Source organism: Mchenga conophoros, linkage group LG23 (assembly GCF_057382185.1).
Source record: "Mchenga conophoros isolate Kocher_MC1m ecotype Shallow Benthic linkage group LG23, M_conophoros_male_GT1.1, whole genome shotgun sequence".
NCBI classification, from domain to species: domain Eukaryota; kingdom Metazoa; phylum Chordata; class Actinopteri; order Cichliformes; family Cichlidae; genus Mchenga; species Mchenga conophoros.
This window is the reverse complement of record NC_140547.1, coordinates 6,274,245-6,375,921: the sequence shown is the minus strand read 5'-3', so window position 1 is coordinate 6,375,921 and position 101,677 is coordinate 6,274,245. Positions and strand designations below refer to the sequence as shown.

At 38.8% G+C, this 101,677-nt stretch overlaps 3 protein-coding genes across 9 annotated transcripts; 2 read left to right on the top strand and 1 right to left on the bottom strand.

Moving 5' to 3' along the window:
• Window positions 1–3,347: 3,347 nt before the first annotated feature.
• On the bottom strand, window positions 3,348–64,709 carry sbno2b (strawberry notch homolog 2b). Of its 7 annotated transcripts, none has more exons than XM_085263706.1 (32): window positions 64,560–64,709; window positions 47,161–47,387; window positions 46,336–46,424; window positions 37,001–37,124; window positions 20,411–20,584; window positions 18,844–18,930; window positions 17,784–17,889; window positions 17,505–17,665; window positions 17,280–17,413; window positions 16,570–16,660; window positions 16,297–16,440; window positions 16,026–16,143; window positions 15,830–15,935; window positions 15,525–15,678; window positions 15,241–15,417; window positions 14,881–14,978; window positions 14,212–14,294; window positions 13,746–13,928; window positions 13,430–13,551; window positions 13,210–13,341; window positions 12,926–13,061; window positions 11,462–11,574; window positions 9,843–9,914; window positions 9,533–9,641; window positions 9,357–9,428; window positions 9,122–9,265; window positions 8,929–9,023; window positions 7,859–7,951; window positions 7,635–7,766; window positions 6,943–7,019; window positions 6,530–6,720; window positions 3,348–4,779 (listed from the first exon to the last, which is right to left on the bottom strand). In XM_085263706.1, exons 2-32 carry the CDS (start codon window positions 47,266–47,268, stop codon window positions 3,662–3,664), a joined length of 4,743 nt encoding a protein of 1,580 aa, XP_085119832.1. In that variant the 5' UTR covers window positions 47,269–47,387; window positions 64,560–64,709; the 3' UTR covers window positions 3,348–3,661. The 7 variants fall into 7 exon arrangements, with proteins under 7 accessions (XP_085119832.1, XP_085119835.1, XP_085119833.1 ...); XM_085263709.1 differs by having other exon boundaries at window positions 18,844–18,927; XM_085263707.1 differs by lacking the exon at window positions 64,560–64,709 and adding an exon at window positions 63,938–64,025.
• tm6sf2b (transmembrane 6 superfamily member 2b) lies at window positions 63,857–79,881 on the top strand. The gene is made up of 12 exons (XM_085263714.1): window positions 63,857–63,985; window positions 69,801–69,862; window positions 70,093–70,213; window positions 71,516–71,619; window positions 73,856–73,953; window positions 74,119–74,222; window positions 74,868–74,950; window positions 75,361–75,485; window positions 76,066–76,167; window positions 77,097–77,189; window positions 78,801–78,920; window positions 79,526–79,881. Exons 3-12 carry the CDS (start codon window positions 70,134–70,136, stop codon window positions 79,760–79,762), a joined length of 1,146 nt encoding a protein of 381 aa, XP_085119840.1. The 5' UTR covers window positions 63,857–63,985; window positions 69,801–69,862; window positions 70,093–70,133; the 3' UTR covers window positions 79,763–79,881.
• Window positions 79,882–85,011: 5,130 nt separating this feature from the next.
• Window positions 85,012–96,174, top strand: hapln4 (hyaluronan and proteoglycan link protein 4). Its single transcript, XM_085265388.1, has 7 exons — window positions 85,012–85,137; window positions 86,263–86,380; window positions 91,020–91,209; window positions 91,458–91,630; window positions 92,730–92,845; window positions 93,211–93,397; window positions 94,962–96,174. The coding sequence occupies exons 1-7, from the start codon at window positions 85,135–85,137 to the stop codon at window positions 95,351–95,353; spliced, it is 1,179 nt and encodes a 392-aa protein (XP_085121514.1). The 5' UTR covers window positions 85,012–85,134; the 3' UTR covers window positions 95,354–96,174.
• The last annotated feature ends 5,503 nt before the right edge of the window (window positions 96,175–101,677 follow it).

Sequence of the window (101,677 nt, the reverse complement as noted above, 5' to 3'; positions counted from 1 at the left end):
TCAATGTTTTTATGAAAGCTGTGTAGGAATAAATAATTAAAAACAAATACAAAATGCTGCTCGTTTTGAAAGTTTGATCAAACACACTGAATGACTGAAACTAAACTGCCCACTGTTGGGCTGAGTTTGCAGGATACTGTGATGATCAAGCGTTTCCTTCAATTCTTTCAGAGCAAGATTTCAATAATACACTTTCCCCAGTTGTAGTTTAGTCTATTATTGCAACCTTGGCCTGCACATTTTAAGACCAGCCCTCCCCGTGGCAACAAATGTGTTTTATTAGAAGGTGCTTAAAGTAGACAGTGTGCTCTATTTCTCCCCAGAAAGAAATACCAGGTGCGTTTACACAGAGGCTCTGTTATCTGGTGTGTTGTGATTCATTTATCCGATTATTCTCGTGTTTGATGATACCGCTGCACACCACTGGCAGAAAATATCATATTAATATTTAGTGAAAAAAAAAAAAAAGGGGGGGGGGGGTCCCCTGCTGAACACAAACATTTGCAGAGTTAATCTGCTCCCTTTTTTAGCTCCATGTTTTTAAAATGGGGAGCAATGCCGCGCAAAAACTGTACAACAAGCCCGCGGGCGACAGACAGAATGAACACACGACACTCAGTTTGAGCAATCTTCAAGTTTTTAATCTGTTTTCAAAGACCGCAATTTTATATCGTCCTTCCTTTAATAAGTAGAAAACTTTTATTTTTTTTAAGAATTAGTTGAAAGGCACAAATTTTACAATATATACATTTGGATCTAAATTATAAATATATAGAAAACAAAAGCACAACCCAGAATAAAAGTGCTGAACACAGTTTTGTTTTTACAGGAAAAATAGGCTTTGTTTAAAAATACATACAATCAGTAGCATGTTTTTTTTGTTTCATTTTGTGTTTTGTTAGCAATAAATTATTTGAAGGTGATAACATTTATATATATGCAACTGGTGGGAGAAACAAGAAAGATGGTTAAAGTATACACAGAGCAATCCACTGAAGAACAGAAATACATCAAGCGTGCGACGCTCAATCAAAACCAACAGGAGAACAGTAACTTGATTATGCCATTCTTAGTGCAAAATGATAAAAATGATTACAGGCCTAACTAAACGAATGAAGAATTTTCTTTCCTAAAAACTGCTGTCCATATCCCTCAAATGCATAAAGCTTTATTTCCGTGACTATAAAAACAAAATCAAAGGCAAAACGTTTGCAGACTGGTGTCTGGGAATGTGCCTGACGAATATTATTAAAAGTGAAACGAAGGGTAGCTGCAGTATTATTCTGCACACAGAAAAAAACAACGAATCAGTCATCCTAAACCCTAAACACAGAAGCAGGGAGGGGCGAAGGCTTGGACAGATTAATTGCACGTTTTAATATAACCCAGGTGTGAGTCGACGGGAGAACGGGTCAGCGTTAACATGGTTCGAAGAAAAAAACAAAACTGTCCACAGAAAAATAATGTTTCTTAAAAGAAACAGCCTTTGATCTTTGCCCTAAGAAGGCATAAATATTTAGAACCACTGACATTTTCACAAGGACAAACAACAAACCCATCACATTAAGTCTAAAACATAAATACAGCAAGAGTCACAGCACAGAGTTAAGAAAAAATAGCACAAATACTCATTAGTTTCATCATCCTTAAAAGGGGAACTGATATATTTCTGCTAACGCCCTGACGTTACGCCTCCTGTAGGTTTCTTCCTGAGATTGATAAATGTCTGATATCTTAGAGCCAGTAACTTTAGGGGTGCCTGTGGAATACTTTGGTATCTCTCTGCAAACTGAAGGCCTGACAAGAGAAAAAAAAAGCTCTACGAGTGGGAGAAACAATTGCGTTTGAGAAAAGCAAAAGTAAAACGAGCAGAAATAAATCCAGACGCTGTACAGCAGTAGAACAGTGCAATGTTATTTGGTGGCAGGTAATAATAGAATTTGTTTTATAGCAATCTTGAAAATGAGTAACTTCCCTGACCAAACATGTCCTTAACTATTACAATAAGCAAGATAATGTATCTAAAATCTAAATATCCCTTAAATATAAATAACAAATAACTTTTTTTTTTAATAACAATGAATTTAAAATGTATTTAACTAAAATATTTCAAAGCATAATAGAAATAAAGACGATTCACACCATGCAAAGGTAACCAAAAAGCTTTGCCTGTTGAGCGTAAACAGTACTGAAGCGTTTGTTTCATAACGAACATATAACATGGTTTTTATTGCTTTTTGATCGCTTTAACTCCTCTGCGCATTTTGTCACAAACCAACTACAGTGCATCACACAAACATGGCCAGACCTCACAGGTTTTTAAATATGTACTATCATACACATGTACACGCATCTTTCAAAAGCTTTCTAGAGCCTCAAATGGAAACTGGATGTTTTATTTTTTAGTATAGGTTGAATTCATGTGAAAAACAGTGCTCAAGAGGAAACAATAAATTACTCTGATACTAGCAAAGAGACGGGGGCGCTTTCTTTTCAGAACAATAGAAATTCTTTGTGATCCTTTAGAATTAGAGACCGTGAACAGGTTCGGGTATCAGTGTTGGTCAAAAAATGACACATCCACACAGAAAGATAAAAAAAAAAAATACACAAGATTTTCCTGAGGATTTCCAAAACAAAAATGGGCGTCAAGTGAAATTAAAAGGGGAGAAAGGGGTGTAGATAAACGTTTGTGGACAGCTACACAGACAATCACACAAGCACATGCAGGCTCAAAGGAGGCGCCTTCCTGAAACCCAACACCAGCATAGTGTAACACAAACGACGACTGCCTGACTCACCATGGGCCCCAAAAGTTTCATACAAATACACCGTATTAAATTAAAATCGAAACCAACGCTCAAGAGTACAAATCTATACATTAGGCTACATGGATTTTAAAGACTGCATTTAAAGACTTTTTCCAAAGGCACTGTTTGCAACAGCAGGCTGCTCATCCTCTCCCTTTTTTCCTCACACTAGTGTTCATACAAGCAGGGAGACAAACAGGAGGGAGTGCGTAGAAGGGAAAGGAAAAAAGAAAAGGAAATCTGAGGCATTTCATGGCTAATCAGCTAAACGATTTCATGCGTCTTCCAGTTCGACTACCTCGTGTTTCACTCAAACCAAAGCCTTGCATACAGCCGTGAATGTAGTAACAGTAAAGCAAAGTTTAAAGATGCGGTTTTAACTAGTGAAAGGCATTTAGAGCTTCCAGCAACTCACCAATCATACCTCGAGAAAAATCAGCAGCAGGAGGTTTATTAGAGATTTCCGCACCTCAACAGCTCGTATGTTCGATAAAATAAAGTTATCCCGTCCTCTTTTTCCCCCTCCTCCCCCCCACCCATCTCCTTTTATTTTTAAACAGCTGCCTTTTACCGTGGAGGACACACTTTGGTGCAGAAATCGAATATTGATCGAGCCCGTCGTTACCTCAACAGCCTAAAGCAAGTGAACGCTACACATGGATAAAGAGAAGGGTGAGCCCAACGCAGGACAGGCAGTGACTTGACTATAGGCCCTGAGGGGAGAGGGAGTAGGTCCAAGGTTGCGATCAAAGACAGCAGCAAACAAGACACCATCTGCTCTAAGAGACATAACAAAAACAAAACAACAAGAAAAAAACTAAAGATAAAGTCCAGATGAGCCCGATGAGCTCTCACTCTTGCGGCCTGTACTGAATGACAGATTTGCGGTCCGGTCCGGCCTGTAGCATGCTGTTCAAAGCCTCGCGGACGTCAAGAGCGCCGGAGCTGCAGTTGCCGTTGGGTAAGGGACCAGAGTCTGATGAAGCGAGGAGATAGGCTGGGGGGAAGTGAGAGGAAGAGCTGGAAAACAAAGAGTTGGGCGACGGGTTGGAGAAGAGAGAACCCATGTTGTTTGACACAGAAGACGTGGAGGACGTGGAGGAAGAGCAGGAGGAGGTAGAAGACGAAGGGCTGGCTTTCTGTGTGGCTATCTGAGGGGAAAGGGATATGTCAAAATAATCTAATAAGTCATGGTGGTTATTGGCCAGCAAGTTGTGGTTCTGCTGCTGCTGTTGCTGCTGCGAGGCCTGAAGAGGCTGCTGCAGCATGAGAGGCAGCTGTACTTGCGCAGCATGCTGGACGTTTGGTGCAGTCTGAGAGATGAGAGACTCTAGATTAAAATCCTCTGCAAACGCTGTAGAGTTGTTTGTCAGAGTGTCCAGATTGAGTCCGCCCTCTGTGGTGTCTGGAGAGGGAGATGGAGAGCTCATGGTAAGGTCTAAGATATCGTCGAAAGGACTTTTGGAAGACAAACTGGAAGGCTGCTTGGTCTGATGGAGTGAAGGAGGCAGGTTCTTCGTTTGTTGAAAAGTGTTCATGTAGGCGGGTGAGTAAAACGGTGAGAGATTGAGGCTAACTGAGCTGTTCAGAGAGCTCTGGTTGGTGTTGGAGAAGGAACTCGGATTGTTGGACCAGCTGTTATGGGTCCTTTGCTGGGTTTGGCTAGAATTTATCGGTAAGGCCAAGAGGGCTGAACTGAGGTGTGGTAAGGTGGGCTGGACTTGGGGGTGCATTCTGTGTTGGAGTGGGAATCTTGGGTCAAAAGGCTGAGTGAGGGACTGAGTATGCATGGTTTTGTGGTTGGTTAGATTTTCCACGAGCTGTCTGTGCCCCTGCAGGTACTCAAGCTTGCGCTTGCGCTCATTCTCAGCAGCCTGCTCTTTCTCTTTTCGCCTCTTCTTCACCTCGTCATCCATCTGCAGCAGCTCGTCCCGTACGCGAGGAACGCAGTTCTCTGGGATCTTGATACCTGAGAGAGATGACACAGTTATCAGTAAGATAAATCCTCAATCTTTTATCAGCTTTACAATAACAACTAGAGCAGGGCAATATGACCAAAAATATTTATCACGATATACATTTGAAAATTTGCGATAATGATATAACTGACAATATAACTGACTCTAGACAAAATACTTTGCATCTCCACAACTTTATTAGTGCAAAAAAAAAAAATCTATGTATTTTCACTTAAACAAGCAGCTGTTTTTATGTGCATTAAAGTTATATAAAAATTTTACAGTGCAAATTCCTCGCTGACAGTTTAACCAAAAGGCATTTCCAGTGGAAATTGGCCGACATATCCTCAGCATAACCATGTATAATGTCCACAAAACGTAAAAAGAGGTTATACACACACAATACAGTAATATTATGTTGAAGCACAGTACGTATCACTCCACGAGGCTCCTGCCTATGATAGCCGTAATGCTCCAACAATCCATCAAGCGGTGCGGGTTCATAGCTTAGAAAAGTCGTACTAAAACATTTGACAGAGTTTCGAGCGCCGTGTAAACATAAAATCGTTTCGAGGTCAGGAAACACAACCAGAATTCATACATAAGACACACGGGATTATAAGGGGCTCTGTCGATTTTCAGAAAAATCAAAGGATTGATTTTAAGTGTGCCGTATTTTCCAAAAAACACGGTAATAACGACGGCCCGCTAGCATGCGCTACCAAAAATAGTGCTTTGTTGTGTATCTGACGGACGTAAGCTAAACCAGTTCCACACCACTGAAGTTGCAGCATTTTTACAAAACAATTCTGGTTCATCCGTTTCATTCAACGACCCGCTTTCGTCCCTCATTCTCCGTCGCCGCCATGCTTTTTCTGCCATGTGCGTATGAAAACAAAGGCACTGTGCATGTGCGTTTTACCCATAATCTATCGCGATATTTCATTTTCTTATCGTTGCCCAACATTATACCGTATTACCGTGAATGGTATGATATGGCCCAGCCCTAATAACAACAGGACATTAATTAATCTGTATTAATTAATGAGAATGATTGTCCATCTCTATGCATCAGTCCTGTGATTGACTGACGACTCTTATGCCCACTGTCACCTGGATGGTTGAGAAGTCAGATGGCTGGATATCACAGCACATGCATCACTAAGTATAGTAAATAAGACAGCATAAAGGTAATGTGTACTTTAATGTGCATTCATTGCTTCCACACTACTAAGCAGAAAGGCTGCAGCAGAGAGAGAACTACTGCATCTGCTAGTAGGCTGAGCTTGCCACGGTTGCAGAGCAGACTGCAGTCCAAGTCCATATGTGACATGACACAGGCAGCTGATTATAACGTCATGCTATTCATTTTCTTCAAATGAATGGCCAAATAAGAAAAATCAGACAGGAACAACTTAGAAACTAAAGATATATGTGCGGTGTAGAGAGACAATAATCACGAGTGTGTTTTCATGGATCTTGAGGTGAATTGCGACACGTCCTGTGTGGGTCAGCGTTAACGTAATGCGCACAGGAGCTCAGCAGAAACGAATAAGGAAAATATGGAACTTTTTCATTTCCTCAATTTTAGATAATGATGTGTCAGCACTTGGACAGCAGCACCACATCTTACCATCAAAACAACATCGGGGTCAATAAAATTCACATTTTAAATTCTGAGCTAGATGTTTAGGGATTAAAAGAACAGTGAAGAAGCTGTCCTCAAACTGCACTTCACTTCAGGCAGTCAGAGATACTAACCGACTTGTTTGTTATGCTGCTTTGTTTTAAGGCGGACAATCTGCAGGATGCTGCTGTTGGTGATGTCAGACACCACATCAGAGACGCGCTTCCACACTCGTAACAGAGCTCCACACAGCATGTGATACTGACGGAGGCGCATGCCCTGCAGACACTCCTGGCCTTCCTCAATTTTCTTACACTTCCCATTCCTGCAGAGAGAGCAAAGAAGAAATGGTGAAAACACATCATAAATCACTCTTTTAGTGTGACTGTATGGCAAGCTAAGGTACAAGATGTGAGATTTGGAGGTAATTTCTTCGTGGCTAGCTCTTGGGAATGGCATTTGATTTAAAAACCATTGACTGAATCCTAATAATTACCAGCCTGGTAGGATTTATTAATCCTAAGGGACATTGTGGATTCCTGCTTACCAGTTAGCGTGACTGCATTTCTTGAAGGAGAAGGTGAACTGGTTCTCCCAGCAGTCCCTGGCTTCCTCAGGGGTCACCTAAAAAAAAGGAAGAAATGCAAAAGCCTAAAAGTCAGCCAAGTAGTCACTCATTACATATTTTTACCAATGCAGAAGTGAGATTTTCAAGTTCAAAACAAAGCACAAACTACACCCTTTTCTCATTTAAAACAATAATTGTGTCAAAGGGGAAAAACAAGTTATTTTCAATGGGCTTATGGTGAAAGGTCAATGATTAGCAGTTTTAAAGCAGGGAAGGGAAACAGCTATAGCCTTAATAAACAACAGAACTGTAAAGAAAATAAGAGCTCACTCTTTAAATTTACTATTAATATATAACATTAAAGGTTTTAAGTCTGTAAAATGTTGCCACACTTTGTCTTTGGAGAGCATTAAGCCTTATCTGGTCAGCACACCTAAATGTCCACAAGGTGGCAGCAGAGACCGAATATATATAAATATACACCCGGAGCAATGACAGAGGAACACTTGGTCCAGAAAATGTCAGACTTTGTGTTTTCCCAATGTTCCCCATTTTCAGAAATGAAAAAAGATGCATTTTAATGCCAAATTGAGGGGGAAAAAAAATCAAAAGACTCAAATGTAACACAAAACCAATACAAAGACAGAACTAATAGACTGTGAAACTCTTACCTTTCTGTACTTTTGGTGCAGTTTTTCCAGACTCTCAGGGTGAGTCTGCTTGCCGATGTTGGGCTTATAGACCACAAAGTTCTTCCCTCTTCCTTGCTCAGCTAGCAGCACACATGGATAGTTACCTCGAAGCTGTGAACAGAGGCCACAGAGAGTGTTGTTTTTTTTTTTGCACTGTCAAAGAGACAAAGTTAGTTAAACTGTTTATCATAACGTGAACTCACCTTCATAGACAGGTAGAATCCCTCATCATGGCCGCTGAGGTTCAGTGATTTCTTGTAGGCCTCATCCCAGGGCATGCCCCTGTCCACACTGATCTGTAGGAGGAAAAAGATCAGAGTCTAAAGCATGTGCTGTGAAAGAGAGGGAGTCAAACTGCCCCACACCTACACACTGCTGGTATGACTTCAGAAACTATTAATATCTATAAATACATGAATACAACCACTTTAATGTATGTATGAAATACGCCCTTTATACTGGGTAAACTGGTTTTCTTGTGCAGGAGTCCTGAGTGGCTGCCAACTTTGAAACATCAACTGTAGGTTAGCCTGCAGCCAAAAGCTAAAAGCAGAGGATACCAGTAATTATCCTGTGCCACCTGCTAGTATCTACATAGGCTCCATAGCTCCAGGGCCAAACCTGCGTGATCACAGTCTTACCGCTGGCACTATGACATCAATCCAAGCTCTTAACTACAGAGGTAGTTGCTTGAGTTACCTGGGGGACTGCACGTTATGAGGAACTTATTTAATTGTACCCGTTCAAGTATTGTCAAAAAATCTAAATGAACTCAGTGATATTTATAATGTACTCTGTGTTTGCAATTTAATAATATTATTTGAAAAATTGTAAGGTCTGGTGCTCTAACTTTGATATTAATACATACAATAAATTATCATTAAATTGCAAGAGCATCAAAAAGATAAGTAGCATAGCATAGCATTGCCATTGTGGGCAACACTACCTAACATAGGCCTAATATATATTACATAGCTAGGCCTTCTCCTGTGTAGTCATAGTTTACATGTTTTATATAGTTTGCTGTTACTTTGCAGATGCTGCAGGCACATCACTGTTTTGAATATGTTACTGATAATGCCATATCAAACAACACTTCTGCCTGGCCGTTCACAAATAAGCCACTGTACTGCTGTGGTTATCTGCAGGAAGTAAATACTTTTCTAATCCTGCTGTATGCAACTTCACTGTCATCGACACATTTAACATTGCATATGCTCTACTCCAAAGAAATGTATACTTGTAGACCTGAAATCAAGTTATGCAAGCCTACCTTATACAGAACAACCTGGCCATCCTGAGGATTTCCAGCCGTCAAGAAAGTTTCCTGTGTCTCCTCATAAATCTCATCGTTACCTGGGGCAAGGTCTGTCAGCGACAGAGTAGAAGAAAGTGATGAACATTTGCAGCTGCTGAATGAATTCATTGACATCCTTCTATTTTAGAATTACACTTGATCTCCATACCTAGGATTCCCATGTCATATTTGCCCTCCTTTTTATCCTTCTCTATGAGATAGTCAAAGTTGTCAGTGAAGTATTGGAAGAGATGGTTCTGTTTGTGGACCTCCAGACCCAGGATGCGATTTAGGAACTTTGTAATGCTGCAGTCTGAGAAAAACAAACAAGCAATTGACTTCAAATTTTGTTTATTCATCTCAAATACCAAATACAGAGAAAGAAATCTGTCCGTATACTCTACCTTTCTCATTGTTGTTTCCAATGCGGGGCTCCTTACATAAAATCCCAACATCAACCATTCCAGCTTTCATGTCTGGAAGTGAAAAACAAAAAACAGAACCGTTTTTCTACAGCTGCACTAAACTTTCATTTGCTGATGATATTCTCTGCTTACACTGAACCAAAATATGAACATACCTCTGAAGAACATGGAATCACCCCCTGGGTAGCCTTTGGGAGGGGGCACCTTGTTATCTATGAAGCCAACAATTGCTTTGGTAATTTTATCCAGAGCCTTGGTACCGTACTGCAAAAAAGAAGTAAGGTGAAATTAGTAAAGACAGATGATCTCATAAGGCTTTTTAAGCACTGCAGATTAAGTGTTTACATAAAATATGCTATAAAATGCTAAAAGCAAGACAAACTCCATACACCTCAAATTAAGAGCACAAAACATTTTAGATACAAAGGTTGGGTACAATTTTAAAAGCTTCTTAGGTTTGCATACCTTGTTCTCAAAGTTGTATCTGCTCAGGTCTCTGGTTTCTGTGGCTCTTCTGTCTCCATGGGTTAATGCACCCTGCACAGTGGATTACAAACAGTATTACTATCAAATCAATATACTATTATTACTATTACTAAAATATTACATTTACATCATCAGCAGTCACGCTAACAGAACCAGAGTCGGTGCTGCTGGTGTGAAACTGTCAGAGGAAGTTATGAAATCTGTCTTCACTGTTTAGTGCAATTCTACTGTGCAGAAATAATATTGGAAAATAATGCCTTGCAATTTCAATTTACTCTGGATTTGTAGTGTTTTAAGCCAGAAATGTCTGATTTCAAAGCTCAGCTGCTGTAGTAACTTGAAAAATTTGAAAACCCCCCCAAAAACAACAACTATAAAAATACCCAGTTGTTGCTTATCTGACATATCCATCAATTCAGTTAATATATAGTTAAAAGGTGATTCTACAATGCACCAGTGATGGGTGTGGAGCATATAACACGGAGGAAAAAAACCCAAACAAACCCCAAAAACACTGAAATAAGGACACACGCACACACACACTAGTGTAAATGCATGAGGATGCAGAGCCCGCTCTTGGCCCAAACGTGTCAAAGGAAACCCACGAGGTTCAGGTGTGAAAACAAACGTTTTCTATGTGCAACGTGCTGACATGATATTGTGGTTCAGTTAATCTTCAAACAACATTTTGCAAAGAGACCGAGTGTGCAGTGAGTCCAACGTGTGATGGAAGTAGGCAACAAAGTTAACAGAAAATTTAGACAAAGTCAACAGTGGATCAGTCTTAAAGCCAGCTGCTAGCTCTGCTCACACAGGCAAAAACCTTAAGATACCAAAACAAATGAATGTTTTAGCCAAATATGATTTGACTGCTGATCTGGAGTCAGACTGTTGCAAAGGTGTTCAGCTGTTCAGTTCGACTGAAATGTGTGCACTGGAGCTGTATCAAGTTCAAGCAGGCAGGCAGGCAGGCAGACCACGTGCCATATTCTTGATACAGATTTACCACACATAGCTGGCAAATGCAGGAATGACTTCCTGTAACCACCATCCCCTACACCCTCTCTGCCCTTTTCCCAAAAGAACTGTCATGCTGTGTCACTATGGAAATAAATGGCTGCTAGTGCAGAAATGCATCGATAATTACGGAAAATAGCTACACTTATAAATTATCCAGACAACCTCTTTTTGCTTTTTCTGCTTGTTCAGTTTTCCGTTACTGAGCTGGAGAAGGGAAAGACCCAGAATCTCTTGAGGTTTGTGGAGAAAAGTTGATATAACATCAAGGGAACCAACAATAAAGACGACTATGGAGCGCTTTAAGACTAGGGAGTATCCCACACAACAGGAAGGACAGAGGGTGAGGGCAGGTTTAAGAAATGAACGGCGGAGTCACGAACAGCCCGGAGCACTCCGATCGATAAACACATAACTCAGATCGTCTCTGTTTACACTGAAACAGTTCTTCTCACACTCCATAAGACAACAACATATAAACAGCTATTTCCCCCTGAGAGACACTTCAAGATAATTGTGCAAAATAACAACAGCAAATGCAACACCAACCCACACACAACTGAAAGACTGTTCATATTTACCAGACTCTCTAGTCTCTTAGCCACAATGGAGGCAAAACGTCTCTCCCCAGCCAACTCTGAGATGAGAAAGATGTACTCAGGGGCTGTCACCTGATTGGACCGATGAGTCCGACCTGGAACGATGAGAATAAAATAGCAATAAGACATTTTTTGTACATGCAAAACATTTAAAGATATTAAGACTACTGTCTGACTGTTAAATCCTTCAATCTCAAATCTTTAACTTTACAGATAAGCGTTGTACTGCTAATGAACATCCTGTAAAACCTTTATACAGATAAATAAAACAAGCAAGATATGTTGCTATGTGTAGGAGAAATCAGGTATTGTACATTTTTGTGATGACGTTTGGTTTACAACAGCTCATTTTTATGTTACAGGCTGTGCCAATCTCAACTAACTATGAAACACCCATAAATGTAAATAAAATAACACACACACAAGTTATATGTTAGTACAGTACACTAGTGAGGTGCGATTAGAAACAATAAATTAGAAACTGAAAAGTATGAAGAGGACATTATTGGTGAGATGATAAGATCTCCAGTCATATGACTGAAATCTGATCTTGACACTCAGATCCTCCCACCTAAAAATGAAAACAAAAACTCTTTACACAAGATTGTTCTAAGGAAGTCCCTTCAACTTCCATAGAACCTCTTATGAGTAAATAAGCATGTCTGTGTTTGTACAGTATGTGTGTGTATATGTAAGTGTCAGACTAAGCTTCTCGGTATGAGAAACTTAGTCCGCCTGAAGAATCACTGAGGTGGTTTAAGCAGAAAATTGATGACCTTATTTAGTTTAGTGCTCTGCTTTGGCATTTACGTATATAAAAAAATCAAATACTGATCGGGTTTGTGGTGTTAATTACAAATAGATTCGCAGCTGTAACACCTTTAAAGGTCAAATGTTCAGCCCACACAAGTAGAGTAACTGAAAGAAACCACAGCTTCTATCTACCAACAAACCTTCAGCGAGACATTTGTCTCAATTTGAATATCGCAATATGAAAATAACACATAAAACACTTCTTCACATTTCTTCTCTTTCTTCTAAAGCTCTTTCAACCTTTCACCTCAATGCTGCTGCTTGTCACAGGGGTAAATTTAAAAGGAAGTAAGGAATAGAAAGCTGATGTAACTACGATGAAGAGGAAAATAAGTCCAGTGTGCCTTATAGCCTTTTAACTGGTTACATCACTCATCAACAGAAAAAAAAAAAGACTTATGTCATTGACAAAGTTAACCACTGATGAAAAACTTTATTCAAGCCATTATGTGAAGTCTGACACAAACTTAACCAGACAGACTATATTGACAGGTCAAAAATTCAGTCTAAAAAAGGTTCCCGACATCCTTATGTAAGTTAATAACACAAAAAATGCCCTTTTCTTTTATTTCTAATCATGTACTCCTCTTTAACTTTTAAAGCCTCTTTGTTAGATTACATTTCCTGACTTACCGAACTGCTGAATAGCCCTGTCTGCGCTCCAAGGCAGCTCCAGGGTCATGTGAACCCTGCGTCTCTGGTTTTTCACTCTCTTGTCTGCCTGCAGGGAAATCCCAGAGCTCGCTGCTTCTGAGATGATGGCCACCAACTACAGGAAACAGGTTTTTGTTTATTGGTGGAGAAAGGTCTTATTGAACAATGTTTTTAAAGCATTTCACTGTTTGGTGAAATCTGATCTGAAGCCCTTCGAGTCATGAAAACAGTGATTCATTTTTTTGTACTGTAAAATATCTAACCTTCTCTCCACTCATGAAGCGATCTTTCTCCTTGAGATTAATGTGGTCAATCGTAAGCCCTTGCTCAGCTCGTGACTCATAACGCACGGTGCCGTCAGGCCGCCGCACCACACGACCCTTACGACCAGTCATCTGGAGAGAAAAGGGGTTAATATACATCAGCTGCACATGTCAAGGTGACAGGTGATGCTGCTGGTTAGCTTGTAGTTGAGGGTCATACCTCAGAGACTTTATCTGGTCCACCAAACTTGTCAATGAGCTCATCCAATGTGTTGAGAGGTAGTTCTTTTCCCAGTTCTGCTATTTTGTTGAGGAGGTCCTGCTTCATTTCCTCTATTCTGGCTGTAAATACAAATCAGAGGAAGATATTAACAATATATCCCTTGCTGGTTGAGTTATAAAAAATAGCAGGGTATGTGAGGCTACAGTGGCAGCTATCAAGTAGATGTGCATCTGTTTGAATGACAAGCACCTTCCAGTGTATCACTGTTACTGACAACACAAGCTGAAGGACAAAAAAAAGAAATGGTGCCTACCTGTCTGGTAGCTAGTCTGGTTCACAAAGATGACATCGTCATTATCTAGCAGGGAGTCTGGTGAAGAGTTGGAGTCTGTGTCTATGCCATCGGAGTCACTACTGCTGTCATCGGTGATGTTGATCACAACGTTGTTCTCTATACTGTGCTTGGGTACTTTGGGCTGGCGACCTCTGGGTTTCCCTGATTGTTCGTTAAACCGCATGAGATTGGAGTTAGCAAAAGCGACACAAAAGAGGCCAATAATAGACATAGGATTAAAAAATATGTCTTTAACTGAGAATAAATAGTACCAGCTGCTAGGCTAAATACACCAAATACACTTATAAATCACAACATGAGCAATTTTACTGCTACACAAACTATAGAAATGTCCACTGAACACTTGGTACATGAAATAATTGTAAAAGACAGCAATAGGGGTGAACATCCTACAGTGTTGTATTAAATCTTCATATTCACTTACGTTTTCTCTTGTTACTTGGAGCTTTTTCCCTGCTTTGCTTCTCTGAAGGGAAATGCTTTGTTACAAGAGACTGGAATACTCCCCTGGAGCAAAGAAGAGCAGAATAACAGACTTTAAAACTGACAGCAAAGCAACCACAACACATTAGGGCTGTTGCGGCAATTAGACATTACAAGTATTCCTGATCTGACCTAATTATGAGTGCCAGGTATTGATAGGCAGATGAAAACGTGAACTAATACACTCAGACTTTAAGGCATGTCTGCTGTGACAGACCTAAGGTCAACCAAGTTCAAGTCCTTATAACTTCCTTTTCTTCTTTTTCACAAATGAGTCATTGGTCAATTAGCAGCTAATAAAAGGTTGTCTGCTTTGACTGGTGAAGAATGTCACATGACCTGTATGACTATATGTAGTCATGACAAAGTCCTTCTTGAAACTTTCTTGTTATTTGACAGCTTGGTGTATCAAGAAAACGAAACAGAAGACACCTGTGACTATAGTTTTCAGCAAGCAGAAAATCACTCTTTCAAATAGTGTCAAAGTTATCACCTATGGCTCGGCATTCAGTTTTAAAAGAGCTGCAACTCAGATACAGGCAGTCTTTTTTTTTTATATGTAGCCATCACCACAGAAACACAGAAGCGAACAGACGAAATACTCTCTTACTCGGCTGCGGAAACAAATCTGTCCAGATGCCCGTCATTTTCATCCAAGACTTCTCTGGTGCGCGATTCTCCAGTAGACTGGAGTCCAATAACGATGCACTGCAGTGGAGAACACACAAACGCACATCAATGACCCAGCCGTGTTACCTAAAGTAAACTTCTACTAGGACTCACTTCTGCTAATCACGATGGAAAATATTACAAAAATCCATGTGGAATTCCTGAACAACTAAAGCAAAATCAAACCAGCTTGTTCACAGAGAACTGAAACCCCCCACACAACTGACTAAACTATGTTTCAAATTAGCACTCTTACATATACAATCTATGCACTCAAAGTTCAACAGTGTGCTATGCTCACCTTTCCGGCCTCCAGCTCTTTCTGGGCCAGCTCCACCAAGGAGCGGACCTTGGCAGCGATACAGAGATATTTGAAGAATCGCTGGTGAGACGACCAGAACTGCCCCCAAAGAGACTTCCTGCTGACCATGCCCAGCTCATCAGCTGCCTGCATGAACGTTTTCAACGCCTCGGCCCACTAGAAACAGATTCCAGACGCGAATTCTCAGTTTAAATTTTTGTCAGTTTTCTCAAATAAGATAAGAACATATAAATACAGCAGACGCTGTCACTGAATTTCCTCACCAGTTTGGCAGCTTTATTATAGACCTCTTTGAAGTCACCGTCCAGCCCGATCTCTTCAATGCGGAAAGACACCCCAGAGAAGCTCAGCTGTCTGGCAATGTACATCCCACTCACTTTCATGTCCATGGCCACAATCTCCATGGCCCCGACACCTCTGTACACAAATAAATAATTCAACATAACTTAATCATTGGTCAACAGCCGTTCCCACAATCTGACTGTAAGGAATGTTCCAGTAATTTGAAGATACAGATCCACATGATTGAAAAACATAAAAACTTCAGAGTGAAATTCATCCCACAAACCTCTTCTCAATGGAATGCAGGAAGTCATCAAAGGTTCGGAAGGGTGTGCCCTCACCCCAAATTCCTAGTCGGCTCATATAAATCATGTTCTTTGGCTCAGAGGCACCTGGAACAGACATGACAGAAATCGATGATTTAAAGTCTACTATTGTATTTTTTCTCCTGCCCGAGAATGTTTATTTGTGTGTTAGCTTACCTGTGGCACTGGCATACACCACCCTGGCATGCGGCAGCTTGCTTTGCAGGTCAAGAACTGCTTTGCCCATCTTTGTAGATGTGGCATTCTTGGCTTTGTGGCATTCATCAAAAATAATCTATATTGATGCAAAGTCAAGGACAAAAAATACCAAAAACCACTGCTGAATGTGTGGTTGTTAAAATTAAGTCAGAAAATCATGTGGAACAACATATCGAAGGACAGCTTATGTTAGATTGACAAAGAATATGGCATTAAAATTAAAGGATACAACTCCATCAAATTCTGGTTTGCACCAATCCAGGATCTGTTTGATCCTCGTCCGAAGCTGCCCTCCTGCTTGGCTTTCTCCAATCAGTGCAGAGTAAGTTGCAAACAAGACTCCTTCTGAGGTAGCTGTGTCACCGTACTTTATCTGTTAGAACAGAACAAATATTAAACAAGTCACAATAGTGCTTCGCTCTACTTCACCGATTGCGCTCATGCACACATAACAACTGTTCTAATTTTCTCAGTTTGACCCACAAATTCCACCTGAACTCACCTTGTTTAAAGCATGCACAGGAATAGTCGGTGCATCTATGTCTTTGAGATCTCTCTCTGCATCAAATTTCAGGTCATTGGATATGCTGAACCTGAGGGAAAAGACAGGGGAAATTAGCCGACTTTGACATACAGTAAATCTACTGTGCATAAACAGGATATATCATGCAGGTGGACAAAAATCCCAATCAGAAAATCGATCTATTTTTTAATCATAGCCCGCATTAGTCATGTCCTTTTTTCCCCTCAGAAGTGTTTTTCTTGACTCTAACCTTTTGAGGCCTCATGGAACAGGTGACTCTTAACATTCTCTAGTTTCATACAAATCCTACTTTGCATTGCTTTTCTAGAAGCTCACATTTACTGATAAAAGGAGATGTTTGGTCTTAATATTGGTAGAAACTGAATGTAGGAATCCAAATGAAAGTAATTTCTGTCTCCAGTTTAACCTTCTGAACTCCCTTATATAGTTTTGAAATTACACCGAGCTCACATTATAAATATTTTCCGTAGGCCGATTTCAAATGCCCTATGACTTTACCAAAACTGTTCATGTGATTTTGTAATGAAGAAGTCAAGAAAAGGTCACCAAATAACTCACGTAGTCTTTCCGTTTTCTGAAAATTGCTAAGAGTGCTTTAATTAAAACGGCAGACTATGCAGACAGGCCTCTTACTGGCCCATCTGTTGTAGCATGTTTATCACTCTTACCATAGTGCTTTTTTTCTTCCCTTAAGGTAGTTCTCCAGGATGATTCCTGCCACAGTGCGTCCCTTTCCGACCCCTGCCCCATCTCCGATCAGAAAGCCGGCCCTCTGCTTGTTCTGGAGGATCACCTCATGTTGCTGAGGGTGCATAAGGAACGAATGATGATCAATATGCCTCCAGAGTCACGCCATTAAAAGTGCTTCATGTAATGTGTGCTGGTATGTGTACCTGGCAGGCGTATATGATAGCCTCTAGCTGCAGAGCAGACAGCAGACCATTTTTAATAGTTGACTCAGGGATGGACAGAGTGTATGTGATGTCAGGAGGAGGGACACTGGATAGAGTGTTTGTTTCCACCACTATGTCAGGATGAGAAATTCCTATAGTGGCTGAAGAGAAGAGGAAAAAAACATGTTAACCATAAACTGAGTGTCATGTTGTATTAGGGGGAAAAAGGCAGACAAATTAATGGGTGAACTGATGTTGAAGTTCATTCAAGTGGCCTACATTTGGAAGGTTTGTACTCAGCGTATGTGTCTACATGTCCCAGTTCCTCTGCTTCTTCTTCCTCGGCCTCCTCTTCCTCTTCTGTTGCTGCCTGGGTTGTCTGAGGCTGGAAGCACCACAGAGACTTCAGTAATGTAATCACAACAGCAAGCGTTGCATTTGGGAATAATATTTTGTTGTTTCAGCTTAGGTGAAGACAAGTTAGGAGAGAGAAAACTGCTGAAATTTAGAAGTAGGTGAGCAGTTAGTATGACGATAATGCACACTGGAAAAGTTCCTTAAGAAGGAATATTAACCAGAAAATTAGCAAAATAACAAGTGAATAAAATGCATGAAGCCAATTAAAGGAGATTGAATTGAGAGATTTGAAAAATGTAGTCAAGCAGACAAAAGACAGAGAGAGTGGAAACGGAGAGGACCTCTTTTTGACAGTCAGCTGAATATTACAATGCCTCTTTTCCTGTCAAAGTAATCTCTGTTTTTTATGTAATGTACATTTGTGGCATGTACAATATGCCGCCATGCTTTTGTCACCTGTGGTAATACAGATGGTAGACAGGAGCATTACAATTTACCTTATGAAGTTTTGCTAAATTCAACGGGACCCCCAGATGAGAGCCATGTTAAGTTTTCAGTGTAAAACATCTAAAAGATGCACTCAAAAAAAGGAATTGCCCTCCTAAACATGAAGCAGTAATTTTGAATAAAATGCAACTGAAATATGTAAAAATCTAATGTTTATTTATTCAAATAATGAATCAGTAAGGGAAATATGCTGGGTATTAACTAAACATATACGAATCAATTAAATTTAATTGGACCAGATTCCATTAAATTTAGTGTTTTACATTGAACTAATATAACACAATGGAATTACATGGAAATCAAATTACTTCAAGACAGGATTTTGGGCATATTTTTTGAGTGAACTGCTGCAGCTGCTGCAAATAAGACCTAAAACATAATCTATATTTTATATATGATTCCCATATATGATTACTGATGAGTAAGCTCAAGGAGTTTAACTTTAACATCAGACTGGAGAGGTTAACGTGACTACCTGGAATCCTCCTAAAGGTGGGGTGCTGATAATAGCAGATATATCCTCCAAACTTGCCAAGCCTTGAAACCTGCTGGTGCCATTCTGCTGTCAAAAAAACATAAAATAAAGAAATACAAACTCAAATAAAACACTGTGCCTAAGAAGGATTAAAGCAAAGAAAGTCGAGAGTAATCTGCCTGTGCATTTGTGTCTATATGCATGTGCACGAGAGCGATGGGGCACTCTCCTAAAGCTGCACTAAACAAAATGCATTTTATTTGACTGGCAGTGAAAAGCCAGCAATGACAACAACAACAATGAAAGGAAGATAAAGGCATGGGAAATATAGTCTGGGAAATATAATGAACGAAATGAGGGCAGAATGAAAAGGAAAAAAATAAAAAGGCTTTCAGAAAGCAGGGAAAATAAATGTACTCTGATCATATCAAAAAGATATCCACGGACCCATCTAATTCAAAGAGAGCTTAACAGGAATGAAACTGCAGGCTAGAGGAACAACTATTGAAAACAAAGTTGCTTTCCTCGGGACACTGATTTAGAGAGCATGAAAGTGCATGCATACTCCTAATTTGTCTACAACAGAGAAAACAGTTAAAAAATGTAATGACCAAAGAGAAATGTTTAACAACAACAAATTTTATCTAATGGATACAAACATAATTCCTGAATGAAAAGACGAGACACTGGTCATTGCAAACAGCAACAGCGTAAACCGTAAAATCAACTGGGAAAACCATTGTTCAACCTCGGCACCAAATGACTCTCCTGCTATATGTAATAAGAATTCAATATGAATAAAATAACTGTGTCATTTCCACCAGTGCTCAGAGGTTTAACGGCTTAAATATGTGAGATTAAATACCATCACATCGGTGCGTAGTTGAAGGTTTCACTGTACAATGAATTAAACGCAAAAAACTACACATTAACAAACGTACTGGTAGCTAGGTAGGTGGTAAAATGGTGTGCTAACAGCACAGAAAGATGATAATGATATTAGATAAGAAAGACAGTAGATATGCACCAAAAGATATGCTGCACAGTTACTATATGAGAGCTGTGTCTGCTGCTTAGAAGTTTTTAATTCACAGCTTATACTTCATAAGAATGGACTTGTGCACAGCCACAACATGAAAATCCCAACTTAGAGTGGAACACTAAATCAACATTATATTATGCTCCAAGTACTTTACACTACAAGCCACATTCACCCATTAAAACAGCGCTTTATCTATCTCACATCCACAGCTCCAGCTAATTTAGACTCACCAATTAACCTCACATGGATGTCTTTGGAATGTGGGAGGAAACTGGAGGTGACAGTGCTAACCACTTCACCGCCAGGCTGCAGACGCAGTCGTAAGGCAGGAAAGCACTAGTGTTTACGGGATACAATGAACAATATAACCCTTAGCTACTGTTTGTTATTCGATGCCAACTTCCCCCAGTGAAGACATACGTATGCTGAGGCAAACAAGTCTGTTGCATATCATATCTGTAAGAGGTAAAGGTGTGGTAACCAGTTTTTCTGGTAATGACATGTGAGCGAGTGCTTGTTACTGACCTCTAACTGGCTCTGTGCTGGTGTGGTGGTACTAGTGCTGACGTCCCAGATTGTGGGCACTGTGTCCAGGTTCTCTGCATTGATGAAGGACTGGGTATCAGCATACTCCGACAGTGAGTCAGTCGGAGAGGAGAACAGAGAGTTTGTGGAGATGTCATCAAGGCAGGGCAGGTCCTGCAGGCAAAGAAAAAACGGGACGAGGTGTTAAAGGTAAACTCTAAAACGGGACAAAATTTAGGGCAGAGAGTTCAGTAGATCTCTAAATAAAGAAACAATATTTATACCCACATCCAGACACGGTCCCTCACCATCAAGCTTTATGCAACATAAAGGGGGCGCAACAAAAGCTTTTTTTAAAAATGTAACAGACACGGCACCAATACCAAACAGCAAAAGAAAAAAGGTGTGGCATGAGGATGAATGGGAGTGATGTTTGGATAATAAAGGAGCCGTATTCATTCTGGATTTTAGCCAAGTTACATTTATTTGGGTGTAACACGAGTAGCCCAAACAAAATATAATTACACACAGATGTGAGAATGAGCACGTGAAGTAGAACGTGAGGGGAAGGCACAATAAGGCTGCTTGTGTGTATGTTTGTCATTTCAGCTATGGCTGCCTTCCAGTCGCGCCTCTATTCATATCGTTTCCAAACCATTAGCATGCCATGTTCCTTAACTAGCCCCTCACAGGCACCCCTAGGCCCCCTGAGACTTATAAACATGTATTTGGAGAGATAGGAATTGAATGACAACAAGAAACTCAACAGAGGAGAAATCTCTTTGTGACGTCCATAAATGAGTCGGTGTATAAATACACTCTGGGCAATGTATGGAGATTCCCACAACACACTGTTCCCCATACACCCACTAGGGGACCACGAGGCAACTGTGAATACTTCCCCAAAGAGACTAACGTGCTTATTTGGAAATTTGGGAAAATTTCAACATTTCTCCAAATGTTGATCTCTGTTAAAACACAATAAGCTCTAAGGACTGAAGATGGCTTTGTGGGAAGAACAATACTATGCTTACAGAACAAAAGTAAGAAAAAAAAGTCCATAATCATGCAGAATCATTAGCTGAGCTGCTGACTCAGTCCTAACAATCCGGTAGGACTGATTAATACTGAGAAGCTGCAGGAACTTCTGTCATGGCTGTCTGTTAGCCATTACTCACAGTTCAACAGAAAATGTTTCACAAGCATGAGAGGACTAGACGTAGAGCTCAAAGTGTTAACATGACAACATCACGTAGGAATGGTGAACAGGAAGGACTATAAACAGCAAACAGAGAAAAAGTGGCTCTGCCCCACATTTGCTTACATACATATTTGTGTATTTTGTCTTTGTGACATTAGAGAAACAAAGCAACTTATTAACCTATTATGTGGATGTTTGTGGATTGTAAAGTGCACTAAGCTTATCAGTGTTTACTGCTCACTTTATGCTCTTCAGCTCCCTCCCTGTTCCTTTCTCTTTCCTTTTCTCCTCATGTTTGTGTATGTGTGCGCTTCCTGAGGGCAAGATCAGGCATGAGCTCTGCAATCAGACTCTCCAAAGTTCTTCTAGCCTACGGACAGCTGACTGGAACAACTGGCTTTTGTATGGAGAAAGAGTTGTAGATAAGAGTGGGTGTCCTATACTACCACTCCCAAACACGCAACTTGGTCACTTTATATCACTTTTATATCACGTATCCGTTTACTAGTTTGTTTCTCTATTCTATCAACTATGTGACTTTCTACCTCATGCTATTCCGTGTCCTAATTCCCTTCCCTGCTCCCTCCATTCTGTGCAATTCTGACTTGGGATAAATGAATAAACAACAAGGCTTGGAAAAAGGACACAGTGTCACCAGAGGCATCGTTCCACTGAGGCATAATTGCGGAAACACACGCATAAGCGCAGACACACGTATAAAAATTATTAAGTATTGCCTGTCTTTCTTACAACACACTTAACCACAAATTTGATAAAATGTTACAAGATGAGTTTAGATACAAATACAGACCTGATGAACAAACAACACAAAAGAAAACCCCCTAAATATAATCTAATCTGAGTTACACCTACAGCTGTCATATTAGCTTTCCTCATAAAGCCGGTTAGGGTTATGAAACTCTCAAAACCTTAACGATTCTTATTTTGCACATCACCATGAATTCAATCAAGCTTGAAAAGAAAACAAGGGCTAATTTAATTTATTCTACAAAAATGGCTAATTTGTATGCCAGCTGATTATTGCTTAGCGCCACATTATGATGAGACTTCTCGGTTTTCTGCATCTTGTAAAACCATGTAACATTATGTGCTTTGCTGTTGCAGTGTTGTTATATTAAGACAACCAAAATGATACAGAGGAATCACAGAAAACTGCGGCAGTCTGGTGGGTGCTAACCCAGACATGTCCAACCTCAGAACCATGCTAATCGAGTTGTTAAGCAGAGCGTAACAGAGGCAGCAGTGTTTGTCCCCCGGCAGGCCTATACCCAGGGCTACTCCATCTACTGCTCCTAACACTGGGCCCTGCCAAGCAGAGATAAGGCTTGAATTCCAACTGCTCTGATGGTAATCTGGCTCCTTCCACAGCTCACAGCCTTACAATCATATAACTGCTAATCCTGCCTCACACTTTCTCCTTTGCACTCTTTGTATCTGTTGCGCAATAAAACAAATATCTGTGTGTGTGTGTTTTTTTGTGGCCAAATTACACATTTTATTTTATTTTCATGGAATAGGTGGGAAAAAAAACTGTGTTTGTACAACAGCGAAACATGTGAAAGTCCATGCACATGCTTTTTCACATCATCTGTCCACCATCCTGTTTTTTGCTTTTCACATGTTCCTCTTTCACTTCAGCTTCTTCTCTGCTATGAATTGTGAAGCCAGTATTATATCCTCTCTTTACAGTAAAGTTGAAACCCTCAACACATGCAGTCATCCATTTGACCAAATGCCTGCAACAATGACTCCCAATTACCTTACTGCAAGAAGCTTTGTATGGAAGCTACCGGCACATATGAACACGAACACTGAACATCATGTATCCACAGCAGTAAATTGTACTTGAGTATCTGGATAATAACAGTTATCTGTCTGTTGATGATTAATGTAGGCACATGGCAGTGAAAAACAACCTCAAAGAGCCTTTCCAGCACACGAGATGCCTGCAGAGCAGTAGAAGTTGGTGTTTGTGGTTGAAGATGGTGGTTATCAGCTCTAAGAATCAGAACTGGAAAAATACACTTCTAAACATAACCGCCCACCAGCAGCTTAGCTTCTTTATTTCCCTAATCTGCTAAAGTTGATGCATTTATTGCATGACGAGTAACCTTAAACAGTTTCACACAATCTCCAGCCCTTACAAAAAAATCCCAGTGAGTCCATAATCGTAAGATGTGAAAACAAAATTTAGGCTAGAATAAATATTAGCCAACATATTTATCTGTCCTTCACACACACACACACACACACACACACACACACACACACACACACACACACACACACACACACACACACACACTGCAGTTGCCATGACAGAAGGAAGGAACAGCCGTTTCTAATATAATGACCACACTGTCAATAATAAGCCCTGATGATAAACTCATGCAGTGTCATACAGAGGACTCTAGCAGCCCTGTCTTTTACTTAGCTTTATAAGCACATCAGTTTACAAATATTTCTCTTCCTTTTAAATGAAAACGCCCTTTTGGAATACTAAGGATTATCAGACACAAACCCTTCTCAAACACATCATTAAAATAATATTTTAAAGGATGCTGCCAGTATTTCCAGTCATGACATCGTAAACCGTTTTTACACAAGGTGTCTATTTTTATTTGTTTATTTTCCTTTTTAGTTTTGAATGGTCAGTTCCTCTGTTTTGTTGTTGTTTTCATTACTAAGTCTAATGTTATCCAAGGACAGCCACATACCTCCCGTGACACACAGGGTGTTGTCAGCTGTCTCTTTTCACTGGTGTTTTCTTTGGCATGCGGGAAGTGCTGACAACAGTTGATATCCCGACAATAGTGCAATAAAAAGGAAAAATATTATTACCGATTTCAAGCTAGTAAAAGCAGTAATTTATTGAAAAAATTAATCATCTGCATTTAGTAATGTAATACTACCACAGCTTTACCCCGCTACCAAAACACAACCTTAACGTAAGAGCTAATGTATACTGTCCCAGGCCACGTCCTGCTAAACTCAATAACCTCTCAATACAAGGCCACGCTGAAGCCTCAGCCAGGCCAGGCCCAGGGCTTTCCCCTCCTACACACTGCCAGCTTGGCTAAATTTTCCAAGGCCAGGAAACAAGTCACCCTGGCCTCCCACTTACCCTACACACCCACACATGTACACAAACACACATGCACACCTCAAATAACCTCACGAACACAACCTACATTTCTGTCATCTCCTGCTTATTCACTATCCCAAGCTCTAAATGTCCATCCCCCTTGTTTCTCATCCCCGGCAACTTTGTCTCTCTGCCCCTTTGGGCATCTCTTCAATGTTTAGTTTTGTTTTCCAGCAAAAACTCAGCTGCAAGAAGATTGTCTGTGTAATCCAACACATGACTGATTGATATGGATGTAGCTCAAGCTCAACTGTCTCTGGATTAAGCACAGCCCCTTTTCAGCCCTGTCTTAATATCCTACAGAATGCTTTAAGATCATGAAAATACTGGTGTACCAATATTAGTAACAGTAGTAGTGGGAGGGTTAGACGTGTGAGAGTCACACCACACTCTGGAGACTGATAGTTGTAAAAGCTAATAAAATGCCAAGTTCTTGGTAATGTCAGTAGTGTAAAATGACTGTGTAAGCCAGCATGACCCTGTCAACAAGCCAAGTAGGTGTACTGAAATCTTATCTGTCAGATTGTGTGGTCTGTTTATGTGGATGCAGTGATGGGATAGAGTTTTCATATAATCCACAGCACCCCTATGATCAGCTGACTGGAACAACCCGAGACTGATCTCACTGGGGTCAGCTGTTGACCTTATCCGTGCAGTCAACAGAACCTGACTGATGATGTTTGTGTGCCTTCTTAAGATGTGGGTCTGGGGCCAGTAACTGAAAAGCCACTACTGGTGTCTCTCATTCTCTGTGGATTATGTTATGCCAAACTGTCTGCATGTCAGACGGCCCTGACATATCTACCGGACTGTGACTTTAATAGCACGGCTGTAAGCTTTTCCTTTTCCTTGACCCCATACAGCTTAAGGCTGGTGCTGACCTTAAAAAAAAATCAAGTTCTTTGATTAACTTGCTGTTGAAAAAGGGCTTCTTTGATTTTTAGCATTAAATGAATTTGTGGACAGAAGGTTCTGTCTTTTGACATGCAGACATAAATCAGCTTAACCAGAAACAGAGCTTTGATCAAGGAGCCAATTTGTCAAAAAGCCACTTTATTTCTGTACACATGGAAAGTTTTACATCTGTTCTGGTCTATAAGACCCTTTAGTCACACAACCTCCCAACCAAAGAAAATATATTCAAACACTTTTAAATGTCAGCCACTGTCAACAAAATGCATTCAAGTTCAGCAGCTTCGCAGCTCACAAAGAGCTCTCCTCAGGATCCTCCCTAAGTGGAAGTCGACCTTTGACCACATTTCATTAATCAGTGCTAATAAAGAAAACCTAACCCAGTGGACTTTCTCTGACAGAACTTAGTACATTTTCTATTTTAGGGTGAAAAGTCTGATTAGTAATCAGCTATTTCTGTTCTATATTCCTTTTTAAAGGTTAAAGGTCAGAGCGATTGTTTCCTTGTTTAGCCAGCAGACAGTCTGGTCTAATCTGCACCAGACTAACCTATGCTAATCAAAGGGGTATATTCAGTCCAAATACCTCCTGACAGGCAGGCCTTCATGTTGTGCAAAGTCTGACTCAAGAAAGCCAGCTTGTTACTTACAACCCTAGTGTTTTCATGTGTTCTGGAAAATAAAAGGATGCCGTGTCTAGTGTCCCCAGCTGGACGGTTCTTCTGCCTGTAGGGGAGCCTAAGGTTCACACGGAGCTGGGTACTAGAAACTAAAAGGGGTAAATTTTAGCAAAACCAGTTGATCTAAAAAACTAATTACTTTCCTAGCAATAAAATCAAGTAAAGGCAAAGTAGTTAAAGATAAGAATGAGAAGACAGGAAGTCATCTACAGAGGGTGAGCTGACACAAAGCAAATTGTAGTCAAAGAAAAAAAAAATAGGGAAAAGGGGGTGAGGCTACTCTTCTCAGTACATTTTCTAAACATCTTTCTACAATTCTTCTGTAGATTAAAGCCATCTAAGAGTCCACTAACTCTTTGTCTAAGACGGACTCTATAATGTTGAGATCAGGGATCTATGGGGGGCACAATATGCTGCAGGGACTCCTTATTATTCAGGTCACTGAAGACAGATCGTCATGATCGCGGCTACATGCTTGGGCTTGCTGTCATGCTGCAGCACGAATATGAGACCAGCGAGCTACATTGTTGATTGTAAGGGTTCATAGATAAGAAATGAAACGTTTGTACAACACTTTGCAACTCAAAGCAAGACAAGATTCTGAACATGTTTGTGAGACAAAAAAAACAAAAACCGGTGAAAAAAGGCACATTAAAGTGACTCACTCAGAATCACACTGTGTGTCTGTTTTTGTGTTCTATGTGGGCCTGCGTGCTCAGAGCTGAGAAAAGTGGATGTAAGGGGAGTGTTGACGCAAGATGACAGAAATTTCAACACAGCATACCACGAAGCACTTGCAACAGAGGTAAATCCTCTGATTTGAAACAGTTGCATTCAAAATAGAGAGGATTTAAAATTGTTTTAAAACTTGTTATAGGGGAATAATCTATACTAGATGCATATGGTAAGTTACTGCTTTAAAAGGTAAAATATTATTGGTATTATAAAGTATAGCCTAAGCTAATATTCAAAGCATAGTCTAGGAAAAGTTTTTCTCTTAAGAAGAAAGGAAGTCTGCAGATGTATGAAATCAAAAATGTAAATAACCTTCCTCTCATCTTGTACATGACACACACCCACACTTTGACACCTTTTGTCAGTTGAGTACCTTGTGCACAATGAGCCTGTAAGGTACGGACTTTGATTTTGTTCCCGATCAAGGAACACCTGCAACACTTTTTCTCCTGGCTATCCAACGAAATCAGAACTTTCTATAAAACAATATGTCCAATATGTCACTTTCACACTTAACACATCTGGTAAGGGACACAGAAACCCTTAGCAATTTTCATCCTACATGAAGCCAAAACAATTAAAAACTTATGGTGCTGTTCAAATGCCTTTATTTATTTAAAAGAAACTGACCCAGCACTTCTATATCAACCGTATTCTAACAATATTCCAGAGCATGTAAAAAGAGTATCTCAGCCATCGCCTAACCATCTCTGATTTACTTACTGTTAGTTCAGACAATAACAGCCAACAGACAAGATCAAGGGTAGACAGGTCCACAATGCCAAGAAACCGAATCCTTTCTATGATATAACAGTGCTGCTATAATACAATAACCTGATAATAAATCCTAAACTAGCCTCGTAATAAGCATGCCCCAGTGGGGCATTTTACAAAAAGTTAAAAGAGTTTCCAAATATGTTTGAAACAAGTTTCTCACATTAAGTTTAATAACATAGTATTTTATTCAAGTTTGTACCAGAGGACTTTTAATTATGCCTTGCTCTAACAGGCAAACGGTCCGGGAAATGCAAAAGCTCTTGAATGGAACGAATGATCACAAAACAGTTATACATGTTCATTAGTCTATTCTATTTAATTGTGTTTCATAAAAAAAATACTATTACCGGTAACTTCATTTTGGCGACACAGTTTTAGGACTCTAAAAAAGAATGTGCTGAGTTTTCTCATTTTAGTATTACTACGCTGACAGTCATGTTGTTCTAACGGCTGTCTTCCTTTCCGTATGCTGTCGTAGTTTTTCAATCTTGTATCCTGTGTCGTAGTAGAAACATTACTAGCCAGAAATAATTAGCTTGAATGTCCCCTGGTTAAGACGTCTGTTCACCTAGCACCACTCTAAAATACTGCGATTACAACTGGCAGTGAAATGTGATATTTTTTTGATATAATGCTGCTTTCAATCAAACCCATTTATGCACTGCTACATACAAAAAGACAGCATGCATGTGAAGCGAGGCACCAACCTGCAGCCTAAGAAAACTGCACATCTTGCAACCAACCTTTGTCTTCTTTTATCAGTGACCCAGTACCCCCCTCCCCACACACACACACACACACACACACACACACACACACACACACACACACACACACACTCCCCGAAGCACTCACTTAATCTCACCATCATTGTTTATTCACTTCCCGTCAAGTACACGCCTGGGGTCACACTTGAGGTTGAACGTAATACCAGGAAACTGACAACATGTGCCCACCGAGAGGCTTCCCTGCACCTTAAATGACAGGTTCACAGTCTTGCAATGTAACAGTAATTAGTACCTTAAATAAGAAACAAGCTCTAGAACAAGAGGTTCTAGGTTTGGATAAACTTTTACTACAGATTTCTCCATGCGTTCAAGTTTGAATTTGATCAAACAGGTGGCCACACTTTAGTATGCTAAACTCTGACTCTCTAAATGGTCACTGTGTATTGGAGGGAAGGCCACAGCAAATAATGTGCAGATGTGCAGCTGACTTTTGTGTTAGAAAGATGATTAAATACTGTGTGCCTAAGATTTTTTCATGCACTGATAATATCCATGCATGATGTTTTTTTCTCTTTTTTAATATGATTAAAATGTGTAAATTCCTTGGAACTCATGACTGGACCCTTTTTCAATTTTTGCTGAAAGAAGAAATGCTGACATGGGATTAGCCAACTGACTTAATCAGAAATTTACTGGTAATGGGCTCAGCAAGCCTTTCCCCAAATCAAGTCATTAAATTTGCCACATTTTCACTGACACCGTGCAGTCTAGTGAATCATAATTCAAAAAATAATGATGGTCTATTTACAATCCAGCACAACAATGGCCAAATTTAATAGTCATCCACAAAACCGGCAAGACTGCCATTTAGCCTGACAAGATATCAGGTTCTAGCACTTAGTGGTAGACAGCGTGGAGTGTGGCACATAATAATTTGTCAGAGTTTGTGGCCGTGTGCAGCAGATGATTGGCTGGCAGACTGGTCTGTCGGCAAAAAATATTCATAAACTGATCTAAAAACTAACAGACCATCTTTCATAATCATTTACTCTAAGACAGTTAAATAGGGAAGCAAAAAGCTTAAAGATATAATGAACAAAGATGAGGTAACCTTCTTTCTTTCAATAGAATTAATCATATTCGTGCTCTACACCAATTTCAGTCTTGGTGTAGGGCATAATCAGAGACATATCTCAATCTTGTTCAGGAAACAAGCATTTGTAAGCGCTACTACAAACTAATTTAAGAAGTTTTTAAAATACATCTTAATATAGTACGAATTTGTCAGCTGTCAGAAGTGTCTCAATACAGTTACTTTACAAACAGATCAAATCCAAAGAAGGCCAAGCCCATATAAAAAACCCTATACTACAATAAAAGAAACAACATAGGCCTGTCTCCTTCAGCGCTGTTTTTAGAGGAAGCGTTTATAAAATTAATTCAAGGAAGTTGAAATTAAAAATACAACGATGGCTGGGTAATGAACTGTTATCAAGTTCCATGACAGGGACAATAAAAACTCTTCACAATAACAGCCTACAGTTAGTCACGAGGCTTTTCTATTCATAGTATTCAAGGGCTGATCGTGACATTAGAAAATAAAAACGGCGAGTGCTTAAATCAACACTCTTCATTCAACTTAAAATATATGACAACAAGATGCAAACAGTACCTTTGGTAGCGGTTTTCCCAGCTGAGCATAAAATTTAGTCCAGAACTGCATGAGAGACATGGATCCAACAGCTGCAGTTTGGGGGAGTAAAATATACACACACATACGCTCCTGCTTCACCTTGAATCCCTGAACTGGACAGTCTCTTCCATGTGTTGATCAAAGTGTTGGTAATCACTTTACAGCTGGTGCGCTCCCACCCAGCACAGGACTCTCACTAGCCCCTTCACAGTTCCTCTATGGTTCAGAGCACACATCTGCCTCTACCACAGATCTGCTGTGGGCAATGAGCTCACACCTACAACCTCTCACAAACAGAGATACAAGCAACTCTAAAACATACTTCCTGCTTCACCAGGACTGTCAGGTATTTGCATAAGGGGTTTAGTCATAGTGATTGTGGACTAGTTCCTCTGAGCTCAAAAAGGTGGTTGGAGAGCGAGTGAGAACAGAGGAGGAGGGGAGGGGAGAGGTGGGGAGAAGAGGGAGGGAGGAGGGGAGGAGCTTTCAGGAAATGATGCTTTTGTTGGTAAGTGACTAGAGTTACTGGCAGTAGGGCCCATTTTACTGTACATGGTGTAACTCAACCGCATTTGTAGTGTAAACAGTATTGCGCTCTGGACCTGGCCTCTCCTCACACCCTGCTGCTTACTGCTATGTTTAATGGGACTCGGCCACTATTTAATCATTATTATATTTAGAGGCCAAATCCCTGCCTGGCTTGCTGTCTTACTTCATACTCTTTTTTTGTGACTCTTTATCTAGAAAGATTCATTTTTAGGCCAGTCACTATTCTTTTAATAAATGCTGATTAATATAAGGTAAAAATTAATACACACAAAAGCTAACAAAGGCAGATGCAACAAGTTGTCAAATAAGCTTTCTGGGAAGGGTGTGTCAGGTATGACAGGACACCTTTTTTCAGATATAACAGCACAGAATAGGATATAGTTTTCGATCAAGAGAGCTTCTTCTACAACCATTAAAGAGATTTTATGAAAAAAAGAAAAAACAGCCGAGATTGTTAAAAGTGCGTGTTTTCAATCTCACAGGGTCTTTCAAAGATTAGCCTATCTGCACACCTATTCATAAAAAGTTATTACTGCTTACTGGAACTATGGGTGTGATTGTAAAATGCAAACAACAAAAAAAAACAACAATATTCTGGGAATCTGACTGCTTATCAAAGGCAGCAACGTGCCAGTTTTTCTAAAACAAGAGCAATGTTAACTGTCCAACTGTCCATCATAAAGGAAAACATTGTGGTATTTAAAAAGAGAAATAATGTGATTTATGTGAAACACGGGGGGCCTATTTGTACACCCAGCTTCCAGGAATACATGATATCAAGCATGGAGAGGTACTGTAATGTCCATCTTCACTGAATTGAAGGGGAGTCAGGCTCTCAGAGACAGAGTGGCGCCTGTCCATGGTGTCATCATTGTATGACTGGGAATCCTCTGAATAATTTGTGTATGTATGTGAGTCTGGGTGTGTGCGTGTGTTTCGTTTCACATGGAAGGCCACTGGGGAGAAATTAATCATTGATGTACTTCTTTCGAACTCCTAAACACACCTTGCTGCTTCACAACCAAAAGAAGTACCACTTTATTTGAAAGGGAAGTACACCATCATAAACGTGGAATCTTTTCAAACGTTTATCACTGCTGTCATCAAGTGTCACTCAGTTAAAAATGTCATTTTTATGACAACTTGACATTAACTAATAGTTTGGGTTATATAACTACAGTTTCCAAATTGTACTCTTGCAGTCGGGATCAAGTACATAGTCATGAAACAGTTATATTACTGTTGTGGCAATATCAAGCCAATATCAAAGCCTTCTATGTATCACAGCTTAATGATGTAATGTTAACCCATAAAGCTAAACAGTTTACATACCCTATAAACATATCATGCTCATAAAAGGTTTACAAGAAGCTATGTCTTCTTGGTGAATGTGAAGTGCATCAACTTCGCATTTAAATGACTTATATGAACAAGTGCCGTTTAATAACATAATCCAAAAATATGTCGATAGTCACCTGTAAGTCTTATGCTGACCCTTTCAAATACACAAATGAATGCATTCCTGACTTTACATACAAAACATCAGGATATAGTCTTATTGTCATATGCGCACAGCTGCTTTCAGTGATCTACAAAAGCTAAGTGGCAATGTGAAGCTACGTGAAATGGGGCTAACTGAGACCACAAACAAGCAAAGCTGGTTTGATTTCCAAATCTGATTTTGATTCTAGCCCTCAATGACTTTGAATCATTTGAATCCTTTGTCACATTTGATGACCCTTATCAAACAGGACCAACAATTGTATTTTTCCATTCACTGTGATGATATCATCTCTAACTTGCAAGGTAGACACGGGTGCAAGTCAAAACCTGACTTTTGCAATAATTATTTTTTGTTAAGAAATACTCAGTTCCTAAACAAATGAGAGTAGAAGTTAAACTATCCGAACCTAATATTAAGGCACACAGTCCTCACGGAAAACAGTGCACCTATTAACAACCCTTTAAATTAACACCTTTGACCTCCTCCTTCGGAAACTAGGCCAGTCAAATGACTGTGCTGGAGTGTCTTATAAGGAAGTAACCGAGAAATACCAACTGATTTATATCATGACAGGTTTGCCACAGAAAAAAAGAAAGTCAAGACAAACCAGTTCGTCCTCTTACCGCACACCATATTCCAACCCCCCCCCTCCAAGAAAAACAACAAAAACACCCTGAGAACTTTCAAATTCACCAAATTCACCAAATATTTTAAAACAAATGAAAATAATTCTATTAGCTGGGTATTTCTGTATGCATTGCAAACACTTTTTAATTTACAAAATGAGAGTCTTAAATGCAACAGAGAGGTTTAAACTACACCTGTGTGCAAAAATATGAGCTTAGTTATGATCTAGTTCATGGTCTGCAGAGTTGCACAGGTTAAAAAAAAGCATGCCTTTCAGGAACCAAGGGGCCTTAACATTTTTTCAGCTGGGTCTTAGACTAAACAGGATCTTTCTCTTTGCTTTTCTCTTTTCTTTGCCTGCCCATATAGATATTTTGATGTTATCACATTTCAACCTCATATCTAGTGTGTTTATATCACCTTAGACAAAGACAATGATCTTTCTACAGGTAATTGCCAACAGCTGGCTAAAGACTTACTCACGTTTGGAATTTTGAGTGTGACTTATTTAGCAATAAGAAATTTTCAGTTCTACAAAAAGCAAAACTAAGAAGACTCAATGCAAATGCACACTTCCTAGAAATGTACTTGGCAGTATTATGAGTGTAAACGTGAGAGCAATTACACGGAGAGACAGAACAAGAGTATGTAGTAAGAGACTAAGACCAGGAGTGTGCCTAAATGTGCTCCAATGTGTGTACATGTGCACATACAGTAGGTATACTGTATATATAGAGGATATAGTATGTATGATAGTATGGTCTGCTTCTGACGTGATGTGCACTCCTTGAGGTTAGCCAGAGTGGTTAGTTTTGTCTTTATTGTCTTCCAGTAAATCTTGTTGTCATTGTGACTTTTGTCACATAGACTCACGTGTTTAAGGTCCACAGATTACAAAACTTGGGCTTGGTAGGTATGCATGTATCACTGTGACAAAGGGTATAGCTTTCTTTCAAAACGCGGTTGCGTTTTTGTCAAAGTAGCAGCTCTCTTTTTTTTCTAATTACAGTGAGCAGAGTCAGCAGAATGGAAATATGTTGCTAGTTTGAATCTACTAAAGAAAAATGGCATTAAAATTCTTGAGGTTAATAAAAACCAGTAAATACAAGTTAGCCTCAATATGGTTTTTCCACTGTTTATCACAGTTTTACTGTGTCCAAGCTGACTGTTTTGGTAATGCCTTAGTTTATAGCTTCTTGGTGGTACTATAACTCCCAGAAAAGGTATTTTATGCCAACTGTTATTTCTGGGGGAAGTTTCCAGCGAAAGACAGCACATATTGGCAAAGCTTCAGTTCATATAACGTGTAGGTAATTTTATTCAGCCATTGTTTAAATCTCTCACATTTAATATGTCCTAATTACTTATGATGTGCATTGTGTGCATTGGTTATGATGTTTCAACAACCTTATCCTGATCACAATACAGTGGCCACATGTCCATTTTATTTATTAGTAACTTCGAGAAAAGTCATATAAAAATAATATTAACGGGAATATAAACAGGAAGTCTACTGATTCTAACACAAATAATCAACTGTTTTCAGAATTACAGCAATCCAGAGTTACACTTCCTGGTCATATGCTGGTTAGCTGCATAAACAAACTGTAACATTGTGGGAAGACAGCAAACCAAAAGAGATTTTCCTAATGACCCTACAGCTGTAACTGAAACAAAGAAATTGCTGAGGTAAACACGGCAGTCACTTGACAAAACCAAACGATCCCATCAAAAACTCTGCCTAGTCAAATATGCCTAAATGTTTTCTGTATTGTCATGAATCAACAGTGGGGGGGAAAAAACAAGAAATTCTGCTTTCTGATTGTGGATGGACACAGGAAAAACATGGCAGGATCACCACGGAATGGGGGAATGAAATGGAGGATGAAGTGAGCTGAGTGTGAGTTGGCAGATTAGTCATGATGACCCCATGACTTACATTTTCTCCCCCATGCCTCACATGGCAGGGAGTGTCTAAAACCAGAAAGAAGAGCTGAGAAAGCACAATATAAGCACAAAAGATCTCGCTGCCGCAAACAGGCACAAGCAAGCATTTTAACATCACATATTTTTGACACCACGAAAACAAATCTCCACTACTTACTGCTTGTGAAAAGAGGTAATCTAAACTAAATCTCACAACAACTGTTTTCTAATTATGTACCTACAGATAATTAGACATCTGTGTCATACACTCAGGAGCCCTGTATGATTACTTTACAGAAGAAAGCTCAATCCAGACAGGCTAAAACATGCATTTGGAAAACTAGGGAAACCCCACATGAATCACACAATCCATGTAAGCACTACAATACACGCGCATGACACGTAACTTTCTTTTGTATAATATATGACATGTGTAGCTTTTGATTTTAAACCCCTCCCACCAGTCTTACAAACCAATAAAACCTTGCCTTTTTTTTCCTTTTTTTTTTTAAAGAGAGAATTATTAGACTCATTCAAACATCTGGAGCCAAACATGAAGTGAAACTCTTGCGTGTAGATTCTGTGTCTGCTTGTGCTTCATTTGAAACTGCTAGTAATGATGGACTACAAATGATGTGTCTGGAAACTGGATATCAACAACAAAAAACTCTGAATTATCCTTGCAGCTTTGTCATAACGTACCTATAATGTGCACGTTCATTAAATGTATTTAAGATCTTTTAGTTCTTCTGGTTGATGCAAAACATCTGAGCAAAAACTATATGAGAACTTGTTATTAGAATTTTTTTATTCTATGATTTCTTTATCATAGAATGTAAATGCATGCTTTTATCTACAGACAATACATTGTTCACTGGCCAGGCTATGCTGTCAATTTGCTACGGCAAGGAGCTGTTCCAGCATCTCTTCTGACTAAAGATAGATTTGTCCAATTAATTATAGTCATGTCCAGAAGTGTATTTCATGCACCAGGATTGAAAAACATTATTATTTTTTACAATCTGCATTTTCTACATTTTTATTAGAACTACTGTTTAAAGAGTTGCCTCGTAGGAACATAATGAGGAAATATGTTATAGAAAAAATGCATATGCAAAGCAAGGATCCCTTATCTTGAGCCACCACTGTGGCTGCTTTGGCTTTATGCTGGACTAAGGAAAGCCCGGACAGCTACGCCTTCTCTAGTTAGTGGCTCTCTTCTTTAAAACTCATCATCATAGCATATTGTGTTTTAATGTGGTTCCATAATGACACTCATAAACTCAAAATGGATTCAGATTAGAAATTCACTGGTCTGTGCAATTACAATGGCTCCTGTTCATACAATACTAGCTATAAAGTACTGGCTGAATGGACACAAAAGTACTTAGAAATAAAAAATGCAAATGATGCAAAGTAATGGGTATGGGTAGAAGTCTGTGTCTTCAATGCCCCTGTTTAAGTATTTCCCATTTTTGAATGAATGTCCAAGTTAAGCATAGTCTCACAGGCACTGAAATAATTCACAGTAGCTGAAAAAACTTCCAGGACTTTCTAAGATGCTTAATATTTGTAAAATGATTTGAAGCATGACTAAAACGCCGACTTCTAAAGGCATAAAACCATAGAAGAGAGGATCACACAATTATAGCTTCCTATTAATGACATGCCTTGACAGGAATTGGGCAGGTGCTGCTGCAGTCGTCTAGACAACATCAGGCTTTAATAAGGTTTCTCTACGGTAAATTAAGGCTCAACTTAATACACATGAAAGGCAAGATGAAAGGGGTGAGTGGGAGGTATTATCCTTCCCTATGATGAGCAAGTAAATGAGAGTGGTAGACAAAACAAATAAACGAAAAAACTCAAAACAAAACTGCAAGACAAATACATCTTTCTGTATTTATAAGACTATCTTCATCCCGATTCTTGAAGCCATTCCAATATCATCACAAATCCAGCAAATGAGGGAACATCTTTTGGAAAAAATGTCCACCCTTTCTTCAGTAGATTTCCAAAGACTTGTGAAATAAAAACTGTTCCGGTGAGACCATCTGTAGGTCAGCATGTACAAGTGCTAAATAAAAACCAACCTGGGTAAACTCTCCATTCCTAGAGAAGTTGAGGCCGGGAAAGTCCATGTCAGAGATTCCCGGGTATATATCCACTGGCATATCTGGAATGTTGGTGAAAGCTCTGCCGTTTAAGTGGTACTGCCTAGAAAGAAAGACAAAGTTTAGTCTGTTTAACTGTTACACATAGCTTTTTCAAATAATAACAAGGTTTATACTCATTCAGCTACAAACACCTTAAAGCTGCCAAAGTTCACAGGCTTTTATACCTGTACAGTAAGTAGCAGACATGTGAAGCTGACATTTAAGTAGTACACCAAAGTACTCCAAGACAAGCGTGCCGGGTGCTGCTTGTTATTTAGTATTGTCTAACTAAAAGTTAATGGTCTTAAGTTATAATACTGTGTTACAAAACATTTTTTTTTAAATTCCACACACGCCTAACAGGTGAAGGCGGAACACTTTCAGTTTGTTCCCTTATGGCATTTTCAAGCCCAATCTAGTCTCTTGTAACTCTTGAAATCTTTGTCTTAGTAAATAAATAATAACAAAAAACAGGCACCAGGTATTAAAAGAAACAAGCTAAACATGTATCTCGGGACAGACAGGCAGAGATAGACAAGATTAGAAAAACCCAGAGGGTAAGCGAGAGCTATCAACAGAAAGTCTAAGTACAGAGAATAAGAGCAGCTCCTACCCGTTTCAAAGATCCATTTCTCCCGAATAACAACCTTCACTTTGTCTACTGTGCTAATATCTGAAACTGTCCAATAGAACTCCTGCGATATTTTCAGTTTCTTCCTGAGTACAAGTCATCATAATGCAACAAGCTTACTCGTCTATGAGTGGTAAAAGCACAGTCAAAATGAAAGCAAAACTAAACCCTTGTAAAGGTGGAACTATAAAAGGACCATCCCATATTCGTCTCACCCAATCATGTTCCAGGGCTCAGAACTGAAGGATTGGAAACGTCCAAATCTATTCAAAGGATTAGATCAGCAGGCCTGATTGATTTAAGGTCAAAATACATCAAGGGGATGAAAGGGCAGTCCTAATCCAGTGTAAGGAAACCAAACTATGGAAACATGGTTCCTCTGATTTCAATCAGAATCAGAATCAAAATACTTTATTGATCCCTGGGGGAATTATTTTTTTGTTACAGTGCTCCATTATAAACAAACATTAACAAGACAGACAATACGCTAACTAAGAATAGTACAATATATACATATATATATATATATACATAAAGTCACTTATTAATAAATAGCTGAAAATTGTTCATTTATTAATGAACAACAAAATGACATGTTGCCGAATATTCAATATTTGAGATTGTACGTGGTCACACATTCAGTATTTGCTGAGAATATGTTATCTTTATCTTGGTTATTGTTTTATATAACCAATTCTCTCACTTGGTTACTTATGCAGCCATCGATTTTTCGTTTGAATTTTTGCGGATGAAAGGGGCGTCTGGCTGATAAGTAGTAGGGGTGGGGGAAAAAATCGATACTGTGTAGTATCGTGATATTTTGTTCGCTAATAATGTATCGATACAGGGACAGCAGAAATCGATATTTTGTTACAAAAGGGTTTTTGTGCTCTGACTTCAGAGCATGTTGATCCTTTTTCTGAGAAAGAATCCTGACATTCCTTCACTGTCCAAATGTGTTTAACGTTTTTTGGCAGCAATAAACATGACAGTTTACTTATTTTAATTTAAGACATGTTTTATTTTAATTAAGTTTAAAACTTTTTTATTTAATATAAAATTATATTTTGTTTTAATTTACTTTCAAATTCTTCAGTTGCTGAAGGGGCTGCATAGTTTTCATATTGCATAGTGCAGAATAGCTATAATTGTACCAGATGGTTGCATTCAGTTAAGTTGGACTAGACTGTAATACAAACCGTTCAGTTTGTCAACAACAAAACTGACTGAAATGAGAGAAAGACTGAGTGCGAGACTTTGATATTAGAGAAAATGAATATTGATAAAGTTTACCTTTATGTACAGAATCTGAATATCGCAAAATATTTTAAAAAATTGCAATAATATCGTATCGTGCGTTAAGTATTGTGATAATATCGTATCGTGGGATGTATGGTGATTCCCACCTCTAATAAGTAGGTTAACTTAAAAAAACAAAACAAGACAACAATGAGGTCTTTGTTAAACTTATTTTTCCTCAATCAAGTAGATGGGGAGTTAGTGTGAGAACAAGTAGTTTGCCTACACAATGGAAAAAGACAAGATTAATCATGGCGATAAATATAAATGAGAAAAAAAAGGTAAAGAACATGATTAGTTCTCAGAAAACACCGCGAATAGTAACAACCATCCACACTGGAAATCCCCTTAGCAAACAGTGATATGAGTGTGATATTATTACAACAGAAGTCTTGGCAGGACAGCATAAGCTGCCTTCCAATAACACAAAGCCAGTGAGGGTCTCTCAGCTAAAGTAGCTGAATGACTTACTGTTTATCTCATCATGCATAGCCTGAAGCTGTGCATAGATAATAATATCTATAACTTTGCTTTTCCGCACACCTTGGTTTTCTGTTCTAGTGTGCAGTTATCTCAACTGTCTTTCAATTACTGCGATTTTACAAGTTTGCTAGAATTATGTTTATTATTAGGTTTTCAGATAAATTACTTCCTGGCATCCTGTGCCCCTTACTTATTGAGAAGTTCATAATTAGGGTCTTTAAAGGATCAGACCTGATGTGCATTTCAAACAATGATTGTACAAAAGTCTATAGTCATTTTCTACGCTCTTTACTTTAAACATTAGAATGTGTTTCAGCTTCAAAGTGGTTCACTATAGTGCTGACACCTTCAGGATTAAGGCATCATCCTTAAAGCAAACTCCTATGGAGGTGCGGAACTTGCAGTAACTTTGGAAATTAATCCTGAAATAAAAATAAATAAATAAATAAATATTTAAAGCTATGCTAACAGTGAATAAACACAGGAATTTAATGTACATTTAAGATTACCTGAAAGTGATTGTAGATAAAAGTAAGTTTGTCACATTTTGCCCAATTCAGGAGTAGCCATGAACTGTTTACTGTGAGCAAACATGAGCACTTTACAATGATGTTAAAGTGTTTTCGGCTTCTTCCATAGAAAAATCTGAGATCATTATCAACATCTACGGGATGCCCAAGATTACAAAGTAAACAAAGACATGCAACTGCTCTGATTCCTAGGAGTATCTCACGAAGTACAGCTTTAAAAAAAAAAAAAAAAAAAGGATCCTACTCGGAAGCACATTTCTTTGAATCTGAGTATGCTATTTTTAATAACTGTAGTGTATTCTTTTTTCTTATGTTATACAGTCTCTTATTTCTTGTTTTTTTTTATTGTATATTCTTTAATATAGTGTATACATGCTCCATCTGCCTGTCACTTTGCTGCTGGAACACGCAAATTTCTCCAACAAGGGACAATAAAGGACAATTCTAGTCTAATCTATATTTCTATTCTAAATTTATCTCCCGCAGTGAACTTTGGCTCATGGCAGTGGGAAACACTCCAGTGTGACTCTAGGTAGTACTGTGCTAAAGATGCTAAATAATGCAGAGAAGACAGGTAGCAGGTCAAAGCTAATTTTGGAGTAAATATCAAAAATCCTTTCACTACACGAATGAATCCATAAAACATGAAGAGGCTGTGGTGTTCTAACTGTACATTGCTGATATGTTGTGTAAAGCAGGAAAAGCAGCTGTGTGGGCAGACCTAACCATTATTCCTGCAATAAACTGTTAATTAAATCACTTGAAAATATTTAACTGAGCAGAAAATTAGTTTCTACTTATGTTTAAAAATCAAATGGAGTTTTTCATTCTAAAACTGGTTCTCAGTTTCCAGTTTTTCCCTTACAATGACTACCTGCTATGTGAGTATGTGTGTAGGGCACTTTAATCACATCTTTGTGAGGACACTGACTAAGATATATGCATTACTGAACCTCAAACCGCCAGGTTCTATCACCAAGAATAACAGTCAACTCTCACTCTAACCCTACCCTAAACCTACACCTTAACCTAACTTTAACTCTAAAACAAAGTAAAGAGTCTATTTAAAGTATTTAACGTCCTAAACAGGGCTTTGAAGATGCGTGAAAAACTGAGAGTTCAAACATTTACAAATGGTATTATTCAAATTATTTAAAAGCTGGACAAGTATGCACTATAAGTGTTATGTTGTTATGTTTTTTATTTTTCATCTTTGGTTTCCTGTGATAAATATATCAATCAGTCACTCATGCTGTTTGGATGGGCTGATCATGACGAAGTTGCAACCCACAATCTGCCTGTGGTACACACACACAAACATATGCACAGACACACTTAGGGAGTGTCTCTATTAAAAACAGAAAGTTTAAGATGGCCATATGACACATATTGAATTTGTAAATCATAACTATAATATCACCTGAATTACAGTCTCTCCGAAAAGACTCTCTACAGATTATTTAACTCGTACTGTATTTTATTTTATTTTTTTGCATAAGCTAACACATACCATGTAATCTCTATGCAGCAACTGCTGAAATATTTTTCAGTGTTTGGATCTTTTTAAATTGGATTTATGAATTAGATTTTTAGCCTTGATGATGTGCCATCTTCACATAACTAGAGAAGACAAATATTCAGCCAGTGCCAGATACAGTGATGTTGATACCAATATGACTAAAAATAACACAGCAGGATATAGGGTGGGGACAGACAAATAAGTTTCTTCATTGTCTGGGACATGCAGAGTTGTAAATATCAAAACCACAGTGCAACAAACTGTCAAGAGAAGATAATGTTTTTGCTAATGTTCATTTCATATTTCACAGCTTTACATGCAAATGCAAACCGCCACCTCCAAAATTTCAACCTGCTGTGACAAAAAACATGGTTCTTCTGAATAAAGATACCAGGGTAAGACTGCTGTCACTGTGTGTTAATAAAAAGGTAAATTTTAACAGGTCAGTGTTTTGCTCATATAACCTATGCTGTGAGTTTGTAGCTGGTTCCATTAGTAAATAAATTAATAGATTAAATTAAGAGACAGTGAAGTAGTTCTGTGAAATTGCAGCTGGACAGTAGATATAATCAATTTAAGTTGAGAGAATGACCTGTTGCCTTCTATTTGGTAAGCTATGAACTCACACACAACTCTTAATTTATCCTTTTCTTGTCTTTATAATTGAATTCTACATGTTTAGGCCAGATAATGATAAACTGAGAAATACAGCATTATTAGCGGGGTGATTCTTGCTATTCTATTGCAGCTAGTAGCTTATGCCTGTACCTCAATGTCTCTGCTGGCAACCAGCTTGAACAATATTACAGAACAGAGAATTGCTGAGCTGTTAACCTGCTTCAAGCAGGTGGAGAGCAAGCCCTATCAGGAAAACTCACTGCAATATTCTGCCTCATTTGCAAAGTACATGCTGTACTGCAACTTTCCACTAAGTTAAGTGAATAACGAATCGCCAAGATACAAAGTAGGTAATGGTGCAAGTGAGCGTATAACCTTTACAGTACCCCCACCCACACACACACACACACACACACACAAAAATGCTTGTTCACCAGTGATGAGCATGTGCCAAAACAGAGCCCTAAATCAAACACACTCCTATTGTTCTGGATTTTATTATATTCCCAATGGGTGAGAAAGTGCCTTGGTTTTTCTACAACCCAAAGCACACAGATTAATCACAGACAATTCACATATTCTCAAGTGCTCCACATTTCATATAAAACTCATCTCCAGAGCTACTATAATGAGATGTATGCTTTAGTAAGCTCTAATACTAAAATGAACTTCCTCCTGCTGTAACTGTCACTAGAATCTAGGTGATGTTTTTATTACTCTTTATAAGGATCATTTCTGCTGCGCAGGGGCAGAATCAGTCAGCCAGTCCATCAATCTGTGTAAACAGAGCACTGGTCCATTCACATTCTTCCCTCAATGGGGTCTTGTGAGCTATTCACTTCTCAGCTTGTGCCCAGTAGCAATGTGAGTGGACAGCTGAGGGCTTTCGACACCAATCAGTTTCATTCTGACTGTGGAGAGCAAGTCAATCATACTTAGCTGCAGCCTGCTCTGTAACCTGAGGATCCTTCAAAAGAAGTAACACACACAGGGTCGTGCCACACTGAACATCAAAAATTAGCAGGGTAATGTAGAGATGCAGAAACTGGAGGTTTAGTCCTCTGTCCTGTTTACTCATGCCACATTCAAACTTGGGAAACTCTTGTTGCCTTTGAAATGGTTGCTTTAAAGACAGAGAACCACGACTGTGACACGACTGCGACTGTTACCATCTTCAAAGTAACTTTGGTGTGGGAAGACAGCAATAACACGGCAATAATACAGAGCCAGCCTGCAGTCAGTTTGAGATTGAATGGGGTCAAGCTGGCAAATACATGCAGCAGTTTGTGAAATACAGCAATGAACTGAGATAAATTGGCAAAAAAAAATCGTCAATCTTTTGTAATCTTTTGCAATTCTGGCTCCATCTACAGAGAAACTACAGAAAGTATTTACATTAAGAGTCCAGTCAGAACCCAAGTAATCTGAAATGGAAATAAGGAAATTTCTCCGGAGACAGTGGAGAAGTGATATTGCTTAATGTAGGACAGTAAATTTAACTGTAAAAGAAGACAGGAACTCTACAACCTTGCATCAGAATACAACCAGGTAAGCCAAATTCCCTATTCCAAAGAGACACACACACATTGCACATCAGATGCACTGATCAGCGCAGGCTGAGTGCAATGTGTAGGCAATTAATGAATTCATCTTCATTAATGAATTCAATGGAAATTATTTTCAAACCGTCCCAATTTGTTAAGAGTGACTGCATTCAATCTGAGTTGGACTACAATTGTTGCCTCCCACAAAGGGAATTGTGTAATTGTTTTGCAATTTAAAGTGGTCGCCCACAAGTTGAGGGTGAAGGCACACTCAAACACCGAGCAACCTCGAATGCTGCAACTACTTAAAACTGGTCACCAAATCTGAAAGAAAAATTAAATGTAATAATCAAGCAACCACTAACATTTCTTAGTTACTTTTTTTCTTTGTCTATTTTAGTGATACTGAGCCATTAAATAAACTAGGAGCAGGACTGAATAATTTTTGAAGTGCTGCAGAAGGAATGATTAACGTGAATTAAATCTCTTGATCAAAGACTTGGTTCTTCTAAAAACCAGTCAGCCACTTCACTCTAAAACAAAACTGAGAGTACACAAAGACTTCCTCAAATGAGGGGTCCTCAAAACACAGTACTGAAGAACTAGTTGAAATTCAATCAAACCAATCTTGCAATAAACCACAGACCCCTTGTGAATTTGATTGTATTGTACATTGTAAAACAGAGAGTGAGATAAGAGTGTTGTAAACGCAACTTGATGTCAGAAAATTCCACTTTGAGTGAACTTGAAAACCACAGACCCTGCTTTCAACGTCATCTGGCACTTGAACTTTCAAAGACGCACTGCACTGGCAGCAATAACAATAGAAAACACCACTTCTTTAACAAACACTTCTTCAGTTATCTTCAATATGACACAATCTTGGTGATGACTAAATTCATCTTTAAAATAACAAGTCACTATCCACTGAATCACCAAATAGATACTATATACAAGCCCACTCAATTCTCAGATTTAATGCACATAGTTTTTAAGTTTGGACTGGTTAAAGCAAAAGCCTAATGACGATATCACTTTTAAGACCCTGATAGTTTTCATGATGCAAGAAAGAACCATAATGACTGCTCTAATATTTAGCATGTATCATAGAATTAAACAATTCTGCTGAAAAAAATGCTAACCCATACTGCACAGATACATAAACGGTACATATGACCTTTTATATCAGAGTGCTTATACAAAGTGCACCTGATCTTTAACAGATTAAAATGTCAAAATGTTCCTGAGTGCACAGCTGTGGCTAAATGCATGGAGTGCAGTTCGTGATAACGACTGTGGTTCTTTCTGCCAACAAAAACAAGACGTTACGCAGCCCTTTTCCAGTTTAACTTTATACATGCACAACTTAGGAGAAAACGTTCATTTAGCACTGAGAGATCCTGCAGTTAAGTCTGACACTGGGCCACTCACTACGGGAAATAAAAGAGATTTGATAAAGAAGACCTGCCCAGTGATCTGAGCTGGTCGTTGAGTGTTAGAATGAGAATGTGATCAGCTGTAAAAAACAAACATTCAATCAGCTTTGGGGGTTTCAAAAGTTATGTGCCCACTGAAAGAAACACTTTTACATGCATCTAAATGATAATTTCATGTTAGGTTGGACCAGTGTATCCATTTTCTTTCAATCCTAAAGGTTTATATTTATCAAATATATACAAATGTTTCCCTCAAGTTTACCCGATTAATAATAAATCGTATATAACTGAGTTTAACCTCCTAGGACCTGGCGTCCACATATGAGGACATCACATTTTGGGTCGTCTAGACCAAAATACTAAATTTTGCTCTACATTTTGCTCTACATAATATGCCCAAATATCAAAGAGAAATTAAAAATGCATGCTTAGGAGGTTAAGCACCATCATACACTTATCTAGCTATATTTGACCAATTCTAAAAATTCTTTCACAATTTTTGCTCTTTTTATATTTATATGTATTGCTGTAGGATACACATATAAATGTCATTCTGACTGACCACATTTAAATGTGTGGAAGTGATTGTGTGCTATGTGGATGTCACTGTCTCAGGGAAGTATGCATTGATCAAATACACCAACATGAGGAAAAATTTATAATAATTTAAGTCCCTAGACTGCTAGTGCATTTTGTCAGTTCATGTGTGAAACTTGGAAACCAGGAAACTGCCTGTTTTAAATGCTTAACATTGGGGGTGTAACAGCATTTGAAACTCAGGGTTTGGTCTGAACTTTGGTTTCAGACTGCATTCAGCACTCAGATGCTGCATTCTGTGCTTAGAGTGCTACTAACTGTCAAGTATATATCTTTTTTTTTTCATTGAAAATGTAAATAAATCATTCAAATATCAAAAATGTTTCCATTAAAAAGAATAAAACATATTCATAATTAACTGAGATAAACTAGTAAACCCAAAAAGACAGCTAGAACATCAACAAAAGGTGCTGGGTAGACTTTGCTTGATATAAATAGTCTTCTGGCAATAACTGTTAGGCTCCCAGGGAACATTAAAAAAAAGAGCATTTCATACCCAACCCAGCTTTCTGAACAGTTCAAGAGAAATACATGTGCTACTACACCCCTACTGAATATGGTAATTGTTATGGAGCATTCACTTTGAAGATACTGTAAACTGTGCTTGTAACTTACTGATTTCCAGACTGCATAGGGCAGTGTATGCTGTATCCACTCTGGTGAGAAGAGAGGGGCCAGGCAGTGGGGGTGGGAAATATTGAACTCTAAAAAGAAAGATTAAAAAAAGACTTATCACTTAAAGCAGCATTAGGACTTTAACACACAGGAAAGGCTCTCCTCTTGGTCCAAATTTAATATAAGTCAATACTATTACCAGCACTTTGCTATGTGTTATACTAAAAACAAAATACTTTGTTTAGATAAATCCCATCTTTACCCCACCAAGAAGTGAATGCTGCAGCTGATGGCAAAGAATGCCTGGGAATGATTTCAAAATGTTTCACTGTAGTTGCGCAATCCAATAATCGGTGATTTCAACAGCATTCAATAACATTCATCCTTAGTGTAATCTAGAGAGGTGGAAAGTTTCAGTTTCACGTATGGTGGGGGGTTTTTTTGCTTGTTTTTTAAAGAAATTCTCAGGAATAGCAATCATAATCCCATTACAGCAGAAAAGGGTGGAAGCCTGCTTTCATCACTTTTTAGTGGAATCATTTACTTTTCTGTTCACAATACACCATTAGAAAATGTGATTGTTTGATTATGTATTTAAGCACAATCTTTTAGATCTGTTAAGATGATCCAGACCAAAATTCAAGTGATTATCCAACTACATTTGCAGCAAAATGCCACACATTTCCAAATGTGTGGCATTTTGTGACACATGCTCTTTTATTTATCTATTTTGCCTTTTTGAAAAATATTAAAGAAGTGAAACATAAAAGAAGAAAAACTATGGAGGTTATGCAAATAGGCCTATATATAAAAATGCAAACACACCTCCATGCTAGTGGGGGTTACAGAGAACAAGCTGTTGTCCAGCTGAGGGCCTTCTGGATGCAGGTAGTTCTCCCCGTCCATGGCCATCGCTGAGGTGAGGGTTGGCATCAGACCACAGCTTCACTCATGACCACCAGCCGACTTAAACTATGGACTTTCCGACCACCACTCAGGTGCTGGCTGTGTGTGAAATAGGGCTTTTAACAAGGGCAAATGCAGTCCATGACCTGAAAAAAAGAGTAGGAATGGATGAGACATATAGGAAATGAAGAGGACAGCAACAGGAAAAAAGCTGTCAAGCAGTTTCGCTGCAAATATGGTAATTATAAAATCAAGGAAGATGGTGTAAAGATAAATAAGCCATGAAAATCAGCAGAAACTGTGGGCTTAATGGCTTACTTAAAGTCAGATTCAGCAATAAAAAAGCTCAAAATCTCAAATTGAAGTATTTGGCCCATGTGCAACTGCAGTGATGGATACACAGAGAAAAGGCTCTTAGACTAGCCTATAATGCAAACCCCATTTTATATAATCTGACAGTTATACATGTTTTGTAATTTTAGTTTTGTTCTTTTTATTCAACAAACGGCATCCATAAAACCATGTCTGTCATGGTCCTGGGTCGTTGACCCAGCGTTTTGCGTTTTTTCTGATCTGTATTAGTTTAGGGTTAACCTGAAGTTTGGTGTATTGTCAGCCCTACCTGTGTCTGTCCTTGGTGCTCTGTTCATGTCCCCGTGTTGTGTTGTACATCAGTCTGTTTCCTGTTTTATTTTGAAGGCTCGTGTTCTGGATTTCCTGTTCTGTTCTGAAGGTCTGTGTCTGTTATTGTGTTCAGCTTGTCTCCTCCGGTCCCCGGGTGTATTAGGTTCAGCTGTTCTTCCCTCCTGTGTGTGATTACCTGATTACCTTGTGTGTGTATATTTAGTGGGTGTCGGTCTGTGTTCGTTGTCGGCTCGTCTGCGTTCATCCATGTATCACTGCGTTAATCTACATTCATCTGCGGTCTATGGTGTTCCTGTCTCTGCGTCTCTCTGCCCCGCACCCCTTTGTATGGTCCCAGGTTTGTCACTTAGTTTCTCCCAGTTTAGGTTTCCGTTTGTAATTACTCGTGCTTCATTGCCTGTTTTTGCCACTACCACCCTGTAAATAAAACGTCACTCGTATCATCAGTTTGCTGCATTTTGGGTCCTCCTTTTCCTCCACACCACACGGCTCCCTCCGCCAGCCGTGACAATGTCATAAAAAAATATGTTTTAGAAAGACTATGTCTGGCATAGCCATATAAACAGAGTCCAGTTTATGAGAAAAAATAGAGAAATTCAAATATGTCATAAAGCACTAAAATGATTTACAAAATATGATAAAATGGTAATATGAAGATAAATTAAAAAGCAATTGGCCTTACATTTTAGGGCTGCTACATTTGTCAGAACACAAACTGAATTCAAATCTTATTCATAATTAGAGATGGACCGATCCGATATTACGTATCGGTATCGGTCCGATACTGACCTAAATTACTGGATCGGATATCGGAGAAAAATAAAAAATGTAATCCGATCCATTAAATATCACGAAAGCACCTCACAAAACTTGCAACACGCCGTAACTCACCTCAGAACGTTAGCACGTCGGAGCAGTATGCATCACGTGATAGAGCGGCTGTGGCATGCGGGACCTGTCGATGGTCTGGATAGCATTTGGAGCTTCGCTAGCAACCCGGCATTTCATCTCCGACAAAGTTATCCCGAGAGAAGTAAAGCAAGTGTGTAAGTCCATCTCTGAATGTTTGTAAAGCATTCCTGCGTTAAGCTTAACAAACGATATATGGAGCGACTGCCTCTTCTTGCTGCTACTTCAATCATGAAACTGCTTAACGATCAGCTGATCGGCTTTTCCGTGTCTCTAGTTTGCTTTTGGGCCACTTTGCACCAGAAAGAGGAAACCAGCGGCTGAACAACAGCAGCACGTTTAAGCTTGATCAGCTGTTGTTAGAATGTATTTAATATTACTTTCTACTCGAGGATCTTTTTCTACGTAGCTGACGCTGGTAACTGTGCAGGGGCGGATCTAGCAAAGTTTAGCCAGGGGGGCTGATAGGGCATTAACAGGGAAAAGGGGGCACAAAGACATACTTTTCTTTCTTATTCTCATTTAAAATGTCTAGCTTTTAATAAATAATTATCTGACACCCAAAGTTTTAATTTGATGTAAAATGAATAGAAGTCAATTACTGTATATAGTAACTATTAAGTCTAATATATATACCCTAGTAAGCTATAGTACTTTTTCCTTTGGGAAGGTACCATCTGTGCAGTCTGCAATTTTGTTGAAGAAAGATGTTGAATCTATTTAATATTTCTTGAAAAATAATTGATTTCTGTGCATTTTTTTTCACACTGCATCAAATTAAGGTTGATTACGTCGATTAAGCATCATGAGGTGGCGCGTGAGGGGTGGTTCCCTATTTTTTATTTATTTATTTTTGTTGTTGCTGGGAGTTGGAACCCTATTAGTTAGGTTGCTTAATATTTATGCTAAGTACTCTTTAAAATACCAGAATAGGGAGGATGGTGTAGGTTTAAGTTTATTAGATTGATCAGTATTGCTGAACTATGAAATATTTTTTTTTGCATACAGGTATAACAGAATAGCTTTAGTGTAGTTGTTGTTTTAAACTTGAGTATGAACTTATACAAAATGCAGCAAGATATTTAAAAAACAGTTTTGTTGATTAAAAAACACTATATCGGATTCATATCGGTATCGGCAGATATCCAAATTTATGATATCGGTATCGGTATCGGACATAAAAAAGTGGTATCGTGCCATCTCTATTCATAATGCAGAGTTTGAGCAGATATTTATTGATGGACAGTCCTCATTAGCTGGTTGTCATCCAACATCACTGAAGATTCCACATTCATTACAGAACCAATTAAAATCATGGCCAGAGGTCCACAGCAGTGTGCACTGCGCTGGATAAACCTATAATGAGCACAAGCTAAATAACAAACATAACATAATAGTATTTAATACAGACATGGTGGTCCAAAAATAAATAAAAGAAAATCAATTATAATAAATTATGTTTAAACCAGTTGTGTTTATTGGTTTGATTTATTATTGTATAACAAATGTTCAGAATTAACAGAAAATGGCACAGCTTTCTGCCGCTGAGTGTCACTCTCTGCTGGACGAGGACCACTGCTTACACATTCAGTAACCCCCAAAGCCAAATTCCAGCCAGTAAAACCACCAATAGTGTGTACTCACAAGACCTTTCATGTCGTAAAATATGTGTATCTTACAACTCAACTCGTAGATATGCAGACAGATTCCTAAAATGCTGTAAAGCCTATACCTTAACATTGTCAATCTTAAACACACAGAGCTACAAAAATATACAAAGGGAAAACCTGAATGGAAAAGCATTTGAGCGATTGCAAAACTGAATGCAGCACAATAATTGCTTTGGCTCAATTAGCTAAATTATTTAATATCAAGTATAATATCTCTGTATATTTTAGAGAACCTCTTTTCTCTTATATGGGATCTAAATCCATAAACTGCGATTTCCAACTAGATCACATAAACAATATATAAAACTAAAGTCAGTTTTTTGCTACTTAAAGTCCACAAGCCTAACAAATCTCTAATGAATCTCACCAGATGGGATCCAATGTTTTAGCACTTTACAAAGCATGTCTGTGTTACATTAGAAACACTACTACTCAAACTGCTACCCTCCTTCCCCTTGTCCTTCCTTCATTCCCTCCTCCAGTTTGCCCCCAATCTGGAACACAGACCAGACATGTTCACTGGGGACAAAGCTGAGGTAATAAATCCTAATAGAGTTCATGAGGGTCTAAATAAGGAGGACTTTGTGTGTCCGAGTGTGTGCAAGTCAGTGTATGAGACAGAGGCCTGGCCCAAGATAGTCACCACTAGCAGAGCCAATACACACAAAGGGAGGCCATTTTCCACTTCAGGCTGCCTGTGTGATACTGTCTGGATAAAGGTGAAACAAATGAGGGGGAAGCCCAATGCAAAGAACCAACTGGCAAATTTCCTAGGCAAGAGGTCTGAAGCAAAAGGAAATTAGATATTTTTTGAATATGTATGGCCGGATTTCACCCTAGAAAGTGCAGCTCAAAGCAGGGAGACAAAAGCAAGGCAAGGGAGTCAGAGACTGTGTACTGGGAGCCTTGTGAGGACATGCTGGTGTTGCATAAATCTACTTAGTGTAGCAACGTAAGGACAGTGCTTTGCAAATGCATGCCAAAAGTGTCATCACAGCTCCTAGTGCACGCCACGCTTTGGTTTTGCTTGCACCATTCAATTTCCTAACCAATTCGGCATCACTAACTCAGCTGTAACATTATGGCTCCATCATGTCTGGCCAATGCCCAATACTGAAGTATTTATTTCTTTATTTTTGTTCTTATTTTATCCCCTTTTGTTGCAGGGAAACAAAGAAATCTTTATTATAAAAACACAGTTTTAAGCTCTTTCAGCCCTTCATTACCCTACTTTTAGCCATCAAAAAAATGGATGTAACACAACACATAAACATCGCCTGCTTACAATGATGTCATTTTAATTGCTGATAGTATCAGTTAACATGGCCGATACCAACGTTCTGCTGAAACATGCGGGCCTTATGGTACTGCACAGGAGTCCATTTGCATAGGTTTTTGGCTAGCAGATAAAGAGACTAACACAGATGATATAGAAACACAAGAGTCCTTAAAAAAGCCAAGCCCATATATCCCAAGGGTGAAGATATGATGCATTAAATCCAGTACTGATGGGATATAAAGTTTTTCTAAACACAAGTAAAACAACAGCAGCGTTCTCCACAAAGAACCAAAGTTCAAAAAAGCACACACGAGAAGCAGTTTTTATTGCTTTTAACCATTAGATGTCAGACAATGTAGCACTTAGAATTCTGCTGTTTTGAAATGATGTCCATGAAACTACAGTTACAACATTTATGTAATTCCTTACTAACATCATAGTATAGTAGATGTTTGTTAGCTAGCCCACTGATCTAAGTCAAGAATTGTCATAGCTAGAACCACTCAGTCTTCCTCATTAGCCTTAGCAGACAGGAGCTCCATCGTTCCATAGCCTCTTCATCTTCAAATACTAGCCTAAGTCCACCAATGCATTTTCTCATTGATTTAAAAGGCAGAATTGCTTCCCATAATGCCCTGTCTCTTGTCCCCCCTACCACCTAAACCCACGTCACCCACTAGTACCATGCCAGTTATTGTCTCTTAGCAACAGAAAATGTCCCTCGTTCCCCCTTCTCCCTCCAGAGAGCTCCGGAGGATAATCGATACTGATCATTGTAACTGTGGTCCCAGATCTGCCCTTCCTGTAAGGTCTCTCATTACCGGAAAACAGAAAACCCCCCTACTACTCCTAACTCCTGCAGAGAGGAAGAGGGGTGTGATGAAGAGGGCTATCTGCAGAAGGAAGAGGGCTGGCAGTAGTGGGCAGTGAGAAGAAAACAAAAAATGTCCACTGTAATGCAAGGGGCACAAGGAGTTTCCTCAACATACACAATTCATGCAGTTCTTTTTTTTAAGGTACAGGGTGCTACAAAAAAGGAAAAAAAAAAGGTTAATGTCCTACAAAAAATGTAACAGAGCAAGTGAAAGCAAGCACTCTGCAGTGTAATCTCTTAAATCTGTTAATTAAGTCAGAGGTTACTGCTGGTTTTTGTGCAGCCCTCTCCCATGTGAGTCTCCTAGTCCATCTCTCTCCCTCTTCCTGGGTGGTCTGATGCAAGAGCTCACTAAAAACAAATTAGGCCACTTCATCTGCAGTATTTGCAAAATCCTTAAAACCTGAAACAAATCCACACACTATTAACTTAAGAGGCTACAAACTAGGACGATGTGATTTTTCTTTAAATATAATTTTGGCTTCTAATAATTGTGAAAACAAGATATCTTATATACGATTATTGTTTAACCATAAATTTGCATTTTGCTTTATGTAATAAATGTAGTTACCATTTTTTCTTTACAGTTGTGCACTTTGGCAATTCCCTAAAAGTCCAACTCACTCACCGTTTCACCCAAGATAATTCAAAAAGAGCCTTTAATCAACAAGATATAGATAAAGGAAGTAAAAGTCATAACAACATTTCCAAAGGAGAACCTGCAGGGGCACTCTATCTTCTTGGTGGGTCCTGTGCAGCTTTCCTGAGACATGTGTGCCTGCTGCTGCTTGGCCATTTAAAAAGTTTAGCAAAAGCATGATTTTTCTTAGTTATCTTGTTACTCATAACTGTTATCACAGAATTGACAGAAAAACTCATAGGCATGATTTTTTGCCATAAGCAAACAGCCCTTTCACAAATGTGGACATTTAGTAACATGACATTTTTAGAAACAATATTTCCAAGACATGATATGTGCCTGCCTGTTTGCACCACCACCCTGTTACACAATCCACTATCAGCTTGCAAGTACCAATAATGAGAGTGAAAAGGGAGTCTGGCATATACTGAACTAGCTGACTGACTGCTGGTGGCCTTGTGGCTGCCAGAGCACATGGAGATCATCCAGGGAAGTGTGACTTCCTTAAGCTGGTAAATCACGATTAACACTCACGAGGAGAAGCACCACCCTGCCTAGCGCGTGTGTGCCACCTCACTTGACAAATGAAAACTCACATGTGGAGTGTTGATACTGACAATCAGAATTTCACAAACAGTGATTTTTTTTCTCTTCCTGACTCATAATGAAATCATGCTCTATGCTTTACATGAAGTAACTCTGTAGACATTATCTTAATACATTTTAGGTCTAGTAATATATAAATGTCTTCCTTTATGAAAGCAAGATATCTCAGATGCGCCATATCCTGTTTTCAAGACCAAGACCAGTGCAAAAAGTAAATAAATGATATCCCATGTTATGCAGTTTACCCACTATAGTTAATCCCCCGTCTTGTAGCATTAATATGCATTCCTTTACTTCAAATCATACTAATATCATCTTTTCTTTTCAGTAGGGTTACGGGAAGTATTCAGAAGTTTAGCTGTGCTTCATTCATTAACCACATTTGCATAATCAGCTCCTTGCGGCTCACAAGGTGTCAAAACCTCATTATGTCAACCAATTTTTTCAGCGCCTTTGTACGTGCTATATATTTATTAGATTTTTTGTTAAGTGCTCTATGCACTCAGTAAGGTGCATAAAAGTACTAGATGAACCAGTCTGGAGGAGACACAGCTGATGCTATTGTGCAGCTGAACCTCTGAGGTCACTGCAGTACCAGTGTGGAGAAATCTATGAGTGGAAATGCCAGGAAAAAGGAATTAAAGTTATTTCACATGAGTCTGTTTTTCCCAAAGTTACCATGGACATTACATGAGACAATAAGCACCTTGGCAAATACTTGTGAAAGTCCCCTACTTTTCCCATCTAGTACCACATCACAGTTGTCATGTGGTGTCCCTATATGCCCTAGGGACTTATAGGGACATTACACAGTCCCTAGGACATAGGGACAGGTTTCCTTGGGTTTTTAGCATATCCTGTAGTCATTTTGCATCTCTTTATAGCCCTTTAATGTTTCTTGCAGCAGTGCTTTTTAGGTGAAGCACAGGGGCTCATTTGACTAAACGGTAGGTCTGTAAAAAATGGATTCATGAAAAAAAAAAAAACGTAACTGCACATTTATTGCAGGTACTGTAGAAATATGTAGACAGCCCTCTGTTGGCATCTGTCACTCTGTATACTGTTGTAGTATGTCTCTGTCTTTACTACTAACAAGCTGGATAACAACAAACATTCAATTCAATGTACACCACTTACTCATGACCCATCTGAGTCCATCAGCATCACCAGTAATCAGGTTAGAAATGATTAGGGCCCAGCTACACTACACCAAAGCAGCAAGGGGGCTGTTGGCTGGTTATGATTGGCTTGACTGGCTGGATTCATTAGTTGCTGTGATGAAATATTCATAAAAGGAACAAGTTACTTCCCAGGGAAACGCTGGATGCCATCATTCAAAACAGCCTACATTATTAATCAGCACCTTTTTCAACACAAAGGGTCCATACTTGACACGGTGTGCACATGCACAGACATGACGCAAGCCCTTAAGCACATACATGGAAGGACACAGACATTAGCTACCTATCTTTCCCGGTTCCCACTGCCAGAAAGGAAATTCCATTCAGCATTGCCGTAAAGGGACTGTTAACAGCCCAGTAACTGAGTAGGACACTGGATAGAGAATAATGATCGAATAACGGTGTAACTGAATCAGCTGTCTTATCAAAGTCGGGAAATGGAAACAAATTTGGTTTTAGGAGTCTGTTGTTACTGCATTTCTCTTGTACAAATATTTATCAAAGAGCCTCTACGGACTGGGACAGCACACAGGAACACCTTTCATAAAACAAATGGGCATTTATTTGAATGGTCTGCTCTAAATGAAAGGCTGGGTTCACAGATTTCGCTGCTTGCAAGTGAATACCAATTAATCCTAATTACATCTTCATCAACCAACTCCAAATGGTTATTCAGCACCATTTTGCCGGGATGATGAATATCTTTGTGGCCACAAACACAAGCTGAATGAGACATTAAAGTAATTTATCCTTAAAGCGAGAACTTAATCGAGCTCTTGTGGGTGAGAGGATGGCTTTGTTGTGGTAAATAAGAACAAGGAGCGATAACGGAGAACAGGAAGAGTACGGAGAGAAAAAAGGTGAGGGCAAAAACAATTTGGATAATAATAAGAGCAAAAGAGCAAAAAAGGAGTAAAACAATGCTTTACAGTTGCCTGATGGCACTCATTTAGGAGCAAATCCCTCTACTTCTACCACCAGCTCACCAGAAATAGATCAAAGGCTGACTTGATCAAAGAGAGAACGATCCACTTAGCTGCCTCTTTGCCCCGTTTTCCTCTGTCATCTAATTTCCTCAGAATAGAGGGATGATAGCGTATGCTAGTGTTGCACAGTTTTTTTGCCTTGACTACTCTGGTTAAACTTTTTAGGTGAATAGACAACAGCTTATTTTACTCCCCCACAAAAAATATTAAACCAATTTTTTTTCTTTTAAAAAAGCTCAGCTCCTTGTGATATTTCTTAAGGATTTTTACTCACACCTATATAAGCAAAGCCAGTGAACTTTTTCATCATGTATGTGTCTTGGCTGATTTAAAATATTGTTCCTTGCGCCATTTTAAAGTCATTTATGATATATACTGCTGTATGAATATTAAAATGCAGTTAACGTTGCATTCTAATGTGAAAATAACATATTATGATTACTGCACTATGCCTAACTCCTTTCTTTCGACCAATGCCCAGTTGTTTTCTTTTTTCCACTACAGTTCCTCCTGCTGTGTGGCAACCCAGTATATGGTGTATATATCTCTTTGTCCCAGTTTCCCTTACGTCCATTCCTCTTTCCACCTCCATCCTGTGCATGGAAGCCAGTAGCGTTAGCTATTGCCTCTCACCCAGTCTGAACTCCAAAGAGATTTTGCTGCCGATTGGAGGCAGCTGGCTCAATGCGTCTGAATCTCCACCCCCATAACCACCCCTCTCAGCCATGGTTATTCAGAGAGTCAGTCATAACACCCAACAAAAGCTAGCAGATGCATGGTTCACAAGCAAACAACACAGCACAGGCAAACGAAATAGTCTGGACTGTGAACTGTGCCCTAACACGGTTCAAGTCCAGACAGTACTCTCTGCTCCACTAAAACTGACCTCAGTTATCTGGCAGGCATGAAAATATTGCACCATTTGCACAGCTCACAGGAGTGTATCTTTGGCTGTCTATGTCACTTTGCAAACTTCAGTTCATCCTTTTTATTTCACATAGGAGCTGGCTCACTGACTAGGCTGCCTTTATACTCTAGAACAACACTACTTGAAACCAACAAGCCATGCTGAAAATAAATCAGACAGGCAAAGCATGTTCAAAAAATTATATCATTGTGATCAGAAGACCAAATTACTGTAAACTGAAAATAATTACAAAGAACAAGTGCCTACTGTATGATATGATAAGTCCCAGATGAGTCAGTCAGAATTAAAGTTGCAATTTGGTGGCCCCATCACAGAATAAGCTCTTTATTTAATTACTACAGATTATTTTGATGAACAGCTTGTCAAAGAGCATACACTGTTATGAGATTTACAGAAAAATTATACGAGGAACATGAAACACCTTATAACACATTGTGCTCAGGTGTTCCAGATACCAGCAGAGACTGCACACAGCGGCTTTGATCTGCTGTGTAAACGTAAGATGACAGTAAGGTGAAAAAGCAACAATATATATCTAAATTTAAAGTGTCACCATGCATTACACTATTCTGAAGTAGGGCTGCTCAATTAATCGAATTTTAATCACGATTACGATCTGGGCTTTCAACGATCATTAAAAATGACTGAGCCGATTATTAGCCCCTCCCTCATTTATCCGCGACACCTTAAAGGCCGGTCCGTGAAAATATTGTCGGGCATAAACCGGTCCGTGGTGCAAAAAAGGTTGGGGACCGCTGATTAAGAGGACCCGAGGGAAGCTCGGAAAGCTAAGCAGAAGTTATTTGGAGAGGAGAGTGACTGCTGTTGGTTGAAAAGAGAGGTAAAAAAAAAAAAAAAAAAACTTCAGTGGTGTTGCACACTATTTTATATTATTTTTTAAAGTCATTGTTAACCCTTTAAATCCGGTCAGAGCAGCATGCTCCGTTTTGTGTAACTATTTTTAAATCCCTGTAGAACCTGAACCACGTAAGCTAGCGCAATAATTTGTTTTGCATATGAAACCGGAGGAGTTGTACTTACATCTTATGCCATCAGCTTGTCCTCGGTCACGGTTTCCTTCCACATAAAGCTTTGCAAAAATTGCATAAAAAGCGCTTGCAGGAACAAAAACATAATATTCCAGAAACACGCTTTGCCAATCCGATCAGCTGTTCGTAACACTTCCCACAGTGAAACAAACGTCAGCGCGAACTGTCGCATGTCCGCCATTTCCTGGCCGAAACCGGAAGTGACGTCATTTTCGCGGAAATGTAGTTTTTTACTTGTAGGCCTTAAAAACCTCTACTGGTCATGTTTGACTTTTCTGAATAGTTTCTGGGATGTTTGCACTGCTGGAAATAGTTTATTTTGATGCACATGCTGTTTTCTTTGCAAATTTGCATCATAGGATTGTTTTTTTTTTTGTTTTTCCTGCAGTATATAAAAATTGGTGTATCTCCAAAATAAAACTATGAAGACACTCAAAATAAATTTCCTGTTGTTGTAAACTATTTTTTGCAACTTTTTTGTATTTAAAGTTTTGAGGGATAAACCTCTTAAATTTCTCCAAGTAGAAATATATGTAAAAAAAACAAAACAAAAACGATATAAATTTTTTTGTAGTTTATTGCACTTTTTTGCAATTAATGTAGTTACTATGGACTTAATGCATACATATTATTAAAATATGGGCTATAACAGTTATTTAGCAACTTGAAATGCTCCCACAAATGGCACTACAACATGTAAAAAAATAATATAAGCTCTGGCGGACTTGGTTCTATAGTAGGTCTTAAAGGGTTAAATAAATATCGTCAAATAATCGCGATCTCAATTTCAGTGAAAATAATCGTGATTATCATTTTTGCCATAATCGAGCAGCCCTATTCTGAAGTAGAATAAAATGGTAAAGTAATCCCATCCAGAAACCCTATGTGTCATACTTTATAATGTTAGGTAAAGACCCTACAATACTATAGAGGGAACCCAAACAATCAGCACTCAGCGACAGTGGAAAAGAAGAACTCCCTTATAATAGGAACAGATCTTCAGCAGACCAAGACTCCAGGAATTGCAGTCATCTACTGAAACTGGCTGGGTAATGAGAAAAGAGAAGAGAAAAAACAAAAGCACAGACAGACCGAGGACAAAATGCAAACTAAAACAATAGAGAAAACATGCAAAGCCAAATATGACTAAAACCGATGAAAAGTGCTGTGTGGAACTCATTTAAATAATGAATATGAGGCCCAGTACAAATTCTGTCAGAAAAGGCTAACATGTCAATGATGTTTTGGGTGGGGGATCTTTGAAGAAAAGTTGAATAAACAAAAAACTGCCATCTTTATCACAATGGTCAATAAAAGAAAAATTTCAAAAACTTGTATTATGTCATTACTTAGACAATATTCAAATGCAGTTCCGGTAAAGTACTGCAATGTGTTACTTTAGTAAGTGGTAATGTTTACCATAATCCATTCTTTTTATAACTCCAAATCCATTCGGTCTTTTCACAAATTCCATCTCCACCATTGCCACTGCTTCATAAAATGTCACAGATATGTTAAAAACAAGGAAAACTCTAACTTGCCTCACTTAAAAACAAAGCAAAACAAAAAAACAAAGCCACGCATTCACATACACATAAATCAAACTGGATGATGTCAAGTGACATTAACTGAGCCATTTTTTAAGGACAAGGGTAATTAAGTTACTGCCAACAGTACAAATACACTTACTGCAGGATGAGGCAGGTTAAGATTTGGTTCAGGGTTTACATGAAACTGAAGTGGCTGAGCTATGCATCAGAGTAAGCTGACCCGCACAGACCGACAAGTCTTTCTTTTCCCCCCCTTCATTGTTAGACCCATTATATATTCTTGGAAATTCAGTGTCACTCTACTACGGAAGGACAAATATTTACTCACACTGACAACTTTGGGAAACCTTAGACGTTGGGATCAAACATATTTGTAAAATGACTAAAGAAGCTAACCTTTAAGCACAAAGGCACCAAACACTTGTTCGAAATGTGAGCTCTTGCATTAAATTCTTTTAAGGTTTGAAATGCTACTGTGTCTATAGTCTGGTTTACTAGCTGGTAACCTTGAATGTTTGGAACAACTTTGCAGTAATGAGGGGCAGGAAGAGAAACAGCATCATAAAGTTGCATGACAAAGCCTGTTATTTCCATTCTTATGGGACAGAAAAAACTAGTATACAACACATAACTGAAGACTTCGCTGATACTATTACATGTCTAGAAACTTTATGGTGGATTATAGTAATTAATCACTGCTGTTGGCATAAACTTCAAAGTATCTATGGCTACTGGTAACGTTAATTCCTCTCTCTCTTTTGCACTCACCCACTCATACACACACACACACACACACACACACACACACACACACACACACACACACACACAGGTTTCAAACTTCCCATAACACTAAACTTAACGTCAGACAAGTTACCTAAAAGGAAAGCCTCTGCAGGTAAAAAAGTTTCACTTCACCTTCAATTTCAACTTCTCTTAACGTTCAACCGCAATGCAGCATGTTGTCAACGAATGGTCCACTAAGTATATTCAGCAATCTTTGACTGATGATTTGAGTCCTCGACTTTCAGGATGCATCCCTGACATACAATACCGGTTACTATTATTATTATTATTATTTATTCCCACAATCATTCTCTGCAACAGATCCAAAAAGCCAGTATCAGTTGACCTCTAAATACTTGCAAAGAAGCATTAATGTGTAATTTCAATAAAAACTTTATCTTAAATTCACTTGAAACTACTATACTTACAATTAAAAGGTCTAAACTCTATGGCTCTGTTACCAAGACATGAACTAATCCTAGTTTTACACGACTGAACACGTTTTTTAATCTAGGACTAGGTTCAATACATGTCAGGGAAACACAGTAGGGTGCTCGTTTAACAAGGGTCAACAGCAGACATAAAAACACATTATTTTAAATTGTTCATTAAAAAAAAATTTACACCTCAAATCTCCTTTCACGCATTTAAAAAAATTTCACAAACTAGGTTGTATGTTGGCATATAATTAACCACTCTTCTTATTCTTCCCTAGTTACCATGTGGAGCTAGATATGGATCTAGTCTGATAACTGAAACACTGACACGCACTGTACTCGGTTATCAATCTATGTGGAGACTAACATTTCTCTTATATCTAATTCCTGGATGAGTCCCAGTTTGAAATCATTGTCTGAGTTTCTTAGAAGTATTCTGACACACTTTTTCCACAGAAAATCATAAAGTAAAGCAACGAGGCATGCCAGAGTGTGGTATGCTCTCCTGCATTTCAGTCATGTCTCACGAACCTCTGATGTGGCTTGGGAGAGATCCACATGGGCTCCAGGTCTGGAAAGGGGACAGGGGATACTCAGACAGCCTATCATAAAAGGCTGTTTCATAATACAGTGTAAGAGGTGAGCCCCATTGCCACATATTCATAACAACTCCTACTTGTGCTTTCACTCTCCTATCACCAAACATTTATATTTTTTTTAGTACACGAACTATTACCTAATGAAGCCCAGATTCCAGGAAAGCAGGAACTGAATCAAACGAATTACCTAGGGCCGATACCCCTCCTCCACTTCACATTTTTACTCTCACTCTAATCAACCCAAAGGCAATAAATGAGATTTATCACTGGCACCAATTGGAGAAAGGGGGAACAAGCTAGCAAAGACAAGGGCTGAAGGAGAATGGAGGCCAAATCACAAACAGTGGGGGGCATGAGCCATTGCTTAGTAGTGCATCACAGCTGTTTGGCCTCCCCAAACCAATAAGACCAGGAGTAACTAATTTCCCAATTTCATCTCAAGTCAGAAAGTATTTTAAAACCATAATCTACATGAAAATAACCCTGAAAATATTTCTCATCATGTAAACGTAAAGTAAATTCTGAAAACTTTTACCCGAGTCATAGGTAAGTTTTTCTAAAAGCAGAAACCATAGGCAATTAGTGAAAAACATCCCTTACTGCTCTCCCCTAAAAAATTTTCCTGACATCAGAAGGTCTACTTTCAATTCAGTTTTTGTCATTCAATGAGCACTTCATTTACAAACCAGACAATAAGCAGACTGTTATGTCTTCAGATAAATTACAATATACAGGTTTTGCACAATCACTACACTTTACAAGTTACTTTTTAAAGTGTAAAATCTTCACATGTAAAGCTTTTGTATTTTATGATTTAAACAGCGTGTCTTGATCTACATTCAAAATACTCTTTCCAACAACTTTCCAACGTCATCCGGTGGATGTTACTGGACCTTTTAGCAACCCTTGTACTGCATGTGTAATACTCTTGCGTTAAACAAAGCCTGAACATACATTACTATTTAAAAATAGTAAAAATTTCAGAGGACATGTCTTAACACTTTTAAAGCATATGCAACTTGCTAATCCTGCTATGTGAAACACCCACATATTCTCTGTGTGTCATCTTTGTAGTTCCTGCAGGCTCTAAACATGGTGCCAACAGATCTAGTGTGCAGTGACCCTCAGAGTCCCTGCAGGGCAGACAGCCATCAATTGTCTGGCACAGAGGAAAATTAGAAAAGGGGAGCTGTTCAGCATAAACACACACAGAAGTAGAAGTGGAGCTCAACCACTGTTATTGCTCATGCAAACCTTTTTTTTATACACGCACTTAAAATACAGCCTGGTATGCATGGTTACCAAAAGTAGCTATTATTACATGAGTGATTAACTGGTACTTTATTTGTTTTAACCAAACCAACAAAACTTCCCTTAAATTCAAAGCCACTTTTCTCTATGTATGGGTATCTGTAAAAGCATTATATTCTAGTGTAGTACTTAAGTTGCTGGGTAGGTGATATAATAAGTAAAAAAAAAAAACCCTGTCTGTTTCCATTTAAGTTCAGGAGAGTGGGGGAGATTTGGCTGCAAGAGGGATTTTACAACAAACAACACCAAGTCAATTGACCTCATCACAGGGGTTTAGATATTTTTGACTAAAACTGTGACAAAAGCCTAGCATGTTGTTCATTTCGCAGCCACCAAATACTATCCATCAACAAAAGGAGAATGACATAATTAGAAAAATAGCCAGGCACCATGGCAACCTACTGTGTCAAGGCTTGCATAGGGCTCGACTAGCCTTTGCTGCAGGCGAGAAACACAGTGGAAACCAAATAGCGAAAATTGCAGGAAAGAACTGGAGGGGACAGCTATGTGGGAGCCATTTTCATTTCCTTATGAGTCAAATCCAAACGCTCCAATGTGTTTGGTTTCAGCCACATCAATCTGATTTTTTTCTGTATTAAACATATAGCTTAAATTCGTGGAAGACATGACCAGTGGCGTGTTTAATCCGGACCCTTCTACTATAATAAGTTAAAGCACCCTGGCACAGAATACTCGCATACTTTAGCCACCTCTTTGACAAACACAACATTCCTAACAGTGGTACATACACGTCATAATCATATAATGAAAAAGAAGTGTGCGGAAACATGTATTACACGCACAAAGTTTATTGTTACCAAGTACGCTTACAACTTTCAGCCTTTCTTCTGTCTCATTTGTTAATTAATACATTAGATGCACAAACTGGGGCAACATCTCCCCAAGGTCTCCGAGAACAACAGTACTTTTCAACTAACTTGACTTGCTTTGAGATTATACTAAATGGCGTTGTTCCCTCTCCTGTAATTCAGCTAAAGTTAGTGTGTACGCCTACGCGATGAAAGTAAGCAGCATTTTTTAAATAAGCTGAAAATACAGCTTGTGTTGATAAAAGTGGACGCACTGGTTTCAAACAGCACAAAGGAAAACAGCCAAAGCTCTGCGTACAGTATCACTGCCACTACTGTTAGCTTAGTGAACGACAAACGACATATCTATTACGGAGTAACAAACAAACCAACACTGGCTTCTGAATATTTCTAATTAATATGCTTCGTTTTCTTACCGAAAAATCGCGTACGACTGCTGGTCAAGAAAACAACGATTAGGCAAAGTATACCTGGTTTTACTTCACTAAAATCAACCATACTTTGTATAGCTCATTGTGCTAGCTCTGGTAGCATAGCTCATAGCCTTTTTCCGACTTTGGGTATGCTCGTTTTACACTAACATGCCTGGCACTTGTATGTTATTGGAGAGAGAATACACTCTAGTTTAGTACATAAAATATCAGTTTGTCCAGATTTGTGTTAAAATAGTTTTTGTAGCAACTGCTACCTGTTTCTCTTTAAATGATAAAGATAGCATGGAAATTTTTATTGACCCAAATTACTTGCTGGTTGGCTAATATTAAAGCGATAGCCACCGGACTTTCTCGAACACAGCATAACGAAGTAATTAACATCGCTATGTGTGTTTTATTTGCTCCTAACTTCCATGGGTTTCATGACATTACATGTATATCGATAACGTCCCATTCGTTTAATCCAGTCCAGGCGCCGAAGAGCCGGCGTAGCCCGTCGTAAAAAACGTGCGCGCCTAGGAGAGGCTGCCCTGAACGCATCTTGTTATAAGGCTACTGCCGATGTGTCGCTCGCATTTTCCCAATATAATCGAAGTACACTTACCGTTGACGTGTTTCCTATTCTCAAACCAAACCCCGAGCTCACGGCCTGATTTTGATCGAAGACTCGCGTCAAAGTAACAGAAATAGGGAATTTTATCCAACTTATTCTTCGTAGTTGTTTTCTCCACTTCCTGATTGAGACGCTGCCATTTTGAACAGCGAAAAAATATTTCCGCCGTTGTCGTCACACACAAGAGCCGCTCGTTCAGATCCCTCGAGGACTCTGCTTGTTGATCGAGAACAGAAAACAGAAGAGCACAGAAATAGTTAAGTGTTTGGCCCACCTGAGACAATGCGTCAAGTTAGACAAAATATATAAAGCGGTGACAAATGAGCGCTCAGCAGTTATAGCTAAGTTAATAAACAGCTGGCCAAGAAATAAATACTAATACCCTAATAATAACAAGCAGCTCAGTCAAAGGTATGCAGATGCTGAAATTCAGATCGACTATCTGATAAATAAATAAAATATTTCATAGTTTTAAAAACAAGTGTAAGTCTACAATAAACCAATATAAATAAAAATAAATAAATAATACCGACAAACACAGTTTTCACTGGTTTAAACAATATGTAACTTAATGTAAGTGTGCATTAGGTTATAAAAGTTTAGAGGTTAAACCTCGTAGTGCTACATCACCCCAACAGACCACTTTGCGCTCAGGCTGCAGTTTTAGGCCTTTTATTCTGTTGAACCAGCTCCCTTTTTGGGGACAGACACCTTCTCTGTTTTTAAGATTTGACTTAAAACTTTTCCTTTTGATATAGCTTATAGTTAGGACTGGATCAGGTACCCAAACTCCTCCTTAGTGGTGCAAGAGGCCCGGGTTGCTGGAGGCGTCCCATGATGCACTGAGGGTTTCTTTTTCACTTACTTCTTTTCACTTTCTGTGGTTGTACCCACTCTGCATTTAATCATTAGTCATTATTAATCTCTGTCTCTGGTCCATCATTGTGCTTTTTGTCATGTCTACCCCATCTCACTCCCAACCGATCAATGGCCGAGGGCTAACCCTCCTTCAGCCTGGATCTTTAAGAGGATTTTTCCGTTAAAAGGGAGTTTTTCCTTTCCACTGTTGCCAAGTGCTTCCTCATTGGGGCATGTGTGATTGCTGGGGTTTTCTCTATGTTACTGTATTGTCTTTACCACACAGTATAAAGAGCCTTCAGGTGACTGGTGTGATTTGGTGCTATATAAATAAAACTGAATTCTTAAAGTATGTCACTTTAAACGGTCTTGTTAGGCGCTATGTGCATTTGTTTTGTTTCAGCTACAGTTTTAAGAACTAGGTTTAACCAGATTCTTTATTTTCATATATTAATTAATTAACCTATTTTACAGTTTTTCCCTTCCATGGACCAACATTCTGTGCACAATCCCTACTGCTACTCTTGCAGGTTCAAGTATTACTCCTGAAACTGCTGATAATCATAAATGTAAGAAAAGTATGATTTATTGCTATGTTTTTATGCAGTTGTTTTTTGATATCCATATGCTTATATGTAGGGTGTATATGTCTCTGTTTTTTCCTTCTTTTTGTGAGGTTATTGATCCAGCCGTTGAGTTTCTACAAACATGCTCTAATTTTGCATCTTTGTCATGAAATAACCTTCAGCGCACATTAAAGTTGAATGTTTTTATCTCCGTGGGAGAGTTCAGAGCTCTCATAAAGACTCCTGTAACTAGAGAGTGTAACCGCTATTTATAAGCCGGACCTTGTATTTGTGTTATTTTGACTCTGACTTATTTTATTTTGTTTGATGTGTTTTGATGTTACATTTGATTTTTAACAGTTGGTCTCAAGGGACCTCCTGATTAAATAAAGGTGTAATAAATAAAATGAACAAGAAAAAGCACTCCAAAAGGAAAAAACCTCTTCCACAGCAGCCAGCTCACTGGACAGTATTCACTTTTAGGGAAATAGTATTATATTTTTATAGCCATTTTTTATATATTATATTCATTATATTAATTCATTTTGTTTTCTTTGTTTATTTTAAAAGTACTTTAATAGGCCTGCAGTGAAAAAAGTTTTTTTTTTTTAAAAACTGTAGTAAAAACTGCAAAAAACAGTGCAAAGTGCAGGTTTATGTGCAGGTGTATAGCATTAATTTCATTGTTTAGTAAAATTAGTTAAAATTTTAAGTAATAATCTTTTTAATGAACAAAAGGTTTTGATCAGAAATTTATTTTGTTTCCTAAAAAACAAAAAAAATGTATTCAGCAACATCGCACATCTATTCAAATTGTTATGTATTTTAACAGTTATAACCTCTTTCTGTAAATTAACAGATTCATAATAAAATCAATAAACTGTACTCGAAATTATCCCATGCCAACCCATTCTTTTCAGTCTGAAAACCTATTGTCATTTTTCAGTAACATTTCGAGCGTTTAAGAAATGGGTACTTCATCATGCTCAGAATAATGCACTTCAGCAATGTGTGTGATGTGGGCAAATGTGTGTATTGTGTTGACAATACACACAACACTTATAAGAAACATATAAGGTTATAAGGCTTTTGTCAATTTTGGACCAATAAATTATTAGGTTGACCATGCAAATTTTAATGAACTGTTAATACAACTGTACACAGCTATAAAGTTTTAGCTGAATTAATTTAAAGCTTTTAAAGCTGTCTTCTTAACAGAGAATGACAGAACGGATGCACACAGATACTACCAAAAACTTAAACTCCTTGGCGCAGGTAAAAAGGATAAATCAGGAATGCCTTGAAGGAATTTCTTGAAATTTAGCACAAACTTTTGTTTGTAATGTAACACTGCCTGATTAGATTTTGGTATGCAAAGGTAAAAGTGTATGTACTGCCTAAGACAACTGGAAAAGTTCAGGCTGTCACAGGTACTCTTGCTCAGGTTCTACCTCACCATTCATCACAACAGCTTTCACCACTTTATTGTTTGGCTCCTGAGCTTTGCTGTAAGTGTAGAAATACAGTAAACTGGGTGATGGGCAGTATAAATACTTGGTTGCCAGTTACTCCATTTAACAGATGTAAACTCTTCCCGGAAAAAGAGGGCAAGGGAAAGGTCATCAGAAAGTTGGAGCTCTGACAACACCTTCATCCTTTTTCTCCCCCAGGACATAACCATCATAGAGCACAATATTTAAACAGTTTCCATGTGTTGTTAAAACATTTATGCAATATCATCTAGGCTAAATACCTGCAGTCCAGCCACTTTTATTCTCTTTGTTTCACTTAGACTCTAGGGTAAATTATTCTGTTTAGTTTATTTTGTCATAGTGTGAATATATTTTGCTTTTAACTCTTCTCTTTGTTGCTCTTTTGTTTTTAACTATGAAATAAGGTCTAGGCAAATGCAGCTGAAAGATCAGCGTCAGCATCACTTCACATAACACGCTTTTAGCCTTTAGTCATGCACTGACTACTCATGCATTGTCATTCGTATATGTTTGTGTTCTATCAGAATCACCTTTATTAATCTAGCATAACCTTTAAATAACCTTTTTATTACAATCAAACAAAGGTATCACTTCATATGAGCCTGGACAGACATGGACATAAATTCCAACCTGACTGGCTGGCAGTGGCATATCAACCATGATGTCACACCACTTTCATTTCAGCAGATCTATCAGACTACTTCCCCACGGACAGTTATTCTATAAAAGCATGTTTCATTTAAGATGTGAAATGGAGTACATGCTCTTCTTCCTCCTGCAGGTCACTCTTTCATTTTGGTATCAGTCTGTCCATCCTGTGATACTGAACAACGGAGCTGGAAGAGATCCAGTTGTTTCCAGCAAACACACATTGCCACAGCCTTCCTGGTAAAACTGCCTTCCTCTTATTCCCAACAATAGAGGTTGGTGGGAAGCAAAGGGCGATGTGTATGCATGTGTGTGTACATTTGTTTGTATTCAAATTCACTCTTCTTTTCTTTTCTTTTCTTTTCTTTTCTTTTCTTTTCTTTTCTTTTCTTTTGGAAAGATACTGGCAGGGTGGTGCTCTTTTCTTTCTGTCAAGTATTCTTGTTCTCTCTTGTGTTAGCGAGGTGGTGGTTGATGATACAGTATGTGAAAGCAAAATAAAACCTTCATGATGCATTCTAGTTCTTTACAGTACTTTGGCTCATCTCTGAAGGTGTTTCCACTTAAGACAGTTACTCATTCCTCAGCTGATTCACTGTCCAGTAACAATAACTGCAAAGTCTCAGTTTCTGCCATAATACTCTGAGCAAATGCTGACTGATGTGTGCATCATTAATAAAAATCTGCTCTATGTCAAAGTTCAAAATGAACTGTAGTTTCTCAGAGTTTATTTGCACACAAACATAGCAGGATTTTATTTTATTTTTTTAGCGTTTGGCTCACCCTAGTGGAATTTTTCTGACAATGCTTTCTTTGACGTGAGCTGGATTATAAAGTTCGAGACCTCAAAAGCCCAAGCCGTTGTGCAAAAACACATAAAACCAGGCCACGGCACACAGGCATAGTGAGGATTTGGCTCTGTTGAGAAATTCTGATAATTAGTAGAAAAAGAACTGCGGAAACATTTCCTGTCTACAGTCTTGACTGTATGTCACAGATTAACGGTCTGCAGCAATCCTTCTTTTGACAGGACTATAGGAATGCTACGGCTCCTTTCTTCCTTTCTTTCTTTCTTTCTTTCTTTCTTTGAAAATTTGCAACTCGTTGAAAGCAAATGATTTACTTAAATAGAGCTCGGTGTATGCAGTCCTGTTTCAGCAGAAACGTGAATGTCACTCCCTATCAAATCAAATGCGCAGAAGATACAAACCTTACAATTAGGGTCTATTTTCTTGTGGGAAGTTTGCGCAAGTTCTCAAATGCTATTTGATGTGCAGACATTTTCATAACTTTAGAGTGTAAAGGGTTCATTAATTGAAATCAAATTTTGATTTAGCTTTTGTTCAAGTCAAGTCAATTCAATTCAATTCAATTCAATTCAATTTTATTTATATAGCACCAAATCACAACAACTGTCGCCTCAAGGCGCTTTATATCGTATCAGTTCAACACTGTTGTATTGTATGTCTGAGTATAGAGAAGGCATATTTCATATAACTAAGCATTAAATGCCTCACATAATCAGTATACGTAAGCTGAAAACGTTGCATGGCCTAATATGGAATGTAGGCCTATTATCTAATACGACTTATGTAAATCTCTGACAAAACCAAATTGCCCAACTTTCCCCCCAAAAGCTTCTTTGTTACCACTCATTCTTTCCCCAGTAAATGCCATGTCTGCCTCGGGCCAGCAGTAATTTGATTAATTCACCAAACGTAGCCAGACGGTAAGACTCTGCTCTCCTTCTTTTTCATTTATTTCACTGTTAAGGTTTCATTTTAAATGATACTTTGTGGAACTCATTCATCTAATTTTGCTTAATACCATTTAATTTCAGTTTTCAAGTTAATAATGTGCTGATGTTATTAATATTGGCTCAGTCGACTATTTAAATTTGTTTTTATTGCTGGATGAGAATGCTATTCACTTATAATTGCATTATATTTTCATCCTTAGTGTGAATCCTGCAGGGAGGGCGCTGAACAGCTATTGAAGAGATGGAGATTTTTGTCTTTCTATTCTCATTTTCCGCCCTTGGCATCCTCTATGCCATGAACACCATCTCTGAGCTTCAAGAGTAAGTTATTAAATGTACTGATTTCTTATCACCTTAATACATACAGTCTTTCCCATGAAATCATTGTAACACGTTATATATTATTCACTCACAACACATGCATTTTTTTAAACTATGAGAATAATTGTTAATATACAGTAATGTTAGAAATCCTTCCAGTATCACTGGGTGACAGCTGGTATACTTTTCTACCACTAGAGGACTCTGTAAGCTTAAAACTCAAACTGCATTAGTACTGGTGACTGTGATATACAGTATGTATAACAAGCTGAGGAATCCTTGACCATATTCAACCCCGTACATTCTATGACATCAGTTTAAAGAGTGTATATGCTAGTTGTGCAAACTCTTTAAAGCTAACATTTCTTGAAGGGAAAGGAGAAACTAAAAGGGAGCAAATAGAAGGCAGAGTTTGTGGGCATAATGATATGACTGATATGATGATGGGGTAATTGCTTTTCTAAGCTCTAAGGAATCACGTTCTCATTCAAGGCGTATCTCTTGTGCCTGTTTATTAGGATACTGTCTTTATAAGATTGTCAGCAGCTGATGGATAAACATTATAATGCTTTAGCCTGAATAAACAAAGATGGTGATAATATGCATGTTTTAGTCTTCCCTCACCCACAAAGCATTTCAGCAGAATTTTTTATTCTTCCTATGTGACTATGTCTCCACACAGACATTTATTTATTTATTTGCCCATGTGGACACTGACAGTCAATATGGACTGCACAGAAGAGTTTGATAAATTACTCTTGACATACAATATGCCTTGTGCTCTTCCACTCCACAAACAAACGGTATTGTGTGCATAAATCTTCCTGTACTGTTGAATTGGAGGGGTAGCTAGGGAGCATGCCTTTTCTCTCATAGCATTTGTTTTCCTTCTGTGAGCACACACTGTGAGTTTTGTGAGGATGCAATGTTGTTTACTAGGAGATACCTTGAGCACATTAATCTTTTCCAGTGTAAGGCGGAGGTACCTTTGACCAGTAAACATGGAGGGCAATGCTGAACTAACATGGCCTTAGCTTGCTGCATCCCACACCTCTGCCTATGATTGATTAAAGTTTGTAAAGATGTGCTTTTAGCTACTACACCAAGAGAGATGGGATATAGCAGATGAATACTGACTGTGGGAAAGTACGTACGTACGTATATATATATATATATATATATATATATATATATATATATATATATATATATACTTTTGCTATCTAAAAGTATCAGCAGTGAGATTGTGTTAAAAAAATGGATATTTTCTTATGACACATTGACATTTCTCTGTTTCCACAGGCCTTATGTGATTCTGGAGATTGGTGTTGCTGTGCTGGTGATTGTGTTTCTGTTCTACTTCCTCATCACTCGTGGAAACGCACCTAAAGACTTCTTATTCTTTGGTAATCAACGCAAATATGTGCATTTCTCAACTTACTTGCGTTGCATTTCCAAATACACTATGGAATTTTAATGACTGCTATGCATTGTTCCAACTCCCACAAAAGGATTTACAGAAGCGTGAAAACATGAATTGTATTCAGTGTGATTTCACCTGATATGTTGAAAGCAGCTTAGACTGATTAGGCTCAGAGCAAAGTTTTACCAGGCTTTTCTAAAGCGTGACTGACCCAAACGCTCCCTGCAGACTGACAACCCTCACAGCTCTTGCACTTACTTAACCTTTCAGCTATTCTTTTAAAACGGAGTTTTTGATTGCTTCTTAAGAAAAAAGGTCACAGCTATTTCGTAATACAGGACACGGTCGTTGCTCCTGTATAGTAGAATCTGGATTGCCCTACTGACTCAGTCTGAATAATTTGAGGACCTTTGTAGTCACTTTGGTCATATAACAATAGCAGCTTGTGCACTTTTCATGCAAGTTTAAAGAATTCTAAAATATTTTGTGCTGTAATGTGAATTAGTGTGACCGGTCAAACTGAGCTTCCTCTCTACCCCAGGGTTCCCCCCTCAAATTGATCCCTGCAGCAGATGCTAGGGGCTAGGCTATTTGGGTGGAAATTTTAAACTATTGGCTGTGGGTGCTCAAGGCAGTGCTGGTATTGTCTATAAGAGCCAAAACATTAAATGAAAAGAAGTGGCAGGCTTTTCTCATTGCTAGAGGGCCACAATCTCTCTGCTATATCACCTCTTAGATCTCAGAGATAATCCTAGTGGAGCTCCTCAGGATTACATGAGGGAGACAATATGTGAAACAGTGGTTTCTGTATAAAAACACAGATTCTGCAGTGGCCAGGTGGTAGATCATTGTAATGGCTTTCACAGGTGTTCTCTTTTAATTGACTTAAACTGCAGACGTGTATTTTTTTCTATATATCAATGATTATACCCACTTTATCCTGTACAGGGGGCTGTAACCTGCACATATTAGTACTGGGCAACATGAACGTTTGTAACTGTGATCCAGATAGTCAGCTAACTTACAATGAAACAATAAAATAAAGTAGAAAACCAACAAAAAACCCAATAAACTTGAGGCTGTTCATAGATGTATGAGAACCTGGAGAATAACCACACAAACACAGAGAAAATTTGGAAAATCCACACAGAAAGGCTCTAGTTGATCAGCAGACTCAAACCCACAAGCTTCTTGCTGTTGTGCAAAAGTACTAACACTTGCAACAGTGCACAATGCATAAATGGAAGTAGCAATCTAATCAGCAGTACAGTATGCACAAACAGCAGTTTGCAATGTGTAGAAGTTGGCTGTTGTATTTTATAATAACTGCTATGCTGTGCTGTAGAATAGCAATCATTTATTCTGTCACAATAACTCTACCAGATGGTCTATCAAAAGTCATGCTGCTGCTCAGTGGCATTCACAATCACATCATTTCCAAGCCAATTAGATCACGCCTAAGATAAAATCTGGACATCTGGAAAGGGAGTTGCTGGTCAATTGTTTTATAATGAAACATACTGTATGCAAATGATACTGAATAGCACATTGCATTCTGTTATTTTAATGCTGCAATATGGGTCTAAAGCAACACTTCAGACTTTGTAATTTCTCAAAGAGAGCTTGAATAGAATGTAAACTGTAGTATTAATAATAGTTCATAACAACAGTGTTATTGTTACAGTTTATATTAATAGTAAGCCCTCCATGCCAATAATGTGTATGTGTGGCTTCATTCTTAAATATTATTTGCTAGACGAGACCTTTCAGTTCTCCTGGGTCCTTAACCTAAGGACAGAAGTCTGTTCACCATGGACTCGATTTAAGCATGCACAGTCTACCTCGTTGCTCAAGACTTAATTTTCTCCCCAAGCTGTTCCATTAATCAATCACCTGCCATTTGAAGGAAAACCTTTTAAACAAAAAAACAATGAAAAAGGCTCAGAAAATCTAGAAAGATTTGATGTCATGTTCTAATATACTTTAATTTATAGAGGAATTCAGGTGTCAGAATATGCAAAAAGAGTAACTTTTAATATTATAGTGCCTTCAAAGCGAGCAAAGCTGCTTAACCTTCCGAGTTTTTCAAGGTTCTAAAGATATTGTACACTACCAATTATCACCTACACACAGGCACAGAGCTGAAATTACAGGGCTTCTGGTATGAAGCACACAGGTTAGCCTTTTAAATATCCATTAAATCATTTTTTCCCCCACAGTTTTTGCTGAGTTTTCTTTCACATGTATCATTGACCTGACAAGTGCTCTGGAATATGATGGCATTATTTCTGGCTTTATGGAGTTTTACCAGAAGACGGTAGGTTTTATTCTTATTCTTATTATTCTTATTTATTAACATTTAAAATTCTGAAATTCTAAAAAAAACCCAAAACCCAACAAACACCGATCAAAGCACAAATAACCATGTTAAGCAAACATGATAATAATGCTGTGAGGCATGTGTACAACTTCTGTGTTTCAGGGAGAGCCCTATCTTGGAACGTCGTATGGCATCATGATGTGTTACTGGGATGGAATAGCACACTTTATCATGTACCTGATGATGATCAGCAGAATAACAGACAGGTGGGTGATGCTAAAATCACATCACATAATGTCTGCATTAAATGACAATAGAGAGATCTACAGGGTAGGGTCCCTTTCAAAATGCGAAAACACACACAGGATGGTATGAAAACTGTCTGTGTATACAGTCTAAAAGCAGTAGGAATGCATTTCAGTGCAAAGATAAACTTTTCTTTTACAGCATATGTCAAGCTTCAGGCTTATCTTTTTCCTGTATTTGAGCTTTTCTAAAGAAATAGTAACTGAGCAAATGATGTGTTTCACTTTAGAAATTCATGGGTGGATTTATCACATAAATCCCAGACAACGGCTCGAGAAAAAAAAGATTAAAAAAAAAGAAAACAAAAAAAGAAAGCCTCCTCTTGAGTGAGTTAGTCATAAAGTGCAGCCAGTGAGTTCAAGAGTTCAGGGGGAGCACAGCCTTGGGGATGGCGCTATCATGGATATTAAATCCTCTTTTAAACAATATCAGCCTTTTGTCACTTTAGAAAGTGAGCTAGGCATTGTGTTATCTGTAGGATGGATATGAGAAGTTCTCAAATATCATTTATTTAAACTTACCCAGCCTTGAAATTTAACATATAACTTTCCATCTCATTTGATCTCTTTGGTCTTTTTTTCTGTATTTTTCTGTTTCTCTCACAGGAAAGCCTACCGCACTCTGGGCCTGTTCTGGGCTGGCTCTTTGTGTGCCAACATGAGTGTGTTTATTGTCGGGATAGTGGCAGGTGAGCCGCATCTTCAATCCGCTTTCTGTCTGTCCCACGATGACAAGCTTTAATCAGGCAAACATCTGCCCTGCCTTGTACCATCAGTGTCACAGTTCAGCCTGCCAACTAAACACACATGCCCCGTGTCTCGCCTGCCATCACAACCTCACAGAACAAAGCAGCAAACAGACTTAAAGCATCTGTTGTTGGCATTTCAAACTGCATACATAAGCGTCAGAAGCCCAGACTTGTCTGGAGGCAACGTGATGTTCGCTCTGTTCGCTGCACATCTCTCTTTTGCCTCGAGTATCACAATTGAGGTTTTAATAGAAAGCTTAATTGCTCATTTACATTAAGATGTTTACAGGCGGTGTTTGTATAGTTAAGTGCATGCTGACAATAAGTGTCTATCTTTCTCTTTGTGGCAGGTAAATATGGGTCAGAGATCCATCCAGCCTTCTGGCTCAATTTTCTCTTTCTTTTGATGCCTGTTTTGGGAGCAATCGTTCTATTCACTCGGGCAAAAGATAGACCGCTTATTGGTGGATACAATGTAAGTACAGAACATGAATAATTAGACATTTATATGATTGTGGAGGGCTTTAGAGGTGCATTGTTGCTCAGGTGAATGTGATCCAAACAATGAAAAATCCGTGCGACTTATAGTGTAGTTAGAGTGGTGTGCTTGCTGAATCTGTTAGTTTTTTAAAAACAACAATTAAATCTCAGATTCTTGCTTTTTCTATCATATTATGTAGTATTTTGTTCCAGTTGAGTCTTAAAGGGCCTCAGTTCTGCAGATTTCCAGTTCCATGCCAATTTATCTCACCGGCACCGTTCCTTTAACTCAGCTTTCTGCTTCCATGCTATCCTCACAGTCAGAGTTGATAAAAAAACATAGATGAAGCTCAACATTTAGACACCTGAGCCATGATTGTTTGATTGCACATTTATTTATGCCAGGGGGAAGCTGTATTTGAGCTATAACTTGTTGTGGTCTTCATTTCAATTCAAGTTAGGCTGACTTAATTTAAAGCACCTGCAATCAATACTTTTCATAGTGAAGGAGAAGGAGGTGAATATATTTGTTTTGAGTCCTCTTCACATATCGACAAATTCTTAACATTCCACAGGCCCAGCATGCTCAGAGCCTGAAGCTGATCTGGCGTCCTTTGGACATCATTCTGCTGTTTCTCCTGATAGCTGCCATGGCCTTCACCATCCTGAGAGGCTTGGTTAGTATGTCATATATAAAATTTTAAAGAGATTTTAATGAAGGACTACAACTGTAGTTTTAAAAGAAAGTGAAAAAAGACAACAACTGATAAGAAGCATCATCTTATTAGAAAAGCTGGAGTTAAAATAATAGTATTTTTATAAGACATATAATATGTAGGTTATGAAGTGCTTGTCAGGTCACATCTAGTCATATGATCTTTCACCCTGGATTCAGTGTATCTCGTTTCTTTATTGGTCTTTTCTGTGACTGACTTAAAATAGCTCAGTAATCATACTCCTTAAGCCTGGCAATACAGCAACTACCTATGTAAATCCACATTAATTGACACTGATCACATTTCCTCCTTCACATAACCAAGAGTCCAGTTTATTTTATGCTAAAAGCTCTAAAAAAGCAGGCATATTAACATTTATAGAAGTCGACCAGCTCTTGTTATTACTGCGATGTCGATACTTCCAGGTCACTTCACTCAGTTGGGAAACTTTCTAAACAAAATTGACTGTTTGAATGCAGGCTGACTCCTGGGATATTCCCCATTTTATATTTTTTTGGACACTCCTGCTCAAGGTGCAGTCAAACAACTCTGACAGCTTCTTCACTCCTGGAAGACAGACAGACTTAAAAAGAGGGTAGACAAGAGAGTGGGAGATTTAGAGAGGGTGTGACACAGTGCAGGCAGAAACTCACGAACCCCTCAGTATACAGTGAATAAACATGTTTTCCAAAATGTCAAACAATTCCTTTAACCATGCTCAGTGTGTTATTCTGTTTAGTCACATTGACAAATCTTCTCTGGATGTTCATTTTGCTATTTTGACAAGGGAAGAGAATCGTTCAGATCTACGCATTGGTATTTTATGCTGTTCTCTTAAACTGAACTACACTGTAAGGTTTTTCTGTTGTTATGTTGTTTGCTCTCTGTAGGTGGCTCTGGACTCTCCACTTGAAGCCTGTTCCATATACCTGAAGCAGTATGAACCTTACCTGAAGGATCCTGTGGGCTACCCTAGAGTTATGGTGGGTGTTTTATTTTCTCACCACACTCAGCCTTTCTGCCTGCCGTTGCTGGAACACCTGAAAGCTCTTCTCCAGTCTATTTTAAATAACAAGCCACATAATGGACCTCTGCTTTCATGGATCTCACTATGAGCGTGCTGGAAGCTTGCCCTTATCTCCCCCACTCTTTCAACTCGCAGCTGATTACAAGGCCCTTTTTCATCATTACAGCAATAACGAGCGTGGGTTGAGAGGCCAGCGGATCTTTGTGTCTGTCTTTCATTTGGTTAAGATGGATAACACATTATTACTTTGACGGGCATTGGTCTGCTGTCTTTTTATTTTCTTCCTCTGACCCTGTGTAGCCGTGGGTTTTGTTGTGCTTTGTTTGGCATACATGGCTTTGTCAATAGGTTATCCAAAGACCTTGTCTGGACTGCAGTCCAGGCACAATTGAGAGTCAATGATCAGACAGATGAACCGCATGCTGAGAACTTGATAAGGTAATCCCTGCCCAAAGCCTCCCATCAGCATCTCGCTGGGCGGGAGGAAGATGCGTGTGCAGCATGTGGAAGTGCGTCTTGTTTAGCAATGTTTGCAGATCTGCGTTTGTGTGTGACTGCCAAGGCTTCATGGGCATGTGCAAAGAAATCAAATGAAGTTTGGCTTACCGGGCAATCCTGCTCAGTTTCTGAACTAACCGACCTCTTCATTTATTGATGATGATGAATGATATGCGACAGATTACTGTGGCTGCACTAAGAAGGCATTTCAACAAAAGACTGAAGGGCATATATGATTGGCTTTCAGGCCCCGAGCTCAACTCATTAGAATTCATCTGGACCTAAGACCGAGAATGAAAGGAAACCGTTCACTGGTATAATTTGAGGCTTTTATAAAGTGGGAAACAGGCTTTCATGCACCAAATATTTTAAGTTGAAGGTCAAGACTCTCTCTGTAACGACCCTTGTGTGGAAATGGTAATTTGTGCTGAGGGTGCAAATTTGTGTTAGAGAGCATGCATAGCTGAGAAGCAGCAAAACACTGCAGTGCTAAAGTTAATGATTTTAGTATTTTCTTTTGATTATTTTTGTCTCTTCATTTTAATTATTGAATTAATTGTACATTCATCCAATGTATGCAGTTCAACTGTGGGATAAAAGGTTAAATTAACCCCCAGGATATAACTGGAAGGGACAAAGCGGAGTATTTTAATTGTGATACCTGCCAATACTAATTCTCTTAGGTTTTATTTCGATTAGTGCTACTTTTCTGCAGCACATTAAAGGGCGCTCTGTGTTTGCATTTTGAGGCTTAAGCAGCCCTCTTCTGTATTCACTGTGAGTAGCTGAAGTGCGATGTGGGCCAGTGGAGACTGAGGATGTACTGTATTAATTGTCTGCTGGACTGTTGGTCAGGGCTCAACAACAACACTGACTGACAGTGATGGAAGAATCTTTCAGCTCTGTTGGGCACGTCCAACCATATCCTGAGCAATATATCCTGGAATATACAAGATATTATAGACAGAGACTACCTACTGTGAGAAAGATACATTTTTAGTATTGTGAGATATGATATGAAATCATATTATTAGACTAATGGTGCAAGCTTTTTTTTTTTTAACCCTAGATGCTGCACCTGTTCTTTTATGCACTACCCTTGCTGGGTGCTTTTGTTTATGGTCTCCTCAAGCCTGGGTGCACATGGATGCCGGACTGGACCATCTTTCTTGCCGGAGCTATGATCCAGGTAACGCCACCAGAGGACAGACTGTAAATAAAGAAAATTACTATGAATACATAGTTTAAGCTACAGGTCTTTGAATACTGATGCAAGATTCACTGACAGTTTTCTGCATTGGAAGCTGCTGCGATAATTGCTGCCTTTGACCTATTACAGTTTTCCATCTGCCGTTTATGTTAAATAAGAAGCGGTCCAACACATGTCAGGGCAATTAACTCCATCTAGTGAAGCATATTCTCTGTAACAAACAAGCTGGTGGTGCTTTCTCTCCATATTGCTCTGACAGAAAAATTGGAGCCATGAGAAGAGAAACTACTTGATTAAAGCCTTTTTGCACACTCTCTGTCTTCTAAGCCAACTTCCAGTTAGACATAAAGATGACATTTTCAGATGTCGTTTATCTTTTTTGTTAGTAGCTTTATCTTGTGTATTTTAATAGACTAATAACAGTGGAAAAATTTGTTTATAATTTTTGGAAAGAAATACTGAGGCATCAAGTTATCTGTCATCAGTGTGCAGAGAGAGTAAGAGACGAGTAAAAGCTGATATGTAAAGTAATGTCCTCCTATATGCAAACAGTTTGACCTCTTTCTTTCTCTTTCTCCTTTCAGTGCCAATGGTCCCACATCGGGGGATTCCTCCACCCTCGCACCACAGCGCCGTATCGCATTCCAAGTGATGCTTTCTGGTTGGTGCTGGCAGCTAACTTGGTCTATGCAGCCACTCCCGTCCTTGTGGCCCTGCGGGTCTACAGCAACCCCTATTTCTTCCTAAAAATTGCTCCCTTCCCTGGGCAAACGGGTTTACCAATCAGCGAAGAGAAAGACACCAAGTATAAACTGAAATGATCATTTTTAATTTTCTCTGACCTTTGGAGGTAATTACTTATCTGATGATTCATGAAGAACTGTTTTCTTTGAAAGACCATGTTTCAAAATGCCAAAATACAACTTATTTTGCTGAATGTCTGTGGATTTATTGGTTATTTCTTTGCTTTCAGCATCTTTTTCTCATATTGTATGCATAAACAGTAAAACCACAAATTGGTCAATGTCAATACCATCATCTATACATAACCATGGAAGCTTGTATAGGAAAAGCAGGGGTATTTGGAGCCACTTGGATGTATACTGAGACAACTCATCAGCTCACTTTTTTGGAGTGCCATAATAGGGGTTAACCCTTTTAGTTTATAGTAAAATATTTAAGTAAGTAACAGGTTGAATTTAATTAAGATAATGTGCCCACATGATGAAATGCAGACTTGGTGATTTCAAGACTATTCTTCTTGTGTTGACAAATATTGCATAGAGTAAAATAAAGTGGAGAGTAGAGCAAAACATCAATGTTTTGTCAGCTACTGAACGTGATGTGGCAGCTGGTGCATAGAAAGGTATCAAATGAGCCATCAGCTGATTTGAACTGTCACTGAGATCAGCCTGTGGGCTTATTTGGCTGGTTCTTTGAAAATTAGCTTTTGTAGAAAACTAATTTGATTTGTAATTCAGTTCAATTCAATTTATTTATACAGTGCCAAAATCACAGCAACAGTCACCTCAAGGCATTTTATATTGTAAGGTAGACAATACTACGATAACAAATACAGAGAAAAACCCAACAATCATATGACCTCCTATGAGCAAGCTCTTTGGCAACAGTGGGAAGGAAAAACTCCCTTTTAACTGGAAGAACCCTCCAGCAGAACCAGGCTCAGGGAGGGGCTGGTTGGTGTGAGAGTAAGTCTGACTCAATGCAGAGATTCAATATCATATTACATCTTTTTACATAGATTTAATTTGACAGATTCACTGTCTACTCTGCACAGAATAACCGACATACCTCTTTCTTTACTGGCAGAGTACCTTTCGAAGGTTTGCCGATGTGTTGCAATTTCAAGCACAGTTTCACTCCAAGCACTGTGTGGGTAGTTTTAAAGTTACAATTGGGAGATGAAGAATTAAATATTTGCTGCACCTGATGATTTTACTCATCGTTCTGGATGGCATTTTTGCCATTAAAAAAAATGACACGCTATGACCTGTAAAAGATACAGATATGCAGCAGGACAACGCTAGAAGAAAAACAGCCGACTCTTCAGAGAGGTGCAGAGCTGAGGCGTTGGACTGAGTCATAACACAGTCCAATCTTAACAAACAGAAAACATGTAAATAAAAAAGACTTACATTTCCTGAACATACCATATTCCCTCACAAATACAAACCCTTAAATGTGCTTAAGATATCAGAGAAGAGAGAAGTTTCAAAACTTGTATAAGAATAATATTTGATAGTATTTTTCAAGTTCCAAGTATTCCATATGGTACTTCTCTTTACATGTAGGGGCTGCTAAGAACTAATTTTTGATATTTTAATTTTTCACAGATGCTAAAATACAAATAAATACAGGGTACAAACAAGGAGAGCAGTGATACCTATTTGTGTGGACTGAATCCAAATAAAGCCATTATGGTGAAAAGAACACCAGTAATTTAACTCATGTTTTGCAGTTTGGCTCTTTTATGAGATCAACTGATGATCTGATCAACTTTATACATGTTTCAAAGTACGGAAAAACTTTTTATTATATTTTTGCACAAAAGTGAGATGTCACACTGAGCTAACTGACATCTTGCAGTATGCTATATAACTGAGACTCTATATGCTCACCTTTTCCCACCCAGCATCATTGGAGCCAGGGCAGATCATTACTCAGGGACTGAGTGGCAAGGATGTGCCGACAGCTGTTGTCACTCAGTCACTCTGGTGAATATACACAACTAGTTTTAAAAAGACATTCGTTCTCTCAGAATAGCAGGAACACGAGACACGCCTCTACTGTTCTGCATTCTGTCTGATCCTCGGTGCCCAAATTGCCAGCTTTTCATTCCATATCTGTTTATGTTCCTTGATCCCCTTTGTTTCCTTTCTGCTGATTGATGCTGCTGTGTGTTGGAAGTGTGTGGGCGGCTCAGTAAATAGTCTACTCTCATCATTGTCTTTTACAAAGACATCAAATGAATGACTTATGATTTGTGTTGTTTTTGTTTAGGGGAAACAAACACACTTCAGTGACCACCGGGCTCACTGGAGGAGGTTTGCTGACATTTAATTAGAAGAAAGACCATTGTTGAGATCCCTGCCAGTGTTATAACTGTGGGTTCTCAGAATGAGAGGCTTAAGAATAATTATCGCTTCAGCATGTAATGGAATTCACAAAACTATCTGCCAAATATTTTCAATAACTCGATGCTTTGAATGCAGTTCAGTCACATGAGCACAACGAACAGTGTTTCTTGACAGAGATGAAGGAGTTATTTATTCCTAGATAAAGCTTTTTGAAACAGCAGTGTAACCTTTCTTTCCATCCCCACCCCATCAATAACTGTAGCCCACTCACAAGTAATTATCCCTCGTACTTTGCTAAGCAATAGGCCAGCAGATAGGGAGAGAGGCAAACTCATTTAATTCGCTCTCGCTCAGCAGCTTTTTTACATGCTGAAGTGTGACATCGTTCCTGCTTGCACATTCGGTGCATTCTGTGTGTATGACACAGGCTTTAAATCAAATGCGGATACTCCAAACAGCTCTCTAATCCCATGATGGGCGTCACAGGGGATCTTTGCTGCAGATGTCTGCTCGGCTGTGCAGGAGGCCCAGGAGAGGTGTGGAGCAGTGAAAAATACAACTAAGCAATCCACACTGCAGGGGTGGAAGGACTTCCAGTGAGGTATCGTGATAAAATATAAATATAAATGTATATGATTTTATGAATGCATGGCACAACTTAAGTTAAATAACCAATTAATGCATGGCTTATGATAAAAGGAAAGTTTCACAGTTTACATAGAGCTACACAAATATTACCATGCCGAGTCAAAACACATCAAGTGCATGATCAGCATGTGTTTCCCTAATCTGAACATGGTCCACTTGTTATTTGGTCCATGCATTTAATATGAACACAAACAAATAGGCTCTATTTGTTCTCATGACTCAAGCTCTCTGACTATTTATGAGACAGTGGTTGGTAACATGCTGCATACATGAAAAGGCATCAGTTAACTAACATATGCTTTGACTATGAACTTGAATTTTAACTTAGCGATATCTGCCATAGCCATTCCTGCCATACTAGATGCAAAGAAAACAGGTGACTCCTAACTTTGATAGTACTGATTTTCTTGAAATTGGTTTCAGAAAGTAGGTTTTAAATCCACAAAATCTAAGTCACTGAATCAATGCTGATGGACATTTTTGGCCAATGGTTGTTCAATTTCATTAGAGAAAATTACCTCCCCTCTAGGTAACAGTTAATCTTAGACAAAACCCTTAGTGTTTTAACAGTATCAGAAAAAGAATGCCTGGAGTGTGTTTTCCAGATTTTAATAGATTTGTAGGAGGATCATTTTTCTCTTCTCTGCTCTGAGGTCCCCGAAAACGAATAACTTGCATGCAAAAACCTTGTTAAAATTCCATGGATACAGGGCAGAGAATATTTTGTTCATTTGAGGATAATACAGCATTGAAGAGCGGGTTAAAAAAATGCATCAAACAGCCTGTTAATGCTTTTGGTAACAGCCAGCTGTTGGCTCATGGCCTAAAAGCAAGCTGTCAGTGTTAATGCTGTCAACCTTCAATTTTCCCCATAAATCATTATTTAGTTGTTTGTGTACAAATTTCCCCTTTCCTTAATTTATTTATTTATTTTTGCATCTTATACTGATGCGGTTTTGATATTTCAGAGAGTGGGTGGGCACAAGTCACGCTTAAAAAAGACTTGAAAAATCCCTGATTCCAATAAGGCGATGTCATTTTGGAAGAAAAGAGACAAATTTATAACAAAACTCTGAACTTAAGAATTGATGTATTTTTGGTGGTTTGACTGTGATGAGAAGCTACATCATAGAGTAGAATCCCAGATGAAGGCAGGAGACATTGACTGGACCCCCTAGAGTCAAGACACGGGAGATGGTGGTTGAGCATAGTAAGCAGAAAGCTGAAGACTTTGGATGAGATCCCTAGGAAAACTTGGATGGGGTGGACATGAGAAGGGGGAAGGCTTACTCGGCAGACGGTCTAAAAGGGACAGTCACCGATTACAATCAATATAAAGAATTAGCTTACAGAGACACGGAATTGGACTTAATTGGTGATACTGAAATTTTGAATTTGACAGAGGATATGTGGAGAGAATATGAGACAACAGAGCTTCCTATGACAGACTTATGCATGTTCTTAACCAATTTATCCCACTGGATGAACAGAAAATTCATGCAAGTCTGAGGGACAAAACTTCTTCTTTGCACCTCAGTCTGATAACCTTCACATCAATAAAAATTCAGTCAATGGACAGCAAAGGCAAAAACTTTGCTTTCAAGTGAAGTTTTATACCATCATCTGATCCGTTGCAATTTTGTCTTTAGATCATGCACAGTAATTTTAGAGAGGCCTAAAGCTTTTACCTGTGGGCCCGGTCTTTGAACCCACACAATCTTTCATTTGCACTATAATCAACTATCTCTGTAAAAGTTTTTAAACTAATGATGCCAAGCTCCACCTTCAAATAGTTGGAGCCATATTTGAATTATATTTAATTATATTTCATGATATGCTCTGAATTCTGTAAGAACAATTCACATTCCTTGTGTAATGGTATGTCATTCATGTTAATTACTGGCCCTTCAATGCAACAAGAGAAAACCCAACAACTTGAGCTCAAAGTGCACTCTTTATTACCTTTCTCTTACTCAGCCATAAAGTTATCTAAGTGAATTTGATTTGTCTTGAATACAGCAATCAATCTTAATTCTCAGTCAGCATTTCATGCAAACAGTTTCTATTATTGATATTGATCTTTAAAAGAAACATTGGTTTGCCTGAAAGTAAATAAGCTTTCACCACATTAACTGAATCAATGTGACAGTCGAATAAGTGACACTCTAATTGGCTTTATAATGCAGAGAAGACGTATCCACGCACAGTGCACAATCAAATATGTGCTGCGTCATCGGAGGACTGCGGGAACGACCCACAAACACTGGTGGTTCCCCTGCAGAGTGAGAGAACAGCAATGGGACTGGAAACAGAGAGAAAGGTGGGGGGTGGGGGGTGCAAGAGAGAGGTGAGTGCTGCTGCAGATCAGCGTTTAGCCTTGCTGAGGAGTTAAACGCTTCACAGCATCACATCGTCATCATCCAGGCATTAATCCTGTTGTGATAGCCATGGTAAGTTCATACACTTCTATGCTCGGATAGTATGGCTCTGCTCGGCAGTTCTGTGTGCTACGTTACCGTGCAGCTGCAGGGATGATCATTGGACTAACCTTGAGAGAAATGATGCAGCAGGGCTGTTTATAGTGTGCAATGTGCATGTACAATAGCTGCTGCTTTAGTTACTCTGCTTCACTGAGGCCTGAATTCATGTTCAGAATTTATGTGGTGCACCAGAGCTGTTTCATAGGAAGTGATTATTCACAGGTGACGCTGACATTGCAGACCTCTAGCAGTGCATGCAGTGGCAGCATTTGCCTTGACACCTTTAAGATGACTATTATAATGATTTTATTCCATACACAATGAAGTGAAACTCTGACCTCTGCATATGCAGAGTGGTTTGCATTGCACCATCCCCTCGACCAATCATGGATATATTGATGCAGCAGAAACACTGGTGTCACATGCTGGCTCTGTCCATGCATTACACACTCTCCTGTGCAACAATAGCATTCAGGAAGAATTGTGTTTATTTATTTATTTTTAGCAAAGTTACCCTTTTGTGGTACCTGCCAGAGAACAGGTAATAACAGTCCTTATGTCTAATGTGTATGATAACAACAACAAATACCACATTTATGTTTTTCTTCAGTAGCTGCCATGATGTTTGTGTTGTTCCTGTGTGTAGTCTTTTGTTTACTAGCTGGCTGCCTCTGATCCAGGACTTTTCACTGAAAAAAAAATCTTTAAAATACTTCCAGTTCTTAATTGAGACACATGGCAGTGCAGATAAAAAATAGCAAACAAGCTATAAGTTTAAACTATGCTGTGAGAACTATGCTTCTCTTTTGTGCTGTGACTGTGAGCTAAAAAATTGATTAATATAATTGATTGTCTGTTTTCAGCCATTTGGTTACCAGCTTCAGTGCAGAGCATTTAAACAGGCAATATATGCATTTTCTGGTTGAGTTTTATTATTGCTGGAAAGTGCTAGGAAATGTTGATTTTATCCTACTTGTTTAGGATGTATCAAAGTTGACACTGTCAAGCTCAACTACTACAAGGCACTGCCAGCAAGTTCTACTAAGTTGTTTCCGATTGCGCTGGTTGTCATGTATGAGCTGTCCTTTCTTGCAGTTCTCAAAGGAGCTCCAGCCTCTGATCTTTGTGGCATTTATCCTGACTTCTGCTCTCTCGGTATCTTCCTCGCCTGCTGGCATAGAGAAAGGAAGGAGGAAAGTGGTGCATGTTCTTGGTAAGACCAGTTAACACTTTCATTTGTATGAACAATTACACTTCTCCAAGGTGAGGAGATCTTGATTTGCATTTATCTGCTCAATAACATGAATGATATGTAGAGTTTCTTCAGGATTTTTTTTTTTTTTTTACTAAGATAGTAATAAAAAGTTGGTGGAAAAGTTACTGGAAAAATCTGAACAGCTTTATTAACCTCAGCTGGGTTATCTTAGAGTCCAAGCAAAATAGACTTCTTTAACTTTTTATGGGCTTTGGGATCCGGAGCTCTCCACTAACTCTCCAAACTCAGTGCACCTGTATTCACATTAATATATAATATATTCCACATCCCACAGTATTTTGTGCAGAATTTCTTGGCAATTGCGATTTTATTCATTCATTTCCGTGACATTGGGCTGTGCAGACAAAACCGCCTTGGCCATTTTGTAACAATGATAATCTTCACAAGCAAAGCTTTCACTTTTGTTCATTATCAGAACTGTGAGCACCCAATTAAACACTGCCCACCTGAGGACCGAGATAAACGTTTGTCTTGTCAGAAAAATAGAGAATGTCAAAGATTAAACTATTGACTGCAGTACTTCTGGTTGTCTATATTACCTTCAGAGTAAAAGCTAAAAAGATCTATTTTCTCTTGAAATAAAACAGTTTAAAATAATTGAATTCTTGCTGTTGTTCAACATAACGTTTATAATTTTATTTATTCATGTAGTTTATGTGTTACAGACATGCTGGTACTTCGTGAATTTATCAGCTTCTAGATACAAATAGGTACAGGTTCGTGAAGCACACTCACTCTCAGTTCATGACAGCAGTCATGGGGTGAAAGTGAGGGTACACCCTGAAAAGGTTGCTGTCTGTTGCAGTGCTAACACAGAGAGGTGGACAATCATTCAGGCTCACACTGATACCTACGGGCAAAATAAAATGACAAATTAAGCTAACAAGCATGTCCTTGGATTGTGGGAGGAAGCCAGAGTACCTGAGGAGAAGCCCCTAAGAGAGATCCACACAGAAAGACCACTGGTGACCTTTCTTGCTGTGAGGTGAGGGTGCTAACCACTGTGTTGCCCTAAAACACTTTGATACTCTCGTTTTCACTAAGTGTGGCACTGTGGATTATGGCCAGACATCTCCACTTTGGTCTTGTCTGTTCAAAGGACATTGTTCTTGCAGTCTGTTCACATGCAGCCCTGCAAACCTAAGCCATGATGCAATGCTCTTTTTAGAGAAAAGTGGCTTTCCCCTTGCAAACCTTCCAAATAGGCTGTAACTGTTCAGTTCGCCCTTTCACAAATTTTACATTTGACATGCAAACTGAAGCCTGCAGAGTTTGAGATGTATCTTTTGTTTTGCACATTCTGACTTTGGGGTGAATTTGCTGGGATGTCCACTCCTGGGAAGATTGGCATCTGGCTTGATTGTTTTCTACTTCTGAATAATCTTTGTCACTGCAGAATGATGGACTTCAAATTGCTTGGCAATGGCCTTATTATTCTTCCCCGACTGATAGGTGGTAACAATTGTTTCTCTGTCTTCCGTTCTTGGCTTTGATTAGATTTGATTTTATAGAGATGCTCAAACGTTTTGATGACCATTTAATCAAGTGCATTTTATTAGCAGCGCCTGGTTGTGACTTTCCCACTCAGTTCCCATGGAAGCAGTAACGGTGAATAGTTTTTCACACATTGCTTTTGCATTTAAACAAACAAATAAACGATTAATGACTATTTTTAAATGCAATATGCCACATTTTGTTGTTCATCTGAGGTTTTATTTACATAATCTTTAGGCCTGTTAAGGACAAAATGTTTCTTTTTTTCTGTCCTGACATGCAAAATCCTAAAACTGAAATATGATGTACTTTATGTTTCATCAATTCCTATTCCTTTTAGGTTGTTTCTAGACTGGACATTTTAAAACATGATGGAAAACTTAAGTCAGTCGGGTACTGGCTCACTTGAGTCACACACTTGCTTTCTACTCTTTTTCTACACTGTGTTTAGACTAGAAGATGAATGAAATAGTTAATGTTGAAATCCTCTGTAGGCCTAAAATCTGATCATCTCCAGAGGAGTGGTTTATTTGAAGAATTTCAGTCAGGCTTTTTCAGTTCATCACAGCACAGAAACAGCATTAGTGAAGTTTACAAATGATCTTCTTATGGAATCTGACAGTGGACTCATCTCTGTGCTTTTCCTGTTAGACCTCAGTGCAGGTATCACTCACCACATCATTGACCATAATGTTTTACAGGTATTAGAGGTTACGTGTTAAAGGTGTAATTATGTACTTCCACAGGATTCGATACTGGAACCAATTCTATTTTCATTAAACATGCTTCCCTTAGAAAGTATCATTCAAAGGCATAACATACATTTTCATTGTTATGCAGATGATACTCAGCTTTATCGATCAATGAAGCCATACTACACAAAGCAAATCATTGAACTACAAAAATGTCCTAAATATTTAAAGATCTGGGTGACCTGTTTCCTGCTTCTGAATTCAGATGAAACCTAGGTTATGAACTCATCCCCAAAAAACCTAGAAACATGGTGTCTAACTAGATGCTTGCTCTGGATGGCATTACCTTGGTCTGCTGTAGCACTGTCAGTAACCATGGAGTTGTTTCTGACCAGGATGTGTAGGACTACTTTTGCGTTTGCACAATGTCTTTAAGATTAAAAACTTTTCTCAGGGTGATGCTGAAACTAGTTCATGAATTTATTTATTTCTAGGCTGTACTTTTGTAATTTACTATTATCAGGCTGTCCTAAAAAAATCCTTGAAAGGCCTTCAGTTTAGCCAAAATATTGCAGTGAGAGTACTGACAGGACTAGAAAGAGATAGCATATTTCTTCCATATTAGCCTCTTCATTGGCTCTCTGTTAAATCCTTCTCCTCACATACAGGGTGTTGAATGATCAATAATCATCTTATCTTAAAGACCTCACGGCACCATATCACTCCATCAGAGCACTTTGCTCTCAGATTGCGGGTTTTCTTGTGATTCCTCTGTAATTAGAAGCAGAATGGGAGGCAGAGCCTTCAACTTTCTGTGGAACCAGCTCCCAATTTGGATTCAGGAGATAGACACCCTCACCACTTTTTATAGAGTAGGCCTAATACTTTCCATTTTGATAAAACAAATAGTTAAGGCTGCATCAGGTGACCCTGATTCCTCCCTTAGTTATGGTGCTGCTGGGGGCTTCCCATGATGCACTGTTTTTTCCTCACTCACCTCTTTTCACTCTGTGTATGTTTATAAAACACTGTGCATTTAATCATTTGTCATTATTAATTTCTGGCTCTCTTCCACAGTATTGCCTGTACTGTCTCCTTTCCCTCATCCCCAACAGGTTGAAGCAGATTTCAACAGATGAAAAGCCATGCTTCCATGGCTGGTTCTGCCTATTCTTCCTGTTAAAAGCGAGTTTTTCCTTCCCACTGTTACCAAGTGCTTACTAATAGTGGGTCATCTGACTGCTGTGGTTTTCTCTGTATTATTGTAGGCTCTTTACCTTACAATACAAAGCGCCTTGAGGCAAGTGTTGTGATTTGCCACTATTTAAATAAAACTGACTTGAATGAAAGTCCACATTAAATTATGATTTAGAAGCATAAAGCAGCCAAACAATGTTAATTTAAGAAAAGGTGAAGTGAAGATGAAACAGCAGGAGGGTTAAAACATTTGCAGATCCCCAGAGTAAACAGTGTGACCCTTTTTAAAAGTGACTGATGAACCCCTTGGATCTGAAAACACTATCACTGCTGGAAATTTTTAAAACCTAATGAAAATGTTAACTTTGTGTTATTTGGCTTAACATAAGTATGTCACAACATAACCTCCAACGCTGAGAAATAATGCGCTCAAAGTTTTGATTAAACATCACTTGATGCTTTTATTTGTGATGGTGATAAACAACTTTGCAGAGACCAGTAAGTAGTGACAGGACTAATTGCTGGCTGGCATGGATAATTGTAGGTGCCTTTATCTGGTCACAACATAGCAGAAAACCTTTTGCAGCTGCTCATTAAACATTTTAAATGTTTACCCCACACATGTTGTGAGTCTTTGGTTGCCTAGGTGCGTGTGCACACAGAGCGTCTGAACAAATGTCTGCCAAAAATGCTAAACAGGTCTTGTTATTGTCCATTTGGAGGAAGAGGACTGTGGTTACCATTAGTCTTGGGTAATTTTGGTGAATCGCTCTCTGCAGAAGTGGAGGTTAAAATTGTAGAGTGAGTAATGTCATGATAGAGCAGACAGGAAGATGAGTGTGCTGCTTGCTGGACCCTTCGATAGGAAAAAAACGTTCTCCTCTGTTGATATGCTCAATTACCGGAGCAGTAATGTGCACAAGTAAACAGCACACGCTTTATTAGCTGATGCTGATTCAATTTTTGCAGGCATCTTAGAGAGATAAGCCTCACAAATAGATTCAGAGACTGAATTTCATGATTACAGTTACAAGTATGGGTCGCATATTTCCCAAAATAGACTTCTGTTTAGTAATAAGAAAAATAAATATTAGCCACAAACCTGCATATAAAAGAATATATTACTAAAAATCTTCCATCAGTAGCAGTGAAATAAACTGAGCCAATTTTCCCTCCTTCTTCTTTCCTTTCAGAGGACGACACTGGAGCCGTGATTGTGCAGACTGCCCCTGGTAAAGTGGTGACACATCGGGGTGGCTCCATCACTTTGCCCTGCAGATTCCATCATGAGCCGGAGAACGTCGATCCTGCTCGCATCAGGATTAAATGGACCAAAGTGACGGACACGCTGCAGTTCGAGGACGTCTTTGTAGCACTGGGAAAGTAAATTCTGCATCGTTATTCTCAGTTGATTCATCTTGCACTTTTGTTTTAACTAATTATGATTTCATGATTTTTTTTTTCCAAATTTGCTTTAGTTTCGCTAATTTTATTGATAAGATGCACTGACATAATAAACTCTGTCACACACAGTTTATCATCCAAGTATTTTCTCAGGTTGGAGCATTTTTCAATCATTTTGCTAACAGCAGCTGTTTTGAGGACAATGAGTGTCTTTCAAATCTCTCCAGGCAGCAGCGTGTGTTTGGATCGTATCGTGGCCGTGTGTTTCTGGAGCAAGCAGGACCAGGCGACGCATCGGTGATCATCCAAAATGTCACGCTGGAGGACTATGGACGCTACGAGTGTGAGGTCACTAACGACATGGAAGACGATACAGGATTTGTCAACCTTGACTTAGAAGGTCAGGCTCTGGGCCATTTGTAGGAAATTTTGTTGAAATGTTCAGTTTATTTGAGTTCACCGCATTGCACACTGTTATACTGTGAGACCTAAATGCCATCTTATATGCATGTATTTTTAAAGTCATTTTAAATGATTTTTTTAGTTTGCTTTGTTGAATTTGAAGATGAAGATTTTTGTTCTGTTATATAATGATATTATTATTAAATACTGTTATTTAAAGGTATACTTATCTTATTGAATTTATGATTTCAAATTTGTTTTTGTCTTATTAAGTTAACTGTCATACTGCATTTTAATTGATTGATCTATACATTTTACTTATTACTTGTTACTCTTCTTTACAGCATTGCTTCAGCTCATTGTTTATGCAGAGTCATCTCAAGGTGCTGCCCCAGCATTTTGGACTTGAATTTAACACTAGAGACTTTCTCCTGGAGACCCTTCCAAACAACCCATTTAGCATACTAACAGAGGCCTGTAGAGTCTGAGATGTAGCTCCTTGTTTCTTCTTCTTCTTCTTCTTTCTTTTAGGGTCTGACCTTGTGGTAAATCTTCTAGGATTTCCAATCCTGGGAAGATCAGCAACTGTCTTGAATGTTTTCCAGTTGTGAATAATCTTTCTCACTGTACAATCATGGACTTTAAATTGCTTAGAAATGTCGTTATTATCCTTTCAAGACTGATGGACAGTAACAATCGCTTCTGTTCCCAGTGTGTTAACACACATCTGAATGCACCAGTACAGCAAACTGCCAACACTATTTTTATAGAGTTCCTCACGCTTTCTCACGATCCGTTAATCAAGTGCACCTGGCTGCAACTTTGGCTTTTAATTCCCATGGAAGCATAAAGGGTGCACCTTGTGTTTTCCAAGACAGCACATATCTCTTCACTTTCTCTCTTCATTATTCATTTTTTTTTTACCTGACTCTATATGTCTGTGGTGTTTAATTTAATTTTAATTGCTGCGACAAAGGAATTTGTTAACTTTGGAATAACTAAATACCTAAAATAAATCTTATAATTTTAATGTCTGTATGAAATTCAGAAAAACTAAAGACATTTACAGCTTCCTACTTTGATTCTGTCGCCTGTAGGAGTGGTCTTTCCCTACTATCCCCGTGAGGGGCGCTACAAGCTCAACTACTACCAGGCTGAGGATGCTTGCAAAAAGCAGGATGCCATTCTAGCTTCTCATTCTCAACTGCACAAGGTGAATACACATACTTTAATTGAATTAAACATGGACGGTATGTCATACTGAGAAGGTATTGCTAGTTAGGATGCATAGAGATAACACCATCCATAGTACATTAGTCTACAGGTACTTTTTTAGTTATTACAATATGCTTACTTACTGATGTCATTAACTTTTTAGAGCAGTAGTAAGTCTGGAATTAAGAATATGGAGATCAGGAATTTTACTGCAGGTCAGTCCTCCAACTCTTAGAGGCTTTATGGAGTAAAGTCAAGTGCAATGGAGTTATGTCACAAGAGATAAACTGAATTTGTTCCCCTCTTTATAATTTCTTTAATCCTTTAGATCGACCCACTGACCTACATTATCTTCTTCTGCAGGCATGGCTGGAGGGACTAGACTGGTGTAATGCTGGATGGCTGGAGGACGGCTCAGTTCAGTACCCTATCTCTCATCCCAGGGACGAGTGCGGACGTAAGGACACCCCAGCTGGTGTTCGAAACTACGGCTATAGGCACAAAGAAGATGAGCGTTATGATGCTTTCTGCTTCACTTCCAAGCTCAACGGTGAGAGATGGAGATACATGACATACATGACAATACAACAAATAAGAAGTGCTATCAAGTATCTGTGACATGATATTAAGAAAGAACAAAAGCTTTCAAGTGCTACTTTGTCATGCTGCTACTTTTAAAAATAGGATGTTTCATGAGTGGTAGACCAGGGGGAAATGAGATCTCTGATCTCTCCCTGTGATCTTTGAGGCCTTAGGCCATTGGTTTTAAATCAGGGTATGTTGATTCAGCCCTGCTAGGGCCACAGTGTCCTCTGGGTAGAAAGCCTTGCCTTTCATCTCCCTGTTCTTTGATTTACATCACATTCCCACAGAGAGTCTGCACATGCTACCTTCATGTTCACAAGCCTAAACAAAAAAAAAAAAAAGAAAAGTAAAAGAGTTTTACTGGAGGAAAGGTATGTGTAGTCAAAAGTTATTCCAGAAAGACACCTTGGCTCAGAGTAGACAGTATATAAAAAGCCCACGTTGATTATTATAAGAATAAACTGCTATACTCAGATTTGCAACTGACAAAATATTTCTTGTTGGGGGAATAGGCAGACAGAAAGACTAGAAGTTAAATGTACCTGCCAAGGAATAGTACAACCTTCTAGAGTTTATGCTGGTATGTAGCCCCTAAAGAGTCATAGATACTGAGCTTCACATTTAACTCTTAGTGAGAAGAAGTTCGGCTTGTTGAACTGTTCAACTGCTGTGGTTTGAGTCTGCATCCGTGTTTAAGAAGTTTTAAAAACAGTTAAAAATGATTTTATTGAATCACAAACTGTTTTAAAATAACCAGTGCCTTTCCTTAGTGAGAAAAAGGTGGTTTGACAGAAACCTTAAACAATTGCTCATGGCTTCCCTTGTGTGTTAATTACTGTGGACAGTCTGTTGTGGGCAGGAGGTTTGAGCAGCGGTTGTGACCGATGCTGTGTCTCGGTCCAGCTGAAATGCATTTACTGAAAGTCCACTGGGGAAATATGAGACAATATTCTGCCTCTCTAATAGCCACCAGTCACATAAACAAGCATAAAATCAATAACTGAGCCAACTGCAAAGCTTTGCTCGCTGAGATGATTTTCATAAACCGTTGGCTTTAGAAACCAGCAGACGTTTATTCTTGGTTAGATTGTTTATTCTGTGCTGCTTTCTTAGGTGAAGGTACTTGTGATTCAGCTCAGTTCAAACTAGTTAGCTTATCAGGATACCGATATACTTTAATATACTGCCAGGCGAAAAGTCTCCTCAGAGGTATGAAGAAAGCAAAAATTGAAGCATTTTAAGAGTAATTTTAGACTTCTGCCTGCTGATACAGTATTGCCTTTCGATTTTTTGAGCAGCAGCCCAGACGGTTGTTGGAATGACTTGATATTCTGAACACAATCAGGCAGAGAGGCCAGGAAAACTGTGAATATCTACCCTCAGGGCTTAGCTTGTCTCTGGGGCTTCCTTCTCTCATTCGCTTCTCTTCTGCCCCCCTGAACAATGCACTGACTCTGTTTTCCTTCACCTTTTAACATGTTCTTACAACAAACAACTTTCCTTCGCCTCTCTCTTTTTTTCCGCCTTAGGCAAAGTGTATTTCCTCAAGCGCTTCAAGAAGGTGAACTATGCGGAGGCGATTAAGGCGTGCATTCGAGACGGTTCAGTGGCGGCCAAAGTGGGTCAGCTTTATGCAGCATGGAAGTTTCAACTCCTGGACCGCTGTGAAGCAGGCTGGCTTGAGGATGGCAGCATTCGGTACCCCATAGTCAACCCCCGTTCTCGCTGTGGAGGATCCCAGCCAGGAGTCCGAAACCTTGGCTTCCCTGATAAAAAATTCCGCCTCTACGGAGTCTACTGTTTTCGTGAAAACAAGGATGAAGCAGTGGGTGGAACTGGGAAGACAAAAAGCACTATAGCGAGTTTGACAAAGAGGAAGAGCAGCAACAGCATCCCCGTGAACGCCACAAAGGTGATTTAAAGTAGGAAGACTGAGAGCAGGAGAGGGATGCAATTTCAGATTTGACTGTCGCCTAGCAGCCAGATTTCATTCATCACATTTAAAAAAAAGCAAAAAACACTCAGAGACAAGATGCACTCATTTGCAGAATTGCCAGAGAGAATAACAAGGCTGTGTAAAATTAAGGATGACATCTTTATAAGGGTGGTTTTCCTTTCGTTTTGAGTCATTCAGCTATCACGAGTGACTGTTAGCACATCTGTACCCGGAAAACTGCAAGAATTAATAGCGGCTTGATCATCACTCAGATCAGAGAGTCTAACATAAATGATCTTGTTTACATGTGTGAGTGAATCATGCTTTGGACCCCGCTGTGATCCTGATGCCAGGGTGAAAATATTCATTACTGAGAGAGAAATGGGATGAGCTGCATGGCAGGCAGAAAAAAAAATATCCAAGATTCACAGTTTTTATTGTACCTGCCTATATCTGATTGGTTGCTTGGTGAGCAACCCTCTGCACAATGTCATTAAGACCTCACAATCGCATCCTCAGAGCTGAAGAACAAGTAGTAAATGCTGAACTAGAATAATTGCACTTTAAACACATAGTCCTTTATTAAGGCAGCACCTTAACGAAAACCTAAGCAAGCATGTATTGTTTGGCTGCGAGTAGATCACAGGGCTGAATTAACATGAACACAAGCTACAGTAATTGCTGTTGACTGCACAGAGCCACCGATTGCACTGTCATTGCTAAATGCAGTGATCTTTATAACTGAGGATGTTTGGAACTACTGAATGAATGGATATTCAAGAAGAAAATAAAAGTTTTGGTTTGAACTTGTGTCGGTGCACTTCTTTCCCTCAATGATGAAATCTTTCTGAATTTGGGTGAAAACTGAAATGAAATACTTTCAGACAGAAGCAATGCAGTAAACACTGTACATCTAGACTGCTTAGTTGAGTAGTGTGTAATACTCAGCAGGGCAGTAGTATCTTAAAATTTCACAGGTTGTGCATTCACCAGAAAGGAAGATGTCAAAATTTGAACATGGTTGTCGAACTCGCTGCTGTATTTTGCTTTTATATTTACAGCTTCTTGCCGTTTTAGCCACACATTAAAAACTTCTACTAAAGTGAGGGTGATAGTTACCATGCATGAATACCAGACAATAGCAAAACAGACAACAATGCTGATCCCTGAAAAAAGTCTGTTGCTGTTAACTAGCTACAGTACCTAGAATTGGCACTAAAATCGACATTACATGCAGTCATACCTGCCAGTGTACCACACTCTTTACAACTCAAAATAACAGACCCAGGGATAAGTATGGAACAAAGTCATTTAAAACAAAACAAACCTGATAGTGGTGTTGGAAGAAAAAGCAGAGGAGCAAAGTTCATACCATTAAATTTCCACCCAACTTCTTAGTTTTCAGTCTCACGTGAGACTTAAGATTTTTACTTTTGTGTTCATAATCAATTTTGTGGGTGTCACACTAATGTTTTTTGTGCTTTTGTCTTCCTCGCACGTTTGATTGTTTGCCAGTGACAGAAGCTGCTGAGCAGCGAACACAGCTCTGAGCGGAAACATGTTGGCACTGCACCAACACAGCAGAACAAACCATGTCATCGTCATAGCAACAGGCAGCTTGTAATTAAGTCAAGTTCATGGCAAGTCCAGCACCATGAAATAAATGCTGTCCGTGACAAACAATCACCTCTGTTTGCTACATGTTGACGTCTTTGTGCCGTTTTTTTTCCTTTGAGATGACGTCAATCATCAAAGGTGAAGATTCTAATGATTTGCTGAGCACTTTACCCAGTCCCATTAGTTTGTTCTACTTTGTGACATTAGGCAGAGCCACTAAATTAATGAGCAAAGTCCTACTTGATTAACTGTGGCATTTATAATTTATGAAGGATTGCGTATTCTGCACATCAGTAATGAAGTAATTCAGCTGGTTTTTTTATTGTGCTCGGGATTGTGACGGTAAGCCATTTGATATTTACAGTGGATGGCATTTAAACAGCATCTCGATTATGTAAGAGTGAGGTCACTGTAAATAAGAGGCGATATTTTAGACTCTGACTGCCAACTCTGAAATGAAATGTGCACACTATGCTTTTGTGAACATAATAGCAGTAACTGTAGCCACCAATCAAACCAATTTTGTGACACCAGCACAAACTACAGACACAACAGGCCAGGCAGGCGAAAGTTTGACGAGACAAAATGGCAAAGCTTTTTTAGAATCCCTTTATTTAAAATGAAAGACTGAACAGAAGTGAGCTTTGAAAGGAAACCAGAAAAAAAACCCTACTCAAATTTTTGAACCGGTTTGCTCAGAGTATGACCGTCGTACTGCTTTCATTTCATAAGGTCCTTTCACCGCCTTTTCTTTTGAGCATGAAATGAAATTAGGTGACCCTGTAACAACAGAACTGCCACACAGTGAATACAGAGGAACGATCTGGTGCTGGCTCTCATTTATCAGCCTGTGACAGAAGTCAGGCCCTCCGAACAGCTCTGAGATGGAAGCAGAAGGGTGGGGTCAAGTGACAGAAAAGAAACACGAGAAACAAAATGAAACAATATAGCTGACGTACACTGATATTACTGACACATGCACCTCACAGGTGTTTACTTGTAAGCCTGATTACACTTTTCCCTGCACAGACGTATTCTTCCACCTCAGACGTTTTAGACCTTTACCATTTCTTTAGGCCATTACATCAGATGTTCCCTTTCACTAGTGATACAGGGGCAACAAAGCACCATAAACAATAACTCGTTTACATTTGAGTGGACAGGCACGCTAAATACCTCAGCCCTGAAGTGCAGCCATAGTTAATATTCTTAATTACATCTCTGTTTGCTCTGTGTAAATATACACTTGCTAACTACTTCATTCTCTCCACCTGTTCAGGTGCTCGTTTACATACACATCTAATCAACTACTCACATGGCAGGAGTGTAATGCATTTAAGCATGTAGATATGAAGCATAAAGTTGATTCAAGTGACTTTAAATGTATAATGCATGGTGGTGCGGTTGTTAGCACTGTTGCCTTGCAGCAAGAAGGTGCTGACTTTGACTTCACAATCTGGCCGGGGCCTTTCTGTGTGTGTGTTTGAATGTCCTCCTCGTGTTTGTGTGAGATCTCTCTGGCTTCTTTCCACAGTTCAAAGACGTGCAATTAGCGTGGTTAGGTTAACTGCTGATTCTAAATTCCCCATAGGTGGTGTGAATATGAGTATAAACAGTCTCTTCGTGTTAGCCTTGCGACAGACTAGCAATCTGTCCGGGGTGTACCCTGCCTCTCACCCTCTGATTATGATAGCTCCAGCCCCCCTCCCTCCGCGCAACTCGATTAACCAGAAGAGCATCGCTTTACGAAAAACACGTCAAACTGTGACACAGATGGGTTACAACAGTCATGCCGAGTGTAATTCCTGTCATCTAAGAATTAAGGCTACACTTTACTTGGGCTCACCGAAATTGGACCCCAAAGATTGGAAAATTGATGAGTCTTGATTATTGTTGCAACATTGATATTGGAGTGTCAGAATTTGGCATAAACAGCATGAAAGCATAGCTCCAGCTGGCCTTGTATCAACAACTCAAGCTGCTGTTGGTTGTGTAACAGTATGTGTGATATTTTCTTGGCACACTTTGGACCCCTTAGTATTAATTAAGCATCAGTTAAACAGCAGAGCCTACCTGAGTATTTCTTATGACCATGTCCATCCATTTATGCCCAGAGTGTAGCCTTCTTCTGATGGCTGCTTCCGACAGGATAATATGCCATTCCACAAAACTCAGATCATCTCAAACTGTTTTTTTGAACTGTACTCAAATGGCCTCCACAGTCACCAGATCTCCATCCATTAGAGCACCTTTGTGATGTGGTGGAGATTTGCAATGATGGGTGTGCAGCTGACAAATCTGCAGCAACTGTGCAATGCTATAGTGACAACATGGAGCAAAATCCCTGAGGAAAGAGGGTTTCCAATATGTTAAATGTGTCCGGTGAGTGCATAAAATGTAAAAATGGTAATAAAAAAAGATGACCTGTATCTTTTTCTAATCGCATTTCTTACACATCATGAGGTAAATGAATGATATGACAGATTTTATAAGGATTTCATAAGCACATTTTAGATACTTACAATGATATTTCATACAGGCTACAGTATATAAACAATAATAATAATAATGATAAGACTTTATTACCAAGTCTGGATTTTATTAAAAGACATATAGGGTAATAAGAAAAGCTTGTCACATTGAGATTAATTGCTCATCTTGTCCACTGATATCTCTTTTTCCAGCTGCAGAGATGATCCATTGTAACTCCTTCCTTTATTAAAGCTTTCTGTGACTGAAGTTAAATTCATTATTCATAAACCTAAAGACCGGCAGTGCAGCAGTTCTTAAACTGAAGACACAACTGACACAAATTGAATTATTTTAAACATTACAATAAATTAACACTGATGATCCAATATAGCTCATAATCTTTATTTATAGAGCTTTTTAAAATATAAATGTTCATGCTGGGCAACAGCTTGATAAGAAGCAGAATTTATCACAGCAGCATGATGTTCATAGCTCACCTGTGGGTTACATATCAGCAGGTTGTGGCATGAAATAGAAATCCAATTACATTAATAGTTTGTTTTCCAGAATCATCTGCTGCGGTGTCACTTTCAACTGTAGGAAGGTATTATCACCTTTCCTCTCATAAAGAAGGGCAATAAAAGAAGCACTGAAGCTTTTTTTCGTTACTTTCATACAGTGAGAATTTCATTGTCTCGCATTATCACTGCTGCACAGATATTGAGTCAGTTGATTCTGAATGAAGCGACCTGGTAGTAAAATTGACTATTTGACAGAAATGTCAGTGAGTCACAAACACTAAATGTTACAGGGTAAATACCATATTGTACTGAGGGATTGATTTCACCTGCGCTGAGGACGTTGGTGACCCTACCTTTTTTCACACTTGACTTTCCACATGATTGAAAGGTGTATTAATGGTGGCTGCAGTGTTCTTATTGGAGGTCCTGGGTTTGTGCATGTTGGTGCTGTATTGACTCAGAGTTTTATGGTTTGAGAAAATAACTAACACCTAACTTATAATAAAATCAGTTGGTTCATACTTCAGCACACTTTAATCACTAGTGGCCACTTTGGTATGGGGTTCATTACAACTGAAGAAGGACCTTAACAAAGACTTGTACAGCTCCTGAAATTTTTGAGGTGAACAAACTGGAAATGTAGGACTTTTTCTGGGTTTTGTGTGTTATCTATTTTATTATGGCAGCATCAATCTGAACCAAAGCCAAGTGTTTCAATTTAAGTCTTCATCTGTGAGATCAGACCTGCTGGCTTACAAGCTGCTTTATAACAGACCCAATGCACTCCATAGATCAGTTACATCGCAGTTGATCAGGCTCATCTATATCTATGTCACTTACCTGTATATAAACTACCTGTCCCCACTATTTTCCTCTCAAATTAGCACCATCTTGTGGTGTGCTTCATTGGCACACTGTGATGGACTCATCTAAAGAATTTTTGGTATCCATCCCGTTTAAACATGAAAGTATAAGTTCATCAGTACAAACTCAGGTCATAACAAAATATTGGACACTACCTTTACAGGGTGTTTCAAAAAGAATCACAAAGTGCTTTAAAGGGGTAATAACTGGAACACACAATGTGCTGTTAGAAAGAGATTTGTGTATTTCATGTGGTGTAATAACAGTAAAAAACAGTTGGAATGTAAAAATATGGGATGAGTATGACTATCATACGGACATATGCTATGTGTCCAGAGGGAAACACATTTATTTAATTAAATTCATTTTTATTTATACAGCGCCAAATCACAACAACAGTTGCCTCAAAGTGCTTTATATTGTAAGGTAAAGTCTACAATAATACATACAGAGAAAAATCCAACAATCATATGACCCCCTATGAGCAAGCACTTTGGCGACAGTGGGAAGGAAAAACTCCCTTTTAACAGGAAGAAACCTCTGGCAGAACCAGGCTCAGGGATGGGCGGGGCCATCTGCTGGAGAGAGCCAGAGATTAATAACACGTACTAACCCTTTAACACTTGTGCAAACTGTAGGTTTTTAGTGTAAAACTATATATTTATGTTTTGTTTTTTTGTTTTTTTACATCAAGTTTCTATGTGAATTATTGAAAAAAGCCTTTTGATAAACTCTCTATCTAACCTTTATACTCCCTCCTTGCTTATGGTCACATTTTTCAACCTAGCTTCCTCTTCAACAAGATATTTTGTGGAAAATTATCACACATTATCTA

Bases quoted from the DNA above. Each gene is read 5' to 3' on its own strand.
- tm6sf2b (XM_085263714.1), top strand. From the start codon at position 70,134: ATGGAGATTTTTGTCTTTCTATTCTCATTTTCCGCCCTTGGCATCCTC. The intron at 73,954-74,118 runs GTAGGTTTTATT...TCTGTGTTTCAG, and splicing joins TGGAGTTTTACCAGAAGACG to GGAGAGCCCTATCTTGGAAC. The intron at 76,168-77,096 runs GTTAGTATGTCA...TGCTCTCTGTAG, and splicing joins TCACCATCCTGAGAGGCTTG to GTGGCTCTGGACTCTCCACT.
- hapln4 (XM_085265388.1), top strand. The intron at 92,846-93,210 runs GTGAATACACAT...CTTCTTCTGCAG, and splicing joins CTCATTCTCAACTGCACAAG to GCATGGCTGGAGGGACTAGA. The intron at 93,398-94,961 runs GTGAGAGATGGA...TTTCCGCCTTAG, and splicing joins CTTCACTTCCAAGCTCAACG to GCAAAGTGTATTTCCTCAAG.
- sbno2b (XM_085263706.1), bottom strand. From the start codon at position 47,268: ATGCCAACCCTCACCTCAGCGATGGCCATGGACGGGGAGAACTACCTG. The intron at 17,414-17,504 runs GTACACATACCA...ATGCACCCTCAG, and splicing joins CTATCATATACGCCTGCCAG to CAACATGAGGTGATCCTCCA. The intron at 4,780-6,529 runs GTTAGTATCTCT...CATCTCTCTCAG, and splicing joins GCAGCATAACAAACAAGTCG to GTATCAAGATCCCAGAGAAC.